Below are 144,179 nucleotides of genomic sequence, written 5' to 3' on the forward strand. Positions count from 1 at the left end.
TCTGAAGATAATATGTGGCATGCCCAGCTAATACATGTAATGACTCTACTAAAGCCTTCATATAAACCACCTGTGGTACCAGCCTGTGGTGTTGAGGTCTACCAGGTGAACTCACAGCAAGAAATAACATCCGCCTGTCAAAATCACCCCAATAGTCTGTTATATAATAAAATGCACTGTAACCTTTCTGTTAAGTTACAAGAGACTAAATTCTTTGACAGATCTGCTCGCACTTGATGATTTGAAACTAGGAGAAGTCTGGCTCAGGGCAGTTGGACTATAATTTAATGTACCAAATAATGTACAGTAAGGATAAATGTTAAGGTTGTCCACCCATGATAGTGGTGGTCATCAGGAAATAACACCTAATCTCTCCAGCAAGGAATCTCTGTCTGTCTCTGTCTGTCTGACTGTATGTATGTATGTATGTATGTATGTATGTATGTATGTATGTATGTGGGTTTGTCCTTTGTGTATCTCGAGAACCGTTCATCTGATCTACTTCATACCTGACAGATTGATGGATCGCTGGGGAAACGAGGAAGTGCAATGTCGATGTGTGAAGATGTTTGGATGAGTGGTTCTTGAGAAATATATAATAATACCTCATAAATAACATTGATAATGTTGATTTGCTTCCTCTTCTTCTGCCCGTGGAGTCAACGAGCGTTGTTTAGGGAGCACTGGTAAATTGTAGTATATACCGAGTGTGAGGCATTTAGGGAACATGGGTAAATTATAGCTTCTACGATAACCTGCGTGTGAGGACTTTAGGGAACATCGATAAATTGCAGAGTCTACTCATAGCCTGCATCTGAGATGTTTAGGGAGCATCGGTAAATTGTAGCGTCTAACAAAAGTCTGCATGAGAGGTGTTTAGGGGAGGGGCAGAACTTTCTCTGGGTATTGAGAAATCAGAGAGATGTGAATCTTTAGAACAGGGCTACTCAATTACAAATTCATTTGGACCAGATTTTAGCTTTTGGTAATAACACATTTTAAACAAACACAAATGAATGTAGTAAAAAAAAGGTCACATATCTGACCCAAACACATCACAAAGTGCAGAAACAATAAAAAAGAGCGATCAATGCAAGTGACAATAACAGTAACCAGTAAACTATCATCTGTTTCTAAAAGTATCTCCATGTACATCAACTAAAAGGCTCAGATTGTTATTATAAGTGTCTGACAACATTATGGAAAGGATGTTAATTATGCTAATACACCATTAACTATGTCAATAATAATCTGTTAAAGAAAGGTTACAGGTCTCTCAATTTCTAATAAAGGTAATTCATCCAAAATTATGAATGTTAATAAGTCACTGATGGGTTTGTACAATAATACATTAAGTCTGCAGTTGCAGTGTTAATAGTTAAGAAATGGATTAAGTGTCAGTTGTAACTAAAGGCTTGTACCTGTTCTATACAGTATCAGTTAATCATTTATTAACCATTAATAAAACCAGTTTAAACCCATTATAAAGGATGAAAGTGGTACCAAGAACATAAATGTTCATGTTTTTGCCAAAAGACTATCATGGTTTCATTACAAAGAGGCAATACATTTTAAACACAACATCAGTGTCACAAATGAAGCTTCAAACTGACTACATGTATGGACCACCCCCAATGAATCATATCTACTTCAATTCATTTTTATTTTAAAAATAGACTTTTTTACCATCTAAGGTAATATCTTTTATTCATGCCATGATGTAAATCCATTGTACACACAATTAAATTAGCACTAAACTGATCTATAGTTTACCGTACATCCTGTGTAGAGGAGTAGAGTGAAAAATGGCTGATTTGCATCTTTGTCTGCTATGGTTTTCTGACACTGATAGAGAGCCAGTTTGGGCCCAGACTCCTGCTGCGTCTGAGGGCATGAAAAGCTTTCAGCCTGATCCCTCTGCTGCAGGTCTGAACCGGGCCGCTCCCAGGAGGCCTTCCTGTCCCCCACACTGTGCTCCCTTTCTCTGCCCTGCTGGCCCTTACCCCCCCTCCCACCCCACCTCCCTCTTGCCTGCACTGCCACAATTAAAAATGAGCAAATGAGCAGTGCAATCGAGGGCGCAAATTAGCGACTGGACTCAGCTGGAAGAGGCACCGAGAAGGATTTTATGCAGTCTCTGTACACAGCCTGGAAATCTGGGCTGCATATAGTTTAGGGTGATTGATGACTTATTGACATTACAGGAGCTTTAGTTTGTGAAATGCACATTGATTTATTTAGACTGGGATTGTTTAAAGCTGAGCAGACACGCATCTTGGACACACGTCCTAAATTCTACTTTAGATGAAAGCAAGAAGAAAGAAGAGTCTGATCCAAACTTGCAGGTGTGTGAGGCTGAGCTAAATATTAACAGCATGTTAACATTTAGCTCACAATGTTAATGCGACAATGTATGCCATTTTCACCATCGTAGTTTAGCGTAGCATGCTAACATTTGATAATTAGCCCTGAACACGATGTGAGTGTCATTATTTTTGTAGCTATTTGGTCATAAACCAAAGTACTAATAAAAAAAAATGATCCAATGATGGTGCTGACTGAAAAGTTAAAAGATGACATTACAATAATGAGGGGGCAGGAATGTGATGTGAATTTGATGTGGAAACTGTTTCCCTCATGAAACCTTCATCCAGTCATCTGGACATCGTCGTTCCAGCCAGTTTGTTCAGAGGTGACGGAGGAATTAGGCTCCGAGTATGATTCACATTTTAAACAGCTCCCTTTGCTCTGGATGTGTCCCAGATCTTTTTTTAAATAGCCTGTATTCATCCACTGCTAAAAGGACCTGGCCTTGATATTTATATAAATATATAATGAATAAATAAATAAATAAATACACAAATAAACAACATTTACATATTTAATGTCTCATTTAATTTGTGATTTATTTATTTATTTATTTATGGTGACAATTAAGCATTAAATTACATAATTATTCATTTATTTAAGCATTTAATATATAACTATTTATGTATTTATATATTTAGTTTGGGCCCTTAAAACCCTCCATAATCATCAACCCTGAGCACCTCTGTAATCAATCCCCTCGTCCCAGATATTAAGAGCCTGTTGGTTATGTTTTTACCAACTCGAATATTAATATTCCACCACTAACAATATTTCCAAGATCAGAGCAATGTTATCTGAAAATCTCTCATGCTTTTATCTCTTCACATCTTGTTTACCTGCCTCAGTGCTGAGCTGCAGCTTCAGACTGTGCAGAACTCTGCAGACACATCGCCCCAGTTTCAGCCTCTTTGCACTGGTTACTAGCTTTTACAGACTTGCCTTTTCACCCGACAACTAGTCTTATTTGTTTACATAATACAGTTCTGCTGTGATGATTTTAAGTTTATTTTAATACTTTCACTTGTTTACCTTTTGGATGATTTATTTGTAGATTTCTTTTAATCTACAATCTTTTAATTGTGTGCTTGCTGTTCTTGTGTTTTTCTTTTTATATTTGTGATTGTATTTTTGTGCTCCTGGTTTGAAAAATGCGACACAAATTAAAAAAAGTATTATTATTGTTGTTGTTGTTGTTGTTGTTGTTCTTATTATTACACTCAAAAGCACAAATATGAAGCTGATGTTACAAGAGGAAAAGTCAGGGAGTGATTTCATTCATCTTCTGGGAACCATGAATGTCTACAGAGTTTCCATCCAGTAGATGTTGACATATTTCGGTCTGGACTAACGCAGTGAACCAGCCCACTGACCATCTGACATCGCCATCCCTTGAGCCACCCTGCTAGTGATGCTAAGAATATGCAGCAGCAGATGGCTGGAAAGATGTGAAGATAATGGTCTGTCTGATTTTACTGCAAAATTAGCTCTTATTTATATCACAGCGTAGACTACATTTAAATAATACAAAAATAATACAACAAAGACGTAGAAAACAAAGACGCAGCCATGTACTAAACAACAGGACAGCTAAGGTCAGGTCATAAACAGGTGTTGTGACCCCCTTCAAACTGAACATCAGTTGATCTAGTGAAAAGTCTGTCTGTATTAATTTGGGGTGACTGATTCAGGGTTAAAAAATCAGGTTAAATCCATCCAGTGTCGGCCCTGTTTATCATCTGGAACAGGCTCCAGTTTATAAGACTCTACATGCTTTTATGTCACAGATATTTTCATTGACCTTGATATTCAATTGTATAATCTTGGCACTGTAAAACCGTTCCCATGTATACTGTATGTCTCTAACAATGTCAATCTCAGGTTAAAGTGATTGTCTCAGCCTTCCTGTGTATACATCAGTAATAACGTGCATTATATTCATCTCTCTCTTTTCAGTCTAAATCCAATGACACAACCTTGTACTTGTTGGACCCAGCAGGTGGTGCACAATAATGTTTTAGTGCTGTTTAATTACCCTACAGGGGGCTCTCTCCAGGCCCAGCCTGATTTTTAATACTCTTAGATGGTCATGGGGTTTGAGAAAAATATCCTTAAATAGTATCTGGCCCCATCATGACCGCTCATGTTTAGTTTAATGTGAGGCTTAATACATAATTGGGAGATGGACAAAACTGTTAAAGTCCTTATGTTATTGATCTGAAAGCACCTTCCAGTGTGTCAGCTACACATGTACATTATCACATGCATCAGAGATGAGTCAGGGATCAAACCACTTCGTCTGTCGCAAGAAAACCAAACTGAAAAAAAAAGAAGCGAGCAAAAAAAAAACCTCACACTCAGCAGAGGTGTAACGAGTTCAGCTGATTTTCACTTCCCACCATCCCACCGTCTCTCTATTTTCCTTCTGTGCTCCCCAGGGTCGAGTGAGGTAATGTGCAACTGATGCAGGTTTCACTGCACAGACAGGTGGAGAGAGAGGGCTGACAGTGCTGGTATTATTAACATGTTATCTTTTCATATACCAAGAATGGCAGCTTTTGTTTTATTAGCCTCGGAAAAAAGTCATGTAATTTATTAAGAAGTTTCTGTGAAAGAAGTATGTAATTTGGTGCTAATTAGTGGGAGTGTTCTCTTAAATGCTAAACTATGATCACCTGCTCGTCTCTAACTTTGGGGCTGGAAGTACAGCGGGTTTATCAGAGACTGAAACCACCTGCTTGCTGCTGCTGGTTAATGACACGTGAACCAAAACAGTGAAGTTGTGAGCAAAACAGTGAGCTACAAGAAGCTAAAAGACTGTTATGCTGAGGGGATCACTACATACAACCCCTTTCATATTACACTTCATCACTTGAACCCATTGTTCCTTTAAAATGTTGATTAATGCAGCTTAAAGTAACCACTCATTTGTTTGAGTTTTAATTAAAAAAGCAGGGAATTATATAGTATTTACATTGTTGGGTAAAGTTTCTTTACTCCTTCTCCTCCGACTGTGAAAGACCACTTGCACTCACTTTATTCACATTCATTCATTTTACCAGATGACCAGAGGTTTCTGGAAATAAAGTGAGTTGATTTGATTTTTTTGCACCACATCATCTGTCTGTAATGGTGTGTTTCGCATCATTTGTGTCACTCGTCTATGCATCGAAACGTTAGAAGAGTTTCTGGTGGGAAAGAAGTTTGTAGTAAATGTTACCTGCTTGACAAACTCGTAAAAAGTGTTTCTGGAAAAGGCTGATGAGTGGATATTTTTCTGAAATGATCTTTTGGGAATATCAACAGTAGAGAAGGATGTGCAACAAAGTCCCCAGGCTAGATGGCGTAGATGGATCTTGAGTCAATATTTTTTTGTCAAATTCCCAAAATGACTGTAAGTTAACGAAGATCCATTTAACCCACATAAATATTCATGTATTTGCTAGAAACTTTATTTTACATTTTTTTAATGTTCCGCTCCCTGTACACTGACTGTATGATGGTTTCTGTGGTTGCTGAAATAGCTGAAAGTGTTTCATTATACCAATACTGTTTTCAGTTTCCATAAAATTAGTTCCATATTACACAGTCCTCCAGGAGCCTTTCTTACATAATTATAGTTACAGTTTTTGCCTCCTTTCTCTGAAATCGTTAGGAAGCTATGGGACCCATAAACTCACATAAAGATGCAATATTTTCTCTGGATAGAGATACAGGTGAGGCCTCAGTTCTCACTATTAAACCAACCAAAAACAATCAACCTGAAACTGAAGTACTAGCATGTTTTAAGGTGCAGGCCCACAGGATTGCAAATGTCATTTAATATTTGACAGTTTTATGAGAAATGTAACTCATTTCATGTAAACTCACGTTTAAAGTGCTTTTACGGCATCTTTGCAGACCACTCATAAAAATACTGTAAAGATAAGCAGTAGCACAGTGAAAAGCTTCAAGGAATGCAATATTCATCCCTTCCACAATCAAATAAGCAGCTGTGTGTGTGTTGTTCACCAGCATTAATCAGCATCCAGCTCAGGCAGCTTGTACTGAGTCTACCTCATCTCTAGCATGTACACCAGGTGTTCTCATACGCCTTCTACTCCATTTAACAGACCTCATGTGGCATGATGGCCTTAATAACATCCTAATGGTGGGGGATTGAGCTGCATGCCCCCATCACCACCCTGTCCTATCCTGTCTAATCAAGATAGATGCCCATTGAGTGTCGTGCTCGCCAGCACACCGTGAGATAAGTCCCACAAAATAGGAAGAAAAAAAGCGCCAGAACAGATCAATACTGTGCATGTGTGGGCGTGCTCAGAGCTGTCCAAATGTGTATAACCATCCATGTGTGAGTGTGAATTAATGTCATTTCATCAAGACGCAGGAGAACTTAATTACATCTGTGAAACTTTTTAGAAAGTTTCCACCCGAGCAACATGGTCGGGAATGTTGGTCACATCTTTGGTTGATTGAATGGTTTCCAGACACTGGATCCCTGTAAGGTTGGAGATCCCTTAACTTTTCTAGCTCCATAAGCCAATCAAAATATTATGCCTCAGCTCTACTTCATATTTAATGCTAATCAAGCCCCCAGGTTTGTGCATTGTGGCCCAGCATACTTTCTCACATACACAATCATTGCAAAAGAAACAGCTGTACAATGATGAATACATACAAACACTCTGACTCTTTGTGTTGTCAGAATTTGAGCCATTATATAACCATATATAACCTTGATTCAATCAGGTAAATCACATTGAGATTAAGGTCTAATTGGCTTTAATGATAATTCTTTTCATGCCATGCATGTGTGCGGGGAGCCGGCAGGAGCCAGCAGGAAGCCTGGAAAGCTTTTTTGGCATACAGTTTGTGCTCTGTGAGTTACTTTCATTGCAATGACCAGGGCAAAGTATTAAGTTATTACTATTTTCATGGTGCTCATTAGCTAAATGTATCATGCTAACACGCTACTATGAACATTGTAAATCAACCTGTCTCCTAGAAATTACATTCATGTACAACTAAATTGCAACAGCAAGGTTGCTTGAGAGGAAACGCTGGCTGAATTATGTTTTCTCTCAACATAATGAGAAAATGTTAATTAACGTATTTGGCAAGTTGCAAAAATGTTGATTCTGAACCAGTGGCGCCGGAAAAAGACAGCAACACTTTCAGGTGTTGTGGTAATAAAGTGGTAACGTGAGGGTCTGTGTCAACAGGAGCCAGAGTGCTCCTTGTTGGTGCTGCTGTGCTAAAAAAAAAAAAGGTGCAACTATTTTGAACTGGAAGTACCCTGATGAGAGGAGGGAATGATATTCTTACAATATTTTAGTTGTAAAAAAACTGTAGGCTAGGCTGAGATTAAAAGGAAGTTGTGAAAATGTTCACTAGCCTATCACGTCATCCAGAGCTGGATGCTCCCCCGCTTCATTCCAGCGCCGCTGCACTAAACAACAGACAACCTACCTAGTTCTTTTTTTCCCACTAAAATATCCAGTCTCGTAGTACAATATCTGCTAAATGAAACTACAGCATCATTAAACTTTTTATGGTTATATTTAGACTCATGCAGCACTTGGTGAAGGTTAGAGAGAGATTGTGGTTTTGGCTTAATATAGAACAACGTGTTCATTAACATTTCATAAAACAATGATCTTTCACTAACCTGAACCAAAGTTCTTTTGTCGCCTAAACCCCCATCCACCCCGACCTCCTCCACACAGCTTCAGAGCAATTATTATAAATGTAGCTTCATTCATTCAAAAAAACGTTATCTGAGAATATAATCCAGGCAGCGATTATGTTTGCTAATGCAATGCAACTGGGAAAACAATTTAGTTTAGTTATATATAAATGTAATTTCTAGGAGACAGGTACCATGCTTACTGTAGCTAGTTCCTAAAAACCCTTTAACCTATTCAAATGTAGTAGTAGCCACAAATACAGCGGGTCCATAAAACTAAATATACCACCACAAAACACTGTTGATTCAAATACACTGCTTTTACAAATATCCTTTGTGGTCTTATGTTCACAGAAATACAGACTCAACTGTTTGAGGATGACATTTCCCTGCAGTGCATTGTTCACACCTTTGTTCACCAACACTGCAAATGGTATCATCAAATCTCTCAAATGGCTTAGTTTATTGATGTTTCTGTTTGCACCATCCTCACACAAAACAAACTGTAACACTGCCACACACATCTCTTAAACACCCTCCACACCCACACAGGTGTTTCCAGTTATTCTGGCTAATTAGACCTCTGCTTTGATTAAAGGTGAGCAGAAATACGCTGGGAACTACGTGAGGTCACTGGACTCCATGAACCAATAGGAATGATAAACATGTTATTTGTCCTGCCTAACAAGAGAGTCAGACAGATGTCACACCCATAGAGGCGTTAGAAGAGGTCAACTGAAATCACCTGTGTGGGTGTGTCATGGATGTGCAGGACATTAAACATAGTAGAAGACTTTGAAAAGACTTCAAAGACTAAAGTCTAAAGACAATGTGTCATAAGTCACTGAGCTTTTAGTCACAGACTAGATGTTACAAAGACTGGGGATCCTGCAGGATCTACATCTAATTCCTTTTGAGATTATTTCCCATCCTGCTTCTGGTGGAAATTTACAAGATTAAAAACTGTTGAACAACAGAAGCAGCTGCCTTTGTGTGTGCAGTGGTTTGAAGGGCTTCCTCCTAATAGTCAACCAAACTGTTAGTCAATGAGAAGAATCTTAGTCAAACAAGTTTTCACTGATTAGAAAAAAGAAAAACCCTGAAACTCATTTGGGGAGCCACGTCTTGTTGTTAATGACAGCATTAGTTGAGACTTTGCAGGGCAGTGACCAGTGAGACTGCTAATGGTCCTGAAGAGGTGATGCAGAGGCCAATGATGAAGCTGCTGATGAGGTTCACACTTATGATGTAATGATGTCATGAAGCCGGTGATGAGTTAGATGATGAAGGTTGCGCTGAAGCCGATAATGATGTTGATGATGATGATGTTGCAGACGAGCACAACAGTGAGCAGAGAGCGAGAATGATGATACTGCCAACAGAGTCAACCTCTCACAAATCCACTCTTCACCCCTGAAACCCTTCTTTTCTGTCTCTGTCACACACACACACACACACACACACACACACACACACACACACACACACACACACACACACACACAGATCTGGTGATGTAAAAGCCCCCTGATTGATCTTAACTCTATGATCTATACCTGGAGTTCACCCCAATTAACCTGTGTGTGTGTGTGTGTGTGTGTGTGTGTGTGTGTGTGTGTGTGTGTGTGTGTGTGTGAGGGGGAGAGAGAGAGAGAGAGGGACAAAGACAGTGAGGAGAGTTAAAGGAGAGCCACAACAGGAAGATAAATGACTGACATGACTGGGATTGGACAGCAGGAGCATGGTGAGGATAACAAACAAGGCAAAGGTTAATCACACCGACAGCCTTCATAATTCTTCTCCTCTTTTACAGAAGAAGAGGATCAGTTAGATTTCATGTATTACTACGTCTATCTGGCTCTGGTTTTCTCTGAAGTTAATATGAACTTTGTATCATTAAAAATTTCCAAATCAGAAATAAGTATTTACTTTGACAAATGGTTCCTGACCTTGAGGTCCCAAAATGAATTGAATCTAGCAAAGAGAACGTGTTGAGAGGGTGGAAGGAGTTCTTTGAGGGGCTGAGAATAATGTGGGGATAGTGAATCAGGAAGTGCAGCGAATTAGCAAGGAGGAAGTGAGGGCAGCTATGAAGAGGATCTAGCTGTTCTGTGAGCACCGTTATGGTTTCGTGGCAAGAAAGAGCACAGAGAAGGTCAGAAGGAGTTGCATTGTGTCTTTGTGGATCTAGAGAAAGCATGCGACCGGTGAGGTATAGTATGAGGAAGTTGAGTGGCAGAGAGGTGTGTAAGAGTGGGCAGTGTGACAGGGGTGAAGTGTGCAGTTGGAGTAATGGATGGGTTCAAGGCGGAGGTGGGATTACATCTAGGATCGGCTCTGAGCCCGTTCTTGTTTGCTATGGTGATGGACAGGTTGACAGATCAGGCAGGATCTTTGCAGATGACATCATGATCTGTAGTGAGAGTAGGGAGCAGGTTGAGGAGAGCCTGGGGAGGTGGAGGTATGTACTGGAGAGAAGAAGAATGAAAGTCATGTGTGTGAACGTGAAGGAGGACAGCAGAATGGTGAGGATGCGAGGAGTAGAGATGGCGATGGTGGATGAGTTTAAATACTTGGGGTCAATGGTTCAAATTAACGGGGAGTGCAAAAGAGAGGTGAAGAAGAGAGTGCAGGCAGGGTGGAGAAGAGTGTCAGGAGTGATCTGCTACAGAAGGATTACAAGAAGGTAACGAGACCAGCTATGTCGTCTGGTTTGGAAGTGGTGGCGCTAACAAAAAGACAGAGTTGAACAAGGATGTACAGGATTAGGAATGAGTATATCAGAGGGACAGCTGGACAGTTTGGAGACAAAGCAACAGAGGTGAGATTGACACGGTTTGGACATGTGTGGAGGAGAGATGCTGGTTATACTGGGAGAAGGATGCTGAGGATGGAGAGGATGGCCAAAGAGGACGCTTACGGATAGGAGAAGAAGAAAATAAAGGCTTAAAGGGTCATGGTAATAAATAAGTCATAAATCCCATATTTAGCATTTATAGGCAGTATATAAACAGTTACTACATTGTTTACAACACACTATAATGCAGCTGTCTTCACAGGAGGAGTTATAACTGTTAACCAATACTGTACATAGGTAAACAATGAATGTCCTTATATCTGCTTATAACTACATGATAGACCCTCTGAGTCTGGACACTGGTGGTGGTGAAAGAGTGATCTGAAGATCTGACTCAAAGAAAATGCTCTCAGCCAGCTGATGCAGTCAGCAGCAGGGAAGGAAAGATAAAGAAATAAACATTGGGTTCCAGTACACCACAGGTATACCAGTAAGGATTTTTGATGACCAACCAGTAGCACCCTTTCCTCAGTGAGATGTCTTTATCCTGCACTTGATTAGAGATCTCCAGATCTGCTGATTTAAACCTGGATCTTCCTGATTGGTGCAGTTGACACCCTGCTGCAGACGGGCAGTAAAGTACAACACGCTTTACTGCAGCCCTGACATTCAACCCCCCCTCCCTCTCCTCCTCTTCCTCTTCCTCTTCACTGACAGCTCTCATTCCTGGAAGCAGTATTTTATGGATTCTATAAAAGGCCTTCACACTAACGCACGCTTTAAATCCTACAAGTCCTTCTGCTCAGCAACCTGCAGTCAAATGTTTTATGGCAAAAAGAGCCTGTTAGTTTAACTATTCTAACTTTGCCAAAGCTATTTATTTATGGCGTCCTGATGGTTAGCGAAGCATTTCATTTCAATTGCAATTTTTCAATTATCTGAATTTGAATGATCTATGCTGTTGCTCACTGAAGCTCCAACCAAGGATCAGCCAGTTTGGGAAACTGCCTTTTCTGAATTGATCAATGCATCAGGTTTTATGTATTTGACACAAAACTCCCTTTTAAGACTTTGACATGAGGCATGTTCTCTGTCTTTCTGCAGACTTCTGGCTGTCACGAGATTGAGCTTTGAACTATTATGGTTGTTAAACTAACCTGGTAATAATGACTGTGTAAAGTAAAAAAGCAGAGGTCATCCTGTATGAGAACTATTTTCTCACTCAATGTGTAAAGAGTTCAAAAGGTGGCCGATAACTTTCCAGGAGATGAAAATCATTTGCTCAGTAGCCTGCATTCAAGAGTGTTGTGGGTCACTACATGGTTAGCTTCTGGTCTTTCATAAGTAATGATTTAATGTATTAGTAAATGTGATTTTCTTTTTTCTGGATAATGGTTTAAAGAAAAGAGCCTATTGGTGTCATGTGTGGGGGTCTAATAGTTAGTGAAACATTTCATTTCAACTGCAGTTTTTAAAGTTGGAATGATAAATGAATTTAAAGGGGACCTATTATGCTTTTCCTTATTTTCAGTCACATATATATATAATGTCATAATGTCAGACGTTCATGTTAGACGTGGCTGACATGTTAAATAATGAGGTAACGTATGTAGCAGTAAAGCAGCGGCTTCAGACTGGTCTGAACACTCAGTTTCCAGCCCGAGCTGCCTGTGATGGATTTCTTTCTATGGTCATCTGCTGCACACACAGCACACACATTTACTATCCCACTCCGCTAACACTGTGGTGTTTTTCCATTGTTTTGGGGGTATTACACTGAGCCGTGACTCCATCACACAGCAGGGCAAAGTAAAATAAGTGGATTACCAGTTGGAGGTGTGCTGGTTGTCTGCAGCTCTTCATCAAACATCATCATCACTGAGGCTGTTTCTGCCTGTTCTCTTCCTCCCGGCGTTATTTCTATCCGCTGATGGTTAGTCTGGGGCGATAGCTTTATTTGAAAATAAATTTGAGGATATAATAAGGTTTTGAAACAGTTGAAACATTTCCTGTTTACAGTCCAACAATCTCATTGACACAAGATATGAGTGAATTAATTTATTTGTAGATATTGGTCCACATAAGGCTCAAGAAACATTCATTCAGTATCATGCTGCTGTTTGCCCCTCAGCACTGTCTGGGTGAGGCAGTGAGGCATCACCAATTCTGTTGAATGCAATCTTCTTTTGACTAGTTGCAGTATAATAATATTGTTTGTGTCTGTGAAAAATATCGTATGTTGTAATAGACTTTAATGCTAAAAACAAATCCTCATTTTTGTCTTCTAATGAGCAATGACTTATGAATCTGAATCATCAGTATCTCAACATAATTTCACTCAAATTGAGTTACAAGTTGATTAGTAATCAAGTCTGCAAACTGCTCTGAATATATATTTGTTTGGGGTAAAAAAATCAATAGATTGAAAGAACTCCATCATGAATATTTTGTCCAGGAGCGAAGAATTGATCTGAGAGAAGGACAAAGAATAGACGACTATCCATCTTCATTACAGGTGACTGACGTGGCGTAGAAATGTGAATCATAATAATCAATAGATCCAGTGTGTTTCAGCCATCTGGGGCAGCGTGCTGCTACCGCTAGTTCTCTGGGGTAAATGTAGCTTTTAGTTTAGTTTAATTCATATTCAAAGATCCTGTATCAGCACACATCTAAGATGACACAAAGCATTTATAAAACTCTTGTTTTATAAATGATAAATACAAATGTTATTAAGTTATTAGCACTTTACAGTGTATAAATGGGATTAGAAGTGTAAATTTTACTTACTAAAATATATCAATGACCAGTGGTGGAAGAAGTATTCAGATCATTTGCTTAAGTAAAAGTACCAATAGAGCAATGTAAAAATACTTAAAAGTTCAAATCCTGCATGAAAAGTCCTACTGAAGTAAAAGTACATAAGTATTATGAGCTTGATGTAGTTAAAGTATTGCAGTAAAAGTACATAAGTATTATGAGCTTGATGTAGTTAAAGTATTGCAGTAAAAGTAGTGGTTTGGTCCCTCTGACTGATATATTATTATATATGACATCATTAGATTATTAATAGTGAAGCATCAGTGTTAGAGCAGCATGTTACTGTTGTAGCTGCTGGAGGTGGAGCTAGTTTACACTACTTTATATACAGTTAGCTAGTTTAGTCCAGTGGTTCCCAACCTAGGGGTCGGGCCCCTCCAAAGGGTCAGCAGATAAATCTGAGGGGTGGTGAGATGATTAATGGGAGAGGAAAGAAGAAAAAACAAAGTTCTGATACACAAATCTGTTTTCAGTTTTTGGACTTTTTCTCTAATCTTTGATTTTTGCTGAAATATTGGATCATTTGAACATTTATTGAAATGAAAGCATGTGAGAAGTTTAGAGGGAAAAATCACTATTTGGTGGAGCTGTTAACAACTCATAGACATGTGAAATGTGACCCCGACTACACACTGCTTTTTGTAAGACGTCAAAAGCCAAAAAGGTTGGAAACCACTGGTTTCATCTTTAACAATGTGTTGTATTTTAAAAGCTCGTTATATTATCAATTGTGTCAAATCTTCATCTGAAAAGTAACTAAAGCTGTCAAATAAATGTAGTGGAGTAGAAAGTACAATATTTCCCTCTGAAATGTAGAAAGTAGAATCACATGGAAATACTCAAGTAAACTTCAAAATTGTACCTACATACAGTACTTGAGTAAATGCATTTTAGGTCACGTTAGGTCAGAAACATTCCTCTATCCTTGCTGCTTTTCTCTCCCTCCTCTCTGGCTCTTTTACACAGAAGATTGGCCCTCGTTCAGCCCTCAGTCGGTCTCTGGCTGCAGATGGTCCCTGGAGTGATGAGCACCAACTTTGTTCTTCTGCTGGTGTGGTCTGGTTTTCTCCATCCTCTGTTCAATTATTCATCACACGCTGGTTACTGTAAGACTGCCCACTTCTGTGGCCGCCGTGTCCTTGTATGTCAGAGTGTGTGTGTGTGTGTCAGAGTGTGTGTGTGTGGTACTGTACTGTATAACATTGTGCAGTGAGTTCATAATCAGCTTATACAGTCAAGTGTTTTTGTTTGGTCTGTGTTTAATGTGTTGAAGCCAGTCATTCACATTTCAGTGTGATATTAATTCATTCTCCATCTGGACGTTTTCCATCTGAAAGCTGACAATGCACATCTGCATTCTCTGCACATATGTCACCTCCATCTGTTTCGCTGATAATTATATTTTTACTCACGGTGGAGCTACATTTATATTAACACATTTATATTATGCATGGCATATAGCTTTATCTTATGACATTTCTGTCCATCAATGATTCTTGAGAACTGGGACAAAAAAGGTTTTAATTTGGAAAAAAACAAAACAAAAAACAAATTTCATGACAATCCATCCCATGATTCTTTTAGAGATAATTCAATAAGTAGTGGACAGACCACTAGTGTTATTTAATGCTTTTAATTTGTAAGAAGAGTATCTTTCAAAAGCCACATAGTGTTGCTTTAAAAAGCTATACATGCATTTTCCATATTAGCTCTAAATGTGTGAAATGATGGAGTTTGTACTATCTTTAGCATCTTTGGCATCTTTCCTGCAAGGAAAGCATGTAAAATGATAGACAGTCACTCAGTCTCCCTGCTGGTTGTTCAGTCACATTCAGAATCATTTGCTCTTTTGCCCTTGATCGTCATTAACAGGCTTCATGTATGTGCTTGTAAAATTTATATTTTAAAGGCTCATTATCACAGTTTTGTATTTCTCTGTAATGTAACTGTAACTCAAACCATTTACATTTAAAACACATTTATATGTATACATATAAATAATTAGATTAATATCATAAACACGCAACATCATAGTGGAGTAATGGCTTGAACTAGGAAAATCTTTGGTCGAGGGCAGCCCTGATAACGTGGGTCATTTAAATGAGATTTTCATCCCGAGCACACTGCAGCATTGTGAGCCAATGAGTGGAGCGAACCCTTCCCGCTGTATCACAGACCATCACTCAATCAGTAACAAGACAGTGAGACAAGCTGTGTAGAACTAAAGTTTACTGGAAAAAATGCTTTAAAAACAATAATTTTTCTCACATTATTACCAACATTGTGCAATGCAACAACATTTCTTTGCTATTAGTTCAGATACAATGGATTAAAGGTCCATCTAGAATGTCTACGCTAAGGAAGAACCCAAAAGCTCAGGAAAGCTACCCAGACATAGTCCTAACTTTTACAAGTATCAGAATCACCAGATATACAATAATGTTAATTGCTATTATACCTTTCATAATAAACATTTTCTTCATCAAGACATACGTTATTGTGTTAAACCTGTTTGGAGCCTCGTTGTAACATCTATCACTCCTACAGTCTACTGGTGTTAATCTAAGAAAGCTATTCCATAATGTAACGCTTAGTTAAATGACTTAGAAGTTGATGCAAAGTAAAACAGACATTACATAAATACATTATTCTCCTCTCAAAATACAATTACAGCCTGACTGGAGGTGTCAGAGCAATCAAAGCAGCATCAATCCATCAACTGAGGCTCGGCAATCTTCACAGAAACAGGCGAGAGCAGCAGAGAGGCCACAACAATGCTTATTAATAATCTGTCCTCGAGGGGAAATGTCTTCTTTTTTCACTGGTGACACCCAGTTTCATTTGGAAATAACAGGACAGGGGAAGCGTCCAAAGATCAGCTTCTTGATTTGTGTAATTATGTTCTCAGGAAATGTTAATGGCTTCAGTGAGTCAGCACAAGTCAAACTGTGCATCACTCGCGTGGTGAACTCCAGTGTAATGGATGTGAGGTAATATGAATACAAGTCCTCATTAAAGAGGGTCTCGACATCTTAGATTTAAGTTGTCATACCAAAAGTTTGTCTGCTATCTAAAATATGACCCAGGCTGTCCTTGCATGACTCTGAGGTGACCTCTGTTTGACCCCTTTAATGTTAAGTTATGTTAGCCTAACGTTGTTAGCTGAGGACTTCTGCTTCCTCCAATGCCCACAAGTACAGTAGTGATCATTCTTGAGCTTAAAGCTGCAATAAACAATATTTTTTATATTGTTAATGGTTCACATGGCCATGTTTTATATGGAGGGGGTTAGTGACGAACCTGCAGTTAAATTTCAGTTTTACAAATTTTTCTTTTTAACTTCTTTTAGCTCATTGTTTTGGTCTTATGGCCTGCAAATTTTACTCTCCTTAATTTTTAGCCCCTCAAAATGATAATCTGACTGTACAGTACCTGCCCAGCACGAAACAGCAGACAGACTAAATTTACTAGCTTGTAAACATAGTCGAGCATCTACAGAGCCAGATCTTTTCCTCAGAAGTTGTTACAGACCAAAACGTAGCTGTATAACTATATAAATAGGCAACATGCTAACACACACATGCTAACAACTCTATAAGCTGATATGTGTGTTTTGAGCTTGTTCTGCTGCCCCAAAGAGACAAAAAAATGAATGAATGCAGCTTTAAACAACATTGTCCCTGTTTAGCCAGAGTTAGCCTGCAGCTCAGTTTTTGCATCTGATAAAGGAGAAATATCACCAGAGTGGTACGCACGCATGAATATGGCAATCTGCAGTAACAAATCAAGAATGCATACTTTGTAGTAACAGACTCAGAGGGCAGATAATTGGGTTTGGTTAAGTTATTGATCACATAACATCAATGTGGAAATAGACCCATACAAACTATTGGTTAAGGTGGTAAAAGGACGCCATAAAACACCATCCAGCACGTCAGAGAGGGTTTCTCATGTTATCTGCTTAAATACTGCTAAGAAGAAGTGCAGCTCATGAGTTGATGTAAAACATTTTTTCCTGTACTGTTACCAGTGATTCGTTGTATTTCAGCATGTGATTTAAGGGTTTTATTTGACCACAGCCTCAGGGAGGATTTGCTTAGCTGTGCGGTAGATAATTGATCTCTGGTATTGTAAACAAGGTCTCAGTTTTCTTTGTGATCAGAAAACTCATTAGAAATCCATCAAGCTCATGTCCATTTTGGGTGTAACTCAACTTGCAATTAAAGCCAGCACAGCAGCAGGATTAAATATTGACTTGAGATTTAGTTACAACAATTGGGCAGGCATGTAATTAGGTTCCGGGGTTTGGCCTTTATTTAAACTCATGGCAGAGGAGGAAGCAGAGGAGGAAGCAGAGGAGTCCTCTATGAGCAGGGTTACAGCTTGCACTCTGCTGTCAGTCTCCCACATATCTCTCACTTTGTTTCTGTCCATCACCTGCAGAACTCAAGTCAATAAAGATATAACAGACTAGTACCATACCTTGAACAATGTTCCATATCTTGCACATTATACAAATTTAAATTACCATACAGAAATATTCTTACACAGTATATTGCTACAGAAGAGAGATTTGGAGAGTAGGTGATGTTTAAACAAATACATATCAAAATGAAGCAAAATCATGAATATACAACAATTATAAAGGTCAGATCCAAGCAATACACAAGACCTAGCAAACGCCATGAGGTCCACTCACATGATAAATCTAAAATAGTCAGGATATCATGTTTAAAAAGCCTCTCCAAACAGAAAAATGAACCATCGTTCTGTGATTGTGAATGTGAATGAATATTACATTAATTTTGAGTTTGGTATCATCGACAAGACTGGCAGCACCTACTGGCTACAAAAGTCTATGAAATAAATATAAAATACCAATTATTTTTGAATAAAAGCCAGAATTCAAATAATGACCAACTGCACAAACAAATAAAAATGGACATGAACTGATTTCCACAGCACTAATAAAAGTAAAAATAAAATTCTACTTTGCCATTTTTTTGAGCACTGTTGAGTTACCATCAGTTAAACTAAGCCCTTCTTGCAGATATTACAAATTAAACGCCAAGAACATGAGAGATTACTCCTCAAGAGCTACTGGAAGGATTTTAACATCAAACTTCTGTTCATTGATTGTTTCATTGATGGCAGCTTAACCACAATCCAAAAAATGGCAAAATGAAAACCACTGATGATAATTATTGTCTGTTAGAGAGACAGACTCAGAGAGTGGTGAGTATGACATCACCGTTGTAGTGATGAAATTAGTGCTGTGGAAATGTAAATTATGTGTAATTTATCACGGCAATAGGTTGAAAACATGTCTAAGCATCAACAGCAATGTGAAATTGTTTTAGGGATGCTTTTTTACTAAAATATGAAAAACTTAAGTTGAAACTACAGTTGAAGTAAATAAAGGCTCCGGCTTCTTTAGGGTCTATTATCAGTGTTATTGTTTGGAACCATATCAGCTGTATGAACAGAAAACTTGTTGACATATTGTTTACCAATATGGCTGTGGTTGTTTACATTATACCATATTATAGCAATTAATTTGACATTGATCTAGTGATGCTACTTTGTGGCATAACGATAAGTTGACATCAGTATGACTTATTAAGACATAAAACATAATTTACAGTTATACAGAGGATAGCATCAGTCCACCAGATGATGCAAAGGAAAATCAAAAATAGCTCATTCTTCCTTAATTAAAGGGCTTCAGTCCATTTAACTCACAGTTCCACAGCAGTGATTATTGCCCTCTGTAATAAGCAGTTATACTATAAAACAGTGCTCTTAAGACACTTACTAACGTCCACTAATATTTAAAGCATGTTTTAAATTCTCACTAGCAATAAAGAGATTTGAAATGTGCCATTTTGAGCCAAAGCTCTCCTTATAGAGCACACATGTCCTCATGGATGCATTAAGATGAATCATGTCCTGATCCTGCCAGCTAAGAGCTACTAAAACACTCACTCTCACACAACCAACGCTGTCTTCTTCCAGCTCAGTTGACTTGCACGGATCAAGGAGCAACAACACAAGACATGAATGTACAGATAAGCAGTGAGAGGGCTCAGTCAGCCGTGGTCACAACACACTCACTTACATGTGCATGGAAGCTTGGATATAAATGTAGGAAGCATACAGTATGTGGATGCGTGACCACTGATACAACACACACAGTTTATATGTAGGATGACATATTCCCCTTAACCTTTATCTGAATCCAAAAAGGATATAAGTTCAACACCCACGCACGATGAGTTTAATCAAATGATGAAGCTGCATATTTGTGGGAGGGGGGGGGGGGGGGGGGGGGGGGGGGGGGATATAATAGAAGATGAGGAATCATGTTCTTTCAGACCACCTCAGCACAAGCTTGAGATGGAGCGATGTAAATGTCACAATGTTACAGTTGTTTTATCAAGCAGTTGCTTACTTTTCATGAGTGTGAGTATTTTAGATATACAATGGGGTAAGCCCTTTTTAAAAAAAATAGAATAACTTAATTTTTTTGAGGAATAAATACAAGTTAGGCCACTATGCAGCATCAGGCTAATACTAGTCTTTGTTTTAAAAGCGCTCAGAATAGCCCTGGTGTAATATGAAAAAAGACAAAAAGAATTTAATGAAACTTTACTCATCCTGCTGAATAATTTCCCTCTTTGTAAATGTTAATATTTTAAAGGGACCTCCATCAGTTTTACATAGTTTTACTTTTCAAAGTAGCAGAAAATAACCCTGATGATGTCATCAGGGTTTGGGACCTCACATTTTTAATTGAGTCATGGAGTTTGGGGTCTTGAAAGGATTTCAGTAAGTCAGGATATCTCAGCCTCTGCTGTTTGTATTTTGACCATCTTATCTTTTTAAAAATCCGTCTCTCACAAGTCCCCAAATTTAATGGAAGTGCAACACTCGGAGTGTTTCAATGTTAACACAAAATACACAAATGTCCTCATGTTTTAAAATGGATATTAATGCCAGAAATGGGTACGGCATCGACTGTACTTTGAGACACAGACCGTCATATTGCGATATTCACTGAAATGACTGTTGGAGCACTGGTGTTGATGAGGAGAGATAAAATAACCCCCCCTTCCCCACCACCACCACCACCAGCACTCTGCTGCTACTTGTAGAAAAAAATCCTAAATAACAAACTGTAATTTACTCCAGAAACAGGAGTAAATCAAGTGAAGAAATAAATTAAATATACAGAGTGTATTTTTGTTAAGAGTAAGAGTATTAATCAGGTGTCATATGTAAACTATGGACACACACATGCAATACTGTACAAACACACAAAGGTTAAAACGGATCAGCACCCGCAAGCCGACAAGCTCAAGAAAGAACAGCTTGTGTCGGCTCAGCAGGGTTAAAGTGTAACGCTGTAATGAAACATGCATGGATACATCTGTGTGTTGGCTACAGTTGACTTCATAGACCATGAAAACGTAGAAACCTCCTCCATTCACACACGTAAAGATATGTGACGGTCCACTGAGGATGACTCTGTGTGGAGTATGAAGGCTTTAGATTCTGATCTACAGTATGTTGCGTTACGAACGGTGAGTACAATTCTTAGTATCAAACGATGGATTTAACCTGAGTTAATACAACAGTCAGTACGAAATACTAATACATTGATTTGAAGTTTAAAAAAAGCTGTGTTAAATGGACACCTCAACTTTTTAATAAGACTAATTAAATGTCTAGATTTTCACATGATAGCATGGAGAGAGATGCTAGTCTATTCTCTAATGCTCCAGTAAGCACTTGTTTATTTACATATAAGCTCTAATTTCCACACCTGACAAAGGAAACACTTCCATCCTTAGAAGCCTCCATCTTGAAAGAGCAGACAGGTTGGCTAAAGGTGAAAAAATAAAATCAGTCACCTTCTAAAGTCAGAGAGGAGTTCTCTCTGTTCTCCGCTGTCTCTCTTTTATCTACCGTCCTCTCTGAACTCAGAAATCTGACTCTAGTTAGCGTCTTCTGACACATTTAGGCTAGAATGATGAGTCCCGCGCCGCTCCACCCTTTTCTTGTCCATCTCTTCTCTTTTCAAGAACACCCATGAGAGATAGGCAGAAACTGAAAATGGATAAGGGAGAAAAGGTACACCACTGGCTGAATCTACAGGGCCACCCTGTCGCTTCAGAAGGGGGAAAAAAGACCCAGCTGCGATGCTGCTGCTCCAGCTCTACCACAGACCCGGTCTAGGAGCCTCTCCGGGGGCCCTTCAACCAACGCCCTGTCACCAGGAAGTAGGCTCAGACGTGAGATAACCGGCCGACAAGCCAACAGAAGGTGGATCGACATCACAAGAGGTCGTCGTAGTCCAGCAGCTTTGAGTGCTGACGGCTTTTCCACAGGCGGAACAGACGGAAGTCAAAGTACATCTCGATCATCTCTTTGCCTGCACCGAGAAGGAAACAAAGAAAATCGAGATCACAAAATTGTACACTGCCGGGAAAAGTACATCTATTATATCATATCAGTGTCTTTACTCCTGCTGCACTGTGGCTGCTGACCAGTGAGCGCCACTGCCCAACCACCTGAACCTGACCCGACCCGCAAACCGCCAGTTGTAGTTGGGGAGAAACACGCTGCGGTTTTGTTGTGAAATGTGTGATTATTATGTTTTTTGGACTACCAGCAGGAAAAGCAGAAGGGGTAAACTATGTTCTGCTATCACTCTGGAGCTTTTTTTCTGCTCCTTTGTTGAGGAAATAATGTTGTTTTAGCTGCGTGTGCTCGGGAGCAGGCGACTGCTTTGTTGAAATGTGTAGCGGTTGACGGAGGCAGCTAGCTGTTTCATTAGCTGGGGAGCTAATATCTGCAGGGTGTTTCTAGTCGGATAGCATCATCTGTGTTGTGTCGTTTATTGATGTTAGTGGGAGAGAAGTAAGGTACTAAGGTAAAATGTCAGGTCCGTTGGATTTTCGTGTCCTTCACATAGAAATCAGTCCACAGGCTGATACAGACAACTGAGAAAGTTACGTTATATCACCACCTGTTCACTCATTAGCAATAAAAAAACATAATATATGTAAATTGCTTCACAGTTGCCTATAGAACCTTTAAAGACCCCTCACATCTCTTTGAAACTAATGTCATCAGGAATGTGCTCTAGCCTGCCTGTATGGTTTTATTAGAGAAGTTTACTGTCTACTTTTACTGTAGTGACATTATTTTACTTGGTACTTTGTTGTGATATTTCATCTTTGTTCTGATGTATGACATTTCTCTTCAGATTTTGTTATGTGCATTAAAAAGGTTGATGGTAATACGCTTCCTGTCTGTCAGCGTATTGATGAAAATGGACACATCATCAAAACTTGCTGGCGATACTATAACTGTGGAAGGAGCAGGATCTGGGTCATAGACTTTGTGTCATGCTGTCATCAGTCACTGCCTCAGTAGGATCAGAATAAAGGACATATTTGCTGATTTTAGGAGGTCATCTGTTTGTCCAAAACCAAATGTTTTGCAACCAGTAGTACACCGTTACTAACAGCAGATGTTGTGTTAATTTAAAATCAGCTGTTGTGAGCCACACACAGCTTTAACATCTGTCTAACAAACAGTTTTCTACGAGGGCTGACTCAGTGACTACACAGGCTACACAGTGGAAGCAGCATGTCAGTAGCTTCATTCCTCTGTAGGGATGAAGTCCAATATTTATTTATTTAAATCTTAATCCTTTCAAATTCCTTATCAAATCTTACTAGTTTTACCTTACATCAATAGAGCATTGAATTCAATTGAATTTGCAAGTAAAAAGGGTGAAATAACTACAACTAAAAGATGACTAATAACCTTTTGTTGGTCTTGATCATGTATTTTACAGGCTGAAGCCTTGTCCGCACTAATTCGGATATTTTGCAAAACGAACATTTTCTTCTATGTTTTGCTCATTTCTTATAAGACCTTCTGAAGTGCAGATTTCTAAAAACTCTGGTTTCTGTGTGGATGTGTAAACTGGAGCGTTTGTGCGTGCCCATTGTTACTTTGTGTAATGAGTGTGCTCAGACTGCTCTTCTCTGGTTGATGTAGACTTCATCAGCACCTACTGGCCTGGCGTGCTCGCTGGAGCGATCGTAGTAGCTTTTGCGTTCTTGTGTGTACGGAGATATTTTGTAAAACAAAAGTCATGTGGTCAGAATTTTGTTTAAACCAGACGGGGAAAATATCTGTGTACATGTGGTCAAAACCTGAGTGTGCAGTTACTTCCACTAATCTTTGTGGTTTACTGACCCTTGACTACTTCATCTGTCTGTATGATGCGTCTGGTGTGTGTGTGTGTGTGTGTGTGTGTGTGTGTGTGTGTGTGTGTGTGTGTGTGTGTGTGGCACTGACATCTTGTCCCTGATTCATTGAGATAGACATATATATATATATATATAAAAAAGAAATGAAGCACATGGAGGTAAGTCTCAGCAGCTGAATGGTTAAATGCACTGGGACTGCTGGGAGGTCTGTTGCTGTGTGGTTGACAGCTTTGATTATCTGGCTGTAGCGCTAATTCTCCTTCAGGGACAAAAATAATTGGACTAAATTGAACTGAAGAATGGTGTGGAGTCCGAGTGAATACATCCATATATTGAGCTACAACTTCCTTGAAAAGTGATATAAAAATCATAGAATCACTCACCTCTCGCACTCTCGACACTCCAGTATGACCAGTATGACATCTGAGTGATTTTTAGCATTAAGACTTGTGTTGATAAATTCTAATCTAATGCTTGCTGATCTATGACCTAGAAAAAACAAATGCTTTCACTGTGCTCGAGGCAATATTACCCAACTATTCAATATGCAAAACGCAAACTGCACCGCAATAAATAACCTCATGAAAAAACACATTTAAAAAAAAAACTTTAATGCCGAGGGCAGAGAGGAACAGAAAAAACATCTCAGCTTCTGGCTTTCATCAGACACACAGGTTTATGTGCTGAGCTATCACCAGTCATAAGAATAAAATACAATAAACCATGTAATGTGCCCGCCATTGTCCCAGCACTAAATATCACGGTTGCATGTATGGAGAAGAGAAGAGTGTTGTGGGTCAACGGAGGCATGAGATAACACATAGAGGAGAGGAGATAATGACATTTTAATAGGAAAATAATTAGCGTGGCATCAATAGACGTCAGGAAAATGACTGATGAGGGATGCACTCAGAGCTCAGCAGAGTTCACACCTGTATGTTTGCTCACACTCCCTAATGTTCTTTCTTCATTGTTGAGCGGCTTACTGGCATTGATTAATGCCAACTATTAACATTCGGCGGGTTTGCCGGTGAGGCAGATAGTGCAAAATCAATAGTGTATGTACATTTTGTGTGTATGTGCTGTGGCACACGCTTCTGTTTATGTAGCACAGATGGAATAAGCATGTGTTATCTGTAAAAAAAAAGACAGACAGACAGCAGAAAACCAATAATATAGAGGGAGAGTTGGTTTGCAGTTCTTTGCAAATGTGTGTAAGTGCCTCACCCTGTGCAGAAAGCTCTAGTGGGGACTTGAATTCCACCGAGGTGGGTCTCATCAGTCTCTTCAGAGTCTGAATCAGCTGCAGGGGGGAGAAAAGGGAGAGAGATAGAGACTATGCATTAGAGAGAGAGAGAATACTTACTTTGAAATGAAAACAAAGAAAGCAGTGATGATGCAGAGATAGAGCTGTACACAGAGAGCAGCAGGAGGCCTGCAGCACTTTGATTTTCTTCATGCAGCAGTGCAGCTGAAAAGGTCAGTATGTCACTTACAGTGCAATAGCTGTGTATAAGTGAGAGGCACTTATGGTAATGTTTTCTGTCCATATAGGCACACGTGTCAGAGTGGATCTATAGTAAGCTAAAGGCCTGGCACAGCAGGGTCACTTGAAGCCACTGTACCCACTGTTAAAACAGTTTATGTGGGAATCTGTATTTTCAGGAGTTGTCTTTGTAAGCTTCTCTGGCTTCATCTATCTGTTAAAGTGATGGTTTTCTGTCATTCAGACATAGGTGTCTGTTGCATAAATGTTCTGTAATGGTTTATTTAGACCTGGTGGCACCTGATGCATGACGAGGAGCGATGGCACTGCTGGGGAACAGCGATGAGTTCAAAACTAATGATATGAAGGAAGAAGAGTGTTCTCTCACAGGCTACATACTGTAAGTGATGGATTTATAATGCCAACAGTGCACAAGCATAGAATGATGTTAAGTTGTAACTTTAATTTTCTCCAGTTGTGTATGTGAAGTGTTTTGCTGGATATTTGTAATTGCAAAATTGAAAACATGGGGAGGGAGTGCTGATTTTTGCTTCTTTGTTTTTGCATAACAGATGTTAATTGAGTAATAAAATTGTCACAGTGCTCTTAAGAAGGAAAAATTGTGTTCAGTCTGTCTGTGCTTATTTAACTTTGTACTGCTTAGCTGTCTGTATTCACTTCAGACTTGTGTTAAAAGTCTTACAGAAATGTTAGGTTCAACCTAGTGAGATGATTTTTGTGTAAAAGTGATTCAGGCGCTTATTCATGACAAATTGCCATCACATTTATGTAACAAGCTACATGTCTGAAGGAGCTTTCCCCAAATGTTTCACCGTTGCAATCTGGGGGGGCTGTGTCCGACAATTTCTGTAACTTTCCGAGACCAACAATCCGACTTTCACACCCACTTCACGCCGTGATAGGCCAGCTGTGCAGTGGTGAGAAAGAAGCCAGGGTAACTATTTCTGTCACTTTTCGTGTGAACAACACCGTGAACGTCACCAGGAGACTGTCTGAGAATGTGCACTGTTATCCCCATATTTAAACAATATTACACACATACACACACGCCCCTGACGGCCAGGTTTTCACTGTTGACTTATGTAGACAATATACAATCTAAAACTACTATGCATATTTATTTTAAACTGCCGTATGAATTTTTGAAATCTTTTTTAAAAATGATATTGTTGTACTATATAAATAAATGTGCTTTATCCCTAATAGCAGCCAAGAGAGTCCTGCTGAACCTGTGCAACCACCATAAATGAGGCACTCTAAAGTGGATTCAACCTGACAAGCTCCCATCACTGACCTCAAAGAACGAAAATTGGAATAGTGAAAGAGCTTCTCTTGGCTGCATTTGAGGAGCCTTTGAAATGCCCCGTCAACCCGCTGTGACATGTTCGGTCTTGAAATGTAGACTGAAGGCAGCCCCTGACATTCACAGTGGAAAAACACAGGAGCAATCTACCGGCCCCTTCGATTACCTTTTGAGAATTTCAGCTCAAAAGCTCAGCTTTTGCAGCGCTTTACACGTGATGATGCTCATGTGTTTGGTACCCCTCCTCCACCCTCTCGTCCCAGCTCATCCTCCCTGTCCCTCCTCTCACTCCCCAGGGTCTGATCCAGTGCCAGCTGGTGTGCCATCACACATGGAGCCTCGCAGCCAAATGGCATTTGCAGGTTTTATCTCCAGAAAGCTATGCTGTGCATCCGTTAGCTCAAAGAGGAAAGGGTTAGAGAGTGCACTATTTAGATTTCTGTAGATTTTGGAGTATTCTTTGAAAGGTTTTTGGGCCCCTTTTCTTTGATGTTGAGGGCATGAAGATGTATTCAAAAGCGCACGGGATGCTGAATGGGTTTTCACTCTTCATGCAACAATCTTTTAACAGTTCTATTTTATTAAATTTAGTTTGCTTTTGTTAAATTATAAAAATGTCTGCTGAGTGATTTTATGCCAGAAATAGATGTGCTTCTGAGACGTATATTCTAGGCACAACGTGTAAAACCCAATTTCCACCAAAATACCAACAACTCACTGTACCCCCTTATTTCAATGAACCTTCCACGTTTGTTGCTCTCACTCCGCCTGTGCAACATTCACACTACACTGGACCATAGACTGTAAATAAATAATGGATGTAGCCACCAACTTTGCATTTTGACCATCGCCATCTTGGATTTGTGGAGCCAGAAGTGACCATATTTGGACAAGAGGGTGGAGCTGACCCTAAAGCTAATTGATAGCTTGGTTAGCACGGTGCATTTAGAGTCTATGGTTAACTGTGATATAACACTAATGCTAACGCTAATTTTCGTTAGCATCAAACAAGCTGTGTAAAAACTGAACATCTGAGTCTTTAGAGGGTCTTTCATTCCAACCAAATGCTGGACAAGACTTTTTTAGGCAACCAAAATGTTACACTTTCATGAACTCAAAACACACTTAAAGCGACGGCTAGGGCTCCGCCTACTCTGTGGATCTGGGGTTATGCCATGGTTACCTAACCAACGTTGTCGCCGTGGAATCGACTTGTCAATCACAATGTAGCCACACCCTAAAGCATACCCTGCTTTAGCCAACGTCTGTTTCACTCTAAATGGGACCATAAGTTACAAAATGAATATCATGATGTTTTGAAGAAGACTTGAAACTCATTAGGAAATGATTTACTGAGTGAGAAGTAGCGTCATTTTCTCAAAGACTTCCATACAATCAGACTTCTTTTTGGAGCCAGTGGAGTCGCCCCCTGCTGGTCAATTTCAAGGTTAGAACATTTTTTCAGGAATTTAATGGAAATATTGGCTGGATTTATGAAGCCTTCTTTGTGTTGCATCTCTTGACACATGAAATATGTCCAATCTCTAATTAAATAAACTCTTAATCCTCTTTGTTGATAACATTACAGCAGTGAACGTGGACCAGGTGCACAGTAGGCAGACATAAGGTCTATTGATAACAATGGTGGTGGATGGATGCAGAGAGGTAATGAGTTGAAGGTGAAAGGTCACACAACCTGTCAGGAACTATGTGTGCTGCTAATGCAACCTACTCTGGTGCTTAGCCCTGACATTTCCCTGAGGCTTTACAGTGGCAGGCCATCAATAGAGCAAGACTTTTCAAGGCCAGGGTCAGCACAGCAAATGCTAATGCTATTAGCAAGTAATAATGTTTTATTAGAGCAATGAATCTGATTTAATTAACCCTTGTGCTGTTGTTAAACTAAGTGCCTACAGAGAAACCAGATTTAGGTGTTCGAGGAAAACAGGAATGTCATCATGTACCTACATCACACGTTTGCTTTGAAGTTGGTAATTTGGTTAAAATTGTCCTTGCATGGAATTAACACATTGTTATCAGTAACAACCTTTTTTCCATGACGAAGATGATGCATTAACAATGCAAAATCATTTATGAAACAAAAACAAATAATATTGATGTTGACTAAAATGACATTAACAAATAAAGAGGAGGAGAAATGACAGTGCTGAAGGTGCTGGGGTGTGGAGCCAGTCAAACCATGTCTTTAAAAGTTCACAGGGACGTTTAAGCTTAGCAGAACTATTTGGATTTGAAACAGGACAGGAAAGGCTCATCAGAGTTTACTGGGTGTTGTAGTTTTACTCAGACCATGTCCACACTAAACCAGCTACATGCATAAATGCATCTTTTTCTTTCTGTTTTGGCCGTCTGTCCAGACTAGTGTGTAAATCTAAAAACATGGACTTGGAGTTGCAGTTTACGAGAAAAACAGAGCTTTGTAGAAATGCTGTCATATTGTGACAAAACAGATAGAGGAAGTAGCGAGGCGTTTCATTGTGTTTTATTGGCATTTCATTGGAAGAGGGAGAAGAAGAAACACAACAATAATAACAACAATGCCTGATGGCTTCCTGCAGTTGCTGTTCTCTTTATTGTCTGCTTTGGTAGCTTGTTTAAACACAGCTATCTACCACCTTCCTCTCTCTGAATATAATGTCAGGAAGCCACAGCAGAAACGGCAATAGTATACAGTTTCTTCTTCACTGTTTTTTTCTGTGGCTGACTAGCTTGTCTGTCCTCCACGTACGCCCAGTAGAAGGAGAATTAAACCATTTTGGCGTTTTAATGTGGACAGACAAGCTGAAACTCCTGCTGTGGACGCATGTCGTTTTTGTCATAGTCTTAGTAAGACTAAATACATTAGTTTGTTCATCTATGCCAACTTTGAATGGTGTTCGTCAAGGTGAGACATTTTTTATGCACTTGATAGTACTTCCTGTTTCAAAATAAATATGCTAATTAGAACATGCTTCATGTCTGGAAGCATTCAATTCTTTGATTCTTTCATTCAGTCATTTTAGGCGCAAACCGAGTTTATGGTGCCACGGCAACGCCTGGCCTGATGTTACCTCACATAAAAATGATTCAGTCAGTTCCACATTCTAAATTTGGGGAAAAGAGGGCCCTGCTATCAAATCAGTACTCTGTATCTGCAGAGAGAGAGGGGAAAACGGTGCATCCCTAGTTTTGATCTCAAGACAAAGACTAAATTCTTTTTTTAAGAAAACTTCCACTTTTCTTATCTATGATCTGAGCAGTGTAAGAGGGCTGATGGCACAGCCAGAAGGAGTGATGCTGGGTGAAGTGTAGCATCATCTGAAGGTAGCTCAGTTAGTCAGTCTATTAATAGTGGCAACCCAGCTGAGCTTGCAGGAGCGCACACAGGCAGCAGCAGGGGGAAAATTGTTAAATGCAGTGAATAAGCCCTTCCCTGTTCATCCCCCTCCTTGTGTGACTTGTACTGAATCACTGTGGAGAAGATGCCAAATGTCACAGTGACTGACAGTGTGCTGCTCGCACGTCTTTATACCTAGAAGCACAAACACTGACTGTTGTAAATGTTCTAAAACATTATTCTAATTACCATAAACAATAAGACCATGGTAATTAATTTCAGGGTAGCTCATGAACTACCTTTCCCATAAAGCCCATTACTTTCTGGGAATTTCTGGGAACAGCTATAATTTTGATATGATACAAGAATTGCAGAGGGGTGAACAAACCGTTGGCAACTGCAAAGCCTGCAGAGCCTCCATCCCGTCCCGCATCTACATAACATCCCAAATCAAGACTAACATAAGTGAATTATCCAATTTTGAAGGAAGGAAGTTGATGCTGGCTGAATCCCCTTTAGTTTGTTTTTTTTTGGTATAGTGCATGATGCCTTCCTTTGAGCCATCATTAATGTTATCAACCTGTGTTTTTCCTGCTATGGCTGTGAAAAAGGCCTACAAGCCTTTTATCTGCCATGAATGTAATTTTATCTTCACATATCATCTTGGGAAAAGCAAAGGTATAATTAATAACATTAACGATGGCTACATATCATCAGGATGTTGCAGGTCTAGGTTCCTGGTTAAGTGTATGCAGGCTCACTGACATGATTTATTGAGACCGTTAAATGGAACAGAGCCATCATTAATGTTATTAATTAGTAGTATAATAGCACTTTATTAAATCTGAACCCAGTCTTGAATGTGGTAATAGAATAAGAATCTTTTCTAATTGCTAATCAACATTTCTAAGCAAGTGAAGTTTAACAAACTACTATTTAAAGATTCAGTTTAGCAGTTTGAGATCTGTAATCAAGTTTTGCTGGCTGAAGAGGCGGAAATTCAGTTTTGATTGGCAGCTTAATTAATGTTCACAACTTGTAGCAACAACCTGAAAATGAGGTGAACATTACTCTTTGCTAATTAAAAAAAACAAGGGGTCGTAAAATGTTTGCTAAGAGATTTGTTAGCTTAGCATACATAGCAGTTACCCTACAGTGAAAAACAAGTATCTTTAGCTTGACTGAATCATGCTGGAAGTGATTTTTCATTTGGCCATTTGTGGAGCTGCTGAGGATTATGCTATATTTGAACAAAAACTTCCCTCTGATTCCTGTTTGTGCTGTAGAGCAATCCAACAGATTGTTTTGTGTCATGTACTGTAATAGTAAAAGTCTTTTAAATGATGGCTATTATGGTGATTATAGGTATATTAAAGTTAAATCTTAAAATGCTACATGTGACACCATCACAACGAACTGTTTCTTAGCTTTTCTCTGCCACCATCTTGACTGTCCTCACAGCTTCACACTGTATTCAAGCCCTGTGTTTCTTCAGGTCAGAGGCTTTTACCCTGCAACCATCTCTGATACCCGAGTATTATTCATTTTGTAAAGCTGTCAGGAGAAGCTCTACATGAGTTTTTACCATCAAAATGCAGACAGAGGACTTGTACAGTCATTGTAAATGTGTCCGCATGAGAAAGTATGAATATTTTAGTGTGTGGGCATGTTCATGTGCATATGCTGTGTGTGAGTGAGTCTGTATATACAGTAGCAAGTGTGTATCAGTCTCTGTGGGGGTGGAAGAGTTGTGGCAGGGCTACTGGAGGAGGTACGAGTATGTGAGTAAACGTGTGAGTGTCTAATTGCAGTGAGGATGAGTGGCTGCGACGTATGTGTGTGCGACATTAGCTTAATTGAATGGGTGTCAAGGAGTCTGTTTTCCTGTCGCTCCAAAGTGTTGTGTGTGTGAGCATGTGAGTGTTTGTGTGTGTGTGTGTGTGTGTGTGTGCGTGTGTGTGTGTGTGTGTGTGTGTGTGTGTGTGTGTGTGTAGGTGTGTGAGTGTGTCCTCCCCTGTGCCCGTGCTGTGTGTCAGCCTGACAGCGGGATCAGAGCTGGAGCCAGGCAGCAGCAGGTGCTGCTAAGGTCATAATTCATACTGTCGCGTCTAACATAAAAAAAAACAACAACAAAACAAACACTTTCACATGCATTATTTTATCTTCCGCATGCACAAAAATTATTCCCTCTTTCATTATTTTACCATGCATATGCAAAAAGTGCTCTTGTGTTCACCTCATTAGACCCTGCAAGACAATGCCAACATATTGTCTACATGATTTATCTGCACAGCACTATAGACGGCATATGGCTTTGAGTGTGTGTGTGTGCATATTTGTGATTATGAGTAAGCATGCTGGATATGCATGCAGACACTTTGAGTAAACTTCTAACTAGTGGAGTGTGGGAGTCTCATTTGTTTTTGAGGCTTGTCATGACTGAGAATTACCTTTTCTCCATTAGCGCTCCCCAGCACATAGCAACCCATGATGTGGATGAGGTTGGGCTCCGGGTTCAGCTTACTCATCAGCCTGCTGAGCCGCCGCCAGAACCTGGATACACAGACAGTGGTTTGATGAGTAACTGTATGACAGAAACTATACTAAACACAAGCTAGATGCACTTCATGGTTGGAGATATAAACGCTGTTATGCCAAATTCACTGATATGTCTATAAAAGGTAAAAGGAGAAGCTGAATTTCTGAGCCATCCATGCAAGTGGAGCAGATTTTAGGACTCTATGTCCTAAAACAACATTTCTCTGTACTATAATGATCAAAGCATGAATAAATTAATTCACAGATTTTGGTTACACCTATAAAATGAAGTAAGTCTTACTGGATCATGTCATCCTCCTTCTCCACTTTGGCAAAGGTGGCGACTTTATTCTTCAGCAGGTACAGATGTCCTGGTCCTCCCTGGAGAGAGATGTTCTTTTTATTATAAAGATTCTTCTCATTATTAATGTCAGTTTATTTATTTATATGCAACAGTATGTAAATGTGTGTAAACCAGATTCCAACCACAGACAAGTCGATGTGTCGCAGTTAGATTGTGATTGTGTTATTCAATTCTATGGATAAAGTTATGATGACATGAGTACCTGTGCAGCCGCACTAGTAAATAGTTTTTTCAATTTATTTATCTTCTTTCAGAAAGACAGATGAAAGAAATGCTGAATAAGAGATTGCATTGGCTAGTGGAACAGAGGCTAGCACGATGTGACGTTCTAGTTTCACTGTAGTAAACTGGTGGTGATGTGGCGGTGTATGTCCCCCCCCCCGAGGCTGGGGTGTGGTGATCCTGATGCGGGTGTGTTATGAATATTCCACCTACACTCTGGTGTTGACTTTGCTCTTCCAGATGTCTACTATAGAGACTTAGAACATCATCACATCATGATCATATCATAGGAATATTATAAAGGACTAGAAATGATAAAGTAAGCAATCAGACGCTCCCACAAGTTTTTTTTAAATTTTATGTTTCAGTACATATTTCATATTTAGGAATATTATTATTATGAGCAAGAATTGTAATTGGTTAATTACACTTGAAACATGAGACACTAGGATGTCATAGTGGACACATTTCCTCAGCAGCTGCAGCTAAATATGAGTCTGTCTGGAGGTTGATGGATCTCAGTGTGAATTTTTACAGATAAAAGTTCTGATAAATTAAGATGAGGTTCATGACATCAGCAGCTGATGGCTGGTAGAGGGACAACCCACGCAGCTCATTATTTTTAATTAGATCCACCCTTTCAATACCAGCCCAAACGAGAAGCCAACGTCTGTGTTTGACTTGTCGTAGTTTAGTCATAGTTGGAGGTGGAAACTGCAATTTTGGATGACAAAATCTCAAAATATCATGCAAAGCTTTAAATATGGTAAAACATAATTTGTCTGCAATTCATAAATACTAGTTACCTTAATAAATCCAATCCTAACTTTAAGGAAAACGTAACCCAAGAACGTCAAAATATTTCTCAACGCCGTCTGTCCTGTCACTCACCTGGCAGAAAATGAGCATGTTCCAGATTTTGCAGCCTTTTCTGTAGGCAGTCAGCTTCTTCTCGATCTCCTCTGGGTGAAAGACAATCAAGAGGGAAAGAGAGAAAGAAAGAGAGTTGTTACTTTTCCCACTCAGCCATAATGGTGAGACCCATAAATTGGCTGTCCCTTAAGAGAGAGAGACACACACGGGCACACACGAGCAGAAAAACAATGAGTCATCTCTGCGCTCCAGCAAGCTTCAACTTATCCCACTCTCATCTTTTCCATATTTACATTGCAAGAGTAATTTTCACTTGAGAGCTACCGTTTAAAACCAAAAAACACGTCATACTCACCGAGGATGTCATCAAACGTGGCGTGTTCATGGTCCTTTAAATGGAAGATTAAGGAAGAATTATTATTTCATTAAACCCAACTGAGCAAAAATTGATTTAAAAGGAAGAACCCATTGATTTTCTATGCAGAACATTAGCTCATTTACAGCCATTAATGGAATTAGATTTCATTTAGTCATTATGCTAAGAATGCTGATTCTACTCTTTCACAGCCCATTAGACTTTTGAAAAGTAACAACATTACATTTCCGTTCCCTAAAACAGCGGTCGCCAACTTTAGGGTTGGGAACCCTCCAAGGGGTCGTAAGGTGAAATATATCTATTCTACACTAGTGTATGTATTTCTTCAGATGCTCCTCTAATCTTTGTTACTTTACTTGTAAATTATTGAATAACTTTACATGTTCAGGGTTTTCAAAATTATTCTGATAAAACAAGGAAAAAACCCTCTTTGGTCAATCCATAAACATATTCAATCACAGCCGAGGTAGACATCGCTTCACTTTGGGGTCACAAGACAACAAGAGTCACCCTAGCAGCTGTGTCAGGCTTCAGCATGCTAATATGCTATCATGCTGATGTTTAGCAGGTATCACATTTACTGTGTTGATGGTCATATTTTAACATGTTAGCATGCTAACATTAGCTCTAAATACAGAGTACAGCTGAGGCTGATGGGAATGTAATTAGTTTTGCAGGTATTTAGTCATAAACCAATGTATTGGACAAAATAAAATTGTGATGATGCCATTATATGGAGAGTAAATAGATAAGTTAATTCATTCATGGCAAACCATAAATGTGAACCTCATGGTTTCACTAGTGGAGAAGTCAGGGGAACACCAAAGCCATTAGGATTCATTGTCCAAGATTCATTAATGTCTGTACAAAATTATGTGCAAATCAATCAAGTAAATGTTCAGATATTTCACAGGAAATGTACAAACTTTGATTAGATGAAAAGTCAGGAGAGTCAGTAAGATTCATCCTCTGGGTGCCATGGATATCTGAACCAGATTTCATGGTAATCCATCCAACAGTTGTTGAGATGTTTCAGTATGGACCGAAGTGGTGGACCGAACGACCGACCAACCGACCAACAGAGCAACAGACCTGACATTACTGTCTTTAACATGTCTAGAAAGGTTGGGAACCACTACCTTAGAATGATCATTCATTTATATAGTAACATTTATTTAATTGGATGCATAAATATGAGCTTATTTAAGTCTACATAAAATTGGGAGATGGATTTTTGGCAATGCTTGAAAGAATGTTGCATCTCACTACAATCTTCTAGTGTTTTGTTCTCCTTCTTGGAGAAAAATACCAGCTGGTACACAGGAAATGACTGCCTTTATATTTTCATCTGAAGAGACAAAGAACAAGGCGCCACTTAACAAAACGTCAAAGCCAGACTGCGATGAATCTGTATACTGCTCAGAAGAGATTTCAAGTGGTGACAGTGCTCTTCTTCAGACAAAAATGAACCCCGCCATACCTGACTGAACGAAACCTGGCCTTTGCTTCTGATTGTCAGACTAGATAATATGATAGCTGTATTCATTTGTGATGAAAAATAGTCAATGCTGAGGCATGCTACATCATTTAAACAGTCTTCATGGTTTTGTGATTGGTCCAATACAAGTATCAGGTTGGTTAGTTGAGGTTACAGTTAAAACTCATGGTGAGAACTTTATTATTAAGATGTACAGTACTCTGTTAGTGCAAGACTAGCGTCCAGCTGTCTTCAATCTACAATTCCCCCCTTTGAGTTGTATTTATTTTAAGTTGAAAGGTTTGGCTACATCATTTTTTGGAGTGAAACAATTTATGTCTCTTTTATCCTAACTATATTATACCTACATTATTGGCTTGTTCATCATAATAAGCATGTATCAACTCTCAGTTTTTAGCTATGTTAGCAACATGGCTCTAAAGATGACACTGACGGTCATTAGTTTGGTTTGTGAGTAAAGGCAATTGTCAGGAGAAAGACCAAAAATACCCTTTCCCAGTTTATCTTTTAATCTACATGTACATGACAATATTTTGATCATAAATGTCGTTTTGGTTTGGCCGTCTAAAGTGCAACACCAAATGCATGGTACAGAAAAAAGAGTACAATAGCTGCATTTCTGGAGAGTTACTGAGCGCTGAGAAATGAGAGAGTGGCATATCCTGAAGCATTGATGCAAGTGAACCCACAATGATGCGTGTCAAGATGCTGCCAGTGTGTGTGGGCTTACATTGGATTTAATGCATGCAATACACCATCTGTGTTGGTCCAGATTTAAATATATCCACAGATGTTAGATGGGTTTGATGAAGACATTCATGGCCCACAGAGGAGGAAGCCTCCTGATGTTGGTGATCCCCTGACTTCATATAGTGTCACCAATGGATCAGAACTTGTTCAACACAGTTCGAGACAGAATACCTATAAAACTAATCATATTCTCATTATCAGCCAACCTTCCAAGCTGAAGTTGACTAAGTGCAGCTTAGACTGATGAAAGTCCATTATAAAGCTAATCCTGGCAGGCTGGAAGTGGATAAACAGTTTTGGTTTAGCTGACTTGGCATTTTCTCTGGCACTACCACGGCTGGTACAGTAGTTCATGGTAAGGACGTAAGTACAGCAATGTTTGATCTTAACTCTTAATCCACCTAACACTATTGCTTTGACTGCATAAATAAAGACGGCACACAATGTCTTCAATCTAAATACAATGGTACTGTAAGGCTGTCGATGGCTACTCACATAAAGAATCGGGATGATGGAGGGGTCATCCCTACGAATGATGTTGGGAACGTATTCGGCCTTCGGGACCTTGGAGGATATCAGCTGTGGAAAATTGGAAAACGTGCACAGAAGCATCAATACCATTGGCTGCATATGCATGAAAAACTTGCCTGGATACATTGACTGTTCAACTTCAAAGTCAATTTCAAAGTTGATGTTGTCACCATGATTTTAGGAGGGATGAAGTCCTCTCCTTCACAGGCTGCTCTCTCCATCTCCCTCTCCTCCTCCCAGTCGGCATCCTCATCCAGCCCTTCATCTAGTGTCCCTGAGGAGGTCTGAAGCTCACCACCTGGCTCGCACACACACACACACACAGGAACAAAGGGCGAGATGAAAGGATAACACACAAACAAGATTTGAGATGAGGGTACACTGTTTAAAAGCGTTGCACCTGTTATTTTATTTTTCCAGCACAGAGGGGAGGAACGGACGAGTTAATATCAGACAGCAGACGACATAATAACGCTCTCCTTATGCGCCCAGCCAGATACAGACAGCTACAACACAAAGCAACAGGCAGATGGGCAACAGGTTGAAAGATGAGGACGGCTATGTGGATGGATGGCAACAGCCAGGTACACAGAGAGTACGCACGCAGCGTCGATACAGGCAGCACGTAAACACAAACTGAAACAGATTAACTGTAGACACAAAGCCAAAAACTGTGTTAATGTATCTGCACATGTGTTTGTTTTGTCTGTCTGTAGCTTTCATGTGCCTGTAGGTGCACTCATACGTAATGTGTGCTTTCATATGTGTATGTACGCAGCATGTAGTCGATATTCTCCTACATACAAAAGAGTATGCTTGTGTTTCCATGTGCATTTTTTGAACATGAGCTGCTGTGCTTTGTATGTGTAAGCATGTGTAAATGTACATATCTGTGTGTATGCTTACAGTGCGTGTACTGCAGAGTAACTGTCTGTGTTTTTGTGCGTGTTTGTGAGCGATTGAGAGAACATTGACTCACTGTCTCTGGAGTCATGCAGTGAGTCAGGCTTGACAGGGGTGGGGTCACTCCATGAACGGCTGAAACTCTTGGCACGGCGATCGGCGAAGGCTGATGGATTTAGGGGGAGGAAGAGAGTCACTCACACACATTCACACTGTCCGAAGAATAATCAACCCCAGAAATCAAGGGTTGTTGTGTCTTGTTGATCAGTTTACCTCATGTGTTTGTGAAGAACATAGACACTAAAGTGATTCAAGTGTCCCTATCAATGGCTTCAGTGCTTTATAACATAGAGGTAGGTCATTGAAATTTTACTATGGTAAAATTATGATGTTGTGTTTTCTTTTTTTTAACATTATGTTGTCCAAATTAGTGATTCCAAGCAAACTAACAAATGTTCTTAAAGAGCAACTCAACACCAGATACAAATCTGACTTTGGCTGACCTCTAGTGGTTTAACTTCTCATCTTACTGCAGTGATGTAGACGTGTACTCCAGCACATCATGACATCACTGTTAGACGTGGTTACAGGTGCAGCGGAGCATACTTCTGATAAGAACTGCAACTAACGATTATTTTCTCAAATATTCAATTAAATGTGTCAGGGGATGTCTTGAAATTGCTTGTTTTGTCCAACCAAAAGTCTTTTTTATTAACTATCACATAAGACAAAGAAAAGCAGAAAATCTTCACAAGTACAAATTTGGAACCAGCAAACGTTTGGCATTTTTGATTGATATCTCAATACACAGTATATTATTGAGATATGGAGATAAGATTATATTGACATTGAGGTATTAGTTCCATTCATATCACCCAGTCCTACTTTATTGTTCATTTTGGTGTCTATGGTTGTCTCATTTGTCACACTAATATGTAGAAATATTATATGATTATGTTTCAAATTATATTGATGGCATAAATCTTAGTTTGTAGAAAAACTGTGACAATCCCAGTTAAAACTGGTGCAATTTTTAGCCAATTCCTCTGTCTCCCAGCTTAGAGTCAACAGGGTTTCCATTGACTGTAACTTGTTAGGCTAACTGTGTTTTGTAGTTTTCCTACAAGATGAGTTGAACCAACCACAATAAGCACATTTTCTTGCTGAATCTTTGTCTTGGCTTCTGAACTGCCTCACACAGTCATTTGTTTGTCGAGATATGATGATCCCACCCTTTAACCAAATGAGACAAAAATCTTCATTTGAATAGGACTGTCAGCTAAAGTCGATTTGTGAATATAATGAGCAGAGTGACTCCACAAATTTTAAATAAACAAATGCACAGAAGCGCAGATCTTCATGAAGAAACAGCACATGATTTGGGAGTGACTTTATCTTGTTAGATACATATTGCCCTTTAACTTTCCATTACAGAATCAATGATGAAAAATGACACAATTCTTTTTGTAAAGCAAATGCAATTACACAGTCACAGTAACAGACACACTAACACACATCAGTCTAGACACTTAAATGTAGACTGACCATCAACAATGATTTTAAGGAATGCGGTTTCACAAGCATACTGTAATACAATATCCCCATAAACATGCACAGTGCTGATGCTTCATGCATAAAGCAAATAAATTCTGATAAATCTCAATTCCAATGGGTATGATGGTACACAGTGTAGCGCATGAACGCATGGAAATGCACTGACATTAGCACACGGATACACTGAAAGACTTACTCTGGACCTTCATCCTGCGGCTGCCGACCATCCTAAGGTGTTTGCGGAAATTTCTACCATTTTAGGAAAGAGAAGGAGACAGAGACGTCAAGAATGAGGAGCAGAGCAGTGAAAGAACATATCAAACTAACAAACACAGATGAATAGAAAACACAGACAGAACACGATTCTGAATCCTAACCAGAGCTCTCAGGCTCTGAATGATCTCTTCATCCTTTTGGGAGTTTTGTACCAAACATGTGACAAGAATATTGGTAACAAAATCACCTCCGAGTCTCCAGTAGAAGCTCTGTCCTGTGCACATGCTAATGCGTTAGCATAAATGATGCTAGAGAATAACTCATTGTGCCCCTCATGTATAAATACTGAGCGTCAATTTTTCTGAAAAATAAATACCCAGCAATACCCCAAATAGCTTGCTGATATATGTAATCTGCTGGACAATATAAAAGATTTTTACCCTTTCCCAAGTTGTAACTCTGTTTCCTTCACAAAGATGGTGGCTGGAAGTGACTTATGTCCTTGCTCCATTTGTATAATGTGACTGAAATTTAAATGTTTTTTTTTTCAGCAATATTTGTCTATATGGATGTTTTCTATCATATTTTACATAACATAATGGAAATTTAAACATATAAAATAATATGTCCATATTTTATCCGGCAAGGAGATCATTTATGACTATCTGGATAAAAAAATTAAAAAAGGCTTGCAACTTTTTGAGCAGCGGGCAGAATATTTTTTCATTGGGCTGGTTAAAAGAGTCCTTTAGGATACTGGAGATACTTTCAGAACAGAGGTAAGTGTTAAAAGGTTCAGTGTAGATACAAAAATTGCAGAGTATATTCAGAGAATCAGATGCTTAGCTCTGTGAATGTGTTCATACATACAGTATAATGCACAAACTGGAGCTAGCGTAACGCTAAAACTTGACTGAAGCGTTGCTACAGTGACCTCACCTATCTTTGATGTCGGGTAAACGCATGGTTTTTAGACACTTATGAATTTATTGTCTCATTAGTGATCAAGTTAATGAACTTGTTAACTAACTTTTGGCAAACTAGCTAGCTATGAGATCTACTGTAACTGTGAAGGTGACTGACTAGTGCTAGCGCTAGCCGTTAGCTCACCAAGCTTCTAGCATGCCCTATTTCACAAGGACACGAGGATGAACTTTGCTGTGTCACACGCTGGTGTGACTGGGCCTTAAAAGTTTAGAATTTTAAAAACTTTACACAACTAACAACACCAACTAATTGTTGTTTTTTCATCTTTTTAGTTTTTAAGCAACGCCTGATAATTACTACATAAACTGTGTGCTAACATGTAATCCACTGTCTCCACAGGCTGTGCAGTGAAAGCAGCACGTCAGCACAGCAGCAGTTCCAGTCCTATGCCTGTGTCTGCACAACAAAATCACTGTAGTTATTCTGCATAAACAAGAAAGAAATAGATTTGTTTGTGGAGTGAATGAAATGTGAGCTGTTATGTGGCTTGTGTAGACAGCTGTGTATCTATTTGATGCACTGACGACTGAAAAATCTGTCTGATACTGAGGTTTGGTACCATTCCTTTTATTATACATCAGGCCAAACTCCCTATTTAGTGCTTTGTAGTGCTTTAAAGCCATTGTTGTGTTTTAAATGATGAGTGTTTGAAGTTACTCAGACATGTCGTAACTTTTTCTCAAGAGAGAACTGTTGGACTCATTTAAAAGGCTCGACTGTTGTTCCATAATCAGCATTTCAAATCTCTGAATTCTCGTCTTTTAGTCGACTCTCTTCCCTCTTCGTCCTCCCTTTCTTTCCCTGCTCAGCTGGATGCCTGCATGGCATTACTCCTGCACATTACTACTGATCACAAACAAATGGCTGGAGTTTGTTTTTTTTTTTCATATCAGGTGATGCATTATTCATGATTCATGATTCTTACCACTGGAGAAAAGGAGTGGGACAAAGTGAGAACAAGCGAAACAAAATGAAATAAGGGGAAACAGAATGGAGAAACTGCCTTAAGTGGTACCAAATGGAACAATGTTCGTCCTAAAACAGCTTTTTATTATTCATCAAGGCTTGTCTGAATGTGATGGTTCAGTGTAGTGCTAGCATGCCCTGCACTCACTTACATTTTTATCGCTTGTGCTTGATTCTGTTACTCTTGAAGTGAAGCCATGGGGTTAGCATCTTATATCAGAAAGCCTCAGATCGAGTATTTCAAAATGACTGGTGGTAAAATGAATAGTTGATTAAAGGACACTCCACAGATTTTACATATCAAGATCAGTTTACTTGTAATGGGAGCAGAATTTTTTATATCACTGGAAGAAGCTTAAAGTCAGAGAAGATAATCCAAGTAATGTCACTGGAGGTTATCTCAGTTTGGGCTTAAAGCGTGCACATTTCTAATGGAAACTGGGATCCTGTTTGAAACTGGGAGCATTTTTGAAAGGCAGAGAGGGTCCAACAAAGAGACACTGTTGAGTTGCATTATGGAAAATGTAGGATTCAGGCATTATGGGACTAAAACTCAGGGCATCTCAGCCTCTAGAGCTTCAAATTTAACTGTTCTTTTTAAAATTTCTCTTGCTAGTCCCCCAACTTTACTGAATTATTGGAGTACACCTTCCATACATCAAATTCATTCAAATAATTTAGTGTACTTTTGAACAATGTGAAAATGTCGACATCATGAAAACTGAGTTATTACAATGTGCACAAAAAGGTCACTTTCAGTCAAAAGCTAATGTCAGTGATAGCTGGTTACATGAACTGGTTCTGAGTCACTGCAGTCCTGTAAACTGCATGTGAATAGTCACATTATATCTGCATGAATGTCGGGGCTCCATGTGGCTGGTTGACTCTGGCTAATCTCACATCTGCAAGAGGAACAGACTAAAAAAACACTGCATGCAGATCTGCTCCCTCGGTTCGGGTTTGTTGATGAGCATCATCTCTGGTGAGGAGAGTCACATCGCTAATGTTAGCCTGTTGGCTATCTGCTCAAAAACAGAGATTTTATTGTTTTGGCAATATTGCCCAACCCTTCCTTCAATGGATTAGTGGAAGGACAGACAATGAGTCAATATCTATTTTGCTAATCCCCAAACCATTTAAGTCATCCATCAAATAAAAATAAGCATTTAAAGAGCTATTTTGATGTTGTAGGAGAAATTTTTCCTTATTATGATTATATTAGACCCAGTGTGTCCACTCAGATTTCTGTCCATTTCAATTAAACACAGGTTATGTGTCTACAGGCTGATGGCGCTCTAAGGTGAACTAAATTAAAATTTACTGATGTGAAACTGTGACAAGATTGGTGACAACAGATATGACTAGCCCACAACCCCACAGTTCATTATTTTTAATAAGACCCACCACCGTGGTTACTTATCGCTGGCTTCACCCCGCTGTTGTTCGTGCCACTCCATAACACCCAACAGCACCGTTAAACTGGAAGCCTCGGTCTCATTAATTAAAAACAACACCAACCTGATATATTAGTGTAAGCCTAACCAAACAGCAGGGAGGTTCATCAAAGTGCCGACATAAAACGCAAAGCACAGACCCTCCCATGTGATTTTCTTTTTTATCCAAAGCTGTTTTGTATCCAGGTTGCAGTTTCAAGGCATTCCAAAGAACAATATGAGTGTTGATGCAGGAGTAGTGAAGGCAGAGCCTAAAATAGAGGGATGACTCAGACGAGAGGGGGATCCATCTGTCAGCCAGCGTTGTATTTTTTTTACTGAGTGACAACAGCTTTTAAAATCACTCACACCCACACGCCAAGAGTGCAATTCATGTCAGTGTGTGTGCATGAATATGTGTGTGTGTGTGCAGCTATCTCACCCAACCCTCTCAATCTGGCTGTGACCTTTCCAAAACGCAAAAGTCTTGCTTATTCAAACATGCATAATTAGATTTGTGAAACTAACTGAGATGTACCTTTCTATTAAAAGCATCGTATTCTGAGAGTCTGTGTGTATGTACACGGTCCTGAAGAACTTGTAAAGACACACATACACACATACTCAAGCACACAGGCTCAAACAACGAATGGCATGTTTCAACCTCAGTGGATGTGAGGTCTATTGCCAAATATTGATCAATTCGTTCACTGTGCGAGTGCCAGCCACAGAGCAGTGAGCTACGGCCTTGTATTGATAGACTTCACTTTTACACTTCAGTGTTCAGTGAGAAACACTGATTAAACCTGCCACGCAGAACCTCACACACACACACACACACACACACACACACACACACACACACACACACACCACAGGATACCATTAAGAGATTTGTGATGGCCCTTTAACAGCAGCTGAGGACAAGAGTGCAAGAAATATTTTATTTACTGTGTGAAAGCACGATAAATGTTCACCAATATGATGTAGCAGTGGATCAAGAAGTCTGCAGGGTTTGCATGAAGAAAGGAAATCATGCTTTTATTGTCGCATGACATCATTTCACTTACTTGTGATGATAATTAAATTAAGAATATTGTTGAATGTGTCACTACATGATCAAGACGAATGATAACAAGCTCGATTAAACATTTTAGCGGTTTGTTTATATGCTCAATATTATTTGTAGTCTTTGAAATGTTTATGTTGTTCATCTTGTCTCTTGTAGCTAAAAGTACAACTTAACTAGAAGTTAGTGACAGAATGTAAAAAAGATCATTCTCAAATGATTCTGACAATTATTTTGTCAAATAACTTTAACTCAAGGGCCACTTGAGATTTCAAAAACATCTCACTGTCTTCATCAGTGGATAGAGTTTGCTCAGCTGTCATCATGTGACTTTGTAACTGAGCGATCCATCCAATGATAAAGACTTTTGAAACAAAGCAAGTAAGCAGACTTATTACTTATTACAAGTATTTGGTCAAAGTAGCTAACTCAATAGCATTGATGTTGTTTTAATTCATTAGCAACAGTCAGCTCCCTAGATATGATAAAGGATTATTATGATTATAATGATGATGGTGACTATTATTAGCAGCAGTAGTGTTATTTTTTATGTTTTGCTATCCCCATGTGAGGTGAGTCACAGCATCCAGAACTTTGTAAAACGGGCTGGAAAACTTTTACTTGGAATCACGAATGTTCACAACCTTATCTCCATGTACTGTACTGACTCGCCTACGTTCACCATTTCACAACCTTTCACTGTGTCTCACAGGCTCGATTCACCACCGCAAAATTCTACATATGATAATGTAAGAACAGTCAGAAAGACACATGTCCACCTGCCAGTCAGAAGAGAGTATTTTCCATACCCATGGTTCAGTATAACAGTGTACATACAGTATAGGACTGTTACAATATACTGTAACTTACTCAACTAAAAGTCATTATTCTGTTCTGCAGCACACGTGGTAAACATAATGTTCATTATAGAGTCGGCACTCTGCTGCTGTCTCTTTTTAACAGAAATACTGTCTGCGTTCATAATTAACTCCGATCACTTGTACCTGTTTGCAGATTTTGAGTGATGTTAAATTACAGCCTCTGAAACTCACTATTTTCTGTGTCTGTGTCAAATTAAAAGCCTACCAGCAACAGGAGGGTTTATAAGCCACTGGAAAACTTTTTGTGTGAAACATCTGTACCAGAAATGTACAGTATACATAGAGATAAGGTTGAAAATCAGATCTGATATGAGACTGATGATGAGGGTATTTCTTTGCAGTGTCACAGGGGAACTATAACAGGGTTTACGGTCTAGCACCACACAGGACAGGACAGGACAGCCAGGACATGGTACCTCTCCATCATGGTAGCTGCCTCCTGCTCTCTTTTCCTCCTCTTTCTCTCAGCAATGCCTCGGAAAGCCCTGCCAGGACGTCAAAGTGTTAAGTGGTTTTGTGGGGAAATAAAAATTTTACGTTTTAGCTACGCCTGACCTAACACCAAAGAATTTCTGTCTGAACCCAAACTGACCCAAGGGGTGGATAACCTTTGCAGAACTTATCTGATTTAACTCAGAAATCGTCTATACTGTACTAATAGTCTCATAGTTTTGGCTTTGAGCGAGAGTTTTTGTGAACTAGGCCTGCCTGAAATGCCACAGAGTTTATAGAAATTGACCAGACTTAAGCCCTTTGGGTTTAGTTGGGTTCGGGCATAAATATAAAGTTCTAGTCAGGGCGGGGTGGGGCAACAAAAAAAAGGGGTTGAAGGTGAGGGGTTTTAGATCCATAAAAGTTAGTGAAGGGTTTGGTTAGAGTTGCGGAGTGGTTAGAGTTAGCAGCACAGGGACGTTTTATCCACCAGAGGCAGAAGACGTTGTGCACATTCTTACAAAGTACACACACACACACACACACACTTGGACCACAATGCAAGATAGGGGTCTACAAGAAGAGAAACTGCCCATCCTGCCTATCCAATCTGACTTCAACCAATTCCTCGTATTAATGATTGACTGTCATCTACTGTATGAGTCTTTAATATGATTTAATTTAAATGTGTGTACCTGTCTTGATGTGTATTATTTGTCATTCTAGCAGTGTGTAATGTGGTCAGTGTGGGTGTGCCTTTCCCAGAGGGGACAGTAATGGCTCTGACAGGATGTCAGACATAATGAGAATCATCTGTGACAGTGTATGTCAGAAATCAAATCATGTCCTGCAGTCTGGTTTTGACTGACAGACGGCTGATGAGCTCTGCAAACAATGGGCAGAAGTCACTGGAGTCTGTACAGTGCTTATTATCCAGGAGCCTTCATAGCCCTTCCTGTGCTTCACTATTACTACATTTTCTCCCTCGTGAACTCCGTCACTTTCTTTTCCCTCTCCCTGAAAAAAGATGAACATGTTGGAAGTGACTCTTCCTTCAGCCCGTCACTCCTTCCACCATCTGCCATCACCAGAAACTATGAAGGCCCTTTTCCTCTTTTGTGCCATTAAGCAATCCAGCAGATTCCCACCAAATTCAAAATGTTTAGAGGAGAAATATTACATTACAGTAGGCTGGCAAACCGTCTGGTAATAACCCTGATTGTTCATGCTAATTATGCAGTATGTCTTAGATTTCAGATGGAAACTCTTTAGTGATGTTAATATATAATACTTCATGCTGCATTGTTTTATATATAAAACCATGTTATTACTTCAAGTTCAACTGTGAAATTCAACAAAAGTAGAGATTCTGACGACAGTAGGTTGATGTAACAACTTAACAACAGTTTGGGCTGAACAATTTGGATATAATAGTGATTTTTCTGACCAATTAAAATGTAAATTACAATTACAGTATTTTCTGTAAATTAAACTCCAGGCCTATGTGGTGGTCTACATTGTATTTAAGATGATAAGTTGTCCAAAACATGAAAGGAATCAGATAAGATAATGTTGATGTTGAGCTCCTCCCACACTTCTATTTCCTTTTCAAACCATTAAAATGAGCCAGTTTTCTAAATAAAAAATAAATATAATATTGAGATATTATATTAGTGGTATGTTACATTACAAGACATTCAAAACTGGTGCTATATTTATTAATACTGCTACTCCAGTTATGGTTATAATTACAAACTGCTATTAAATATTTTCTCACAATGTGAAAGTTTTGATATCTGACTAATGACTCTTACCTAATGATGCTACTGTTGTTGCTTTAAATGCAGATCAAGCTACATGCTAACAAAAAAATAAGTGTGCAGATTTCACCACAATGAAAATGTCTGACTGCTCTGACCAACATGCTTTTCATGATGACTGCATTCATTTCATCCCTGCTGTACGGTACCTTCCCTGCACAAATACTCAGTCCAGCAGACACTGAGGTCAACGGGGGGTTAAGGACACAGCAGAAAGAGTAGCACAAAGCCACATGAGGAGAAGGGTTGAAGACATGTTACCTAACTGACAGAGTAAGAAAAAGGAAGAGCAACGAGGAAGAACAGCAGGGGGCGGTTGAAAGAGTTACTCACGATATTCTACAGTCGTGGTTTGGAAAGCAGCCACAGAAGAGGAGAGGGAGAATAAAAGACAAAAATGAAAGAAAAGTTAGCAACCAAGGATAGCCAAATACTCCACACACACACACACACACACACACACACACACACACACACACACACACACACACCAGAGACTGCTTCATGTTGCAGTTCTCACTTTCAGGTTAGGACATAAATTCAAAAAACATGGAATGGAAAGTGGAATATTTCTGCCAACCAACTTAAAATATCAGTGAGAAATGACAGAATCTTTGCACAGTAAGTCAAAGTCTAATTAGGACATACACATACACACATCATTTAAATCAAAGGCCTTTGTCGGACCCATATATCAGTCTGACCCTAATAGGGACATGAGCAGATGGAAACAGATGGGAAAAGGGAGGAGAGACACTGACATATGGAGAGAGAGAAGAGGGAACGTGGGAGAGACAAGGGGAAAGATCACGACGGGTGAGCTTTGTCTGTTTTAAGGGTCATAATTATAGGATCTGGGTGACGGGTGATAATTAAGCAGTCAAGATGAGCGGAGGGGGGCCTGTGTGTGTCTGTGTGTGTGTGTGTGTGTATGTGTGTGTGTGTGTGTGTGTGCATGTGAACTGTCTAGACCAGCACACATTCTGTACTTTCCAATCCTGCTTTATTCCAAGATGTTTGACTGAAGATGATGTTTCATTTCTATCTTTATCTCATTTCAATGTCAAAATTTCTCAAAAATATGAATAGAAAAGCGAAATGAAGAAGTATATATATATAAAGTGGTTTGGCAGATAGTTAAAGAATTATTCTAACTTCTCAGACATTTTCTGGAAGTTTGTTATCATCTTTTTGTCCTGTCTCATGTGTACAATAACTCTTTAGCCAATGGGTGTTGGTTGTTTCCATATCCTGTTGGAATAAGGCAGGATTCTGGTGAAGGACATGCATGGAAAACATTTTAGTGTCAATACTTCTGCTACATATTTTTAATTTGAATAAGGTGATCAGAATAGAAGTCTGCAGCTGCCAATATAAAAAAAATCAAATTACACTAATAAACCTTTTTTTTGTGTGCACAACATTTGTGACCAAACTTAAATTTCATAATCCAATTTTCATTTAAATAACAATAATAATAATAATAAACTTCATATTTAATTAAAAATATGCAATACAATGTGGTCAACAACAGATTAGTGTACTCCAAAGCATAACACTGCCATAATAAAAAGAAATGTGAGAAACTGATGTGCAACTAGCTTTGAGAATAAAACAGAAAACTGAAACTAAGAACAGAAATAAAGTCCAGTAACATTAAATTTCATTATCATTGAGGCAGTGTTATGATCGAGTTGCAATTTCTCAGAAATAATGCATTTTCAAACACAAAATTATGAATATAAAATCAAATTTCAACTCGATTAAACCATTTGATTTCAATATTGGCATCCCCTGACTTCCATACAGTCAGGGAGGAAGCTAAAGGTTGAATAACAAAAGTGGATAACTACGACTGGCCTTACTTTATTTGGAACAAGCTCGTACTGGCTTCATATTTTAGTTAGACCAACAAGTGAGAAATGTGTGAATGCTCATTAAGATTTCGTAGTAGAACGCTACATTTTGAGCTGGAAGTCTTGGAAGGAAAAGGCTGGGCTGTATCCTGCCAAAACACGGTGGTGGTTCAGTAAGACAGAGATGACAGAGTGGGAGTGAAGGCGGATTTCCATGCCATACTCACGCCTGCATGGTGGTGGTGGCTGTCTGAAAGCTGAACATATTCTCTTTGGGGAACCAGCTATTAGGATTGTCCTCTGCAAACACAAGGAAAGAAAAGACAGGCGTGGTATCAGCGAGCGGAACATTCACACACGGGCCTTACAATTAGCGGAGGAGGCTCGTGAATGCATGTTGACAAAAGAGTGTGAAGTGAAATACTCCACATACAGTATGTTTAAGATGTAGTGGAGCACACAAAACCACATAGCTGCTGACATGATAGATGTACATATCTATAATTCCTTTCCATCTTCCATATCAATTTAAGTCCCCACCCATCTTCCCATCAATCATTCTATACCCCTGTCATCAGTAGACGCTCTGTCCTCGCTGTACATCCTCTCCAGTTTCTTGCGGTGCTTCCCCCCATCCCGCGGTGAGGTATCCAGGTCCAGGGAGCGCTGGCTTTGACACGGAGCACGAATGCAGGCCACGCAGTCCGGGGTGCAGTCGTCCCGCGACCCCCCTCTCCTCATCCCCCAGTCCCGGATGTTGTTGGCGCTCCCTGAGCTCTGCAGTGGCTGCGATGATGACAGCGAGCCTCCGTGATGCTGGTGGGCATGGTGATGGTTGCTGCGGTGATGGCTGCTACGGTGATGGCTGCTACCACGAGCGGCTGCAGCAGACGGTTGGCTGGTGCATGATGGGTTGTGGTCCGGACCCTGGGACAGAGGCTGCTCCCTGGAGCCTTTAAGCACCTCCAGCTCCAGGCTCTCCTCACTACTGCGCCCCCCGAGGGTCATCCCTCCCTCCTGGGTGATCGTGTACACTCTCGCCGGCTTCACTGCCGCACCCCCCTCTGGGCCTCTGGCACCCGGTGGGTTCTCTGTGGAGAGACTGCGCTCCACAGAGAGTCGACGTTTGGAGGGGCCTAAAGGTGCTTGAGTCTGGAGGGTGTTAGCCTGAGGTTGGGATTGTAGGTTAGCACTGGGGTTGGACTGGGTGGAATGGTTGGGCTTAGCTATGGGCAAACAGCGGCTCTGTGGTGGCAGGTTGTTGTTATGCAAGCGGCTGACGTCTGGAGAGTCACAGTCCTGGCCGGGGAAGGTGTCAGACAATAGATGATCTGGTGATAGAGAGAGAGAAAAGGAGAGAAGATGGAGAAGAATAGCAAGAAAACAAAGAAAGTGACAGATAAATCATGTTGTTTGTCATTTATACACCTTTTGTAAATGGGTACCAGATAAATGCCTAAAATGTAAAATGTACATGAACAAATGAACAGAGAGACAGGAGCAAAAGAGGATTGTTTGTTGTTTGTTGCTCTTTAGGATTTGTAGCTTTGGCAGCAGAATGGTAAACATTTGCAAGCCAACGAGCTTTCGGGAGGATGAGAAGGAAAAGCAGAGAGGTGGCCGAGTGATAAAAAAGAGCAAGGAGAGGAATGATGAAAGATTTGGAAATGGATAAGCTGGTACGGTACATACAGGGCTTTGGCAGAAACAAAAGCTCTGTCGTCCTGCGGGGTCACGGAGGATGGATGTTCCTTCTCACTGAATAGGCTAAGCAGCTGCGATGCTGCAGGCTTGTAAATAAGTGTTAGCTCATGGGAATCGGTGGGTTTTTTCATGCTATCTGTGCTGTGGATAAACAAGTACAGGACAGGACACATACTGTATATAATATATATATTACAGGTATCATTCTGAATGATCAAATTTAGTTCTGAACTTAATGTGTCCTCTGTTCAATTCACCTGACAAAGATCATTTCAGATTTTGTATTTTCCAAAACTTTCTACTTTTAGAAATATTTCTGTGACATTTTATTTTGGTTCATTGCGGGGGGGGGGGGGGGGGGGGGGGGGTTTGGATGTTTTTTTATGGGTAAAACCTGGTCACAGCCATGTTTGTCCTCACATTCTCGTAAGATAAGTGGTGTTAGAATGATAACACAGTGACTACTCACAGGGCTGTTTGGTGAGCTAACAGCTGAGAACATGCTAGCGCTAGTCAGTCACAACAGTTCTCCAAGCTAAGTGGATGCTAAATGTCGGTTAGCTAGCTAGATTAGTCACTAAAGAAACAAAAGTTTAGACAGTTTATTCAAGATACACATCTTCTGTCTCAGAACTGTCTGTAAACTGTAAACTTCTTATGTGGAGCCGTTTATATTCCTACATAATTATATAAAAGTGACAGCTAATGCATGCGAATGTATTACAATTTTCTTTTTTTCGTTCCCTCAAAGGTCAGCACTATAAAGATTTCCATTTCCATTCTTCTAGATGTGAGGTTAGCCTGTTTTTTAGATACTATGTTAGACTCCTGGTTTTGGTGTTCCTTGCTAATGTTCATTGCTAGTCAGTAGACAATCATTTTATTTCCAGAGTGTGCATGTGTCACCTACCTGCTCCGTTACGGTTTTCTGGATTGGTATTGGACAGGTATTCTCCGAATGCTCTGGCTGCTCTGTGGAGATACAACAAGTACAACAGTTAACCCTGAGACAACTGCACAACTGCTATTGTCAAATAAACACAGAAGTGACTCAGAGTCAAGGTTTTTCATGGGATTCTTTCAATATAAACAGTCTGTCTGAGCTTTTTATCTTTGAGGCCTCTTCATGTGAAGACTGTCCGTGGCATGCTACCAGTCAAGTAGATTACACTGCCACAGAAGTCTGTAAGAGGCTATTTTATTGCTAGTGTCCCGAATCCATACCCTGTAACAGCCGTCTCTCACAAGGATAACAGCCTGTTCTTTTACAGTGACTGGAGGACTGGGAAACAGCTTGGAAGCTACAGCTTGTCTCCCCTGCATGGTTGATAGGCCCCATAGGGGACTGTGACATTGCATGTGCCAGCCAGAAATCCAGGAAATAAATGTAGGCACATACACATGTTATGAAAGCACGCATATTGGTAGGAACAGTGAACTGGCACAGTATGCAGAATATCTATGCTGCAGACTGTCACTAAAACACAATGTCCTCTCTTACATGTAATTCTCTTTAGACAGGTATCAACACATTTCTGAAACAAAAGTGATGCTTTCTGAATTAAAACACAAGATATTTAATGGATTTTATATCCAAAGCTTCATACAAAACAATGAGTGCTTTATGCATTGCATTGCATTGGTAGAAACAAAATGCCACGCGCTGTCCTCTGCACTGCAAACATGACATTTGTAACCGTACAATGCTAAAGCCATCCATGAGTATTGCATAATAAAGGCAACAGCAGGTGAACGTACAAACTCTGAAAGGGGGAACAGGCATGAATAACTGTGATTAGCTCATTAACAATCATTCAAGCTCTGTGCTTCTGAAGCTGCAAGGCCTTCAGACCTCACTCTATTTAAAAAACATCTGCTTCAGCACATAATGGGCCTATCAGCACTATTGTAACCTTTACACTGTATCACACGCATATATAGTCATATCTCTAGGACCTATTGTACACACAGGTTGGGGTATTCAAGACTATGGTTATATAACATATCCCATGCAAAGTGAAATCAAATCAGTATATACTGTTGGTGTTTGTTTTGATTTTTGTGCTTGTGATTAACAAAAAAAAAAAAATTTATTTCTGCAGTGATAACATCCTGTAATAGGATTGTTCTCCATGAGGTGTGAATTCTTGGATCAGACGACAGTGACGGTCGGTACGTGGAACGTGGAAAGCATGAATTGGCCTTTGTGACTCTGCACATCATAGAAAAGAACTGTGTCATAATTTGAATAGCAGAGTAACTTAGGGAGTACTGAGGTTACAGGACTACTACATCTGATCTTGGCTAGCTTCCCTGAGGAAATACAAACTTAACAAGAATGTTCTAAAGAGACGGACATATGATATGCCTAATGGTACATAACCAACGCTATGTGTGCTTGCTGGAAAAGGGGGTGAGAAAAAACTGTCTTGTTACATTTGTCGTCTAATGACCTTATGCAGCCTGCCCCTTTATTTCTTTTTTTTTTTCATTAACTTAACGTTTTTGAGAAATTAACCATGTGGGGCAATGTCAAGAAGTTGTGATATGTAGCACAACAAGCTAGCAAAGCACCGTAAACATGTCTGCCTTACACGGATCTACTTTCTGAAGACTGAACACGACAACAGAAGTCTATGGCACAGAGGAATGTGATATATCAGACTTTGGACACATACAAAATACTTGTTAATGGATCAATTCATTGTTGGTTTGGCCAAATATGAGATTTGTTGACAATAAGAAAAATATGGAAAATTGCCAGCCTTATCCTTTAACTCATCAGTATGATGATGCAGGTTATTATTAGCATTATTTGTATTCTTAGCTTAAAAATAGGAATTAAAATGCAAATTTTCACCTAACTATGTAATATAATATATATTGTATTAATAGTATAATTTTGACTGTGATTCATGTGACTCTATGTTGTATTAGCACATATTTGGAATGGCCTCTCTATGATATCATATTGTTATATACACATAATAAAAACACAAATACCAACACATTCTGACAATTCCCTAAGACCATTAGACCAAGACCACAGTAAAATGAGGAGATGATCCCAGCATGGAGTGAGAATGATCTAATCAGTGCAGCCGCATATTATCAGTGTTTGTCAAACTGCTGTAGAAAAAAGTCTCTCATGATCTTCCAGCTATGGTGACTTTTTACACTCAATGTCATTTAGTAAAACTGTAGCCACAAGGTGGTTTCAAGCAGCCGATGTCAACCAAAACAACATGTTACATTTCCACTTCCGGTGTAGACATAAAGCTAAAAGATAAACTAACATAGCTGGAGCACATCCTTTTTGTTGTCAATACAGGGCTATGACATGCTCCAACAGCTACAATGGTTTTATCCTCTTTTGAAAAATAGCTGCAGTATCACTCTACTGTAGTTTATATTTCTAATTTCAGTTTGACTTTAATTTATTCTTGAATAATAATATTCTGCTACAAGTAGCTGAAACAGACTCTTCATTGTTCAGCAACTGGCACAAGATACAGTAAGAAAAATCAGCAGCTGTACTACAGTGTGAAATAGTTTGTTTTATACTCAGATACACATTCCTCCTGTTGAAACACCCACATACTTAAAATACACGTCATCTAAAAGATATAGGCCACACACACACACACACACACACACACACACATACACACAGACACATAGAGAAACAGTAAAGCCTGTAATCACTCTCTTCCCACTCACTCCGACCTGGCATTCCTGCCATCTGCACGCACAGACACACAGACAGACTCCCACATCCTCACTCAGAGACTGCATGTGGAGCAGCATGCAGAAAAATAAATAGGCTACACACACACACACACACACACACACGTACATACATGCACAATACGCTTGCTACATGCACACACGGCTGAATCTCAGGGGGGCTGCGTTGAAATGGAATTGCTGTGTTGTTGCTGTAGCCTATATGCCTTCCTGCTACGACACTCTAAGTAATTAAATATGAGGCAGCACGTGCAGTAGCAGTGCCACCCGTGAAAATTCCCCTCCCAGTCCGGATGATGGGAGAGGAGGAGGAGGAGGGAGGACACGAGGAAGAAAATGCAATCATCTCTGATCTATCTGCTTGACTTTGTGCACTCCTTCCTATGAAAAATCCCATATGCTATGCTGAGAGTAAAGCAGTGTAAAGACATGCAGCGGTTTGCAGAGGACAAAGCGCTGCAGTGTCGAAAGCAAACACGGACTGGACTCGTATAGGCAGAATTTATGGAAAAAATCTTGTCTAGAATGCAATTTCACTGTGCTGCTGCCAAAATAATCCACTTCATTCTCATGTTATACTATGTAAAGTAGGGCTGAGTTGTTGAAACCATTACCAAACTATGAAAAAGGATATTTTCCAGTGTTGATATGCAGTAATAATATGTCAAAAATGTACAAAATAACATAATGCATTATATGCCGGGATTTTCCCATGGCCTGGTGGGCTATAAGATGTCATATTCTGTGTCCGCATACCAACAAACCCTTTTATTTTGTGGTGTTGTTGATTATTTATCAAAAGAAACACAGCATTCTGACAAGGAAACTTTAACACTGTTACTGCATCTTAAGCTCAAAATAGATTGGGGATGGGTATCGAGAACCGGTACTGAATTGGTACCGGTCCCTGACTGGGCAGTACCGAAATACTGATAAGCTCCTGGACAAGCTGTGCTGCTATTGGTATGTATGCAACGTTAATTCACTCTAACATATCTGGCGTAGGTGGCAGTAAAGCACCTTAACGTTGGTTGCCACCCGCCATAACGCTGCACAGCCAGCGGCAGGCTGAGCCGCCGACCAGGGTGAGTCTGAGACGAAGGCTGGAGCAATAGAGCTTCCCAGAGGAAGAGAGGCCTTGCCCGTCATGCTCCGAGATAATTTCATCTTCTGCCTTCTGCTTAGAAGTGGTGAATTTACGCTAACTTAATATGATATAGTCTCTGGCTTTTGTTTAATGACATAGCCCACCGGATAGTTCTGGGTCTGAAAAGTGAAACCAATGCAGAAGTGCCTTACACCTGCGTTCTCTCTAATGACCAGCAGGGGGCGACTCCACTGGCTGCAAAAAGAAGTCCGATTGTATGGAAGTCTATGAGAAAATGACGCTACTTCTCACTTGATTTATTACCTCAGTAAACAGTTTCCTAATGAGTTTATGGTCTCAATCGCTAGCTTAAAGTCTTTTTCAATACAGCATGATGTTCATTTTGTAAATTATGATCCCATTTAATTTAAATGTGATGATAAAGCAGGGCATGCTTTAGGGCATGGTTACGTTGTGACTGACAAGTCGCTATCACAGTGACAAACCCATGGCATGACTCCAGATTAATTTACCTTAGCCATCTCTATTTCAGTGTGTTTTCAGTTAATTTTAATATTGTGGTCGCCTAAAAGAGTCTTGTTCAGTGTTTGGTTGTACTAAAAGACCCTCTAAGGAGTCAGATGTTCAGTTTTTCTGGTAAGTACAATTTGTTTTGATGGTTTTAAGCCTGCTTTTCGCTAACAAAAATTAGCATTAGCATTATCACAGTTAACAATAGACTGTAAATGCACCGTGCTAACCAAACTAGCAGCTAGCTTTAGGGTCACCTCCACCCTGTCGTCCAGATATGGTCACTTCTCATCACTTCTGTCTCCAAGAATCCAAGATGGTGATGGTCAAAAAGTCAAAACAGGAGTCCACAAACCAGTGGGCGATGTCGCAGTGGCTACGTCCATTATTTTTTAGCTTGGAGGGCTAACTTATGTGAACGTCGCATTTCTTCACCCATCTTTGGTTGACTACAGCCTTAATTGTTATGATAATAAGACTGTATTTTCTCTCTCCATATCTTCTAATTTAACTATTATATTCATACATAAATAACTGTTGAATCTTTTCATGTCATGTCTTTATTTTTTGCACCAAATCATGGAGAGTAATATCAATAAGAGTATCAATAAGTATCAGTATCAGTATTAATATCAGTATCAATAAAATCCTAACGATACCCATCCCTATAATAGATCAACATCATCAACAGCTCCTTCTTAACATTTGACTCCTTAATAACATCATCCTGTTAAACCAACAGTAAAGGCTGCATGTGTGAGAGCACTTTTTTCCTCCCTTACATACATAAAGTCCTAGAAACACTGTATGCATGAAATGATTAAATATGAAGACATTGAATATAAATTTTAAAAACAGCGCCCTAAAACAGTTCTTAGATCCTAAACTCACTTTAAAGCTGCTCTAATCAATATTTTTATACTCTGCTCTACAACTATACCGTTTCCGTTCACAAATAAGATCAAAAAACGTAGTTTCCTAGTCACCCAACAGCAGATGGACGAAGTCAAAACAGCTAAAAGGAAACCGAATATCAGTCTTACATTCGCAAAGTGGACAGAAACACAAATCCAAATGAATGCTAATGTTGCTACATGTCTGTTGGATGTGTTAAAAAAGCATATTGCTAATATGATGCCATACCCACTTTGTTCAGGCATCATTTTGTCTTTGCAGCTTGTTACAATCAATTAATGAATGCAGGTTTTAAACAGTTGAACACTTGTATTACTATACACATGAGGACCTTAAACTTGCCCTTTATTATCTCACTCAAAGCACTCAAATCCCCAGATTTCCCCAAATTGAACTGTTCACAATCTGGTTATTCGGCTTCAGCTGTGAACTGGATGGAAAATTGGAGATTTAAGGATCGCTGTAGGTCTTTTTCACAGCCCACACATTTTGACTTGTTATAGCATAAATAGCACAGGTACAAGTTTTTACAGTCGATCATTTCTCCACTCTATTTTAGTGTCCCGGTAAGTCGTGCCAGTGAGCCGGCAAGCACAATAACCCTTTTTCATAGCAGACATTTTCAATTGTCGTAGCAGTAAAAGCACAGGTGGAACTAATAACATTAGCAATGGCTCGGTCCCATGTAAGTGTCCAAGGAAGCTATACTGGTGAACCTTCATGCACTATGCCAGAGTCATGAATTTGAAAAAAAAAAAAAATTGGATTCAGCGATCATTAATGTTATTAATAGCACCTCCTTTTCCTGTACTGAGGGGTCAAAATGTCTTCTGTAAAAAAGGTCTATACCAGGGCCTGGAACTGGAGCACCTAATTGAAATGTAGTTTGATATGTTAATAAGAATTTCCCATCTACAGTATCTAGTATGTGATGACATTCAGTCCTCACAAGGGTAGGAGCAGAGTAATACACACAAAAACATATTCATTCTCCCTCCGGCTCTCGAGGAGTTTCTTCACAGCCACAACGAAGGCTTGACGTGCTCCTCGGGGCAAAAGCAGTTATCTGATAATGTTTATCACGGCAGTCACCTCCGTTTTTTAAACGTATTCATTTATTTTTTACTCCAGAGGTCTCTGAAACAGAAAACATGTAACACGTCTATGTTGCAGAGTTTTAACACATTAATTATACATCAGAGTCGGACTCCGCTGAGCACCGTCCGGCTGTGCTTCGTCTTACTGTGGCCCCATGCAGCCGCTGCGCCAGCAGCTTTACACTGCGCTTTTGGAGTTTTTTTTTTTTTCCCTACTGCATGTTTTCAGCCATGTGACATGAGGAGGGGGAGGGGGGAGTAGAAGAAACATGGTGACAAGAGAGAGATGTGTTTATAAGACCAAAATAGAAAGTAAGGAGGGAGTGGGAAGTGGGATGAAGAGGGGAGGCATGATAAGTAAAGAAAGAGTATTAAATAAGGAGAGGAGGGAGGACAAAGAGGTGACAGATGAACCACTGGACTGGATGATATTATGGTCTTATGAGCTGGTCATATTTGAGGCTTCTCCTTCCTCCTCTCTATGTGTAAAGGAGTGGGATGACTGCATATATGAGGCACATATGTATAGTGAAGCGTATAGATGCCTAGGGACACATTCACGTCTAATGGCACAGTAGTGAAAGCCACAGTGCTGGAGGAGCAAACAGACGAGCCTTAGTAGCATGACAAAGAGGGGAAAAGGTCCTGTGCTGATCCGAGTGGTTTTGCTTTTGTGTGTGTGTGTGTGTTGGAGTGTAAGTGTGTATGGGCTTTCGTAAGTGCATGGAAACATTGTTGCCTCAAGTGTATATCTTTGTGTGCACTTCTGACCATTGGAACACGAGTATAAAAATGGTTGTGCATCACTCAGGATCTGTACAGGATGTCCCTGTGGTCTTGCAGTGAAGACTCTCTTGTGACTTAAAGGACCATTTTGCCAATTTTCAACCTTATCTCTGGCTATCCGAATAAGTGATATAGTGTGAAAAATGCCTGTAGTTGTTGCTGATGTTCTCTGTGTTTCTGGGGCGTCATTTGATGTGTATAGGGACGCAGTTGGGGGCTACAGGATGTTTCAGCTTGGATTTCTAGTATCCGCCTCTGGGTAGCCAGGGGGCGTGCTCTAGATACCTGTCACATTGTCCTCTTTGCTTGTATTGCAAACTAGCTATGTTTCCAACAGCAAAAATGGCATCCCAAAATATGAATGCAGAGGATTTTCAGTGGATGAGGAAACATTTTACTGTGTTTTGGCTTACTTTGATATTCAGCCATATTCATCGAGCCAGAGTTTGTTTGGGGGTTGGGTGCACTGATTGGACATCCGTGTGGCGAAGAAAGGAAAGAAGGAAAGGAAGGAAGAACAGAAGGAATGCAGGAGGGAAGATCAACATCTCTGTCTTCTTCTTGCTGTGGCCTCATCAGGGAGTCATAACATGAAAGAGTATTGGATTTGGTGGGGCAAGATCCTCACTCACACAATGCCAAGTTAAGATGATTAAATGACTGTGTGATGCCGTTAAGACCATGGGGATGTTCATTTGCTAATCCGAAGGCAGAGCAACACGTCTAACTGAGGAGCTACACAGCCACCCATCAGGTTCTTATTTCCCCTTTTAATTTGACATTTTAAGGCCAGAAAACGTTCAAATGAAAGGGTGAAAGATAGATAATCAGGTCTTTCAGTGATCTATCCCTGTTTTCAGGCAGAGCCATTGCAAGGGTTGTGCAAATGGTGTGATAGGTCACAAAACTAGTGGCCTCACAAATCCAGCGTACAGCACATGAATAATCAATTTCACTTCTGTAAACCCTATTATGCATAACTGGTCATTTGACGCCTTCTTGATATAACCGTATTGATTAGTTCGGCTTTAATTTCAGCAAGTGATGACCTGAGACAATTCTGTCAGTTGTGCGAATCAGTCTTCTGACTGGTGATAGGGTTGGCATGATCATGCTACAGGCATGCATCATGTTGCTTAAGGAGTGTGTAGTGGTGTTTGGTGTTTTGTTATCTTGTATTTAGCATCTCAAACTACATTTGCATTAAATTGTGCCCTTTTTGTTGCAACTTAACCTTGCTATATGTGTGATGTACTTTGTGGTTGGATCAGGGCCTCTCACCCTGGAACAGCTCTGTGTTCAACCTCTGAGGCACACTGATACTTCAAAAACATTATTCAGAAGTTCAATACGTAACCAAAATGTGCAAATTATACTGAATTTGACTGTAGGGTTTCTTCTCTGTAGCTACAGCCAGGCAGAGGCATCACTCATACCAGGAGTAGATGACACTGATGCACTGATATTCAATAGAAAGACAGTATGAGTCCAAATCTATCATCAAAAGCATATATTGTAGTTACTGACACAGCAGCTACTTTTCTTAAAAGTGAGGCTGCATGTTTCTCTGTGACCGGTTGTTAGATGAGTGCAGCTCCAGCTGACAGAGGAGGTTTGTTTAAGTTTTGACCCCGCTGTGCTCTCCGTGTTCCATCCGCTCGCTGGGAGGTGATCAGTGATACCGATCATAATTAGTCAGATCAATGAGGAGACTGACGGCCATCTTACTGCTCTCCCTGCTTCTATCATTAACAGGGTGAGATAGTTATCTGTTATTAAAGACAACTGATGTTGCCCCCTGAACTGGATGAACAAAAGAAACTGTAAAGAGGAAAGGAGAGATCAGTAAAACGGTTTACAGCAGCAGGAGAAGAGAGGAAATATAACAGAAAGTGTAATGTATGAAGACTCTATACAGAATACAGTTATGATTTTTTTTATGGGGGTTCATACTGTAGATTTGATCCCATAGTTTGAGCTGTGTGATTAGGGAGAGGTGGAAAGTGAGTCTCATTTTCATTTGTATTATACATACAATGGTGACTCAAAAGTGTCCATCTTCCATGAAATGGCTCAACAAAACCCTAAAATACTCAGGTGTCCAGATGATCAAACACTGGGATGGTGGTTGATTCATTAAGGTTTGTTAACCTCGTCTCAAAAGCTTGAAAAAGAAGAAACGACAACTGACATTTTAACTGCTTTTGCTGCTAACATATATCTGACACTTTAACTATTTACAGTACACACTGACTGCTTTCATCACTTCCTCTTCAAGTGACACTTCCGCTGCGTTCATTGTTTAACCAAGTTTATCTGCTTTCAGTTTAACTTTGTTACACTTTGACGATTTCAAATTAACTGATACTTTCCTCAGCACGTACACTTAGAATAACACTTCAACTTCTTTCAGTGCCATGGCCTCTTCCACTATGCATTCTGAATCTAGCTTATATGAATGACGCAAAAATAAAAAATTTGGTTGGTTGTTTAATTAACTGGTTAAATAAAAGGAAGGGAAAAGACATACTGTAGATTTATACGGCACTAGTCTGACTTGTGTCCCTTTTGTTATCTCTCTGTATCACTGTCCAACAATATCACTGCCTATCTCACTGCTCAGCACACACTGGGAGGGCTGGCTAGTAAAAGGCTGATGACTTCATTAAGAGACACTTGCTCCGCTACACTCCACTGACAACAAAGGCCATGAGTCAGGCAATTACCCATATCTCCCAAGAGGCTGCAAGTGGGTTCATCTATGACTGCTGGAGGGGGAAAAAAGTAAAAAAAAAAAAGTAAAGTATCTCATCTAAAGGGAAGCGAGGATGGAGGAGCAGCCTCAGGTTGAGAGAGGGAGAGAGTCCTCTATTGGTCTACTATCATATTGGGCTGATATTGGGTTTTATTAAAGGGGAACTAGGCAAGAGGTTTATTGCCATTTAGTACTAAATGACCATAATATATTTCTCTGGAGGTTGGACAGGTTATGAGTTTTGTGGCTTTTGAAACTCTCTTTCCATCCCATTCTTCCCAGCCTCGTCACCAACTAGAGTTTCAAGATGATCCCAAAACCCCTAAACAGAACACACACACACACACACACACACACACACACACACACACACACACACACACACATGCACTATGGGCATTTTCAAATTCTTAGTGTTGAAGGAAACTGAAAGAAACTGCATCACCAGCTCACTGAACATTTCTGTTTGACCTCTACTCTACTGACCAGAATACTAATTTCTTGTGAAAATGTGCCTATAATCACTACGTCAATTACAGGCCAGGTCCCATCAGCTCAAGGGGACAGTCGAGGAACTTCATTGTTTTTGCAATTTATTCTGGTCAATACTGAAGGTCAGCTGAGGTCACAGATGATTTAGTGACCCAGAGCAAACTACTGCCCACCATCTCTGATGTTCTTCTGTAAAATGTCCAGCTTTTCATATTATTTGTTATCAAATGTTTGACCAGCAGGATTTTAATCATTAGTCTGAAATGTAACCTAGTTGCCTCAGGTTTCAGCACACCAAAATAGCTAATAAAACAGCTTTGTTAGTCTTCTTTCAGTGGGGACTTTTAGTATGCCATAGGGGTCTGTTCTCCTTGACAAAAACATAAATCCTGCGGAAAAATTCAATACCTGAGTCTATTTACTGATATTGAATATTTGGCCCACTTTTATTGCCAGATAAGAATGTTGATAATGGTCGATTACAGGGCTGCGACTAAAGATGATTTTCATTATCAATTCATCTTCTGATAACTTTTTTTGTTAATTCATTTGGTCAATAAAACTGCCACAATCACAATGTCTTGTTTTGGCTGTTTAATGGCCCAAAACCCAAAGAGATTCAATTTTCTTTAATGTTAGACAAGGAAACCTGAAATAATCACATATTTGGCAATGGTTGCCGATTAATTTACTGATGATTGACTAATCGATTCTGCAAAACCTGTTAAATTTTCACTGCCATGTTTTTAAAATTAAAACTGAAAAATATGAGTAAATGTGTGATGGGATGCAAACTCTAGTGACATCCTACACACCTGTCCATCACTTCCACACCCTTACTGGGAATTCACACAGCGATGCAGAAGTGCCAGTGATACATCTAACTGTTCCAACCACACTGACTCCAGCATCACTACCCTCTGAATCAGCTGTCCTGTCAGCAGCAAAGCTCCTGACCGAAGAGGACACCTGACAGCTTGTCTTCACCAAGTCAACTGTTTTACTGAAATTCTTCAAGTAGGCTTCATGGGAAATATACAGGAAAAACTGCATTCTTTTTATTTATGGTTTCTATGTAATTTCCCCTGCACACAAGCTCATTGATCAGTTATTCTAGATATAGTTCACAACATATAGACAGCAGGAGATTTGTGTTTCAAATGGCTGCTGATGTAAATACTTTACTATTATAATGTGATTGTTACATTTTAGTGAGTGAAAGATGTAAAAAAAACATTCAAAAGCGTTCCCAATGTGGATTCCTCTTTACTTTCTGTTAATCTACATGAAGAACGCACTACTTCCTGCATTTGGACTAAATGTTGTCACTGGACATAAATCATTAGATATAGAATCATCCAAGACGCACATAATTCCTAGGGATACTGGGCTGGTTTGGCCTCCTCACTTATTCAACTTAACCATGCCTGCTGCATTCATGGGCTCAGAATGAGACCTTTGACCTCTCTTTACTGTGTTAAAATAACGAAGCCTATGTGCCGACACATAATTAAGGATACTGAATATCATCTGACAGCAGTGTCCCTTTAAAAGTCATGAAGAGAATTCAAAACTTCATATGGTTTTGCACCAGTGATTCTGACAGGTCTATATTTTAGAGAGGGGACCCAGATGTTTTATAGCTAATAGCAACACTGGACCGTGGCTGCAGCTAATCTGTGCAGTGATGAGGACCGGGTTGCTGCCAGTCACACAGTCTTGTGAGAAGGAGGCCATGAAATCACATTTTTTACCAAAGTGGAGACTATTAAGGTCTGAAAACTGTTGTGCTGTGCAATTCCTTTCAGAAGTGACTCAAACATTCTTGAAATATTAAAGGCGATGTTCACTCCAAAGTGCTGGTGATCTTTCCCATCCGGTGGTTGATGAAAGCTGACGGCCTGGTTTTTGTGTGCTGCTCTACAAATAAACAGGATAGGGAGGCAGTTGAGCCATCCCTAGTAGGTTTTTTCCACTGGCACTTTTGGCTGCGCCAAGTCAAACCGTGTCGCGTTTATTTGCATTTCCATTACCAGTTTAAACATGCCAAGTCGTGCCAAGTCGCGCCTGAGATGGACCATCTCCGGAGTCGGGCCAAAGTGTGCCTGAACCGCCTCCAAGCAGCCTGCGGTAAAGTCTCCCCGACCGCAGCAAGCTCATGATGATTCCCTTCTCCTCCTCAAACAAGCACGTGTTGCAAGACTAAATTCATGTCTGAGCTGGAGACCAGAGAGAAAAACATTTTTAAAAGCCTAAGAGGTTTTAAGTTTAGTTTGAACTTTCAGATATCTGCTTTATTTCACTGTTTTCTGATCGCTTTCAGCCATATCAGAGCCGTGTTAAGTTACTGCCGATGAAAACATTTCCTACCACTGTTGCTGATTCATATTAAAAGCTTTCACTGACAAACTAATGGAAGGCTTTTATTATGAAGAACTTATAGGAAATTAAATGTGTTTATCCACTGTTTTATAGCCGTGACTTTGACCACTAGTCACAGCCACAAAAAACCTGCTGCTTTTTTTATTCAAGATAAGCGTCATCAGTTAAAGACACACCTTCAGGCGAGTCCCTGCCATGCCGGGCTGATGACCAAGTCAAACTGAGTCAAGCCGGCACATGTGTATGGAAAAGGCCTATAAGTGTTTCAGGCGCAGTGAATCTTCCCCCAAATTCCCTTGAAGAGACGTTAAACACATGATTAAGTGCACAGTAAAAGACAGAAACTCTGCAAGCATACAAGACTTTCATCGACCTTTTCCTTCTTTCTTGGTGTATTAAAATAGAGCCAGTCAAGACTGTACATACATTAGCATTAGAATGACTCAAAATTCAAAAGAGACAATCTATTTCAAATCAGCCGAGTTTCAAATGCACATTCATTTTGGCAGTCTATCTCATCCCATTTCTATGCACATAAGATGTTTCCCCTCATTCTCCTGATGAACCCAGCTCTGCCAACAAGATGCCACACATGCAGCCAAAACAAATACAGAACGGGAAATAGCTGGATGGCCTGAATGTGCTCAGAATACTTAATTTCATGTTTAATTCATTTCAGGTTAATGACAACATTTTGCCTGATTCATGGCTGATTCCAGATGAGCTCCTTTCTAAACACAACACCTCATGCTGTCAACAACCCGAGGTATATTTGAAAATTCTGAACCTAACTACCTTGGTGATTACCCAGAAACCCTGCAAGGTGTCATCAGTAAACTCTTCACAGCATGCTCATGGTGTGTGATTACCAAAGAACAACAAAGGGATGAGAGAGGAGAACAATCTAACAAGGCTTAAGCCCAGATTTCTCTGGACAGAGAGCGTCCCCTCTGACAAATCTGACCTGTGACTTCTTATGGGGACAAATTATTTTCCAGTCACCACACTAACAAGTTTTCATCTGGGCAAATAATGTTAAAAAGCAGTGTGTATGTTGATTTTAGGTCTGAATTTTTATTTCAGCTTTCATGGAAATTACACTTTGAAAAGTAGATATTAGGGGAGGGCAATATGACAATATAAGATTGTGAACAATTAAAATGTCTCCACAATCTGCCTTTACAGAGAGATCGTTAGTACTGTGCTACAGTGCACATTGTATCAGTTCAGCTCCTTGACAGAGTGCAGTCTGCTAGCAGGAGGCTAACAGGTAAGCGCTGGAGTTAATGACCTCTAGCGACAAGGATCTCAAGCAGGGCAAACGATCTGCACCGTTTACATCAGGAGCCCAAACTGTTTGAGCATCGTCACATCGCCAGTTCACCAGTTAGCTCACAGGTTTGATGCTTGGTAGAGTGTTTGTGAAATCTACAGCCCCCCCTCCCCCACCCCCCCCACAGCACCTTTTAAATGTCTGGATAGGGCTGTGTCTGACAATTTCTATAACTTTCCAAAACCAACAATCACAGCAACTTTCCGCAGCGGTTGGCCAGGTAAGCAGATGTGAGACAATTAGCAGGGTTTTAATTTTCTCATCTTACACACTACTTCCATTACTTTTCATGTACACATATGATTGCAACACAGTGAATGCCTTCCAAGAAAGACTATCTCACCCCACCCACTGTTCAAAGCAGCCATGAACACTTTTGCCCTCAGATGTGGTTCAACGGCACTTTATATGAACCTTTAAACCATCTTTTCTGTTTCAGACATGTTCTGACTATCAATCAGTGATTAATCATAAACCTAGCCAACAAACATTTGAAATTGGTCACCTGAGAACATTACTTGCTGATGACATTATTAAAAATACTGGCATTAACCCCAACCCCCCCAAAACCTGACCAAAGCACCCATAGTCAACCTAAATCTACTGTATGTTTCCAGTTACTTAGGAAGAGATCTATTCAGCATTTTCAAGTGAAATAGTGAATGAAGTGACACTTGAAGGGACAGATGTGTTAAGTATAGGGTCAAAAGCAGAGCGCCGGGGGATTAAACACGCTGATTTCCAGCATAATCTCTCCACTGTATTGCTACTCAAACTCACTGAAAGACAAAGACATGAGATTGGATTTGTCAGAGAGAAGTGACACAGCTTCACCCCCACTAATTCATCGAGGCACCGCTAATCCTGGCTCGGCTCAGACTGAGAAGCGTCTGGGATTCGGGGGAAACACTATTGTTCGCTAAGAGCCATTAAACTCGTTGTCAACTAGAGTGCATCTCACGATCGCAGATATGGCTGAAAGTATGTGCGCACACATTTGCCTTGGCCATGGTGCACATGTGTGTCCGGGATGCTGGCTGTGATTGGAAAGTGATTTATGGAAGAGTTAAGTGTGAGGTGTAAAAAAGCGAGCCAAGTGGAGAGGGAAGCGACAAACAGATAAACAGCACAAGGAAGACAAATAGAACAGGAAAACGTGTGCATCAGGGAATGTGGCGGTGGCTGTGAAGATGGAGAGGTCATGGGTTGTTTGTTTATGTGCATGTGTGTTACTGCAGACCAGCAGGATCATGCATTTCAGAAGGAAAGTAGGTGTATGCACACATGACTAGGAGCAGCAGAGCTTCATCTGACTGCATGCCGGCTTTAAGAGACTGGCTCCTGAGGTCAGTAAGTGGGCGAAAGACCGCATCTTCTACCATACAACATTAGTCATCCCACAGCCTTATTCAGACCAAGAACACACGGATCTGACACAAAGACCTTTAATGGCGTGACTCACACATTTAAAGTGTGATTAGAATTAGTCACAAGTCCAGTGAGTCCAGTTGGACGTTAGACATTTATAGATGACCATGTCAGTAAAATAAAATAAACGCACACATCCTGGCTCTAGAGCATGCAAACCAAAGGACAAACATAAGAAGCAAAGCTTCTCTTCACTTGATTGTGTAGACTACTGTGCAGAGTATTTCAAATGTGTTATCACTGTCTTCAGGTCATTGTGCTGAGAAAATAATAGCCAATTTTTTTTAAATTATGAGTCTAAAACAAATAGAGATTTCTTCCCTTTTCTCCTCCTTGAAGAGGTTTTTCCTGATCTGAGTTAAGGGCCCAATGATACAGGGAGTCTTTGTTGTACAGATTGTAAAGCCCTTTGAGGCAAATGTGTGATTTATGATTTTGGGCCATATAAATGAAATTGACTTGACCTGTTAAGTTAATATACATGATATTATCCCACACTGTGTACATATAAATCACAAAAAAGGAGATAAGGTGCTTAAAACTTTGTTGAAATGTGAAAAAAGGGGTCTGCAATGTGAGGAAGATATGTTTTCGAATCAGGGAAGATTCGTGATTTTTATTCATAGTTTACTTAAAAGTATCTACTGACATATCCTCTAACAAGCTATAAGCCAAAGTAAAACTTTAAAAGGAGCTACCTGCACTCTCTATAGAGAACCTAAAGATGAAGGAGTCACGAACAATATAAAAGCACCAGAGGAGCAGTTATGACTGCAGAATGTATTATTTTATTGTCAAATAGAAGGTAAGTGGAATATTCACTTGAAAGTTGGCACCCAGCTGTAATTTGTCTAAACGTGTGAACCTCTTAAAGTACCTTCTTGTGGTAGTTTGAACCCGACAGGCGCATCTCATCTGCGTTCCGCCGGGTCTCTCCGTGCGGCTTCAGAGCGCAGAGACCCCGGCAACAAACCCCCCCCCCCCCCCCCCCCCCGGACACACTCACCGAACTTTTGCTGCCACAGACGATATCGCATCACTCCTCAGATTCTTCCTTTTGGACACCGCAGTTCCCATGCTGAAGTGGAGACGACCCAGGAGAGAAAACGCAGACCATTCCACTGACTGATCGGCGAGGGAAACAAACAAGAAAGAAAAACACTAATCGGAGAAATGAAACTCATCCGTATCCAACGAGTCACGCTATAATAAATTCATATTTATCATTATAATATCTTTGGATATAAAGGCTGAATGTTCAGAGGTCTGCGGGCTCAGCGTGGAGCGCAGCGGCACTGCTGGAGGATACAGTGAGTACGCTGCTGCGCTGCGCTCTCCTCTCCTCTCCTCATCCAACTGAAGCTTCCAGGAAGGAAACTGAGACCATAAAAGGAAGCCAGCCGCCTGTCTCCTGCACGGCCTGGACAGGTGCGGGGTGGGCAAAGACGGGAGAAGAAGATGAATACGCATGTTCGTTATTTGGGTGTGTGCTGGATGTGAGGAGGTGTGAAGTAATCTTGCAGTTTCTTATCAAGCAAGACGATGCTGTGACATTCATCTGTGTTGCCTAATAAATACATTTCCAGGTAACACAGCACATTAAAGACAGAACTTTTCTTAAAGCTGTTGACATGAACTGGTAGTCATGAGACACTGGAGGTTAATCAGGCACGTGGCAAGCAGCACACTGTCAGTGCATAATAATAGTTCAAATCAGAATGCGATTTTTAAGCTCTAGCCCAATGAAAAATAAGACTATTCATAAAAGTTGAAAACCCTGCTTCCTACTCATTCCACCACACAATATGAGAGTGTGAGTGGGTCATGATCTGAGGGGTTCGAGACCATGATCGTGCTCAGCAACTTAATTACCTTCCTATATCTTTTGTGCACAGTTGACATTTTGCCAGAGGGTGGTGCTGGAGGAATGTCCAAAGTGCAAAGGGTTCATCCTCTGGGAAGCATGAATGTGGTAAGTCGGTTACACTTTTTGCAATGTGCATTATTACAAGTGTCAGTATGATTTTGAATGAGGCTTATGTACTCCTGGAACATAAATCAAAAGTTTGGTTTTAATTTACTTTTGTTTTGTTTTCATTTCTCATATCTTCCTGCCCAGGTCCTCCAAATTCAACAGCAAAATACGCCTTTGTCTTTTATTCTGTGCTTTCCACAAACTGTTACAAATTGCTGTTGAAAAATAAATCGGTTTTATGATGCAACAACAGTATGGTTAAGGTTTGGTTAGAATTAGGCACATAAAAACACTCGGTTAGATTAGTGGTTTGGGTTAAAATACTCAGTACTTAGTAAAGTACTTTGTTAAACCTGCAGTTGTGAACGTAACATTGAATATATATATGTTTAAGTTATTTGTTAGCACTAACACTATCTTATTTACACATCAAGCAGTTAAGGAGCAACATTATTCATTTGGAGTTGTGTTTCAGGCCAGCTGCCAAATGTAAGCCCAGTGTTCACTCTCTGATGTTTTGTTGACCCATCCATCTACCGCCACCTCCTACTTACATGATAATGTATGATAATAACTTCTGTAAGTTGAATGTAAACATATCATTTTGGGGAACTTGCTGAAACAAGATCTTTTTTTTGGAGAAGCACTCTAGTCTGCGCCATCTTTGAATGAACATGGTTTGTTTTGACTGAGAGGTCCTTGTTACGTAAAATCACTCTCTGCAATAGACGTGTAATCCCTCACAAGTGGAATATGATCTCATTAGAAACAGAGGAAAAGTTATTATCAAATGTCAGACAATCACGCTTGTTTGGTTTGCCAGTAACCATAAAATGATTAAATCCATTCTACTTTTTGCACCTCCTAATGACAGACAGCACCAGCAGCAAGGATTTTGCTTGAGATTTAGCGAACTGTGGAACTGTGTAGCTCATTACAATAAAGGAAGTACAGATTGCACAGGGACCACACTGAAGATTAACAAAAGCAGAGCACAGTAAACGGGGAGAGGATCATTTGACTTTCATTTCCAATCCCATCAAGATGAGTATTGACCTGAGAATAATACAGAATATCTCCTGCTCTCTGGGGAAACAAAATCAATTCCACGTCAATATTCAATCAAAGAGGAAAAAAGCAATTCTTCCTTTTAGTCACAATATAAGGAAACCTCATTATTATTATGAAAGCATGTGTAACATACATAGTACAGGCTACAGTGTATACACAAAGCTCATCACGTTTCATATTTCAAAAACTCCCACAGTGCAGAAAGACAGCCAAGCAGCTCCAGTCTGACACTTCGCCTACCATAATCACCCCAGCCCAAGACTGTGAACCCCAAACTCTAATCTGGAGAAAAAGCCCAGAATATTTCTGCTAATCAGGTGTGTGGGCAAAGCAGACCTGGACAAGACTGACAGTGTGAAAAATTCTGTCTATGATAAGATTTTCCTGCTTGATGACTTACTAATTCAGCACACAAACACAACTAACTGGCATGAAAAATTAACCCAAAAAGCATATATACCAAGGCAAGAAAACCAGGGTGAGGTGAGGCGGGGTCACAGTCTTACCACAAAGAAAATAATTAGCAGGGATTTTAGATCGTCAGTCACTAACTGCCTCAAACCACCATTGATTTTAGCAGCAGAAAGCTATAGTGACTGTATGATAAGAATAGAACAATGGAGGGTACCATGCTATCTGTCATCACAGTCATGGAAATAAGATCTGTCTCCCTGGATTAGACTTCAGAGACTTCATACCTGCTTCATTATCGCAGACATACAGGAGATGGGGGTGGATGGTGAGTAAGAGTTCAGTCGGATGATTTGCATTACATACTGTATGTTCTCGTTCCATTATATAGACTGCCACACTGCAGTCAATGGTGAACACTGGATTCAGTTCAAATATTTCCACAGAGACTCACATATAAACTCAGTAACACATATCCGACAAGTCTTCCAAACTAAATGACAAAATAGGTTGTGTGTTGTTACCTTTCTAAAAGAACCATACAAGTGTTTTCTGACTGGTGCCTGTAGTGGCAAAAAAAAACAAAACAATTCTTATGACTGTTTTATGCTGTGCCACTTGTGTTGTTGAGGTTTGGTTTGGTGTGGTTCAGGTTAGGCAAACATCATGGTTTGGGTAAAATGCTACTTGGTTAAAGTACCTTTGAGCTCATGCTTACAAGAAACTGATGTTGACTGTCTAATTTATTGGCTCAACCGTATTCCTTGACCTCCTTGCATGAATTTCACCACTGGACTGTTTATTAAGTCTGTGTTTATTTCTGCAGAGAAGCTAATGTTTATAATATACAGGCGTTAGCTATAGCTAGTAGCAAAGTAGGTTCTTACAGCCCTGGGCTAAGCACATTTTTTTGCTCAAGTTGAAAAATTTTATACTCAGCAACTATTTTGCTCATTAGCAAAACTAGCAAAACTCAGCTAAACCTCCTTTTCCACGACTGCATCACTTTTACCTTCTGGGTTTTTTTTGTTTGTTTGTTTGTTTGTTTCTTTTTTTTGGCAAATCTGTACGGAGCCTCCAGGCATATTGAGCTATCATTTGTATAAAGTTAAAATTGTTCGACATTCAGTTCCTTCCTGTTTTCACGTTGCTCGTCAGTCCGGTGTCACCATCTATCCCATAATTATTCTTTGAGAGGTAATTCATTTAATCCTCGTAGAAAATGTCCAACTTTTCTTCACAGTTAAGAATTTTTGCAGGGCTGTAACAAAGACACAATACTTTCGGCCTTTTCTTCTGAGACACAAAAGTCACAGTTTACATGACAACAAGAGATTATCATATAAATGTAACCAATGCTGTCATTCTTTTCATGATGGTCTCCACAAATCAGCCATGGGCATGTTTATATTAAAAAGTAGAACAAATGAATGTTCAATTAAGGCTATACTCATATTCTGAAAACACTTCCTTTTCTTTGTGTCAGGGGTTTGGTCCACCTTGACAGGCTGCTGCACATAAAACTGCCAACTTTTGTTTGAGCAATAAATCACTAAAGTGCAGCGCCACAAATCTGAGCTTTCTTCATCAGATTTCCAGTCACAGCTGAAAAGGTTAGACAGGAGTCAGCATATCTCATTCACTGGATAGCAAATAAGATACAGATTCAGACCCAAAACTCCAAAGGTCAGTTGGGGAGAGAGGTTCTGCGCCCATATAAATAATGCAAATGGTGACTGATGAGAACACACAAGTACCTATTTGTGACTGGACCTCAAAGTTGCCCTGCTACATGCTGTTGGCTGTGCTGGCTTGCTTTGGTGTGGAGTCTGAAGACTTAAGTATGACTGAAATATCAACGATTTCTGTCCTAATCAGCCCAGAGTGGCGCACAGAACCGGCCCAGGAGGAGGAATTCACCAAAGCAGACAACCTGACCTCCATGGAGCAGGGTAACCACAACGCCCCACTTGCATGGATGTATGCATACAAGAGACCACAACCCACAATGCCCATCCATCACACTCGCCTGCCCTCCCCCTTTATTATCTCGCCTCCTTCCTCCTCTTTGCTCTCTCCTTGCGCCGCCTCCCCTCTTCTTCTCTCCTCCTCCTCCTCTTCCAGCACGTGAGGCCAGTCAAGCAATGGTGAGCAGAATATGTGAACAAATCGTCTCTATGAATATTTAAGCAGCCATCTGTTTTTTCTTTTTTTTTGCGGCTAGTGTGTGGCTCTCACGCCCATCCACAGTGACAGTTCTTCACTACCCAGGCGCACAAAATCACACGCAAACACACATAGGTGTTTGTATGCGTGCTTACACACACACACACACACACACATACCATACGATGCTGCTATAGGAGTGTGCCTCATGCAGAGACAGTGAAGGTTTTAGCTTGTGTGGTTGTAGCTACAGCTGAAATCCTACACACTCTGCAGAAACATTTGCACTCCATCCAGCATGTTAGGTGTACCAGCAGGCAGGGACTATCTCTAATCTGAGGCATGTGATTGCACAAAACGTGAACCTTTGAAATCTAAGCATCGCTGTGCCAGTTTCCTTGACAGACTTATCTAAGTGGGATGCTTTTTGTGAGAATGCTGATGAGTGTAGTGAGTGAGAGAAAACCTCTGCAAAGGTTGATAAATGGTAGCGTAATACTGCCAATCAGCTGTTACCGATGTAGTCCATACCACCCACGTGCAGATAGACAAGAGTAATGAGGAGAAGCAACTGAAGCAGGCAGACAGGCACAACAAACACTTTATGTAGAGCAATGCAACATATCCAGGGATGGAGAGGAGAGAATGTGGCACCAGAGGCTGCTTTGCCTGAGGATGAACCTCCCAGGAAGGCTGTAAACTTTCAACCTCAATAAGAGGTTGCAGTAAACAGCCCAGAGGAAACTGTGCCTGGGAGGTTCAGTTCAGAGAAAAAAAGCCAGTGTAGCCTGAAGCCGGGTTTCCTCAGTGTCTTCAAGTGGCCTCTGCCTGCCACGTCTGAAGTTTCTCACACTAAAATAACCACAAACCTAAAAATAAAATCACTGTTATATGAATCATATTCATGCCTTATGGTGAAATCAGTCAGATAATGTAGATAAATACTAAAATAAATAAGAAATTAATCAACATACATTAGAATAAATCTATCATTTCAATGTACAGTTAATTATACAACACGTAGTTCCGACCAAGCAATCTGATTGGTCAACCAGACATTTAGAACGTGCTCAAATCACCATGACAGCGCACCTAGCCGTGCTCAAATCAAAAAAGCCTCATCACTAAAAATATTAGAACTACAGACTGTGAAGTTGCGTTAACAACAAGTCGTTTCTGGGTAGACGACTGGTGGTTGATTTGAATTGCGGAGATATGTGAACTTGGCAAACATGTTTTTCTCTGTTGTCATTTTCAGCCGTAACTGTAACATTTGAAGATATTTAGTTAAACACGGTGGTCCGACCTATCTGACATTTCTGTTGGCTTAATTTTATGTACTGTGTTGCTTTGCTAGTGTCGTTTGTTTGTTTTGTTTTGTGGGGAAACCCAGAGCGCAAACTTCACATTTTTTGCTAGTTAGCTTAAAAATTTTTTAAGCTAGTTAGCTTAAAAATGTCTGTGAAGTTTGAGGACAAAGTAGCTAAATCTGTCCATGGAAAAATTCTTTTTTTCAGCGGATATCTTAGTTACAACGAGATTGAGCTAGCAAAGCAGTTTTGTGTTTATATGTGAGGTATTTATTCAGTTCAGGAAATGCTGCTATCTCCAGAAAGTGTTAGCTAAAGTTAGCTAGCTGAGTCAGCAGGGACTAGAAATCGTCTCTGTTGCTAGGTTGTTACTAAGGGTCGACCTACTTGCTGGAGTAGTAAACTAGGTTTCATTACATGGGATTCTGCTGACGTGAGTGATTGTTTTCTAGGTATTAGTCATACCCCATGTATTTCCATGGAAACGGAGATAACACAAGCAAAAAGTTTTTTATTTTTTGAGGGAACTGCCTCACAATATGACTAAATTTTGTTTATATCTTTTATTTTGTTGGTATATGTTGTATAACCGCAATATTACACTCAAGGGTGTGCTTTACCTTATTGTTAGCACTTCAGTGATACTTCAGTGACACCCTCTCGTGTAATATTGCTTACATATTCACTCCCTGTTGAGCTTGTTTCTTCCAAGAAGACTGTGTGGCAATAAATTATGAGGTGCTTCTTCATTTGAAACCATCAGTCTATTTGCCTTGAAATGTAAGTCCCAGTTCTCCACAGCTTTTAGTTATAAATTAAACATTTCACAAATAGTTATAGGAGTGCATTTGTGTTTGGTCCTACTTGGTTTCAAGAGAAGCTCTTTTTCACAAAGTTAATGTTTACAAACAGTTCCATTTATGAAATATGCTTCAGCAACCTCTAAAGTTCAATATTAACCATTAATATATTAACCAACATGTATAAATGCAAAGTATAATTTATTCATGTATAGAATTGGATAAAATCTATCCCAGTGTGCACTGGACCGGGAGCTATCCACTTGGGATGGTAGGGTTTCAAGACTTAAAACCAAAATAATGAAATTGAAAGATGCCAAAAAGATTCTTAGAGCTGTAGAGTCGGGTGATAATTCTGTGGTTTTCACTTTTCACATTAAAAATAGTAATTTGATCCATTGTTAATATAAAAATATTGATCAGTGCAGCTTTAAAGTTGCATTTTTTTGAACTGGTATAACTTGTCAGTAACCTCAGTAACTGCAACTTGTAAGAGGCTTTTTTATTTTCAAAATAAAAATATCCCAAATTTCTCCTACAGCCTTCCCTTATCAGCCCCAAGCAGTGGGGTACTTTTACGTCCTGCACAGTGGTGTGTGTGTGTATACCTGATAAGACTCTCCATTACAAATCTGCTGAAGTTGTTTTGCATGCCTAGTCCACTGTACACATCAACAGCTGTCCAACAATCAGCAGGATCCTGCTGACTGTTCTCTCCACTGCATCTCAAGTAGAGTTTGAGCCACTCCTCACTGCCAACCTGTAGAATATAAAAGAACTTCATTTATACTGAGGAGAAGATAGGCTCCACTTTTAGGTTGATATATGGGCAGAAAACCTTTTCAGAAATAATGTTTACTAAGTGTAAGCTAGCAAGTGTTAGTTAGTGTAACAGAAGCTACCCAGAAGAGGGGTGCGACGCCCATTCTTCCTCCTCTGGTTCGAATGCAATTGTATTCTTTTCTCCAGTTTAGCGCTAGCATAGTTTGCTAGCTAATGGCGTTGTCCTCAATGAATGAAATTTGGGAACATTCAGCAGCTACACTGCAGAGATCCAATGGTTTTACAGTACCATGGTGCCATGCCATTGGTCCATTCTCCCAAAAACAAAAGCCCACTGCTCCGGAGACCCGTTGCTCTGAAAATACACACTCTCCCTAGATGTGTAAGTGATCATTTTAACCCAAACTGTGATCTTTCCCTGATCCTAACCAAGTGGTTTTTGTGCCTAAACCTGACCAGACCTTAACCACAGCATTGTCACATCATAATACATTACATTACATGAGGGTAAAATTAATACAGAATTATGTGAAATGGTTGCTGAACGGGTTAGTGTCTGTTTATGAGCTGTAAGAAATGCTAAATTATCTTTTAGAAGGAGTAGATGTTTACCTGCTCGGCTCCATTAAATTTAACAATATGTTAACGGAGGTTTTCCTCCGACAGTAGGAAACAGTTGAAGACTTTATTTGACTTTAAATCATCCTACACCAACAAGATGAAAGTGGAATGGTATTTTTGAAAGCTGACATTGTTCAAAAGGAGTTTTTTGAACGATGTTCAAAAAACTCTTGATTTAAAGAGTCTTTTCTCTTCCTCCAGTTGTTATGGCATCCCTTCACAGAGCAAGCTGTACTACCCATTATTAACATTTTGGCAAGTAAAAGGTGACAAAGCTGACAACACTAAACAAAGTAATCATATTTTCACTGTACAATGCAAGTAAGATTACCAAAAGATGCAATGTGGAAGCGCACTAGTTCAGGCAAAGAGTAACGTGAATAGTGGTAGAGAGCTAGAATTCTTAATTATTTGTTATCTCTCCCTGTGTGTGGCCTATAAACCTATTGATAGGGGAAATCTTATGTATGTGTGTGTACTCTGTCACATACACACATACACAAAGGACCAATATGAGTTTTAGATCTGTGTGTGTGAGGATTTCTGTCTTTGTGAGGACCACATCCACACCAAGCAGCGGTACACTCAAAATTTCTCTGAAATTTTCTAGTTATATCATCTGCTGTGAACAATTGACAGGCCCCCGAGTAGGTAGGAGTCTCAAGATTTTGGTGTTGTTATTCTCATTATAGGTGAATGTGATTCAGCAGCTTAGAAAATATATATATGGATGAGGGTGTGTATGAACATTACTGTTGTAGTAGGGTAAAGGGTAAGTAAACTAGCTACCTACTAAGAGATGGTAACCCTAAAATAGAAACAATCATTATCAGACCGGGGAAAGTGTTGCATGATGTGCTTGGTCTTATTCCATAGAGCTGATTAAATCACCACCAGTAACTGAATTTAATTCAACACAAGTAACCAGTATCATGTTCAGTTTCTCACGTTTACAACAAACAAGATTTCATGAAAATCAATTGAGAGTTACAGTCGATTTTGTGGTGAAGTCTGCATCTGTCAGTACACATTGAGATTTGTTTACCAGTAGATCTTGATCATCCCAACATGGCGGACATACAGACACATAGCAGCGACATATAGCAGTGAGGTATCTATGTTTCTGTATTTATGGTTAAACATCCCGTTACTCTGTTTAATATACGCAGACATTTTGCTGCTACCCTCGTTTGGTCTGGTATGACCGCTAGCTAATGCTAGCAAATTTTAGATAGATATTGCTCTAAAACTTTTACACTTGCTGAATATATGACTCTACTTTATGGGGCTCTGTTACATTACATATTATCAGTCATCATTATCTATTTTGTCTTGCCACAGATTCACTTAAAATATATGGAACATTGATACAAAATATTGGCTATTACAGCTAAGTGGATATGGTATCAGTAACACTATCACACTATCAAAAACTTGCATAGTTCAAATCTTTCAAAAAGTCTCATGTTATGTCATGTTATTTAGACCATAATTTAAAAAAAAAAACATTCACAAGTTCATCAGCCTTGTAGTTATAATTCCAAGTCAGCAATATCATCATATTATGATTCCAAAGATATCTCCCATTTGGTGAAAAGACAACGAAAGTGTCAACAAGCATTATTGTCATAATGGATGCAGAGCCTCCATTACTGGCAGTTACACCGATATAAAATCTAATATTAACACTAAATCAATCAACTCAATTTATTTAATAGGAGCTTCAGTAAAGTAATGATACCACTCCAAATATGTAACACTACAAAAGTAGCTAAAGGCTATTTAAATGACTAGCAGAGGGTGTAATGCATACATACTCCAAAGTTGGATGTTGGCCTGTTCTTCCCATTCTGCCGACATTGCATGAATGCATGATAACATCAGCACTGGGAATGGCTCCATCCAAAATCCCCCACACAGGCCATAACACACCATGGATCAACCTGGGTAAAATAATAATATACATGCCTATGAGTGTGTGTAGCGTGAGGGAGTAAGCAATGACATGCTTATGTTCTCTGGCCAAGATAAAACATAGTTTATAGCTGTGATATACCATGCTGATAGTACACAGGGCTGTAAAATGCAATGCTCACAGGACAGGGGACAGTAATGAAAAGTGCTTGTGAATGTATATGGGGAATTAGGGCAGAACATACTAAAATAAGACCAGGGAAGCTTCCCATCCTGGTCATTTAACCACATATTGTGCCTGAAAAGCTTATATCTTAAAATAAACCCACCTCTATTAAATGCAGATCAACCAGATTTAAGACAAGATGGCTATTCACCTCACATTTGTCCTTATTACATGTATTTATTCAAGAAAGGAAACTTTCTATATTATATATTTGCTGTACTATATTTGCTAATTTGCTCAGCTCCACTGAGAGTTAAATTCACTCTCTGATATACGTTTTTTCATTTAGCAGTGTAACGTTTTTTACACATTTATTTGGATCCATATTCCCTCACCTTCTACATGTACTACACTTACATATTTCCCAGAATACCTTGTGACAGCCTTTGGAGATAAACAATAAAATATTTATGTACAAACATCGCTGTCCATTCTTTATATTTGTTTTCTTTATCGGTCCTTTATATTTGGTTTACAACAAGCAGTTGTATCTCCATGTTTACACATTTGTTCAGTTATTCAACATAAATTTGCAGACAATTTTAGGCATGAAATGAATAATTCAGAATAAAGACAGAAAAAAGGCAATTATTGAAGTTTAAGTGGGAGTATTGGAATATTATATAGGCTAATTATAGTTTCTGTACAAGGGAAATTTTTTGTAAGATATGCACACTATGTAGCTTATCTACATTTGAAGACTCTGATGCATCGCTCAACAAGTGACCAAGTGGTGGCATGGATGATGTTATACCACTGTTTTTGCTCAGTCCTCGGATCAATTATCTGTGTCATCAGCCAGCGTTTCAATGGGTAGCCACTGTCACTGAGGAGCAGCCCGTTCACAAGCAATCTGAACATCGATTGAATGGTAACCCTTCCGATTGACATAAAGATACTCGAGTTCATATGGTACCTGGATCCAGACAGTAGTCCCATTGATGCAGCCCACAATGACAGGAAAGCTGGAGGCCTGGCAGAATCGTTGTTTCATCACTGCTGACTCCACTTCAGTGGGGAGGTAAGCATACCACGCAAGGCAGCGGCTCATCGCTGATCATGTCTCCAGCTGTGTTTTGAAACGCGATGTTTGCATAAAAACAAAGTGCTATTAGCAGCTGCTATGTTGCATTGTGGTCCAACACAAACTGCAATTCCGGTGACAGCTCTTCAATAAGTTCAAATAGATCGAAACCTCTCCATCAGCTCCTCATCGTCGTATATGTCCAATGGATTGCTTCTATCCCTAATAACTCTCTCTCGTCAAAAAGCCTGCTCACTGTAAAGTCGATATACTTAACATTGTCATTACAATGTTGATCGTGTCACAAGTAATGTTGTTTAAAGGTGTTACCATAGAAACAGCCTAGATTTTGACTTTACACCTGTTTCTGACTAGGCATAAGATTTACACCCAGTCTTAGTGAGAAGAAGGCTTAAGCCTAGCTGGTGCAACCGGCAGAGCTATTAGATCGGACTTAGAACGCCAAGTTATGACTGACTTAGCTTAAGAACAGGCGTAAGCGGTGTTGATGCAACCTGCTTCAGGTATATAATTGTTGCATCCTGCTGTGTTTTACTTGTAGGTAGGAGGAGTAGTTACAACAGACACCAAGTGTTCATTTGTGAAGCTGAAGCTGTACAACAAATACCTCAACCTCAATATCTCTGTCTTTTAATTGGTTTGATGTTTGCCTGCTACCTGTTTGATACACTCTGAGCAAACAGCAGTCTGTGTCTTGGTTATCTACTTCCATTTTAATAAACTGGGCTGAGTTACCTTTTGTCCTGTTGTAACACTGTCTGCTAACATGTAGTCAAGTCCCTGTCATTTTGCATTTGGTGATGTTATCCCTGTGGGCTTGTCATACAGAGGTGAGGATACAGAGAGCCCCAAGAGAACTGACAGTTGTAGAACTGTCTGTCATACTGATATCTCTCTGGCCAACAGGGGATTTAGGGTGTAGGAGGGGCAACAATCCCAGAGTTAAAATTAAAGCTTTGGACACAATGTGCCCTGTTGTAATGAAGCAAGCACCTATAGTTGTAAATCTCGGGCTCACACAGCATCAATCAGATGCAATTTCAGTCTTAGTCGGCACTGTAGTGTGATTGTGATGCATTTCAAGAATTAAACATGAAATGTCACCCACAAAAACTGATGTAACCTATTACTTTGTACCTTGTTGCAGTAATGTGATTACTTTTTTCAGCAATGAGTAATGTAAGGGATTCCCATGCAAATCAGTATAAGTCCCACTCCCACCCAAAGAAAGTGGTAGGAGGTAATGCAGCTTAAGTTGTTTGGTTACATCTAAAGAATGTCAGAAGAGGAATAACTTGTAAACTTAAGCAGTTTAGTTACGACAGTAACAGTTTAGCTGGCTCGCTAACAACTGCTCATAAACAAACCCAAACACATGGATGAACTGTATTTATGAACTACGCGCAAGAAAAAGGTTTTGTCATCTTCATGGGTTTCACTCACACAGTTCTCTTCACTATACAGATCATTCAATGGTTGAATGATCAGGGATCCTTCAGCACCACACTTTCTTCCCTTGGTTTTGCTATTGTCTACCGGTCCACCAGATGCCCCCAGACTTCATACATCATATGTATATCTCATACATCTTTTCAACATGTAGCTAGTATTGAATTTCAGTTTGTCGTGAATGCTTCTTGGTTGCATTTACACTCGGCTTTTTGGATACCTCGTAGCTATTCAAATATGTCCAGAAGATGTGAAGTGAATAACTGTAAATGGGGTCATGCAGTATAAAGAAGCAGAGGACAACAGTAGAATCAGCAACGTTTCTGCTATAATCACATTCAATGTTATTTTTATAATGCCATTTTAATGCATCTCATTGGAGAGTTTATATATATTTTACATTTTTCAGCATTATGACATAATTGCTGCATATTTTACATATTTATCCTGCCCTTGTTGAAAAAAATCACCTAATTTGCAACACTGGTGACGCTGCACCAGAAAGACACACATAAATTCAAACCAAAATATCAACCACTAGCTTTGTGCTGCCTCATTTGTATAAAACTCCCACCTGTGCTCCCCTTTCGCTACCTGTAGTGCTGCAACAAAAATAAAGTCTCAGTTTCATGATTTTTGACTTTTTAAATGGCATTGAAATACAAATGAATCTTTTTCTTTATTAATCTTGTTAATGGTTGTTTTATTTTGTTATCACTTGTTATTCTACCGATCATTAAACTAAAGTTAATTCGATCTAATTCATTTTTAATTTATTCATTTAATTTCTGCAGTATTTTATCATTTTATCAATGTCTCTTTTTACGGTCAAATAAAATATCAATTTAAGACATGCTTTATAATCATTTAAGAGGCTCTCTACACACTCCATTACCCTGAAATGCAAAGTGCATTATCGTGTACTACATTTTTCTATCCAATGGTAGGAATGAAAGTGGAGACGTTCCAGTCACAAATCAACTCTAGCCATTAGATCCCACTCCCAGTACTTTCTGCGAGCCACACCATTTATCTTGTGAGAGAGAAGATCATGCTGAAGGATACGTTACCACTGCCCTGCTGTCTTTTGATCTGAACATTAAAGGGGCTTTTATATTCGGGCTCATTACGATCCTGACCTTGCTCAAGGATACGCTGTCCGTTCCAATCTCCATAAGTCAGCTGCTCGGAGGTGAACATTATGAGCAACCATTTAAATACAACTCCCTCCCTCACCAGCCAAGCCAACACCTCTTGGTGATGGATTGGGCCCCATTGACTTCCTCAACACTCCCAGCACTTGTCGCCATTTAACGGCCGCAGCGAGCGATTGGATCGGAGGACAGGAAACGAGGAGGACGATTGGGGGATGGTAGAAGAGGAGTTGTGAGCGTGGAAAACGACACGTGCACAGGCGGATACAGCGGAGATGCAGGACACCACCCCACCAGTGATCATGTTTAGTGTAGTCTAGATAATTGCATTGGTGCAAATGTTTAATTGGATAAGCCTTCTGGCAAGCATGGAAGTCAGTGAGCCATCAATGTCAATGCACCGATCAAATCCACCTCTCTCTCTCTCTCTCTCTCTCTCTCTCTCTCTCTCTTGCATATTAGTTCTGAGTATGGCTTTCACTCATCCTTTCTTTTTCCCTCTCTCTCTCTCACACACACTTTATCCCACTGTCTCTTTATCCCATTGGCTTTTCCTCTCTCCTCCACACTCTGTCTTTTATGCTTACACTCACACATACACACGCAGCATTTCTCACATACGCAGCTCCTCACTTTCCCTCTCGTGCTCCAGGCTGAATCTGGGTTGTGACTGGTAAAATTGGGTATTTTCAGTTTAAGCACAGCAACAGCTTGGCAACACTTGTTTTCTACCATACTTCCATGCATGTTAACCCAAGACTCTACACAAATACACACGTATGATATCTAACGGTCGAGAAATCTCAGAAAGAACTGAACTTTCTGGCGTGTTATAGTTATTTCTTGCACTGTGCCTACACTCCTCCGTCAGTCTCCCCCTTTTGACTGATGTTTGCCAAGAGAATTAGGCAGAACTCCCATTTGCAAGTGTTCTGCTTGTCTCCAGAGACACACACTAGATCATCTTGACCTAAATACCCCCACCATAACATAGTTGCCAGCAAACAGAGGCAGAGGAACTGGCTGAACGAGTTGTATCAAGAAAGATAAGATGACATTTTATTTATCCTTGGATTTAATGCACTATCACATTCAGATCTGATCACTCTTGGTGGGAAAATGGCCAGAGGGTGAAGTGAAGGGCACTGAATATCATCAATAATCAGTCAGGATTTAGTAGTGATGGTTAATGCTGAACAGTCAGAGAAAATATGCAAGTTTAAAGAAGTTTGTTGGAAATTGTGATGGCAAAATGATTCTCTGTCTCATGCTTGTATGTGCTGCACAAGACCCTCAAAATGAGCAGCTTTGCTTTGCTGTGTAATCACTTTGAAGTCATTTTAATTCATATTTTGGAAAATTGGAAAATTAAGTTTGAAAACTGGGGCTTGTCTTATATTTGAGGACATTTACATGTTCACAACATTAGATATTCTTTTTAGAGTTGCATTATGGGTTGTTGGTAACCCTAAAGTTACCAGGCTAGTGAGTTTCCTCCAGCCCTACAAGTACTCAGGAAGCCCAGTTTAACCTACCAGCGTTTCTGAAGGCTCATGTAACGTGTGTTCTGCCACGGATGACATTAATTCATGATAAGTGAAAATGAGTCGTCTGTAAACGTCCGAACTACAGAGACACATCAAGCAGCCAATGACTGAGAGAAGCTACACGAATGTGGGATTTATGTTCAGGAAGTATTTCACTTTTAAGAGAAAAGGCTTTGAGGATGAGGACTTAGATAAATAGTAACTCAGGGAAACATTGCTAATGGGACGAGTGTGAAAGTGTGTTGTATTTTATATATTATATTCCGGCTAATATGGCATTCTACATATCCAACATATATTCCATAATACTGTCTTATGATTTTCCCACAAATAAGACAATGAAGAATGTATAGATTTCTTTTTCCAAGAAACAATTATTGAAAATGTGGCCAGCACAAACAAATAAACACTAGCAAATCCCATGATACATTCACCATAATGTACATTTTCACAGTGCTAACTCAGAGTCTATGTCATACTCACCACTCTGCTTCCCTTATTGTGTTCTTGTTCACTAATTGATTCCAATCACTTCTATGTCGTTGTGCTTTTGACTGGTGTCCAGCAAATTAAATTAAACTGAACATTTCCTCTTGATGTTTCACATTAAATACCTGCTAGTAAAGGGAGCGATTATACCCTTTGAGCTGCTTCAAGGTTTTTAATGTGAAACATCTGTGCAGGAAGTGTAGAGTTTCAATGACAACGGCTTAACACCGGTCAAAAGACGAGCAAAGTAGAGCTGATGAGAAGTAAATAAAAACAAGAAGACTTCTTACTAAAATATGATAAAAGCAGGGACACTCTCAGTCTTTATCACATAAAGGCCTGATTTTCTCTTCGATTGAGAGACGTAAAGGTCTCGACCAACCACCGTTTGAGACTTTACAGTTGCTCATTGCTCAGTAAAATCTCTGAATCCATATTTGTACCCTTTCATGATTGTTTTGTCTAAGAAGCAGTTTGAGTCATTTTAGTTCCACAATAATGTAAAAGAAAGCAGAAGCTACCGGCTTTATAGACCTGCTGTTCTGGACATCAAAGCTCTTGATGATCAGGGTGACCTGGTTTTATATGTGTCCTTAAGTTCAACAGTCGCATTTGTGAATAAGGTTGTATGGTGGGCCAGTATGAAACTACTGTGGTCATTATCTGTAAACCTTCCTAAAATAGAAGAATCACTCCACAGGTTCTTGTAGAGAATGTGTCAGAACCTGGACTGAAAGACACAGTTAAAAAAAACAAACAACAAAAAACAGATCAGAACCAGAATTGATTTCAAGCCCTCCAGCTATCTCAGTCAGACACTGTGCTCACCTCCAGTGCAGCTGATGAAAGCTTGCCAGACAATCCTCTGGTATTTCCCTCAGCACTCTAGATTTTCTCTGCCAGACCTCCTCGAGTTCTTTCTCCTCATTTTCTGTTCAGTTTAATCAAAATTGATATCAGCAAGTTACATTCTATCAAATGGCTTGATGTGAGTGTGTTGATGTGTGTTGTTATGCTAGTTTAGGCGGGAAATGTGAATCACAAAAAAGAAATGGAGAGCTTTAAAGTAAAGGAAACTCAAAGTTGTGAATTTGTGGTTAAATGGGATTTAATGATGGTTGTAGTCTTGCTATCAGCTCTTAGATATGCCATCAGAGAGTGCAGCAGAGACTGTTGTTGACATTTTGTGGAGCTCATCAACAAGAGCCTCAATACCTCAAATACTAGTGGATGGATTGCCATGAAATTTTGTACATTCATGGTCTCCAGAGGATGAAGCCTGCTGGTTCTTGATTTAGTGCTAATTAGTAAATGTTAGCTTACTTACATGCTAAATTAAGATGGTGAACAGGGTAAACATTATACCCATTTAACATCAGCATGTTGGCATTGTTGTTGTGAGCATGTTAGCATGCTAATGTAAGCATTTAGCACATAAACCTGCTGTGCCTCACAGAGCTGTTAGCATGGCTGTAGAGGCTTACTATCGTTCCCAAATTAATTGCTAAATTAATTTGTTTTAAATGTTTGTCAAGCTAGCTAGTAACAGACTGTGCCTGAGGGGGTGTGTCTGTGTGTTAGTCTCTGTCCTTCTTCTTCTTGTATGGATGCATATTTGCGTCTATTTGCGTCTTTGCATGGACTTTGTATGTAATTGCGCCATGGGAAAAACTCGTTTTGCATTTGGTCTGAACACACCATTAAAGTTAGGTAACCTTCATCGTCATGGCTACAATAATAACCATGGGGTTAAGGTTAGGGGATGAACTGTTCTGATCCTGGGGCAAAGTCCACCGTTGGGTTATCTTCTCTATCCATCCCTCCTCCTCTGAATGAGGAAATTTGTCCACTTATATAGACATCCTCCCAACTGCACCACTGCTCCGGGTCATGTTTACTACGGCTGCTAGATGGCACTGGTCACTCAACCATAACTATGTCTATGGTCGACTGATTGACTGACATTACGACCTGTTGTTTTCTTGAGAGGACAGTCATGGGCATACATGTGATATTAATGCTACGTTTTGGAGTTTTGGCCACAAGTAGCGTTGTCAAGCAATGTCTCGTCAGGATGTTGGGGCCATGCATGAGGATGCTGTGAAGCAATATAATTTCCTGCCTGCTTCCACTGATATACAGCTACAAATGTAATGTAAATATAAAAGAGGAAGATGAGAAACAGTGAATGTAAATATAAATTTCACAAAGTATTAAATTAAACAGCACCTACTCTACTGTTTATCTGATGTTTCCTGTAATTTCAAATGCACAGTAGATTACATATATATCAACATATATATATATGGAACAAATGCAATTTTAAATCAAGTTTCAGGTACCCTTAATATACAAGAGAATGCAGATACAATCTGGGATTCCTCATGTTTGTTGGCTGAAAATCTTTATCTGGACTAAAAACACTACTAAAAACTGATTATAAATGTAGGAACAAGGTTTCCTGAAACATGGATGAATCCATTATGGAAGGACTGATGTCACACGAAGAATCATGTACCTATTAGCCTTCCAGTCCTGCCTCCAAACACTCTGATTTGAGTCTATACGAATCTTTTGATGTATGTAGTGTTGGATCGCACTTAAAGAATAAACGCAGATTGTTTCTGTGCATCACCAGAGAACTGAAGAGGATATGAAGAGTCACATTTGAAAGTGTCAGAGATTGAAGTACCAGAGTTGTTATTTAGCATTATTATTTGACGTTCAGCCTTTCGATAATGTTATTGGTCATGATTTAGCTACTGAAATCTGTTTGCCCTTCATTGATTTAAAAGGGGAATTCCAACCTTGGATCCTCTTGTACTAATGTGTGTATTTATCATCAATCAGGAATGATTTAATGATGAAGTGCTGTAATTTATGTTTATGATGTACCTGTTGTCCTTGAGCTGGCTCCTACATTTCCTAAGTTTCTCACAATTATTTTAAACAACCTCTAGAGAACTCGATGTATCTGTTATCTGTTCATAAGTTATTCTGCTGAATAGCTGCCTCTGATTTCCCTTCATGTTATAGCCTGCAGGTGCATCTTGTAGTGTTACCTCTACACAAAATGCTAAAACTCAGATTTAAACACTGAATAAGAGCCTACTTGTGTGTCTTTAGTAGAATATGATTCCTGGGAGACTCCATACACAACAGTTATACAAGTAATCAAAATACTTTACCATTTTATATTAACAAGAAAGGATACAATATGTGCACCACTGGATATCAATCAAAATGTGGTTTTAGAGTCTCACTTTCAATCAAGCTTCACAAACACAAACCAAATTGATTTTGGTTTCCTATATAATTTGTGCAGTTTGTCGTGTTTTCTGTATTTGCTGTGTGTTTGTGTATTTGGTTGTGTTTTCTCACTTTGCAACATTTTCTAAATTCTGCACGTTGTCAAATTGATGACGTTTCCTTCATTTGCTCGTGTTCTGTCTTTTTGCGCGTTTTTTTTGTAAGTTGCAGTGTATTGTTCATTAGGATTTATGGGAGCAAATGCCAAGACACATTCTTTTATGCTTGCATACTTGGCTAATAAACAGATTCTGATCTGATTCTGATCCTGGATTGAGATTTCAGGGGTGAATGGTTGAAACATGTAATTTAATTTTTGCAGCTGTGTGTAAAACCTTCATTTCCCAGTGTGAACACACGACATTCTAACACAAATCTGCCTAAAATGTGGTATGGAATTGAATTTGAACGCAGCTTACAATTAATTTTTAGGTATGACTTGCAGCTGGTATATGTCACTGTTTGTAAGATGTTCTGTCCCAGAAATCCCAAATTTAGAATGCACTTGTCAATTTTTGGCCACCAGGAGGCAGGAAACATATGAAAACAAGACTAAAAAATATGGACATAGCCACCATGACATCACCTGTTGGTTTCTGGAGAGTGGTTTTGAAGCTCAAAGCCATCACCAACTAACTCCCTGCTAATCCAAAATGGGCAAAGAGGTGGAGCTGAGGCGGGCTGAATGAAGCCTGGTTGCTGAAACAAGCCACCTAGTGGCTAGCAACCTGTCACTCAAAATGGCTATGACCTTAATGCGTAACTTTATGGCTTGATAAAATTTAAACAGGTGAGTTATAAAAAATTCACCCCCCATACAGTTGTCATGAAAGGGGGAATTAGCTAGCTATTAGAGACCAAAACTGTTTTTTGTACCAGGCTGTAAATATGTTTATTTCTGCTGTAAAGTTGGGCATTTTAACGTGGGGCTCTATGGGGATTGACTTGCTTTTGGAGCCTCAATGGGCCATTCAAGGAACTTCAGTTTTTGGCACTTCCACATTGGCTTCATTTTTCAGCCCCGGAGGTTGCTGCTTGATCACAACAAGCTGACAGATACAGCACACAATTTGGCAAATCTGATAGCAAACTGCAGTAGCAGAAGTTTTTGACCATTTTGGGGCAGCAGAAACAAGTTAAGCTATAATATGGTTAACTGGCCAACTGATAACGGTAAGTCCAGTATTCACTCCGATTAGCTCTGTTAGTCTTTACCAACTCCTTAGAAATATAATTTGAGTGTGTAGTTACTCTTCAAAGCTTTGAAGTATGATGAAGAGTAATGAAGTGTTATGGAGTGAACAACTGGCTAAGTCAACACCACGGCCTCCAGCGCCTGCCTGAACACATGCTAAACATCAACAGACTTAGAGTTGCCGTTCCTAGTCTTTAGATTTATGACAAATGTAGTTTGTTTATCTGTGCATACTGTCTGCTGTATTTTACCTTTAACTAAACACATTAACTTTTTAAAAATATTACTAATAATTCCTTTGAACAAATATAATACTAAATTCAAAACACCTGGGAGGGCAGTTCTAACTTAAACATGCAGTAAAAGTGCTGTAACATCAAAACTATAGGCTACTGTGTAAGAGACAGATAAGCTCCATAGAGCGGCAGTGTTGGGTGATGATTCTCAAGCAGCCCCTTTTATATTACACAGAATTAGTCAGTGTTAACATAAAAATAAATAATGCTTCTTTAATGCACATGAGCCCATACTGGACAAAACTACAATAACTCTATGAGTCTCTATGAGTCAGTTTAATACTTTCAAGCTGGATATAATGGAGCATTTTTACAAGCCATAACTCAGTTTCCCTGGTAACACCTGAGGGTTTGACTAATACCTAGAACAATCATTACCATCCTATAAGGTTCTAATGCAATGGAAACGTTGTTCACTACTCTAAATAGGAAAAATCTTAGATACAACTTGGCAACCGGAGATATTTCCAGTCCAATCAGCTCATTGGTTTGACTGTATGTTTAACAAGACGAGCTATCCAGCCACGTCATTGTCCTCAAATCAATATCAAATGATAGGCTGTGTGTCCTGTCGGTTGCAGCCTGAAGTAACGTAAGCAAGTTGAGCAACGAATAAGGATATAAGATGATCACTTTAAAGTATCAGTAAGTTCAGAGGGGCAGCTTGTGTGTTACAGTTGTCATCCTGTGGTATTCAGAGGATGAGGCACTGAAAGACTACACTCAGTGTTGTAAATAAGATCAGATAATGTTTTTCTTTTACTTTATTTCTGATGTGGAGGTGTCAGCATGTTAACTTCCTGTGCTGTTTCTCCCTTTTCTTTTCAGTTTCTCTTTCTTCAGCTGCATCTCAGTCACCAAAGTTGTCATATTCTCCAAAGAATAAAAAAATGTTGAAGTCACTCATTGTGGTAATTAGATGTTAGCTTGTTAATGTGTTGCAATAAATTGTAAACGGAGGCTTTGACTGTGTCCCTGTTGCTATGGTTACTCATTTTAGCCAGCACATTAATTTAGAACAATAGACAGTTTCACTGGAACTACTTAGAGGATGCCCATTATCAGGAATTAATGGACACCTTGCAGCCAATCACAATCGGATATTTACCCCAGACCATGGTATTAATGTAAGTGTCCAACATCCCCGTCATTAAGCAGCAAAAGCTTGTTGGAAGGAACACAGATCATCTTGAATCAAGACAGAATTCCTCGCAACAAGCTATCTGTCTTCCTCCTGAAGGATTTTTCTGTGAGATTTGGCAATAATATTGAACATGCGAGTCAAGGTGTTCCATCATAATTATCTGGACTGCTGCAGGATTAAGATTTTCCACATGGTTTATAGACTAGGTGTGAAAACCGGGAGTCTTTGGTGACGGTGGTCATGAGGGTCATTCACGTGTTCATGTTGCTGTTTTTAGATGTCTGACGAGTGGGTGACGCACATGAAGAGACACTCCCTCCTCCCTAACCCACCAAAGTCCTCAACTCACCCTGCAAGCATCACTGAACTAAAATAGGCAGAGTCAGATCTGTGAAGATGCTGCGATTTATGCCAATAACTTTGATTTAGTTCAGATCTTTTATTTCCTTGACAGCATTAGCAGAAAGGAGACAACAGAGGACCAACCTGTACCGGCCATGGCTGTGATTGTAGACACAGTATGTTCTCAGATACAGCTGAACTATCGCAGTATTTCACTGCACAGGAGTTTATCCTTTTCTTGGTGGAAATGTAACTGAAATATGATTTAGACCATCAGTGGACACAAATTGAACTTTCCAGTTAAATGCAAAGTGATCAGTGATATGAAATGTTCATATTCTATTGTTATATTTCTATGGGTTTCTTTTATTTATCTTTTAGGTGTGATGCCTCCTGAAACGATGGATCAAAATTCAGGTAAGGACAAATGCAAAGAACTAGTGGAGCAAGTTAAAAACATGGAGAAATCTGCAAACATGTAAAATCTAAAGTATTATTGACTATTTTAAAGCCAGTGGAAGCACAGATGTTTGACTGATGCTGACTGACCTGACCTGCTAGCTTAAGTTCCATAAGACTGCCCATCCATGATTTTTTGCATTGTAATTATAAGAAATACATCTTTTAATTTAAAAAAGAAACAATGGGCAGACAGCTCAATCTGTAATTTTAACATGTAACAGGTGCTACAGCATCTCTCAGTTACATTTCTTAGCAAAAGCCCCTAAAAAGTCGAATCCCCTGCAGTAATGGCAGCTTGTTTACTTCCACCTACAAACCAAATTAGTCTGTTGCTACACATTTATCTTCTTATCTTCTTCAAAGACACACATTTCCCACTGTCTTTTTTTTCTTTATGTTTGAATACACACTATTCTGTGAACAACTGTTAAAACATAATGAATTGGAGGTCATGGACCCAGCCATGACATAACTGAACTGGTAAATTAATGACATATCAAATAAAGAAATGCAGAATTATACCAGCATGGATAAAAGGAAACACAAGATGATACATGCATAGTGTATATGGGATCAGATAGAAATGTGTATAATGGATAATGCAACATGCGTGATTCTGTTCCATTAAATCCAATCAGCTACGTGTTGTGGATTTTGAAAACTACATGTACCTTCGTTTAGTTGTGGGTCAGGCTTTCTGTCTTTTCTACCGTTTGGGTCAAAACTTCAAACAGAATGTGAATCTGCCACGTGAAGGCTGCACATTAATTATGCATAATTTATTGGTAATTAGCAGAGGGATTATTCATGTTAAAACTTGAATTTCCCACATCATCATTTGCCCTAGATAGAGTTTGAGCAGTGTCCCAAATATTGTCAGGTTTCAAAGACAGATGCTTGATCTGATTTAGATCCACAACAAAGTTCATCAAGGGCAAGAAGCGCTAACAGGAAAACTTTTGAACTGTTTACTTTGTGCTGTTTTGTATCCATCTGTCAATCAAGTGAGAACTTGGCTAAAGTGTCGCTGGGTCTAGAGAGTGAGTTGGCCCATTACTATGTAAATCCATCCAAATTACCATATACTCCCATCAGTACTGTCCAGTTGGAACCTGCAACCAATAACAGACCTTAATATGCCACTGCTGCCTTTGCAATATATTATCTCTCTGCTTTCTTACTACAGTGCTGCTTGAAAGTTTGCGAAGCCTTTGAAATTTTCTCTATTTTTCTCTGCATAAATAACGTGATCAGATTTTTAAACGAGCCCTAAAACTAGTAAAGTGAACCCAATTAAACAAATGAGACAAAAACATTAAACTTTTTCATTTATTTATTGAGGAAAATGATCCAGTCTTTCATATTTGTGGGAGGTAAAAGTATGTGAACCCTTGCTTTTGTGACCCCCTTTTTGCAGCAATAACTTCAACCCAACCTTTCTCGTAACTGTTTATCAGCTCTGCACATCAGCTTGCAGGAATTTTAGCCCGTTCCTCCTTACAGAACAGTCTCAACTCAGGGATGTTAGTGGGCTTCCTGCATGAACTGCCTGCGCCAGGTCATCCAACAGCATTTCTATAGGATTAAGGTCTGGACTTAGACTCGGCCACTCCAAAACATCTTTCTTCTGCTCTAACTGTTCTTTGGTAGAACGACTTGTGTGTTTAGGGTTGTTGTCTCACTGCAAGACCCACTTTCTGTTGAGCTTCAGTAGCCACTGCAAGAGAGGCCTTTAGTTTCCTAGATGTTACCCTGGGGTCCCTTGTGGCCTCCTGAACTAATTCACACCTGCTCTTGGTGTGATCTTTGTTGTTTGGCCACTCCTGGGGAGGGTAACAATGGTGTTGGATGTCTTCAATTTGTACATGATCTGCCTGACAGTCGACTGGTGGAGTCCAAACTCTTTAGAAATGGTTTTGTAACCCTTTCCAAACGGATGAGCACCGACAACTCTTCCACAAACCTGTGTTGTGAAGCTCAGACTTTGATAATGAAGACCCAGATTCCTCTTCTTTATATGAGGCAGGGCTTCCCAGACTCACACTTGATTGTCATCCCATTGACTGAAAGACCTAACTCTAATTTCCCCTTCAAATGAACTGATAATCCTAGAGGTTAACATACTTTTGCCACGCACAATAAATGAACAAGTGTAAGGTTTTTGTCTCATCTCTTTATTTGGTGTCTCTTTATCTAGTTTTAGGACTTGCATGAAAATCTGTTTGTGTTTTAGCTCATATTTATGCAGAAATAGAGCAAATTCGAAAGGGTTCACAAACTTTCAAGAAGCACTGTATGTCTGTGGTGTTGTAGCATCAAGACAGAGCTCTCAATGTTCCCTTCAAAAGATCCACATAGGAATATTGTACTGTTCTCTTGCTACTATCAGCCTGAGTTGTACAGGGTTATAAATAAGCCTTTGGTTTTCAAGCCAATTCTAATTTGTCATCATTTGAGCTGATGAAAATGGATATTTTCAGTTATGGGCCTTGTTTACAAAAGATTTATACACACAAATTTGATCTTAAAGGGATAGCTTGACATACAAAATACGCCTATTTGCTTTCTTGCCGAGAAGAAGATGAGAGAATTGATACCACTCTCAAGTCTGTACACTAAATATGAAGCTAGAACCAGCAGGTGATTAGCTTAGCTTAGCAGCTATCCTGGCTCTGTCCAAACGACACAAAAAACTTTCCAAGACCTCTAAAGCAAAGAGTACCTAGCAGTTCCACCACGTCACTCCCTGTGAAATCACAACTTAAACAGAGCTTATTACAATTTGGTCTATGTAAAAATTAAACAAGATTGTTAATTATAGATCTTTAGAAGGTAAGGTGGAGGTAAATTTTCTTTAAGTTTGGAAACAGCCATGCTTTCAGTATTTATGATAAGCTAAGGCATGTGAGTGAACTGAAAAAATGTGAACCTACAATCTTTAAGACAGTGCCTTCAAGTCCTAATAAAAATATCTTGTTTTTTGTTTGTTTGTTTGTTTGTTTGTTTGTTTGTACGAAGGCCACTGCTAGAAAATAAAATCTGAGTTGTCAAGAATGATGTTAAAATATTTCAACTAGTGCCATCATCAGGTCAAAAATGTAGTTTATGTGAATGAGTGTCAATGAGAGGATCCATTCCTTGGTCCACATTGTGTTTGTGCAAGTTTTGTGTGTCTTTGGTTTAATTTACCTGCAAAAATACACATTAGCCTCAGTTGTACTTTTGTGCTAATTAGTAAAAGTTAGAACATGGCAAACAGTATACATGGCTACAAAACATGTTAGCAGTACTGTATTGTGAGCATGTTCAGGCTCAAAGAATGGTGTCTAAATACAGCCTCACAGAGCTGCTAGAATGACTGTAAAGAGTGACTTAGTACACTGATTTGTGGTTTTAGCAAACTTTCGACTGTTTTACTGAGCTTTAACTTACACATTTTTCCAGCACATCAATTCTGAACATTCAGTCCTCTCTTAGATAGACTCATAATCATGGCACACTTTTGTATGGAGGGGGAGAGGAATCAAAACGGCCAAATTAAGCAATTGTATTATATAATTCAAGGCCAGTATTGGCCTGGTACACCAGCCTAACCATTGTCAGCATAGATAATCCTCTGTACTGGTCACAGGTTAAGTGTGTCTGTCCAGCAGCCCCATTCAGCCCTTGTGTTTATGAACACTCATCATGGAGCACAAGTCTCCATAAAGGAAACTCATTTTGGCTTCTCACTTTCACTCTGATCCAACAAGCCATCTGATGTCACAGACGTGTGTAACCACTGTGTGCTTTATCTCGTTCAGCAGGGTTTAATTACAGGCCCTGAAATGTCTAGAGACAAGAAGCCCTGCGCCAGGTGCATGCATGTCATGCTTACCTTTCTATCTGAGACTACTTCAGGTAACCGATACATACAGTATGTACTATATATTTATTGTAGCTGCTCCAATCACTCAGTTACTCTCAGCTATCTGTAACATAGTTTGCTGTATATTTCTTGTATCAGCTTGTGAGTGAGCTTTTTCAAACCAGCAGCATCTTTATGTTATTTTTAGTAAACATTGTGGGTTCTACATTACATGCTATTAATGTCATTCTCTGTGTGTATTTGTCTTCATATTTATTTTAGTGGTTCCAACCACTTAACTTCATTGCTCTCTGTAAAATGTTTTGCTAGGCAATGTTTTATCAGCCATTGAGTGGGACCACAGTTACATCAGTAACACTTTACTATTTCATTTAGCATTTATAAGCAGTACATAAACATGTATTAAATGGTTTATAAAACATCATAATGTAGTTGTTAGCAGATATAAGAGCTTATAAATGTAAGAATCTCTCTATATAAGGCAAGGAATCTCTGTCTGTCTGTCTGCATGTATGTTTGTCCTTCGCATATCTCAAGAACTGTTCATCCGATCTGCTTCATACCTGGCAGGTGGTTTGTTGGGGAAACGAGGAAGTGCAATGTCAATGTGTGAAGTTCTTTTGATGAGCAGTTCTCGAGAAATATATATAAAAAATACCTCATAAAAAATATTGATTTGATTCTTCCTCTGCCAGTGGAGTCAGCAAATGGAAATACAAACAGCGCCACTCTGCCATTGCAACCCACATTGTGGTCGGAGGTGGTATTACATCCATAGTGTTAATGACTTGAAAAAGCAATTTAAGCTCTGTGTAACGTTACTGTGAATGAAACTTGGACTTAGTGCTCAATGTCTCAGGCACATTCAGAAATATATAAAAACCTCATAAACACAATGTTGCTTCTGCTTCTTGTTCTGCACGTAGATTCAACGAGTGGAAATACGGACAGCACCACTCTGCCATTTAGGGAGTTTAGGGAGCATTGGTCAATTATAGCGTCTACTGATAGCCTGCATGTGAGGTGTTTAGAGAACATGGGTCAATTATAGCGTCTACTGATAGCCTTTGTGTGAGACGTTTAGGGAATATCAGTAAATTGTAGTGTCTACCGATAGTCTCCATGACAGACAGTTAGGGGACGGGCACTGCCTCTCTAGGTACTGAGAAACTGGCCTGTTCTGAACAGGCATGTTTTGAACGGGCACTGCACTAGTACTCCTAATGTGGGCAGCCATGACAAGCTGCCTGTATTTAAACAGATAATGAATGACAATATAGTAAAACAGTTGTAATAATATAAAATATGTCTTCACAGGAAAAGTTGTACTTGTTAACAAATAATGTGCATTAATAAACACTTAAAATGTACTTATATCTGCGACTGAACTAGATGTAACATATAACAGACTAATGACAGCCACATGACTCAGTCTGACTATTTACCAGCAACATGTACCAAAATAATTGCATTATCAAACTATAAAGATTGATTTGAACTTATATGACTGTGATGTACAACATACAGTCTTATTAGTCAGTGGAGACAGAAACACGAGTGTCGAAGTGAGAAATTCTGCAGAGTGTGACTTGTCAAAGATCTAAGTGCCGCATGCTGAGTCAGTGACAACCTGTCTTATCTCTGCAGTCCTGATTAGATGAGGCATTTCATATGACATACACAATCAACGTTTATCACATTTGTCACTGGAGATATGTGTGTAGCTGACATCCTGCTGGACAGACTGAAAAGATGCCAGAGTATGGACAGAATGCAGAAAAATCAACTGAAATGAATACGATTTCAGGCAGAAACATCACTGCACACGCTCTTTGATGGGGTATTGTGTTTGCACTGATATACTAGTTTGACAAGCTGTATTTGCCATGTGCAGTATATATATTTTTAAGTAACTCATGACTCATCTGTGGAGGATGAATTCAGACTTCCTTCCTTGCAAAGCTCCAATGTAGAAAAGCAATTTATAATGAGCTGTGTGGCCTCAAGTGAGCATAGAGAGCAAAGGAGGGACGATAAAAACATGACAGTGGGGTCCAATTTCAAAACCAAAGTCAAAACAGAGTCCAAAACAAAGTAAGACAGAGTGCATTCATTATTCTTTATGCTGTTGTCGTAGTGTTTTTATAGTGAGAGTCAACTGTCGTGTAACTTCAATTTAGGAATGTTTGAAATGTGATTGGAACATGAAAAACAACTTGTCATGCACGTCCATCTTATCACATACAGTGCAAGCTGAGAAGAAGTTGGAGTTTTTGTCCCTCAGTTGCACTATGAAGTAGTTTTGTTTATCTTGTGCACGTGCACAGATAAGAAGACTCCAAGCTAGTAAACATGCAAACCATGCAGGGTTTAAAATACTTTAAAAAAAACATGCATTCATCATTTTTGTTAGAGAAGTAAAGGATACACACAGCACTTATAAACATGTAAACTTTTGTGTTTGTTAGCAGGAAACCTCCGCAGGGTACCTTTAATTCAGAGGGGAAACATTCATGCTCCTTCAGAAATACAAACTGAGGCACTTTATATGTGAATCTTCTGTCATTAAAACTCTAAGAAAAATACATAATTATATTAGAAATGTAATAGTCTTGCACATTGTTACAGGCTACCTGTGAAGAGTCTTAGACCAGACTAATATAAGTAATACAGTTAATTACCAGTGATTAAGGGATGCAAAGGAAAATATAGAGAAATATATATATATCTTTTTTTTTTTCAAGTGACAATTCCATTATAACAGCTCCTCATTGTGTTGGAGGAACAGGTCACTTGGCACATTGATTGAGTTTCCTGCAGGGAAACGTGCCTTGTCTCCACATGCCCGATGTCTAAGGAGAACAGAGTGGCAACATGTACAGTACATAACCATGTGCTGAAACCAGAGGGATTCACAGCTTCAGCTGTGCAATGACCTACTTACCTGTGTGACCCGCTTTGTTTTACGTTAAAAATGGATGACACACAAGCTCTGAGGAGAGGAGGAGGAAGAGTGCTAAGATGGAGATAAAGAATCATTTGCAAAAAAAAAAAAAGGCCACTAACAAAGATTAAATCAGTATTTTCTGCATAAACAGTGTGGCAGCTCTGGCCAGCTGTGAGTTTGGTGCATTTTTCCATATGAATGTTCATCTCCTCTCACTTCAGACTTTCTCCCGACAACTGCTGAGGAGATATTTGCCTCAGTCTGGGTCTCTATAGAAAATAAGTCATGTCAGTGAGTCATATGATGCCCTACATCTAGTCTTAGTGACAAAGCTACACGCTGCAAAAAGTGTCATCCAATCTGCTATCAACAGTGATAGTGCTCTGCTACACCTCGTCAGCCTGACCCAGTTCTTCCTAAGCCCTTCATCAGGTGGCCGTAATCACAGGTCAGCATGTGATTGCTCGGGAACAAATCAAGTCATGTCAAATCAAACCACATCTTTCCAATCAGCTCTACGACTCTCTGACTCTGAGTTCTGCTTTCTCTTAAAGCAAAGTGCCAAACTGACTCAATTAATTCTAACCTTTATGTACAAAATGCTGTCCTTACATACACTAAATCATGTTCACCCTCAGAATATAGTCACCTCTTATTAACAAGAGTTTCGATGCTTATTATCAAGTGTAAATATCACTGAATCAATACATGTTTGCATTTCATTATCCAGATAAGCTGCACTGCAACTTAAATTGTGAAATTACTTCATTACTTCCATATATTGCAAAAAAGAAAAAGAAGGAAGTGTTGTGATATATTTACTGTAACAGTAGTGTACATTTTGGTTTGAAGTGAGACTATAGCCACAGTAACATTACACACTGAAGGGGCCTAAATCTGACTTTTTTGCCTCCAGGTGACCCAGATCTGATTCTTTCATGGAAATGTGAACAAACCAAATCTGTTTTTTTCATATCAGATCTGGGCCACTTGCATGTGTGGTCCTAGATCTGGTTCATATCAGATCTCTGGCTATGCGACCGCTATCAGAACCCATTAACCCTTTCATGCATAGCGGTCACTACAGTGGACAGCTATTCAAAAGACGTTTTCTTATATATGCATGGGGGTTTGATGGTATAGTTGCACATCAGCCACCACAGTGGACTCTAGTGTGTCGTCCCATACGCTGCCATCCATTGGCCGGCCTTTGTAAATGCAACACAAATGACTCAAAACCAAGATGGCCGCCGGCCGGCTGGAAACACTCAGCAGCTCAGGGATATCTTGTCAATCCTTCTATGGTAGTAGACCCTTACAGGTAAATAAAAAATTGTAACATCAAGTAACAACTAAGGAATAATACAACTGTTAAAATTTCCAAGTATTGATTGTATGTTGGAGAAAATGACGATGAATCATCTGTCGACTAAGTTGGACATCATGCATCACTGACTATATTTCAACTGCAATTATACTATTACTGCAACTGTGTTGTTCTTGAAAATACTTCATTATTTTGGCTGTAAACCAGTTGATTTATGTTATTAGAATGTAACTTGCAGTTGTGAGGGAGCTGAGGATGCTGAGGAGAATGTCTGGATTAGAAAAGAAGGATCTTCTGGATTTCAAGTCATGTGTAGCTCATGTGCTAATAAATGCAGTAAGACAGAGGGAAGAGGCTGAGGAGTCAGGAACAAGGTTCAGAGTTTTTGCATTGAACAGTATTAGAATATGTTAAAATATGTTAAAATATTAGTTTAACAGCTTTGAAAATATATTTTATTTTATAGTTTTCAAATAATATATCATTTTATTCATTGGTTTGTTCAAATATTTTTCATGCCTAAAGGAGAATAAAAACACTGACTGAGGTTATTATAGTTCATGCATGAAAGGGTTAAATATGCATGCACATATGACATGAATATGGGCAATAATAAACATGGAGGAGAGCAAGAAGATCAACAAGACATTTATAGATATCCTGCTATTAAATCCAAACTGGAAGGAACATATTGTAACTGAAAGCTAGCGCAGTCGTGTCATCCATGTTTATGAGTTGACTGTCACAAAAATGCTGTTGTGTTTCTTGTACGCATGCGGTTCACATTTCAGTTAAATCTGTGCATGCCTGGGAGTTTAGCACCTACATGTCACTTACTAACATGAATGTGACCCAACAACACAAAAACATCAGGTCTGACTAAAAAAAATCTGAATTGTGCATTAAGGCGCGTAAACGTGTGAACGTGGCCGATTTAACTTTTGCAGAACAGTGGTCACTGCGGCCAAAAGTGGCAACTACAGGACAACAATACAGTGATGTAAATATGTAAGGTTTGCTGTCTTGAATAAAATCATCACAATCATCATTTTGCCTTATATGAATGAACAGTAGGATTTACTGTAGTGCTAAATCAAGACTGTAGACGTCACGATCTATAGTTACACTGATACAGATTATTTTTAAAAAAATGAAATGAAAGTCAGTCTCACTCATTTCAAACACTGACTTCTGCATAAATTGCACTTTTTTCCTGTTGCTATTTGTATAATTTTGAAGAAATGACTACTGCATACTCAACAATGATTCAAATTCATTGATACAGATGTTTTCATTTGTGTGCTATGACAGATCGGAGGCCAACATCAGGAGTACAGCAGTTTTACTAATAGAAACGCTGTTGTGAAAATTGAACCGAAACAATTGTTAAATACTGTAATAGTTAATCTAACCTTGTCACCACTTCAGGAGCCTGATTCTTCATGTGCCCAGATAAGATTTTAGCATATAATATACTTTTTTTTTTTAGTTAGACATGCTTAGTCCATGCCAGATTGTTTGCTTCTCCGGCCAGATAAACTTAGCGTCAGGCTCAACATGTGTCTGTTCTCTTTAAATGGGCTGCACAATGCTGCCACCTGGTGGTTTATTTAAACTGGGACAGCTACATTTAGGAGGTGTCACACATTTCCAGGTCAGGAAATTGGATTTTTAAAGCCTCTATAATTTATTTTAATTCCACTCGTTACTTTGATTTAGTCTCAAACAGAAAAGGAGTTTTGAGTTTGGATAAAAGTGGGTTGTAGGTTTGGTTCACTCTGGATTAAAGCCAACTGATCAGTGATGATCAAATGAGCAGTAAAAAAAAAAAAACAAAGCAGAAAATCCCTGCTGTTTATTTCATTAGTCTACTCCTTCCTCTTGGCTCTCCTCGAGGACTTCTTGGACTGCTGGGATTCAACCAGTCTAACGCTGCTGCGTTTGATCTCCTCGCGGGACGGAGAGCACTCTTCTCCATCATCACTGAGCTGGGAGGTGTCTGGGATGAAGAAAGAAAGAAAGACAAAGGCACTAATGACAGATAGTCTTTTATGTAAAATATGATTTTTAAAGACATTTCCAACTTTCACATGTCCTTGATCTAACAAGTCAATTGACACATTTATGGATGTTTTGTATTAATGCTGCGGTGCATCAGAGAGGAGAAGAAGAAGGCACTTTTTTATGATCATATTTTTATTCATACCACTATAACACCTATATGTCTTGGGCCAATGATGGGATGTCAGGTGTGACTGTGGTCATCGTGCATGTCCAGTTTGTTCTGCTTTGATGGTGACCAGAGTGCTAAAGCGGTCTCTGACAGGTATATTGTGAGGAATGGCGAGATGGCGAGCTCATTGTAACTGTCTCTTCTTGTTTTCAGTGTTCTCTTGTGTGTCAGTATCTCTGGTTGTTGTAACAAACACCACGTCTTTACTCTTGTGAGAAGGTAAGCTGGTTTTTATTTTCAAATTAACTGATTAACATACACATTTTAGAAAAAAATACATATATCAGAAAATATTGATCTTGAATTTCACTGTTTATTTTACATATTTATTGAAGAATGTGATTTTAACATTAAGAGCTTTGGTGACTCCCAGGTTGGGAACCAGTGCTCTAACCCATTATAATATTTCAGCAATATATGTGCTATTTTTAAAAAATGAAGACATTTGTATTTAAACCTTGATTCTTGTGGTTTTTTTTGCCCCAAACTGGATTCAGAACTCCTCTTACCAGATCTCACTTTTCAGTCAATACTTGGATACTTGTGTATTTCTCTCAACAATAATAAGTTCTGTACGTTCCTCCTCACCTGTAGGGGTACTTGGTCTCTTATTGTTCCTCGAATCCGTCGTGTTGAGCAGTTCCAGAAAACTGAAAACCTGAAGAAGTAAAAGACTCAGAGGGTTATTAGGGGTTAACACACAGACCAGAACTGGCAGGTTTATGGTCACGCCTATGAAATGTCTCGAGTCTTTTCCTAGAAGAGTGAGACTAAATGTACATGAAAATCAAGATAATCAATCAATAAAATCAAGATAGAAAGATAGAAATTAGAACATTGTCCAATTTCAAGTTGCTGAAATCTGCACAAAAAAAAACTGGGTGTTGGTAGCTGCATTACATATTATGCTATATTACAAATAATATGGAATATCAGCACAAAACAACATGGATACAGATACAGAACATCCTCCAGACCAAAACAGAGAGCTGAAGTAATGAGAGCAGACAGAGAAGAGGCTATCAGAGAAACTAAGCACCCTCTCCTGGTCCTCGCTACTGATCACAGGTTTCCGCTCTGACGCTCTCTGCAGTAACGTTGGCAGACGGGCGCTGATGTCCTTCAGTTTGTCTACGTTGTCGGTGCAGGGCGCGCTGGGCAGCCCCTGAAGAAGAAAGAACAACGAGCAACACAATCAGATGTTTGGAGATTCCCGCCCTTTTCTTCAAGAGCACCGGTTTGTTTTTTGACTTTTTGAGTGCATCTTAAGATTTATCCGTTAAGAACACAGCTCTGTTTTTGGACTCTTCTTACAGATAAATCTCATTTCTTCACAGCCGGTATGACGCCATCAAGGTACATATGGCGTGTGAGTCCTGTATTAAGATAGATAAACCTGAATCTCACCTTTAAAGAGTAAAAAAAAGTATCCTAAAATATAGTACAGAGCAGAAAGTGAGAGTCTAGAGAGGACTCTTCATGGTCCAGACCTCCACGGGAACGCAGCTCATCCTGAAGTAGAGGTTTCCGACGCCCTGCTCAACAGTGTCCAACAGGTCCTGGGACTGCTTCAGCTCGGCCTGCAGTCGTTGAACACGATCCACTTGCAGATCCAGCTTCGCCTGCGTCTCTTCCTTCAGCTTGTCAAACCTTCAGACAAACAGATGGAGTTTTTGAGACAGTCCGTCTGTCCCTACGTTATAAAAGCAATGAAAGCGACCCGTAAACATGTCAGTAAAATGTCTCACTGCATGATGAGATTCACAATTCTTCCTTTGCAAAACTGTCGTTTCTCATGTTATTTCCCTTCAGTACAAACTGTCCCTGTCCCAGATGTTTAAGAAGATTTAGTGATAAGCGCAGGAAGCGGATCAGATACCGAATATGCTACCGCGCGACAAAAACACTTTGAGAATGTCCCAAAGTGACGGGAGAGAGTGTTGTGAAAAGATCTCCGGAGAAATCAGCGAAGACATCAATCAGGCCCGACATCGCAGCACACAAAAGGACGCCGTTAACAGAGATTTCCTCGCCGTGCCAGACTGATAAATCTTCCATCCAGCCACAGGCGACCTCGCAAAGGCTGCCAGCTCTGAGACGCTTTCACATTATCATCATCCTCATTATTAAACCCTCCACACAGCCACGGGCATTAAACTACTACCTGACATGTGAATCAAAAAATCGACGCACTAACCCAGATTGATGGCTCGTATCATGTGACCAGCCCTGCCTCTATAATAGATTGAGTGGACGAGAGATGCTACATTACGTATTTATCCGTGTTTATTGTCTGTGGAGCATTAAGTCTTAAAATAGTCCTGATATAAGTTAAAACTACACTAGACGACTAGGTTGTTTGCTGCTTAAATTACATTCAAATCTGACATATAGCAGGTCAGTCTGACCCATTTTGGCTGTACAACATATTTCACTATTTATAATTGGTGACGAATAAATCTTGAGCATGACACTTGACTATGATATTAACATTTGAACACTATGGAAAACTCAATGACGATACCTTGTAGCTGCAGGTTTGACACTGAACTTGAGTTCTGCATGCTGCAGCTCCAGTTCAGCCAAGGTTCTGGCCTCCTGCCTGACCAGTTCCTCACACTGGGTGATCTCAGTGAGGAGCTGCTGTGTGGTGGCCCGCTGAGACACCACCTTGTTCACTAGGTCCTAGTAAGACAGGCACACACCACCTGATACAGGCTATATACAGTATGTGTGTGAGTGTGTGTACAATAATAATAATTGTGTAGGACATAAGTTAATAAATTAACAGTGTTCTACAAAGTTAAAGTTATAAAGCAACACATCAGAAAGCATCCCTCAAAGACTCACTAACACAAACTCACAAAATGCATACGATACATCAAACATTTATTATGAAGCATACCAAGTGAACATATACTGTAATACTGTACCAACTACATACAGTGTATAATCACAGTTTATGCCTCTCATGTATTATTATTATATTCTAGCCGTCCACCAAATACCCGACCATCTTTGGAAAACACAAGTTGTTTTGTTGAAGGTATTTCCAGATCCAGTATGAATGTGTTATTTTGTATAAAAAATATTTTAAAAAACCTGGTAAGAAACATCGATATATAACAATATAACTGAACAATGTTGGTTCACATTGTAGAAACTGAGGGAGGAGATGTGTCATTTTTGGCTGCCATCTTTTTTTGTATTAGGAAACAGAGTCGCAACTTAGAAAAGAAGATGAAAATCTTTATTATCATGCAGCAGATGGAGTCTTTGAGGGTCGCCATGGTAACCAAACGGTTAGAGAACATGCCACATGATCGCAATATCCCTGGTTCGACTCTGCCCGAGGACCTTCTCTCCACCCCCCCCACTCCAGTCTGCTTCTCTAACATCAGCTGTCCCATAAAGGCAAAATGCCCAAAAACAGAAGAAAAGAAAGAGTCTTCTGGAAACACATTCCAAACGGTCTTTTGGGTTGTTTTTTTTTAAATAACTGGGTATTTTTTAATCTACAGACTGGATTCTGAGCTCTGTGACTCAACTGTAATAGTATTACATGAGATGAACAACTCAAAGCTTTATGTAATGTCATTATTCTGGAAATGTTAAATACTGCAGGTTTTTATAAATCTTAACTTTATGGGCTCATTGAGGTTTGTGTTGTTACATTAAAACAATGTTGTAAACACTGTGAAATATTGTAGCAGCTGTTGTATTTCCCACAGTGTCTTACTATATAAACCTGGTGTTTATTTAACCCACAGAGGGATCTGAAGTTGTTTCCTGTACCAGGATTTAGACCTTTTACCTCTTATTTTATTTTTCTATTTGTGTCCCTGTCCTTCTATTCATGCATTTGTTCCGTGTACAACACTTTACAGGAAGTCTGTCTAAAACTAAAACCGCCTCGTTAATAATACATGTGAATGTGAGTTGAGTTAAGTCGACTACCTGCACGTCAGCGCAGCCCAGAGCTTCTCTCAGAGACTCCATATCCTCCACCAGTTTAATGTCAGACTGGGAAGCACCGCAGATGTCGTAACAGTGATGAGCTGCAGAGACACGAATCAACAGTTTAACTACATGATTGCATCATTTATTTATGTTTACAGTATTATCTCAGTGGGACGTGCATTAGACGGAGGGGACAGGTAGCTCTACAGATAGTGCTGGTGTTGTACTAATAATGTATTTTCATGTTTGCGTTTTCAAGTTGAAGAAGATAACTGTGTCTCAGTGATGGTAGCATGAAGCTCCCTTATTCTATCATGTTATTTACAAAAGACACAGGCAGCACATGCAGTTTTTAATATTATACTCCCTGTAGTAACTTAGATGAGGTTAAAAGCTTTAAAAATTATAACAAGTAAGATCTTGAATTGAGCTTTTCGGTAAATCTTTTTAAGTCAATTAAAAATTGCAAGAAAACTAGAAAATAACTGCAATAATTTAAAGAAAAATGCACTGATAAGTAAGAAGGTAAAATATTTCTAAAGCACCAAAATCAGGGCCCGTATTTATCAAACTTCTTAGAAATACACTTGAGAAATCAGTGAAGAGTTAACTTAGACATAAAAACGTGAAGAATAAGACATTTACTGATCTGTTTACTTACAGCGATGTGCAGGATGATGGACAGTATATGTTCAAGGGACAGACAGCCAATCAGAGACGAGAATTCACCCTCCAGCTGTCATACTGGTTTTTTTTTTTTTTATTATTCTGATGACGTTTTACTTAGTGATATGTTTCCTAATTGTGATAAAATTAAAAATGTGTGGAATTGTCATCAATCTAATATGTTTAGAAGATATAATTATAAACATAGGAATATCATAGAAAATGTAAACCAACATGGAAACAAATTCTGCTGCTGGTTAATAAGAGGAAACATGTCACAAGGAGAATTCAGTACCACACTTATAAGTGCAGACAATAAAGATGCATGGAAGGTTTAATTGTGTTGTTGCAAAAACAGATGTAACATCCTATCAAATGTTCAAATCAAACACTACTACTTTATTCTGAATGATATGTATTACTCCAGTTACTCATCTTGACCAATGAGATTCTGCGCAGTTGCTCCAAAACATGTCTGTTTCATCTAGAGTCTCTTAACTCTAAACTTCAATATTTTATAAGCAGCAAGATAAATTTAGGAGTTTATTATTCATTTATTTAGGAGTATGGGTTATCTTCCACTTCAGTCCAAATTTTGCTTTTAGCCGTTAGCTGATAAATATAGGCTCAAAGTTAAAAGGTGCTTCACAGATGCACTTAAAAACACAACTGACCTCATGCAGGAAACACTTGAGTTTTCTTGTACACAGAATTTTCTCTTGGGTACAAAGAGAACTTGCCAGCAGTCTAGACCTGTTGTATGAGTTCAGTATAATGTCTCAGCTTAAATATGATCCTGAAATCAACTAAAATACTCAAAATTCATGCACCATATTATCATCATCATGGCCAGTTTACTGATTTTATGATTTTTATTGTCATATTTTGGTGCAGCAACTTCTCTCAGTCCGTCGGCTGCCTCTGTGTCTCTCTGCAGCTCTGTGTTCACTGTTCACTACATCACCTGTAGACTATAATATTCTCTCCTCTAATATCTCAGCCACTGTCACATCCTCTAACCACCAGCGCTGCTCTACGTCATCATATTAATGTTTTCTACTACTGACACTCCTAAACTTATCATGTGTTTGTCTGCTGATTTCTGAAAGCAGGACTTAAAACTCAACAGTGTGAAATTCTTGTGAAATCTACTTTTTGTTAACATTTCTGTGAATGAAACTTGCCCACAAATGGAGCAACAGGTCACCTTATATGGACATTTTGGGCGTCGATGATGCTAATGATCAGATCTCATGAACGCAGGTGACACTCGTCAGGCTGAAACGAGTGATTTACGACAGTTAAGACAGTTTGTTGAATCCAACCTGGAACACTCATATGAGAGGTTCAGGAAAGAAGAGGAAAATATTCTTGCATGAGGCCAAATAACTGGAACTGCAACGAGAATCTCGATGGTCCCAGTAAAAATGATTTTTTGTTGGTATACCTTCAACAGGACTTGAGTGTGCTTCCTCTTCCTCTTCCTCCCCTTCTTCAACTTCCTGCATGTGAAAAAAGAAAGATACCGACAACAAATGAACGTACAGTAAATCAATCATAACAATTATCTTGTTATTGACCTTCATCACAATCTCAGATACGTTCCTCTTCCACTCACCCGCTCTCTCTGTCTGCTCGGTGCTGCTGGGCTGAGAGGACGCCCAAATGTTTCCATAAGCTCTTTCAGCTCACTCTCCATCTGTCTCTTCTTCTCCATTATCTCATTCTCCATCTGAAACATCTCGTCCTGATGGAGTGAAAAGAAAGAAACAAACACAGGTCACATTTTCAACTCTGAGAATCAGTTTTATTATTATTATTACAAGGAATTTTACAGCACTGCAGCCTTCATTATAAAGGAATTCTTTCACATTGTGTCACTACTTGTTCTGACAGCTTGATTGCATTTATGAGTGCCCAGCTTCAAATTCCTGGGCACCTCATGTGGACAACCAGCACCACCTCTCTGGTGAAAAACGGAAGCAGCTCTACTTCCTCAGGACGGTGAGGAAGGCCAACCTGTCCAAGCATCTCCTGGTGTCTTTCTATCACTGCTTCATAGAAAGCACACTCACCTACTGCGTCTCATTACGGTACGCCAGCTCTTCTGCAGATGACGAGAAGTCTCTCCAGAGTCATTAAATCAGAACCAGAAAATCACCAACACGACCCTGCCAACATCGGAGGATGTGGTGCCTCCACAGAGCCACAAACAGCATCAGAGACTCCTCATCCCCCTCCCCTCTGGAAGGTGCTACAGATTCCTGAATAGTCTTTACCCAGGAGCCATAACTGAACTCTGCCCCGAGATTCTGAAAGACTAATGCATGCCCTCAAACACCAGTCTGAAATCCTCGCTGTGGTTTGTGGTGGTGACGTCTTACCTGTGCGCTCTCTGCAGCAGCTGCTGCTGACTGGAACATTTTGCATGCTTTATCCACCTCCGCTTGTCCAATGGCAACCGCACGCTCCTTCTGGTCCAGGACCTTGAACATCCCACGGACTTCCTGCCCGCATTACAAATAGAAGACATCAGATGATGGAGACGATTATTATTCCGCAGGTTACACTGCTGCTTGCAGCTTTTCATGTGGCTACAAGGACCAGCATCTCAATGTGGTACTTTTAGTACATTACAAACAGATTTATTTCATTAATACAGTATGTTACATAATTGCGAGTTCTGTTTTGCACTTAGTTAGACGGCTTAACCCTTACTCCTGCTTTCACAAGCCTCGCTGAGAGCATGTGAGTTCTCACTAGTGAGTTAATATTACCCAGTTCATCAGATCTCTCACTGACATGTTTTATTTTACAGAGACCAGCCTCACAGCTTCAAAATATGAGTTATTTTGTCCTTCACAGCAGCACCAGGTTTCATATTACAGATCCCTCACACACAGAAGCTACCCAATAAAATCACATGATATGTCTGTCTGATTGTTTGTTGTCTAATTATTTGAATAAAAACTGCTGATGCATTTTTAATAAATAACGAAGGAGTAATTGTAGTTGTAGTTGTAGTTATTCCTGTTAGTTCTGAAGCAATATTTTTACAGTTTAGGGCACTTATAAAGTGAAACTTGTAGTGAAGCTGCAATAGAGCTTACAAATGTTTATTCTCAGAATTTCTTCCAAAAGTAAAAATAATGGTAATTTCATATTGTCCCTCTCATCAGTATGTACTCATTAAGTATCAGTATTGATAAAATCCTAAGGATACCCAAACCTCCCAACCATCACCTGCTGCAGGTGCTCAAGCATGTGCAGGTAAGTGCTCTGGACTCTCTTAGCCGCTAAGATCTTCAACTTCATCTTCTCTCGGTTGTTCTCCAGCTGCCTTATTTGCTGACATTACAAAATAAAACAAAGAGTTAAAAGTCTGTAATAAAGAGATTAGATTGTCTGCTAAGATACGCTACACCTCGAAATGTAAACTAATTCATCCAGCATTCGTTTTCCTTGTTAATGGTGCAAAAATTGGACTCTAGAGTGAGTCGCGCCGAGCAGTTTATGTGGATGCTAGCTAACAGTTGAAGAGGTGCAAAAGTAGTGAAGAAAAACGTTTCAATTAATGTAAACTAAACCCACTTCCTTTTAAGAGTCTATCATTTAACAGGCATCCAATGTGTCAATTTCATTTACATTTCTCATTAAATTGCAAATCTCACTCAGTTTAGCTTAAATTGCAGTTTTAGCCTAAGGGGGAGAGAAATTGGGCCTGGGGGAGGAGGTACAGTATGTCAGGCATAGTTCAACTATATTAGTTAATATTGATATGAGTTTACAGGTCAGACTATTGACGTGTGTGCAACATAGTTCATATGCTGAGTTAAAGCTGCATTAATCTTTTTTTATATCAACAATGGCTCAAGTGATTTGTGTCACTCAGGGGTTAAGACACCGACCACGAACCGCAACTAAAAAAGGTATAAAATGGAAAATGGCAAAAAACTCATTAAAAAAAGTGTCTCAACAAATCTACAGAGAATTTTCAGAAACTCTGCAGCTCCACCAAGGTTTTTAGCCTCTTTTGGCTCACTCTCATCAACCTGATCTCCAGCAGTAGCAGGCAACTGTTTTCAGTGACAAAAGGTAAGATGAACCCACCTGCCCAGCAGTAGACAATGTTAGTGACTAGCTGACATAGTGGAGCATTGAGCAGCCAAAGATACATTTCGTAGGAGTTAAAAGAAGAGTGAATATTGGACTTGAATTCAGAACTCCAAATGAATGCTAACGTTGCACCATGTCTGCTGTATGGTGGTGATATGTCACATGTTGTGTTTTCTGCTTCCCTCAAGTGGACAAAAGCTTGAAATATTTTAAAGCTACCATGTTGTTGTGGGGGTGCTGCTGACAGTGGGTGCCCAGAAATGTCCTTAAGAGCTCATGTACCTGTTGAGCTGTATCTTCACTGTTGTCATCTGTAGTCTTTGGTTCCATTGTTTTCAATAACTCCTGCAGCTCCTTTAACTTTGTTTCTTTTTCCTTCGCAGCAAACTTTAGTCTGTTGTACTCATTAACCAAGACATTCTTCTCCCGCTTCGCGTGTTCAATTTTTCTCTGAATGTGCAGAAAAAATGAAAAAAGTTTAAATCTGAACACTTTAAGTTAAACTTCCTCATTTAGAAGAAAGAGTTTCCCAATTTAAAATCCTCATTTGTTAGTGAAACAGTCAAAGTGATGTTGGGTTTACTTAGTTTAGTCTATGATGCTAGTCTGGACCAATGTTTGCTAAAGGGCACTTCCACAAAAAAAGACAGCATAAAGTAAACCTTTACCTCCAGAGGTAGTCCTGGCTTGCACAGAGGCTTTAGTCTTGTCAGTTTGTCATGACTGTCTAAGGCCTGTTTAGCTGCACTGTCCTCTGTTTCAATCTGTTTCTCTAAAAATGAAAATCAAGCTTTGTTATTACTTTGTGAAAGTGGATATATGGTGGACTAGGGTCCAGGTATCATCGGATAATTCGTAATTCATTTGTAATTCAAAAAACCCAAAAATGGTAAATCTGTTATTTGTTTCAAAACAAAAAACAAAAAACTGTTTTTGATGTCGGAATCAAATAACGAAAAACCAATCAAACCCGGCCCGTTTTGGTTTTTGCCGATTCGTTTTATCCAAGCAGTAACCTCCGGGGCTGAAAAATGAAGCCAATGCGGAAGTGCCAAAATCTGCAGTTCCTTGAATGACCACTTGAGGCTCCAAAAGCGAGTCAATCCCCATAGACCCCCATGTTAAAGTGCCCAACTTTACAGCAGAAATAAACGTGTTTACAGCCTGGTACAAAAAATGGTTTTGGTCTCTGTAGCTAATTTCCCCTTTCATGACAACTGTAAGGGGGGGGGGGGGGGGGGGGGGTTTATAACTCACCCGTTTAAATATAATTAAGCCGTAAAGTTATGCATAATGAAGGACATGGCTGCTTTGAGCGACAGGTCCGCCAGCCGCTAGGTGGCTTGTTTCAGCCATTCAGCCCGCCTCTTTGCCCATTTTTGATTGGCTGGGATTTAAGCAGCGTCACGCACTGCCAAGATGGCGACGGCTAGAGTGGCTCACTTTGAGCTTCAAAACCGCTCTTCAAAAACCAACGGGTGACGTCACGGTAACTACGTCCATATTTTTATAGTCTATGGTTTGAAACCAAAAACGAAATCACGTGATCTATTCCTTTTTTGTTTCCCAACAAAAATCCAGAAAACCAAAATCAAGACCGTGCAATTTTCGTTTAGAAATCAAGTATTTTTGTCAGTTTTGTACGATAGCGGAAGCGACTACATTAGCCTACCCATGATCCTCAGCGACCGTTGCTATGGTGAAGACGCCAGCGACAGCCGCGCGTGTGTGTAAACGGGATGAAGACGGGGTTATAAAACTGAACTTTACATGTCACATCCCTCATTTAAGCCCTACACTTTCACTTTCGTAATTTTCATCAAACTGGACTTTAGATTGTGCATTTTATTCAACCTCCGCTGTTACATCATGTAATTATTTATTAATTATTTATGTTCAATTTATTCTCTTGTCACCTTCATATATTTCATACACTTCGTTTCTTTGTCCATAGCACACATTATTTTCTTTACAGTTCAATGTACAGTAAAGTACGTTGATCATAACAAATAATCTGCAGTACTACATAATGTTATACTGAGTATATGTTAAGGCTGTCGCTGGCGTCTTCACCATAGCAACGGTCGCTGAGGATCATGGGTAGGCTAATGTAGCCGCTTCCGCTATCGTTCTGTATCGTGTTTTGAAACAAATAACAGATTTACCGTTTTTTGCTTTTTGAATTACAAATGAATTACGAATTATCCGATGATACCCGGACCTTAAATAAAGATACAACTTTCTGAAGTACGCCCACAGATCCCACCATTTTGATGACATTATCTAAGCTAACAAGGTTATAAATTAAGAAGTACAATCTCTCAAAGGACATTTGTTTTTATGCATTTTTTTAATAGCTTCACTAGCTAGCTAAATTAGCTTAAATATTTATTTTCTAGTGGAGTCGATCTGAAACAAAGATTTGAGTCTGGCAGGTGACCTAACTACATTCTAACACTAACTGGATTAACTTTTTTTTAGAAATTTACCTGAGAATTTGACTCGACGTGGAGTCGGAGTCCTTCCATCTTTCACCTTTTCCATTTGTATTTGTCGCTAACTAGCTGTTACCTGTAAGTTAACCTATCCTAATGTAGGCTATTTTTTGTTAGAGTGTGCTTAGTATTTTGGTTGCTGTTTTCAGATCATTTCAGTTTCAATTGACTGTTCACTGACCCCTGCCCTTAGTAACTGTTGCTATGCCTGTCATTTTTGAAATAATGCATCTTTGATAAAAGCAGGCTTTAGTCGGTGACTGTAAATTTTGCCAACTGAAATGACAACAGTTTCTGTCACTGGCTGATTTTGTAGGCATACAGTCCATTTCAAAATGCAGGGATCGATTTAATGGTTTGACACAAAGCTAATAGGCTACAGCTTTAGTAACAAATTAAGGCATCTAAGAAGTTGTTTGTCTGAAAAATGCGGTCATCTAAGAAATACTTCTACACCCCTGCCTTGGCTGGGCTGTAAAAGGAAAGGGAGGGGAAATTTTCTCGCAGTTCAGTTTCTGACATCCCCCCTTTGCCTGAAATGATCCTAATCCAGTAACTAGAAAGAACATGCCCTTCACTGTTGCCATGTTGGAACCTTTTGAGAATAAAAAGGGTTTTGAGGAGCAAAACAAAAAGAAGATTTGAGCATCTTCTCATGATCTGATATAAGCATTCTGGGCTTAAATACACTGATATACAGTAGGTAGATGTTTTATGTTTTTGTCTGACATTTTGTCTGTCCGAAACAATATTTAATTTCAATTGCATTTCTATAGTTGGAATGAGAAATAAACTCAGTTAGACAACACTAGGAAAAAGTATTTCCTTGCTTCATGTTTATAATAACTTTATACCTCGGCTGAAATGATAGGGAATAAAGTTCTTTACAGCTACAACCTTTCAAAATGACTCATCCACTTAAATGAATAATACTATTTTTATAACATACTGGTACATAAGTGCGTAAGTTTCTGGATTTCTGTTGAACCTTTGAGAGGATCTATACTGAGAGCTTAGACTATCAGAAAGCCAAAAAAAACCCCCCAAAAATCAGACACAAATAGAAACAACTCAAATATCTGGGTTTAAATCAGCATGTGTTCTGGTTTATTAAGGACAGTAAGAGAGTACTTACAACTTTAAAGGCCTTCCTTTCCAGTTACTCAAAATGTGAAAGTGAAAACACAAAATCAAAAAATTGTGACATGAGAAAAAATATTGACAACTCAAAATGGATAGAGGTGTTAAATAATGCTAACAGAAACAATCCTACAGGATTACTTTTTTTGGGTTTGTATAACATTCCAAAGATCAAAGTGCTCGGGAGGTCAAGTGTCCAAAGTGGTGTCACCCATGCAGCAAAGACAGCTCTGCCCTCGTTAGGAGAACAGACATCTTATTCCCGGCTAAAGAACTGGGGCTTTGCTTCTCTAAGTGGAACACCAATATCAACCTTTTAAGGCATTTGGAACAAATTGTGAAAAAGTTGGTAAATACAGGTAAAAGACAAGAAGAAAGCTACTCTGAATTGCAGATGTTATTGGGCCTTTTTCACCGGTAACCCAGCCTACGTCGACTGAAGCAGCAGAAGAGAGGGATGGTGAAACACAGACAAGCAAACTGCAAACAAAGAAGACAGATGAAATATACAAATTAGCTAAAGTCAAACAATGTTTTGACATAAAAGAACATTACATTTAAAAGATAAGTCAAACAAAAGATTGTACTGTACATTGTTCTGGCTTTCAACTACCAATACCCAGATGCTAGCAGTAAATGTGACATTAAAGCAGCTAATCAATATGTTTAATAGTGTCAAACTGATGTTTTCCATATTTCACATCTTTTTGGGGCTGGGGGGGCCCTTTTCACAATTTTTCTGTCCTGGTTCACTATTATCTCTCCTATCACATCACATTTAAACTTGTTATTAGTGAAAAACCTCTGATAAATCTACTGTATTCTACTTGTCTTGCATAAAGCAAAAGACACCGAAAGTTAGTGATAAGCTAGCAGCTAGTAGGATCAGGCAGCTAAAGAGCCAGATATTTACTTTTTCTAAGAAAGTGAAGGAAGGGTTTTAGAATGTTGTTTTAGAATGAGAAAGCTGAATGTCCAATACCTGTATGATAAACATGGTGACAACACCTGCGCCTGTGCTACGATAGTTTCCAGCAAACCAGTCTCTCAATTTCACCAGACAACCCTGAAAGATAAAATTGGTATAGTTATCCTTTATTTATATGGCGTAAATTTATTGAGCATACATGCACTTTTATAGCAATATCCTGTTTACAGTTACACCAAAAAACTATAACAAGAATCTGGATTCAAAATGTTTTAATTGCAGATTATTGCAGGAGTCGGCTGCACACTACACAGACAATAAAAACATCTTTCCTAAAATAGTTTCCCGAAGCATCAATTAGTCACTGGAAAGTATTTTTGTGTTCTTGTTAGTCAGTTTCAACAAGGACTCTTATTATAAATATGAGATTGGCTAATTTGAACAAAAACAGCAGCAGAGTATAAAACAGTATCGTCTGCATAAACATTGTTTGAAAATATCATTAATATAAATGCTGAACAGCACAGGGCCCAAAATAGAACCATATGGTACACCCTAACTAACTGGTAGGAACTCAGATAGGCTGCCACCACACTCATACACTGATGCCCGTTTGATAAACAGACATACATGTTTCTTATTGTGTAAACTACTTAAAAAAAAAAAACTAATTAAAAAAAAACTAATTTCATTATTTATGACTAAGAAACCAGCTGAAATGGTGTCTTGGTTGGCTCTAAAACCAGACCCATGAGGCCTAAGGACAGAGTGCTCCACAAGAAATGACTTTAAGTGTGTATTAACAGGTAATTCAAATATTTTTTTTATATTTTTGAGATGCAAGACAACCACACAGTCGACCAAATGAGCAAATATCCAAGTGTAGGGGGACAATACAATAATTGAAATATTAAATCTATATTTGATGTACATTAATAACTAGTGCAGTCAGAAGTATTGGAACGCATTCAAGTTGTCCTCACCCATCGACTTCCAAACATCTATGGCATGCAACCCCATTAAGCTCAGCATCAGCAGTGAAAAGCTAAACAGACAACAGAAACCTGGAGGTGGCTGCACGCACACATTTGCTACTTGAAGGAGGCATTCCTTTGTGACAATTTTGAATCATGAATCATCCACTATTCATTGATAAAAATGTGAAAAACAAACACAGAATCTGGCTAGAAGTCTGATCAGATGAGGGATGATAGAGTATTGTGTGTGTATATGGAGATGCTTATGGTTTACACAGTGATAATACAGTGTAAGTAACCTCTTGCCAGTTGGTCTGAGGGAAGATGTTACAGGGATCTTCAGTACAACAGGAAATTGGGACGTTACCCTTCCAATCTGCCTCACCATGAACTCCACAGCACCTAAACTGCACAGGAAAATAAACCTAATTCACTGGCATGAACACATATTTTATTTGAGCAGAAGGAACTGAATAACTAAAACATTCATCTATATGAGGGTGTGTACAGAAAACAAGACTGTCAAGAAGACAAATAGCAATGAAGTTCATTTTAAGTTGATAAAGCAGAGTAGTGGATCATTTACCAGGTGCTGGACAGCGTCAAAGTCAGCTTTAATGGTCCTGTTGCTTTCAGGACTGGACAGTCTATAGATCTCCAAGCTTCGCATTAGGTCTCTCTCAAAGAACGTGTTGATCTGCACAGCGGACAGGCTACATTACCTGCAATATATACTATTCCCTATGCGACATTAAAGTAACTAAAAACAATGAGTTGTGTGGGCTGCAGATCTTTGAATTGAAGCTCACTTTGAAATTTAACAGAAATCTTTACTAATGCATCCATTATGTCTGAGTATCTTAAGTATTTAACACATTTCAATTCTATGTACATTAAAATAACAAGCCTTGACATGAAATTTGTTATTGATAATGTCTAATATCTTTCTTGAAGGCAGCATGAGATGTGTTATGAACAAAACATGAAGGCAGAATCAAAAAGTACTAAATCAGTATAATAAATCCAGAGCACTGGTTGATTTAGTTTATCATTTCAGGCTTTGTATAACATCGACATATCAATCAAACCTTCTAAGAATGTATTTTGGTTTTTGTATAGGCTCTATATAAACCTACCTCTCTGCTGTAGACCAGGAACACACAGGCCATGGCCAGTTCCACCAGCATCAGGATGAACAGCAGGACGAAGAACTGGGAACAGTGGATCAGATTCAAACATCAATGACTTTGTATGATCTGTACAGTTGTTTGCTTTTTCACCATATAATATGGACAAGTGTAACATACACAAATAATGTTTGGTTTATATTATGCAGTGTAACAAATGAGGAGGTTCAGTACAGTTATAAAAATGCATGCACATATCATGTACATTTCCAGGTCTATATTTTTAATCCGAGGCTCTACTGGAATATCTTTGCATTTCAACAATTATTGAATGGTTTGTTATAGAATTTCTGGTTTTGAGTGAAATGTCTCAACATCCATGTGGTACAAACATTCATGTCCTCCTCAGGATGAATTGTAATAACTTTGCAGAGCTCCTAACTTGTCATCTAGCACCACCATCAGGTTAAATTTTCAATTTGTCCAACACTGGTTTCTTATCAAATACCTGACATTCCCATCATGCTCAGCTGTATTTTGCATTCAGTGCTAATAAGCAAATGTGAAGCATGCTAACTAGCTGCTAGCATGGCTGTATACTCGCAGTCTTATTAGAATAATTACACAAACCTCATAAAGTGACATTCAATTTAATGCAGTAGCATAAGTTATACAGCTTTCCCATTCAATATTCAACCCTGTAAACCACATTATAGTAAATATCATGGTTTATACTCACACTGATGAGCATGCAGCGGTTCTCCTTCATGCCCCCCAGCACTCCCACATAACACACACAGGTAACAATGGTACCAGTGACCACCAGAGTGTTGGCGGGGTAGATGGGCCAGAAGGTGGTGATGAGGGAGGCAAACTTGGAGTGCATCATCTGGAATATCCCAAACGCTACCACAAACGCTCCACACAGCTGCAACAGACACAGAACAGGTAAAATATTATTATTTTATACTGTCTGAGTTTGGGTTTGACTGTAAAGCATGAAGTCCAATGTAAACCATGACAACAATCATGACATTTAGGGAACTTGGCCAAATCCAAACTCCCAACTCTTTTAATCATTTGACTTGCACGGGATGTTGCAAAAAGTTTCAGGTTTTTCCAGACGTGCCCAGGACTTGCTCACACAGGTACTTGTGTGTGATCCAAATATTGTATTTGTCAGCTCACATTAAGGGATTCCTATAGACAACAGGTGGAATACTGATCCATTTATTTTTCAACTGTAAAACAGATCTTGGCCACAATTCTCAAATAAGGTACCTAAATCTAATATAAGTAAATGTAGTTTTAAAATAGGAAAATGTACATTACATCCATCTAGGAGAAAACCTACTTTCAAAACATTAGATAACCAAAACTGATGATAACTGAAACAATGGCTCCGTGCCAATTCCCACACTTGTGAGTAATCAAGTTCCTACTTGTGTGATGAATTTCTGGTTACTGCTACTTTGTCAAAGTGTTTTTTAAGACTGCAGGAGTGTAGAGGTTTATCAGAGCTCAATGGGACATATTTGATTAATAACACATATACTGTACATTGCTCAGTCGAGCTCATGTATTTGTTGATTTTATGTAATTTCCACATAATGAACAAATGAGTAGCATCAAGCCCACAGCATAACAGTTACATTCAGGAGCTGAGAGGAGAAATAACATTGATTAAGACATTGAACTGAGTTATGTAGAGGAACATGGATTTACTGTATGTAAAAGAGACATAACAAAAAACATTTTGAAAGTTTTCTGTCTGCTAAAAATTTTGGGGAGGGAACATCGCTGTCAAGATCATTGACAAGATATGATATAAAAACATGATATATTAAATATTTTTAATGTATATATTCTTATCGGTCTGATCAAGAAGAATATTAAGTTGTAGCCATCTATAGAGGTGTTTAGTATGGACATTAATAATATTATTAACACTGACTCCAAAATGTTAAATATATGAAATAATGTAATTATTATAATAATGTCTACTGATTATTGCGAGCTTATTACCGCCAACAAGTGGACTGGTGTTGCGCAATAAACTGCAGTGAATTGTGGGATACACCTGGCTCTGAATATCACTCCAAGGCAGTAAGAGGAATATGAGTGGAAGTGTGGGTCAAGTCTGTCTTAAAACAACAGTCAGGTGTACAAATGAACATTGAAAGAAGTTTTGCTCGCTGTAAACATTCCTGCTTCTACTCCTGGACAATAATAGATCACTTCCTGATGCACTTACAGTGTAGGAGGTGGGGGACAAAATCCACAGTCCTTGTTTTGTGCAAAATTGTGAGCCTGTCCTTAAATGTGTCGGCCTTCGATATGGGACACTGAAGTGGTGAAGGCTGCAAGTGTGGGTATTAGGACGGACGCTATGCCTTGAGAATCATTGTCTCAAAGGGAACTTTATTGTGATCATCCTTAATAACGTAGAGTGACCATAACACATCCCATGTAATGGGCTGTAACATACAGTGTTTGTATGGCTGTTGCAGTATATATATGGGTCTACTTACCCAGCAGAGAAAGTTGAGATATATCATCATATTTTTCAAGCAGTTTACACAGGAGCGATTCATCTTCTCTGATAATCTTCTTCTGTAAGATCTGTAAGATTAAACAAGTTGGTGTCACATTTATTAAAACACTGCAGTCACATACAGATAACCTTTTAAGCTTTTAAAAGCTTTTAAAACAGATAACCTCAATACTGGTGAAGGAAAACAAGTGAAGCTGCTGCTCCCGTCAGTGACGGAGTGTTTACAGGACACCACTGTTTGATATGGCAACACTGAGCCATCAGGCACAATGGACACCTGTGACCTATTCAGCTCCAGTTAATCATTATTACCTGTTCTTATCTCCAGATTAACCATTTGTTGCAGTTTGTATCAAAATGTCTGAGAACGTGTTTCTTTAAGCAGTTTAGAAGTCGTTTTCTTTTCTGCTGACAAAACACAGATTTATGATTTACCCGTCCTTCTGCTCTGCTTTACATCCTCTACTTTCTATACTATTATTAATGTTCTGTATTTTGTAATATCTATATTCTTTCAATGTAAACTTAATGCCCAAATTGTACAATTGAGGGTGTGATTCATTTAAATTAATACTAAAAACAGACCGACCTTTATAACACCAGCAGATACTTAACTTGTTCAAATAAAGTTGCTCATTTTATTAATTTATAAATTCAATATCTAATTACTGGGATTAACTCATCTATCATGATAAAGCTGGTTAAATATCTGAGGGCTTACCTTAACTGCACTGTTTCCAGCAATAATCCAATGACAGGTGCAGTGAGCGGTATTTTAATGTCGTTCCTAACATCCCCAGAGGCAGAACAGAGAGGTATGAGGAGGAAAGAGGAATAAGAGGGAGGGGAAAGATAACTGAGGCCTCTGTCTACCAACAGGCAGTAAGAAATGTCTACATGACGCATACTAAAGAGGGGGGGCCGTCCACATTTACACCACAATAACAGCAGGAAGTGGGAAAGCAGTTGTAATGGGAGTGTACTTCTTTTAATAAAAGGTCAATCTCACAAAATAAATAAATAAATAAACAATAATATTAATAATAAGTGTCAAAAATGTGGCTTTTTTGACACTGATCAACAGAAAAAAAAGCCTTTAAAGTCAAAGATAAAACATCTCTACAGAGTGATCAAAATACACATTTGCATAAATATTCAACCTCTTTAATAAAACACATCTAAATAATTAGTTAAATGGAGATCAGCAGCTGTATCTGGATGCTCCAACCTGGGCTGAACCGGTACTGTGTCAAAACCTGCACCATAAAGACAAAAGAACACTCAGGGGATTGACTCAAGAACATTTCCAAGTTGCCGTACATCACTTGGAGTCCAGATAAATTAATTAAAACATGGAAAAAGTTTGTCACAGCTGTAAATCTGCCGTCCTCAAAAACTGAATTAGAGGCAAGAAGACCAGACCGACAGCAGCTGACCGAGTGATTCACCAGCTTTAAGGCAGAGTAACAAAAACATTGACTCAAGCCTGAAACTGCTGCCAAAAGTGCTTATAATACTAGAATACTTAATCAAACAAGTATTTAGTATTCTGTATTTGTAATTAATTTAGATTACATTGTAGAGATCTGTCTTCACTTTGATATTATTATTATTTGATATATTAGCATCAAATTCCCTCTTTGTGTTTCCCTGTTGAGCTGCAGGTGGAAGTATAGTAACAAAAAGAGGAACTTTGGCACTAAAAAGACTGTAACGTTGAAAGATATCTACTTGATTTGACTCATTTGGACGCTGAAGCTTCATATTAGCTTCAGATAAACTTTTAAATACATTTTTCGCACAGAAGGAGGACTGTGGATTTTGTCCCCCATCACTTCCATTGTAAGGTCATTATGAAGGAATCTTCTAATGATTACAGCAAGAAAAACAGGTTTCAATGTTCATTTGAGCTCCTGACTGTTGTTTTAAGACACACTTGAATAATCCTTTAAAGGTTCTTTGTGTTGATAAGAAAAGCCACATTAAATCTGCTTTAAATCAATGTTGTAACACAATAAAACATGAAAACTTCCCCCCAAACAACTTTTTATCGGCACATAGACAAAAAAAAAAAAAAACACACCACATGTGCAAGATCACCACAGAAACTTTTACTGAAAAACACAGAACACAGAGTATGACAAGAATATTTTTCAGACAAGGGTTTGGATTAGAAGATTTAAAGAGAAGAAAAGGCTCAACAACATCATTTAAATAGTTAACTATAGGGCTCATGGTGAATTAAATCATCACAAATAGCTTGACATACAGTAATAAGTCTAAGAATAAAATAAGAACCTATGTTTAGAAGGACAATACAATACAAAACAAAAAGAAGCAGGGTTTGTTGGTAAAGTAGCAACTCTGAACAAAAAGTGGTTTTAATGAACGATGGATTGATATGGCTTAAAACTGCTTTAAGAACCAAAATGAAATCTGCAAGTATTCCTTCCTACTAGTCAATGATCCTATAAAAATATCACTGAAATAAAAATGTTAATGTCAGTTACACAAATATTTATATTGGCTAAAAATTCTTATTGATTTTTTTTCATTATCTTACATTGTAAACTTCACATACTATCAAGTGCATTACCAGCTAGGGAGATTTTCATGAAGAGTCTTATTGTGCACTCATGATGCCTCTCTACAGATGAGCTCAGATCTCACATGGGCTTGTACAGTGTCAGCTTCTGGTCTGAACAACGAGGTTTGTTCAGGTTGTAGTCACAAACACACCGACACGAGTGCTGATGTAACTTTTAGCTTAAAGCATCACTGGAATCTGACTCCAGGTGAAGTTTGCATCGTCATATGACTCAACCGAGAGAATCAGCACAACGATTCATACACAAGTGCAAAAAGGAATTCCAGCAAAGTGGACTTAAAGGTCTTTCTGTGGGAGTACAGAGTTCCTGTTTATTGGGGGACTAGGACTTTCTTTCAATTCTAATCTTGACCTTAACATTTCATTGCTATGCTATGTCAAATAACTTCAAAAGAGTACTTTTGCAGAGTAACAAAGCCACCAGTTTGTGTAGAGTTTGCCTTTAGGGACTACAGGACCTCATCGTAGACAGGTAGGTCTTTTTCACAAGACATTTTGAAAAGCACAGTTGTAAATCATAAAATGAATGATGACTTTATAGCATTTAGCTGCTTCAGTTTCAGGGTCCTGGTATTGTGCGTGTTGACTCATTGACACACAGTCGTTAATATCATTACCTGTGCTTTCCTGCTATGGGTGTAACCCTTCATGTCCACTGGAGCATCTAAAGCAGTTTGTTCTTTAGCTGCCATTTCAAAATGATGTTTAGTAGTTTGTTTTGTATTTTACAGCATTTATGGTCAGTGTGGACAACACAGCCACATCCATGGGGACACTGGGTGTAAGGCACCTGCTGTATTAACAGGTTGGACAGCTTAACAGTACACAGCATTCATACTCACACACTCTTCAATTTATTAAAACTCACATTTGACTACATAATGCTGCTGATTGGAATTAAATTCACAGTGCATGCTAGAACTAAAGTCTAAGCAACATGAAAACTGATCACAAATGAAACAGAAAGGGTTTCTACTAACAAGGGTCTGATGAAAGTCAGTGCCGTTAGAAAAAAAGCTGAAAACTGCTACTGAAACTTGGTGCACATCAACATCAGCTCACCCTCCTATCAGAGAACTGTTAGTAACAGAAAGTGAGTGAAGCCAAATAGTTTGTGATGTCAAACAGAAAATAAAAAGGAGCTCAAACCTGCAGAAAGGACTGGAACATAACATGAGAAGCTGTCTTTATTGGTCCTTGCTGGGTACTTTTAACAGCACTGATTACCTGGTTCACTTCAGTGCACTTGTTACATAAGCTGCTGGAAGTGCTTCGCCTGGCGTTTAAGGTGCTGTCAAATGTACGAGAGCTCAAGAAAATGTTTGCGGTGCAGCGAGAAGTCTGCAATAATCCACAGGTTGATCAGTCTTCACAGCAGCTTCGAGTCACAATGCAGCTGCCTGTTGGCAGCACCAAGTGGCAGTAAGAGGTAACTACACTTTACACTTCAGAACCACAAAAATCCTCTAACATGTCAGCACACTGCACACAGCATCTGGGATTCTCTAATTGATTCTGAAGTTTTTGTTGGTATTTTTGCTGGTGGAACAGCAGGATCTGATGTGGGCTGATATCTACAGTGTCTCAGTTAGTGCAGACGGGATGCTGGAGTCCCACTGTGCTTTTATCCAAGTTGAGATGAGTGTATTTTAAACACACTATAGCAGCTTTATCTCATCTATCTTCCATAACACTTACAATGAGAATATTTCACAGCTGGCTCACCGGTTCATGATCTCTTCACCTGTTCATCGTGGTAGTTTGTGTTCTTTCGGCTCTGGGCTTCACGAGGTTGTTCGTTCAGTTTGATTGTATGGTTCAGTAAAGCTATGGTAGTCTTTGCATTGTTGTGATCTATGTCAATTAAGAAACATACGGTTTGGAAAAACCTGTGTGGTTTAATTGTTCTTTTATCAATAGAAGCGCTTGCGTCTGTTTTCCTTCCAGCGGCCGTAAACCATCAGCCCCACCACCGCCAGCACGCCCAGGCCGAGGACGGAGAAGAGGAAGGTGAAGAAGAACTGGACTCCGCTCATCCCCTCCTCCTGGACTTCCACTGCAAAGTAAAAAGGATGACAGATGGATTATCAATCAGTAGACAGTTCACTTTACATCCAACACATTTAAGAAGAGGAATTTCTTGTACTCCTTCAAAAATGTGATAATTAAATTCAGTTCTTTAGCTCTAAACTGCCTTCAGCTGATCAAACCTGGTTCTGTGCAAGATAAACTGTCTATTTCCTGAGTTCCAAAAACTGAATGATTGAAGAGTTTCTCCACTAAAAACACTGTTGAGGCTGGTTTATAGACTCCACAGATACATACTTGGATTCTGAAACACCTTTCCAACATTGGGTTGGGGCGGGGGGGCTGTTATCCCCGCATTTAAATCATTTTGCAACATTCTGAGTTTTATTCAGTTGAATTTTTTTTAATTAAAGACATTTTAAAGGATCAGGCTGTGATTTTCTGTATTTTTATTACTGTCAACAAATCTCATGTTTGGAGCCAAAACCAACAGTGAACTGATCCGAAGCCTGATATATCTGATTCCTCTGTGCTACGTATCACAACCTCTTGGAGGTTTACGGGACAGAGGACAGAGGAGCTGCTTCTACCTTGGAACTGTTCCATGTTGTCAACACTGGGGATGAGGACCTCCTCCTCCTGCTCCTGCTCCTCCTCTGGACTCTTCTCTACTTTCAGCTGGTACAACTTCATGGAGATGATGTCATGGTTATCTGGAGCAACAAGCACAAGTCAGTAATTAACACTTCATATAGAATTCATGCAAACCTCTCCTGTCCAATCAGCATTTCTTCTATCATTTCACTTCCAGGTTTCATACCTGACAGGTCTCCGGTGGCGGACGAGGCACCTAAGAAGTAGCCTGTAGGCAGCCGCAGTCCTGTGATGTCAGCGCAGTCTTTCCAATCCTGCTTACCGTCTACATTCACCATGAGCTACAGAGCAGAGGAGGGGTCTGTGTCAATCACTGATGAGGGATAAACAGGCCATAACTAGACTTCAAACATGGCACAGGCAGAACTAAACCAGGCTGGGAGAAAAAAAACTTAACGTGTGTGTATTTGAGGACACTAGTTTTATTTTTGTCACTCACATAAAATCAATACTGTTGTTGCTCTTCAGAACTTCCACCAACTAATGTTAGAGTCATAGCCACTGTAGCTAGAGGCTAAACAGACAAAGAATGTGGTTGTTCTGCCTCCGTTTGACCAGTTGGGACTAATCTTAATTTAAAAACTACATTAGTGAAGGTATTAATGATAATAATAGAAACTGTGGCGCTGTTGTTACCATCAGTATACTTACATGTTACGTCCTGTGCGATGGCGACTTTCCAGCACTGTCACTGATAAAGTTAGCAAACTGCTAAACCCAGCAACTCAGTGTTTTTCCATTTTGCTTAAAAATGACTGATATGATTAATCAATGATCAAACTATCTGATATCTATCAGAATCATTTACTGTTGAATTGTTCAGGCCTTTTGCTACAAACTTCATAGTTGAGATGAACTGCATCGTCTTTGGACCCACTTAAAATGTCATTTTCTGACATGACTGTAATACTTTAAGAGATAAACTGCATCGATCCCTCCTTAATCAGAGAGTTTCATACCGTCAGTCTGTTTTTGGAGTATCTGACCAGGAGAAACGTGTCGTAGATCGCGTTGCGTGCCATGGCCGTGCAGCCTCCGAGTTCAGTGAGTCGTCCGTCGTGATCGTGGTCATATGACAGAGTTCCGTTCCCCAGCATCACCGACACATACGGGAAAGCCCTCTGTGGAGGAGGAGGAGACGGAGTTAGCCCAACACATGACACGCTCTGACCGCAGAGCCTCTGATACACACCGTCATGCTGCATGTTTCAGTTGTCGCATCATAATGACACCAAACAGAACCGATGACTCAAAACGGATGCATGTAATGATGATGATGTGGGACGGTGAACGTTTTGAGACGGATGGACGGACATTCAGTCGCTCAGCTCATGGAATAAACAATAGTTTCTGATGCTACCTGAGTCCCAGGTTGCCTCTTCTGCACATTCAAAAGGGAGGCAGGAAAAGAAATATGACACATTTTGGACATCAGTACAATTAATGTAAACAAGGAGTCTTTTAAATTGTGCGTCATATAGTCAGATTTGGCTGGATTGCTTTTTATAATCAAGCAGAAGGATGATATTATCCCAGCACAAACGTATACATCTGCTATTGCTGCTTGTTTATCTTCTTCTATGAATTCAAACATGGACAGGAAGCTGCAGGTTTTACAGGAAATAGAGTCTCCTTGTAAAGAAACACTAGCAGAAGCTGCTAAATGTCACTCACATCATGGTTCTTGTCAGCGTTGGGGTAAGTGTCCACAAATATTCCCAGTCCAACGAAGTGGTTCATGTTGCCAAACACGGGACCTGCAGAGAAACAGTGAGGTAGTTCAGGAACCTGTTTGACCAAATGTGCAACATGACATCATTTCCTCTCGCGTTATTGTTGACGTTTAACTAATCGAAAGAAACATCATACTTACGACTTATCATATGATATATGGACATGACCTTGATCGTTTTTGCTGACCTCCATATTGCCCATAGTGTTTACACATGTGTTTGTTTACATAAGAATGTCACAAAGTGCACAGCGAGTGTGATAGTGAGAGTATGAAGCTGGCAGTGTAGCTGTGAACGTGGCGGTGAATAAATGCTACAACTCCTCAAGATCCTGCTGAATAAAGTAAAGCAGGTTAGCCCTGAAGTTAGCGACGATGGGTTAGCCTAACCTGACGAGGCTCACTTAAGGTGGACTGACCTTTAAGGTGGACCAGCTGTTCTCATTTTAGTGACAATCTCAGCTGCTCCTGAACAGATGTGCAGCTGCTGTAGCGTTCTACATTTGTTTTTGTTTGCTTTTTTAAGACAAACAGAAAACGACTTATGTGTACATGAACTATTTAACTCATAAAATCCCTTTTTTGTGAGCATCTAACAAATAAAAATGGCTCCTGACATTTTCTAGTAAAACCAAAACTCTCCCAAAAACTCTTCATTTCTGCCAGTGAACACCATACCTGCTGGGGGCTGCAGGTATGGTGTCAGTAAATACGGTGAAGCTGGGAGTCCTGGCACCTGTGCAACTGTGGCATTAAATGGTCTTAAAATGACAATAATATCAGTGATCGCAATTAATTCTTGGACAATAAACCGTCATGCGAGAGGAGTGTAGGACACACGTTCATCAGCAGCTAGCAAGCAGTGGCACTATTTGTGATCTGTTTGTGATCTGTTTGTGATCTGTTCGTGATCTGTGTGCAAGTTGCTTTTTGCGAAACGGACCCCTGAGTATTTCTCCCGACAGTCTCACAACAAACAGCACAGATGGTTCCAGCGAAGTTTCACCACAAATGTGAAGAAACAATCTTAAGCTCCAGTCAGACAGGATTAATTCTTCCCTTATAATTAAAAAATAAATAAATAAAAATGAATAAATAATAATAGTAAACGTTCCAAACGGCATTTTTAGCCACTGGCAAATTACAGAAGCTGGTTCTGTAATAGACAATAATATACTGGGAAAACCATGTGACCTTCATCACAGGCAGGCTTAGTGTTATTTTAAACATTAGTACTACTTACCAGTAATTATTACTGAAGTAACACTGACAGTTGCAAACTACTTAAATGTGCTTTAACTGTAAGACATCATATGCAAATCAGTTCAGTAGGCTTGGGCAGTATCTATTTTTTCATACCATCCTGACTGGGGAATACGTTATATGACAGTATTTGTATTAAACTTGTTTTTTTTTTCTAAAAACATAAAAGCTGAGCTGCTGCTGATAGAATTCATTGTAGCATGAATGACACTGTCTAGCCAACAATGCTGTGTGTCTAATATGCAATTAGCTTGCTGGGTTTAAATACTTATGGAATAATGAATAAATAGGAAATAAATGCCTTCCTTCCGTGGATACTTGCAGGAGGAACCAATAACACTTGTTGCTGCAGCAGATACAGCCAGCAGTGGGCTGAACGGAAATGAAACGCAGGAGGTGTTACCCTCTTTAGCCACAACTTTCTTGAGACAAATAGTGCACGCAGCTTCGTCCGTGGCGGCTGGCTCACCTTTACCGTCAAGACTGAACCCAAAACATTCCCTACTTTGAGGACTTCTAACTACCCTGGTATGCTGTAACACCTTGATACCACCCAAACCTACAGTTCAACTGTCCAAAGGCAGAGCAGAAAAGACACATGACAGTGATGAGCTCGCGGGCTCTTGCTCTCCTAATGTTTATCTTTACATTTTCCTTCATTGTAAGAGTTGACTGATGTTAACATGCGGTCTATCAGGTTTGAAAAATCCTTGTCTACTTCTTCAGTTGTCTCACTGTGCACTGAGCTGATGAAACTCAGTAACAGCAAAACTAAAAGATATACTTTTAAAATACACAGTTCTTTCTAGATTAGACATTAATTACAGGAGGACTGGCAGGTTTGCTGCAATTAGGTAATTGCAATTATTAATGGGGTGGGGGTTAAAAATGACAAACATAAGCACTCCAGATGGGATCACAACTCCTGACCAGCGCAGGTAATATTGAAATCACCTCATGTCCTAAGCACTAAGCACTAAGATAAAAAAAAAACTCTTAATAACAGGTAATAGTGAATATATATATCTGTAGAGTGATCCAGTCTCTACCTACCATTCTGCATGCGATCTTTAGTTAACCAGATGGCGAGACCGTCCCCATTCAAATTCTTCTTTCCCTGGCCGTGGATTTTAAAGTGCACCTTGAGCTCCCAATCTCGCAGGTAGAGAGGCTAAACAGCAACAGAAATCAGGACAAGCAGGTTATTCTCGTGCTGTGCTATGTGTGGTATGTGTTCGACAAATGCACTGAGTAACAAACTTTTTTTGAAACATTTGCCTAATGTTGTAGCGTCAGTAAACATGTAATGGTGCAATAGGGACATCCGGTGATGATGCAAGAGTCCCGGTCGACTAACAGTGGACAACGGAGCATGTGTGGAGTTTGTTGCAGTACACTTACAATGCGACTCCATACTGCTCCCTGTCTGCTCTGCAGGTCTGGGGTCAGTCTCACATGGTCAGGTGTGACAATGGCAGTGCCCATCAGATCCCACTGTGAAGAACTAGAGAAACCCAACCCTGCAAAATGATGATACACACGTTAACTACAGTATTCACACATGTACAGTCTGCCTTCTGGGGACTCAGAATGCACTGCTTGTTGTCCAAACTGCCTTCAGAAGCTGTAAATCTTTCTCTTTACTGTGTTGCTCATCAGCAAAATAAGCACCAACCAACACAAACGGAGAGCTTTGTTTCACAATGAGATTCTAGTAAATTCGGCATACAGGTGACCTATCAGTAGCACGTTATTAAAATGAAATCACAACATTTGTTTATAATTGCCTCTAACAACTTGGCGGATGATGGCGGTTTTAGTGTAATTAACGCTAACACTAATTGGTTTAGCAGGTGTATAAGGAGCACTATACTATACTATTTATGTACTATGTTAACCTGATATGCTCCCACCAGAGCTGCACTTGTCGGAGTAAACACTGAGAGGAGACAGGTAACGTTAGTAGTAGCCTTAAATAACATGATTGACTGTCATTCATGGTGGGATATCATTTCCCGTATTGTGACATTAGCTAACTTAACGTTGGGATGTGTAAGTGCCCGAGGGGCACAAAGTTCCTCTTAGTTAATTATTATCCTAAGCACCTAATACAGAATTATATATTCAACAATTGCTAAATTGAACGAAATGCTCGTTTACAGTAGGAATAATTGCTGCTGTTGGTTAATTTCAACTTAGTTTAGCTCGGTCGGGTTAATGTAGCTGACAGTAAACTCACCACGATAAGGCTTTGCCAGAGAATATTCCCGCTTCATAAACTCCTCCATAAAGTCCTGGTCGTCTGCTAACGACTGGCCCATTAAAACACAAGCGACAGTAAACAGACATGCTAATTTACGGATGTTTTTAAATTGACACATTGGATATAAAGACGAGAAACTTCTCAATCGATCCGGATTTGAGTTGGAAACAGCGGCAACCATCTTCAACCCTCCCACTCCATGGATGTAGTCCCACTCAGAGGCGACAAGGAGAAACTACAGCTTCCGGTTTCAACCCTTCTTCTTCTGTTTAATGCCAGCGTGGAAGGCGCTTGTTGCCACCCGTTGTAGTGGAGTGTGTAAAATCATGACTTCATGAGGAGTTTATATTAGTCTGGTTTCCTTTAAACGACATTGTACCTCCCCATGGGAGGGATGGTGACATTTCAGGATCACTGAAACTCATTCTGACTTCTTGGTTGTCAAATTTAAAGATTTTCCTCTAAAATGAGACCAACGTTTTGACTGTAATCTAAAGGGTTGAAAACGGTAACCTTCTTGTTTTGGGTACATTATATACGGGTTTGTGCGCAAAAATGGGGTGCCTGGTAGGAGATTAATCATGGATGTATTAACAGAACTGGATACAGGAAGAGTGCCAGGTTTTGAAGCCAATTGGACATGGCGGCCAAACCGTGTAATTACAACGTCACGTGATGCACACTGGCGTAAAAAGACTTTTTCCCATAGACTTACATTGTGAAAGAGACGTCTGTAAATCAGCGGATAAATATTTCTGAGCGTCACAACCCCCGCGAAATGACTCGTCTCACTATCAGAATTAAATCCGTTCGGTCCGATCACATTTCAAAAGCCTAGAAGAGCCACATGATTTAATTGTTTTATCCCCATTCAAGTTAGCCGGAGGGCTAAACCGGAAGTAGCCGACTCGGCCAGCGAAAGCCGCTAGTGCGCATGCTCTATGGGCCGCACAATGCGGAAGATCTGGATATTTTCACACCGGGAAGTCGATTTTTTTTTTGGCTTCATGCGCCACTGAGCAACTTTCATAAGGATGAACGGGACCCCGCCTCCGACGCTGTATCCAGTTCTCTTTATACATCCATGAGATTAATACTCCATCCTCTTCCAGCTTCTATCTCCCCAACCTGAAATCTGTCTCTTTCAACATACGTATTACATCCTAACAGTACATACTCAACATTTTCTTTGCAGGTACAAACCTCACATTTATCAGCTTCTGCCTGATGTGTTGCATTAAGTTGTTGTAAGATATAAAAAATACTCTATTTGGAATAATAAGATGTGTCTAACATGTTTTTTCCTGAAAAAAAAACTCTAATTGCCGAATTAAACACCTAAAAATTCCATCTGTTCCTTCTCCCTCAATGAAAAATCCAGAATCTATGAATATGCAAATATTGTTCATTTCAAAAGTTTAACAGCGGGATACAAGATGTTTACACCTTCACTGTAAAGTCCATTTTCAGTGTGAGTGCACCGGATGCTTCAAGTTTGCACATCACAATTGTGTAAGTTGCAGACAATTAGCCTCCAAACTAGTTGTGATGTCACAAATCATCCCCCAATCAACCCCTTAAACTCATCCAAAGATTTTGTTATTCCATGACATATTGATTATTAGTATATTCATTTAGTTTAAATTCTGTAAATATATTTAAATAACTATAATAGTGTTCTTTATGTAGCCTATTCTTGGTCTATGTAGGCTAACCAATATTTCTCTGTTGTACTGTTCTCTAAAATTTCACTTATTCACTTATGGTGTAAATGCAAACAGAGAGAGAAGAGTTTGATTCTTGTCATTTGAAAAGTTTATTCAAACAGTACAACAAGACTGGAGCCGCTGATCCATGTAGGAGATAAGGAGCCACAAGGTATGAGAACAGTCCACCATCTTTACAGTATAAAGAAAGATCCCTGTTTGCAGACCATCATATTTGATAATGCCATCAAGGATTATGTAAATCTATCCTTTAAAAATATATAAAAACACCCTGAGTCAGCTGGTAGAAAAAAGCTCCATCTTTTGGTCTTAATGATGGGATGGATGACTTCCATCTCTGTTAAATTGCAAGTCTCCCCTCCAAGCTGCTCACGTCCAATGTAAAACGCTTTGCAACTGGCTGGAGAGACATTTGCAGAATAACCTTTGATAGAGAAGAAAAGGTAAAGTCATACAAGTTTGAACCAAGAGGGTAAATCATCTATAATACCGAAAATAATTCAAAGGCACAACAATCTACCTCTTACTGCATCTCCAATTATTTCTATTTTAGTCATTTTCCTATAAATCATTGGAACCACAATTACCATAATTTTGAACATATCTACAAGCAGAAGTTGTAGAGCTCTAAGTTGGACATACTAGTGTTTAAGAAATACATTTTTTTGCAAAGTGTATATATATGTCTCACCAATAAAATTCCTTTTCACAGCTAACAACTATATGAATATAAGATGTACAGAGGATTATGATTTTATTCTCTTTGTTTTGTTTATTTCTTTGACGAGTATTCTGATCATACAGGTATCTAATTTTGAATATCTGAAACCAGGTCTTATCAGCTTGTTCAAACAAATCTAACACCAACACAGCGCAGAGTCGACACAGGCTGAGGTGAAGAGCAAACAGGAGATTACTGCTTCGTAATATTTGGTACAACTTGTCTTTTAAAGCAACAATTTCTCTCTTTTTTTTTTTAGTCTCGTGATGAAGTACAAGCTGTAAGCACAACATTATCAAATTATCACATTTCAAACTTGATAAGACATCCAGCAGACATTCGTTTGGAGTCATATCTCTGGCCGTCTGATGAATGTAAGTCCATTTTCATTCTCCTACTAACTATCTGTCCCTTTAGCTGCTAAATACTCCACTTTGTTCACCAGCTGGTCACCACTGTTGGGGAAGCTACGTTGAAATGATATCTAAAGCTATAGGCTAGTCCTCATTGAAAAAAACATAACATAACAAAAATGCTATTTTATATTCAGGTGTTACAATATTAAGCAATATCATAAACAATCATATTATTATTAATAATAACAACACCGGTAAGTAATCAATGCTCTTTCGCCCTGAAAAAAGCTGCCTGCAGCTGCTGGAAACGAGGTTGATGAGAGCAGAGAGAGTCATCACAACAGAAAACACCAGAACGAGCTGAAAGACCCTAAAAAGCTCCACAGAGCTGCTGACAGGAACTGCAAAGAATTCTCTGTGGTTTTGTCATTACGAGTGACCCCTTTCACATCATGCATAGTATTTTTTTTCCATTGTTAATGTAAAAGTACTGACTAGAGCAGCTTAAAGGTGAAAGGTCATATACTGTATATATCATATATACGGGAGATTATTACAGAACTACTGTGTGGATCTGATGGATGAGTTGGAGAGTGATGGATTAGAGGTTATCAAACAACAGATACCACTGGCATTTGGAGAGATGATAGTCATTTTATGGCTTACACTTCCCAAACCTGCATTTTTTTCATGATTTACCTCATTGCAAAACACATTTAATGAAGGCGCCTGGAGCAACAGTGAATAACATTTGACTCAGCTCTTTGTCGAGTCTGCTTGCTTGCTCACTCGGCCTTGTTGAGTCTCATAAAAGAATGGTGCGTGGTTCGATTAATGGACAGAGCCAAGTATTGACATTTAATGGTGGACGCCAGGCTTGTGTCAAGATCCTGGGAGGAATTACAGTAATGCGGTCGACTTTAGGGTGATGCTATTGCTCCTCAGAGACAGACAAAGAGACAAAGTGGGAATAAGAGAGCAAACATGACGGTGTTTATGATCCAGCGGTGACTCGGGGCCCTTAGTATTTCCTGTATATGCCCCCTGGGAAGATATATTATTCACTTGCATTGTAGAACTGCAGCTGAACCTTGAAACCTGAAACACCAGTGTCTGGCACCTCTCTGACACCCACGCATCACCATTTGTGTATCCTGTAATCTGCGGCAGAGACCACTACATACTGGTGGGACTGTCTGTGGGGCCATGAACTGTGCCTCAGCTTATTGAGTGGAGAGGATCGCAGGGCATGCTGCGTGCAGTTGCCACCCGCTGTGGCAGACTTGCACCATAATCCATGTTTGCAAGGTCAGGAGATATTATAATATCCGCTGGCCACAGTCAGATTCACTGCTCATCTTTATTGAAGCCATCCACACCTGTTCTAATGTAAACAATTGGGAGTGAATGATTCCCTAGGGAGGAGAAGGCATCACTTTTACAGGAACACACGCTCTGAGCTCTCAGCAATGCAGCCTGTGTGTGTTGTGCAGGATTAGAAATGAAGAAATAATACACATAGCTACATAATATTAGGTCACTACATAGATAGGCTACAACAGTTGTTCATGTGTTTGTCTATGTGTCATGGTGATAGAAACGATGTGTGGGAAAAGCATAGAAATGCACTCAGGCCCCGCACTTTCACGGGCCCTGAAGGCTCCAGGTTTGCTGTGTGTCAACTGGTTTGTGCTCATTTATTTGTTTGGGAATATGTACCACTGAAGCTGTATCAACTGACAGTAAGAACACTAAGGTAGGTCCTTTTTTATAAGCTGATCTTGATTTGTCTTGAGGTAAGACCTTTATTATTTTCACTTTTATGTTTCCATTATCACTAAAATTTGTGTTCTATCAAACTACCGTACAGCAAATCTGGGGCCAGGGAGTATTCCAGTATTGAAAACTGTACACATTGCACAGAGAATATGAGGAAACAGGATCTGAAAGTAAACTGAAATTAAAAAATCAACAAACCAAATCAAAGGAAAAACTGGTACAGGTCTGAATGCTGGACCCCTACAGTGAGGGGGTCTGGGGGCTCTGTTATGCTGTGGGGGGCATTTTGCTGGCATGGTTTGGGTCCACTTGTCCCCTTAGAGGGAAGGGTCACTGCAAATCAATACAAAGTTGTTCTGAGTGATCACCTTTATCCTATGATGAAACATTTCTAACCTGATGGGAGTGGTCTCTTCCAGGATGACAAGGCTCCAATTCACAGGGCACGAAGGGTCATTGAATGGTTTGATGAGTATGAAAATGATGTGAATCATATGCAATGGTCTTCACAGTCACCAGATCTCAACCCAGGTGAACACCTATGGGAGATTTTGGATTGATGCGTTAGACAGCGCTCTCCACCACTATCATCAAAACGCCAATTGAGGGAATATCTTTTTGAAGAATGGTGGTGAAACAAACCTGCAAATGTCACTTCAGTCCTGTCAGAAACTGGTTTGCTTCTGGTCTGTCCATGACTTGTAGCTTACTGTGTCTCTTGTTCCATATTGACATTATTTTTGACTGCAAAAAGAGATGATCAAATGTGATTTCAGTTAGACATTAATAAGGGCCCATCAACACATCCTTTATCCCAGGGCTCCCTAGCCAGGCACAAGAGCTTGATAGCATGTCACAAGTGGGTTAACAGGGCAGACAGGTGGAGGACCAAAATGTAGACTCTACAGATGTGTTGGAGACATTTCCTCCAAACAGCTGTGCCAAAGAGCTCACCATTAAATATCACCTCAGTTACCTCTGAAAATTAGTCCAGTCTTTGCTGGAATGCAGAAGAGAGAGAGAAATCTGTATGCAGCATCTCTCACTCTGACTGTAAGCTGTTTTATGCACAGCTGAGTTGGCTTTTAGGCTTGTTGACATGAACAGTTATTATCACTGTAGGTGAAGGGAGTGAAACAGGCACAGGTGCCAGCTCTGAGGCTGCTGAGTGGTTGTCCAGGAAGTTCTAAATGACGAGCATGATTTAATCAAAGATCAAAGATGAAATAGCATCCTCGTGGCCTTTGTAGGATATCAGTCTGTCTGTCATAATTATTTAATAAGTTCATCACCTCATGTAAAAGGAACCCTGTGCAGGAGAGAGAGAGACAGCTGTGTGCTCCACACCCTCTTGAGTAAACTCTGATTTTGTGCACAGCAGATCTGAAGTTGAAGTGTATAATCAAAATTTAAAATGTCTTGGTAACTGTGTGTGTGTGTTCAGATCACTCATGGTCTGAGGAAAACATGCATTAATGAACTTGTGACATGTTCCAAACTGTGAACAACAACGGTCGACATGGTTTCATTTAAATGAATTGAAAACTTATATTCATTACAGAACAAGTTGGACATGTGTGATGCTAAATTATTGCCTGTTGTAGGCTGACTATTTTTTTTTCCCTAACCCAATAATATTCATTCAAAATATGCCTCTGTCATTGTTGGATTAACTCTACCTGTATGAGTTTACATACAGGTTTACATTGAAGAATCTAATTTTAAATATAAAATATACTTTTATAGCTCATTAGTATGATGTATTTCTAAACTACCTGGAGCACATTTAAAACATTGTTTATATGTAAATGCTTCAAGAATTTCACCTTCTTAAATGAAAAAATCTTCACCGTTACTTTTTAATCTTAAATACATTTCAACTAATCCTACTACTAATCCCACAGAATTTTCAGTTAGTGGAACTTGCTCTAAAAATATATAAATAAAATATTTGTGTCTGATATATATATATATATATATATATCCGGGGATATATCCAAAAAAGTTTGATTACCCACAGACTTACATATAAATAAAAATAAAGATTTTCTGTACAATGACTTAAAATAGAAAATGACCTCCTTGATTGAATAGTACCAAAAAGGCCTGATGGAAATTCTTTAAGATCCCCACCAGACATGAAAATACTCTGCTTTGACTAATAATTTGTGTCTGATATTTTTTCCACAAAAAAGGTTCAATTATCAAGTTAGAAATTCTTAAAATGACATTTTCTCCTTTATCAAAAAAGAATTAAAATTTTGAATATTTCTGAATATACAAATATTGTTCATTTCTAAAGTTTAGCTGCTAAGACACAAGATGTCTCTTACTTCCCTGAATAGTCCATTCTCAGTCTGTGTGAACTTCATCGGCTTCCAAACTGCTTCTAGTTACACGTCTTAAACTCAGATTTAAAGTGAGCAACAGAGAAACTTTCCTCCTTCAGCAGATGAATGTAAAAACAAACTCTGCACATACATCATTCTGCACAGTCAAGCAAAAAAAATCCAACAAGAAAAACACATTTCTGAGGAGACTTGAGGGAGCCTGTGAGATGTGTTTTTAGTAACTGAGCCTTGAGTTTAGAATATTTCATTACAGATATTTGTTTCCATGCTTAAGTGAATGTGTGATGATGCGTTCACTCTGTTTAAGTGTTCTACAACCTCCCATAGGCCATTAAGTAGAATGCAGCCTGTTCCTGTTATTCTGGATGTTTGCATTCTTATTGGTTGTTTTGAGTCACATTATTGTTAATCACAGGATCAGTTCAGAGGTTAAGCAGCTTTTTCTTGTTCAGCAAGCCAGAGAACAGCATGGTTTAAGACCTCTCTTTTGTGCCTGTGTAAGCCTCGGAGGAGCTTTGTTAGTAGATTAGTTCATCTATCTTATATCCAGATGCTTATCTGCATATTTCATTGTAATAATATTTATTTACATTATGTCATAGCCACTTTTACATTGGTTTATTTACAGTTTCACACTACTACAAGCAACTTGACCACATGGAAACACTGTATCTTCAATAAATGGACGTACAAGTGCACGTTGACATCTCACTTTATGCTCCTTGGTCATTGAAGCTATCTAGTGCTACTTCGGTCGAGTTAGAGTGTTCAGCTATCTGGTGATGCATTCAGGTGCCAGAACAGAATATATTCAAATTATATTCAGTTTTGTTTGTGGAATTTAAAATTTGTTTCAAATAACGTTATGCATCAAAACTTTAAGACCAAAATATGTGCTATTGTGGCATCAAATACCTTCAAATTGATTCAATTTGAATGACTGATTGAATGATTATTGATGAACAAGAGAAGTACTCTTCATTAGCAGCTCCAGTTGTGCCAGCCTGATGTCCCCATAAAGCTACAAGATGGACGCTACTCCACTCACAGAAGAACAGCAGGCAGCTCCAACAGCAGATGAGAGCTTTGTTATCAGGTCTGTAGCTGTTGGCTCCAGCTCAAGCATAAATACGTCTTCTGTTAGTTTAGCTGCCACTAAAGCATGGGCTAAAGTGTTAGCTGCACATGCCTGCACAACCTTCGTTCAGAAAGAAAATAAAAATATTATTATTATTTAAAAAGCTTGGATGGATGCTGCCCTCGCTACACTAAAGCTAAATAAAGAGATTGCAGCAGCAGTAGTGGAGGCTGAAGGTCCCAAGTCTACAGCAGCAGAATTGGAGAAAGGTTCCAGAGCCTCAAACATGGGATCTTTTCCACCTCAGTCTCCACAAGAAAGAACCAGCGAGTCCACTGAGTGTCATTCCAAAGCAGCCTCTGAGCTCAGTGACCCACTACAGGAGCTAGTATCAGCACAGCATGAGGGGAACTTACCTGGGCTGGCTTGCCCAGACACCACTAGAGGCCTGAACCCCATAGTGGAGAAGTTACCATTCGGTCTCCAAGACAAATGGATCTCTCATGGGAATAATTACAAGGCACACTACAAGGTGCAAAGTTGGATCCTGTCCTTGATGGTAACAGACTCAACTCTCACAGCAGAGGAGAAACACCCTCTCATCATCCCTGGTGGCAGCCACATCAGTGCTCTGCTCATCAACTACCATGAGAGAGTCAAGCACAGAAGCCAGGTCTTCACAGAGGGAACTATTTGTGCAGATGGCGTCTGGAAGGTTGGAGCCAAGAGATGCATCATGGGACATTTGCACAAGTGTGTGACGTGTGGCAAGCTCTGAGGTGAGACAGCCGAGCAAAAGATGGCTGACCTCCCTGCAGATCGGGTAAGCACAGAGCTGCCCTTCACCAATGTAGGCATCGATGTATTTGGCCCTTGGAGTATCTCTACTCAATGCACCAGTTGAGGTGCTGCCAACAGCAAGAGGTGGGCAGTGATCTTCACCTGCCTCAGCATATGTGCTGTTGATATAGAGCTCATTGAGGCCACGGACACATCAAGCTTTATAAATGTGTTTTTGTTGATTCCTTGTGATCCAGGGTCTGATCTGAGCTGAAAGTATTCCTAAAATGGCAAGGAGCCTCAGTGAAGAGGGCTGTACATGGATCTTTAATCCGCCCCATTCCTCTCACATGGGTGGCATGTGGGAGAGGATGATTGGGGTCTCCAGGAGGACTCTGGATTTTATGCTATCCTGGACTCAACCTTCTCACCTTACCCCAAGAGGTTCTGTCTACAATTATGGTAGAGGTGTTTGCCATAATCAATACTAGACCTCTGACAACCATCTCAACAGATGTGAATGCCCTGTCACTTCTTATGATGGAGCTTATTCTTAGCTTATTTACCTCTTATTATATGATCTACACTGCTAGCAATGGAGAAGAGTCCAGCACTTGGCCAACACCTTTTGGGAGAGGTGGAGGCGCGAGTATCTCGCTACGCACCAGAGTTGTTCCAAATGGCAGAAGGGCTGTCCCAACATCAAGGAAGGGGACCTAGTGCTTATCCAGGTGAAGAGAAACCAGTGACCCGCAGTATTGGTCATGAAAGCCTTCTGTGCAAGTGACGGTAAGGTCAGGAAATTGGAGCTGATGGTCGCCAGAGGGGGGATATCCAAGACCTTCCTCCGCCCCATCACTGAGATGGTGGTGCTCATGTTGCTACTACAAACAACTTGACCAAAGGGAAACACTGTATCTTCAATAAATGGACGTACATGCGCATGCTGACAACTCACTTTATGCTCCTTCGTGGTTGAAGCTATCTAGTGCTACTTCAGTTGAGTTAGAGTACTCAGCTATCTGGTGATGTGTGTATCGCTACATGATCAGGTGCCAGAACAGAATATATTCAAATATATTCAGTTTTATTTATGGAAATTAAAATGAGTTTGAAATAATTTTATGCATCAATGCTATTGTGGCAGCAAATAACTGCATAACTGCAAATTGATTTCATTTGAATTACTGATTGAATGATTATTGATAATAGTGTTTATATTTGGTTACCATGATATCACCTGGTTGTCATGGTAACCATCTTCTTTGAGTTTACATTGCACATGTACAGCTAACAGAGTGTGTCCAGCCTCCTGACAAGCTCACAGTGTGAAGCAGTGAATGATTAAATAATGAGGAACCTTAATGCTTCCTCTGGCAGGACATGCCTCTGTTAATATACGAGCACTTACAGCAGACAATAACTGTCCTCTTTGTCTGCTTAAAGAGTGCAGACATTAAGAACAGGCAAACACCTCTGGACATAAATATTCACACTATTCAAATCAACAGGCCTGAGAGAATATTGTCAGAGCAGTCAGTGGGATGAAATACGGTCGCTGCTCACTGCAGACGCACTTTAATGGGCTTTTCATCCTCCGGCTCTTTGTGCTGACAAAAAGGAAAACACATCTTCTTAATTGAAACGCTCATTTCCTAACTATTTTCTCTTCAGGATGTGTTACCCAGACACATTCACTGTCAGTGATGATCACATGGGCATTAAATTACCACACAGTGATTTTATTTATTTATGATATTTTGATTTATACATATGTAAACGTACATATATATATGAAAAATGCACTTACTTTTAAAACTACTTTTACTTACTTTTTAAATGATGATAAAGATCCATTCATTCTCTACTGTTTGCACAGAAAATATAATGTTAGGAACAATGACTGATGCACCGTTGTCCATACTTGGACTCAGCTGTTAGAAGAGCGGGAAGCCGTCTGGCTTTTTGAACAAATTTGCAGAGAACACTTCTTCTTGAAAAGATTGACTTCCTGACGGAGTGAAAAACTACTCCAGAAAATTAGTGATGGTCTGCCAGCTTCTGTAAATTATCCTGAAAAGTGCACCGGTGTTCAGTTCAAGGCACTGAACTTGAGTAAAAGCTTTTTCCAGTTTTAATTACCCTCCATGCTGTGAAAATTACACTTGATTAAAGTTTTTATGTAAACTCTTTATGATATTTTTGCACACACACTATGATGGCAATTTTGACTGAGAAAGTGTTAAAACATCTTAAACATTATTATGGATTTTCCATATAATAGTTGTTTGAACCATGAATGTTTTAACTACCATTACTACTTAAATTGTGTAATTTTAAAATAACAAAACTACAGGAGAAATCCTTTCAGCATTTTGTCTGTATTTGTCTTTTAATGCCAGTGAGAATTTGACGGCGTCTGCCATAATCTCAGCTGACGCTCATATTTCTGAGGTTCAGTAACTTCATTTGGAGAAACTCAAACGCAGTCAATATGGTTGTACACTCTAAAAGTGAAGTATTATAATATTAACTTTATAACTTGAATATTACTGTGATATAATGTAAGATTACACCATTATATAGAAAGTAGTATGTAGAAATCTTTTTTTTTTTCTTTTTCTTTTAGTGTTACTTTTATATTTTTATTATTATTATTATTTGCTCTATTTTATTGCTGTTTTATTCCGTGATTCAAAATGTGAATTTGAATCATTTGTTAATAAATTTCTGCGTGTGTGGAAGGGGCTACAGCTGCATTTCATTGTGCAACCCTGTATTGCATAATGACAATAAAACTGAACCTTGAACCTTAAAATACACTCGGACATCACCACATGAACATTCAAGTGAGGCAACGTGTGACAGTCTCACTGAAATGTCTCCGTGAACATTCAATGCTCCATAAAGCTGTTCAATAATTCTCTGTGGGTTTGTCACAATGAGTGACCCCTTTCACATTACACGTAGATATTTGATTAAAAAAAATATTGCATCTTTAAGCTGTGAGGTTGGTTTTAGGGGCATTTCAGCTAAATTATATCTAGCATTTAAATCTGGTTTGGGAACTTTGTTGCATGTCAGATAAATGTAAAAATGCAACAGTCAGTCCAGGCTGATGAAGGCTCACACCAGTCAGGTAGTAAATCATGTTATTCACAGCACCTCATACAATAAATCAGTTCATGAGGGTTGAACTGTGACATCTAGAATTTACATTAAACACAAACTGATGCCATTAAGAGCTCAAACATGGGCAGAGAGCCTGGCATGGTTGGAGAGATATAAATCATTTTTAACTTTCAACATGCATGTCAAATATTGAGCGTTGCACCTGAGAACATAGAGGAATGTGTTTAGATTAGCTCCTAATATCCATTAAATATAATTAATAGTCTGTCAGATTCTTACTATTTCCTAAAAAGGCTCTAATTTTATGATCAATCATTAAGTCAGTCATGTTTTCCAAATAAGTGACATTTCATTCTTTTTATACATCTGAAGCTGACTCCTCTTCTTCTTCTTCATGGACGTGAAGTAACGACAGACAGATATTTAAGTGTTGCTCCTCACAGACCGTCACTTTCCAGAAAGCTCATCAGTGGAGAAGCTGATTTCCAGTTACAGCTCTCTTTAACGTCCAGCCGTCGATCCGTCTTTCACCTCTCAATAAGCTAATAGTTCTAATGTGACAAAATTGATTTCTAGGGGCCTTCAGCCTCCTCCTCCCATCGCTCTTCCTCATCCCTCTCTCTCTCTTCACTCACTTTCTCATACAACTGATTTATGGCCTTTGTTGCTGCTGGAAAAACTACATTGATTTTTTTTTTTCTTTTCTTTGCATAAAGCTTTTTTTTATCTGATAAGTTTGCTATCTGAGCAGAATGTATGTGCAAAACAAAGCTTGTGTTGATGAACTGTAGCTCACTGAATACACTGAACAAAGATTAACCAGAAAAATGAAACTTGATCTAGTCTAAGGCTGTGACTCTAGTTCTTCCATATTTTAGTTCGTTGGCTCATTGTTGATGCAACAAACATTATAGCAAACATCTAAATTTGCTGTTACAGGTCAGTATGTCATAGCTGCTGTAATGGGGTCTGTATATTATTTAAGGCAACAATTAAATTAATAGATTTTCAGAAAAAACTTGCACATGCTTGTGTGCAGTTTGACCTATTATAGTCTTTTAGCATTTTGTGTTTTTAAATTCTACTTTAAAGATGCTCTAATCAATATTTAAGTGAACTTCCTCTTTAGGCTGTTATTCCGACGTTTAATCTTCAGAAGACACCAGTGCCTCAGTGCTGAAGGGTATTGTTGTGATATTCAGGCCCTCTGAACAAATATATCTTAAAGTGTGTCTGACTTCTTCCACTGGGGATCTGAGGAGCTGGGAAATGTGAAGAATGCTTAGCGTTGCCTTGTGAATCCTCTGCTTCAAACCCCCCACTCATCCCAGCAGCCCAAAGGTTATCTGCCGCCGGCCTCGTCTGATCCACGCTGGTGTGAATCACGGCCTACAGTAAACAGACACACACAGTGAGGGCGGGAGCTGCCTCCATGTTCTCCTCTACTGGCTGCTCGTAGTGTTTGCTCTCAGGGAACGAAACTTATGCTGTTGTTGGAAACATTGTAATCTGCCACAGAAAGATTATCATTCATTTCCTTCACAGTAGGTTATGTTCAGTTACAATTGTACAACAGTAAACACAGTTTGTTTGATTTTGGATTTAGCTTTATCATAACTTCTGACAATACGTTGTTTTCTGGATAGTGTTACATTTATCTGAATTAATTAGCATGGTGCTGGTTCTGGGGATGACTGTGAAAGAATGAAAGGTGCCCTGTGGAGTTTTTACTGTAAACATACAGAAGCTACGTTTGCATTCAGTGTTACTCACCAGAAGACATTGTGTGTATATTTGCGGTCTAACAAAGGCATTGAATGTATTTCCTTCCTCATGTCTCAAAATATCCTTATTTTTATATCCTGCATTTACATCCATGTCTACTAGCTTTTACTCATCCTCACTTCCTTTGCACAATAAAAACAAAGTGGGGATCCATAAAAACAAAAACTCACCAGAGTAAATATCTGGGCCCAGGACTACAGAACGCTCGCCACAGCAAGGAGAGCTTGAGGGGGAGAATACTTT

At 39.4% G+C, this 144,179-nt stretch overlaps 4 protein-coding genes across 8 annotated transcripts; all 4 read right to left on the reverse strand.

The window, feature by feature from the left end:
- Positions 1-20,011: 20,011 nt before the first annotated feature.
- Positions 20,012-79,978, reverse strand: nsmfb (NMDA receptor synaptonuclear signaling and neuronal migration factor b). Of its 4 annotated transcripts, XM_042420172.1 has the most exons (18): positions 79,826-79,978; positions 78,587-78,712; positions 75,974-76,125; positions 51,990-52,051; positions 49,942-50,706; positions 49,603-49,675; positions 47,853-47,858; positions 45,684-45,752; positions 39,912-39,964; positions 38,238-38,327; positions 37,429-37,556; positions 37,223-37,306; positions 34,459-34,492; positions 34,122-34,192; positions 32,946-33,025; positions 32,557-32,659; positions 25,187-25,262; positions 20,012-22,104 (listed from the first exon to the last, which is right to left on the reverse strand). In XM_042420172.1, exons 2-18 carry the CDS (start codon positions 78,632-78,634, stop codon positions 22,007-22,009), a joined length of 1,992 nt encoding a protein of 663 aa, XP_042276106.1. In that variant the 5' UTR covers positions 78,635-78,712; positions 79,826-79,978; the 3' UTR covers positions 20,012-22,006. The 4 variants fall into 4 exon arrangements, with proteins under 4 accessions (XP_042276106.1, XP_042276104.1, XP_042276105.1 ...); XM_042420170.1 differs by lacking the exons at positions 78,587-78,712; positions 79,826-79,978 and adding an exon at positions 76,268-76,459; XM_042420171.1 differs by lacking the exons at positions 47,853-47,858; positions 78,587-78,712; positions 79,826-79,978 and adding an exon at positions 76,268-76,458.
- A 21,345-nt stretch (positions 79,979-101,323) lies between these two features.
- LOC121903294 (MAR-binding filament-like protein 1-1) lies at positions 101,324-113,160 on the reverse strand. Of its 2 annotated transcripts, XM_042420178.1 has the most exons (13): positions 112,948-113,160; positions 111,127-111,230; positions 110,741-110,908; positions 109,586-109,690; positions 108,727-108,849; positions 107,961-108,089; positions 107,790-107,844; positions 105,674-105,774; positions 104,241-104,401; positions 103,207-103,366; positions 102,756-102,881; positions 102,305-102,374; positions 101,324-101,482 (listed from the first exon to the last, which is right to left on the reverse strand). In XM_042420178.1, the coding sequence occupies exons 1-13, from the start codon at positions 113,000-113,002 to the stop codon at positions 101,352-101,354; spliced, it is 1,488 nt and encodes a 495-aa protein (XP_042276112.1). In that variant the 5' UTR covers positions 113,003-113,160; the 3' UTR covers positions 101,324-101,351. The 2 variants fall into 2 exon arrangements, with proteins under 2 accessions (XP_042276112.1, XP_042276113.1); XM_042420179.1 differs by lacking the exon at positions 111,127-111,230.
- Positions 113,161-114,037: 877 nt separating this feature from the next.
- Positions 114,038-120,645, reverse strand: LOC121903300 (leukocyte surface antigen CD53-like). Its single transcript, XM_042420186.1, has 8 exons — positions 120,401-120,645; positions 119,657-119,747; positions 117,865-118,053; positions 117,135-117,209; positions 116,585-116,695; positions 116,298-116,405; positions 115,076-115,159; positions 114,038-114,573 (listed from the first exon to the last, which is right to left on the reverse strand). Exons 1-8 carry the CDS (start codon positions 120,583-120,585, stop codon positions 114,505-114,507), a joined length of 912 nt encoding a protein of 303 aa, XP_042276120.1. The 5' UTR covers positions 120,586-120,645; the 3' UTR covers positions 114,038-114,504.
- A 1,123-nt stretch (positions 120,646-121,768) lies between these two features.
- LOC121903296 (VIP36-like protein) lies at positions 121,769-130,827 on the reverse strand. The gene is made up of 8 exons (XM_042420181.1): positions 130,204-130,827; positions 129,366-129,484; positions 129,018-129,135; positions 126,644-126,726; positions 125,929-126,090; positions 125,136-125,250; positions 124,906-125,028; positions 121,769-124,343 (listed from the first exon to the last, which is right to left on the reverse strand). The coding sequence occupies exons 1-8, from the start codon at positions 130,406-130,408 to the stop codon at positions 124,201-124,203; spliced, it is 1,068 nt and encodes a 355-aa protein (XP_042276115.1). The 5' UTR covers positions 130,409-130,827; the 3' UTR covers positions 121,769-124,200.
- Positions 130,828-144,179: the final 13,352 nt, after the last annotated feature.

Source organism: Thunnus maccoyii, chromosome 9, assembly GCF_910596095.1.
Source record: "Thunnus maccoyii chromosome 9, fThuMac1.1, whole genome shotgun sequence".
NCBI classification, from domain to species: Eukaryota; Metazoa; Chordata; class Actinopteri; order Scombriformes; family Scombridae; genus Thunnus; species Thunnus maccoyii.

Bases quoted from the DNA above. Each gene is read 5' to 3' on its own strand.
- LOC121903294 (XM_042420178.1), bottom strand. From the start codon at position 113,002: ATGGAAAAGGTGAAAGATGGAAGGACTCCGACTCCACGTCGAGTCAAA. The intron at 110,909-111,126 runs GTAAAGGTTTAC...CTGCACATTCAG, and splicing joins AGCCAGGACTACCTCTGGAG to AGAAAAATTGAACACGCGAA. The intron at 107,845-107,960 runs GTGAGTGGAAGA...TTTCACATGCAG, and splicing joins CGAGCAGACAGAGAGAGCGG to GAAGTTGAAGAAGGGGAGGA.
- LOC121903296 (XM_042420181.1), bottom strand. From the start codon at position 130,408: ATGGTTGCCGCTGTTTCCAACTCAAATCCGGATCGATTGAGAAGTTTC. The intron at 129,485-130,203 runs GTGAGTTTACTG...ATCATTTTGCAG, and splicing joins TCTGGCAAAGCCTTATCGTG to GGTTGGGTTTCTCTAGTTCT. The intron at 126,091-126,643 runs GTGAGTGACATT...CCTCCTCCACAG, and splicing joins ACGCTGACAAGAACCATGAT to AGGGCTTTCCCGTATGTGTC.
- LOC121903300 (XM_042420186.1), bottom strand. From the start codon at position 120,585: ATGCGTCATGTAGACATTTCTTACTGCCTGTTGGTAGACAGAGGCCTC. The intron at 116,696-117,134 runs GTAGGTTTATAT...TCCGCTGTGCAG, and splicing joins TCCTGGTCTACAGCAGAGAG to ATCAACACGTTCTTTGAGAG. The intron at 114,574-115,075 runs GTATTGGACATT...CTTTGTTTGCAG, and splicing joins TCACCATGTTTATCATACAG to TTTGCTTGTCTGTGTTTCAC.
- nsmfb (XM_042420170.1), bottom strand. From the start codon at position 76,348: ATGCTAGCGCTAAACTGGAGAAAAGAATACAATTGCATTCGAACCAGA. The intron at 50,707-51,989 runs GTAGGTGACACA...CTCTATCACCAG, and splicing joins AGAAAACCGTAACGGAGCAG to ATCATCTATTGTCTGACACC. The intron at 37,557-38,237 runs GTGAGTCAATGT...TGTGCGAGCCAG, and splicing joins ACTGCATGACTCCAGAGACA to GTGGTGAGCTTCAGACCTCC.